At 38.1% G+C, this 144179-nt stretch overlaps 1 protein-coding gene and 2 long non-coding RNA genes across 9 annotated transcripts in view; 1 reads left to right on the top strand and 2 right to left on the bottom strand.

Annotated features, from left to right (window-relative positions):
* Nucleotides 1-46898: 46898 nt before the first annotated feature.
* Nucleotides 46899-112244, bottom strand: LOC143677604 (uncharacterized). 3 transcript variants are annotated; one of them, XR_013172718.1, is made up of 9 exons: nucleotides 112030-112113; nucleotides 111883-111937; nucleotides 85680-85818; nucleotides 76227-76364; nucleotides 75050-75209; nucleotides 72929-73091; nucleotides 49503-49558; nucleotides 49202-49253; nucleotides 46899-47168 (listed from the first exon to the last, which is right to left on the bottom strand). It is a non-coding gene; the product is annotated as an uncharacterized LOC143677604 (long non-coding RNA). The 3 variants fall into 3 exon arrangements; XR_013172716.1 differs by having other exon boundaries at nucleotides 111883-112244; XR_013172717.1 differs by lacking the exon at nucleotides 111883-111937 and having other exon boundaries at nucleotides 112030-112126.
* A 3416-nt stretch (nucleotides 112245-115660) lies between these two features.
* On the bottom strand, nucleotides 115661-118446 carry LOC143677603 (uncharacterized). 2 transcript variants are annotated; one of them, XR_013172714.1, is made up of 3 exons: nucleotides 118269-118446; nucleotides 117504-117870; nucleotides 115661-116077 (listed from the first exon to the last, which is right to left on the bottom strand). It is a non-coding gene; the product is annotated as an uncharacterized LOC143677603 (long non-coding RNA). The 2 variants fall into 2 exon arrangements; XR_013172715.1 differs by having other exon boundaries at nucleotides 117504-117750.
* Nucleotides 115869-144179, top strand: part of ZEB2 (zinc finger E-box binding homeobox 2) — a 131847-nt gene continuing 103536 nt past the window's right edge. The window contains exons 1-2 of one of the 4 annotated variants that reach the window (XM_077153707.1): nucleotides 115869-116097; nucleotides 118636-118777. In XM_077153707.1, coding sequence (XP_077009822.1) covers nucleotides 118705-118777 — 73 coding nt within the window. In that variant the 5' untranslated portion in view covers nucleotides 115869-116097; nucleotides 118636-118704. Of the gene's footprint in view, nucleotides 116098-117509; nucleotides 117786-118100; nucleotides 118444-118635; nucleotides 118778-144179 lie in introns of those variants that run through there. The other 3 variants (XM_077153706.1, XM_077153704.1, XM_077153705.1) reach the window with 3 other exon arrangements.

Here is a 144179-nt window from a genome sequence, read left to right as displayed (position 1 = left end):
GCACGAAAACAAAAGCTACCTCCTGTTTAAAAAGGTTCGGGCCCTAGAGAGACCCACTCTTCTCACTAAGACACAACTAATAATTGAGCATGGCTGAAAAAAAAATAGTCATGAAAAGAGTTTCTGTGTTAGAAACAAAAGCTTTCAACTAAGGTTTATTTTCCCTTTTTGCCAGGTGATTTAAAAAAAAAATCATCTCCAAAGAAATCACTATAACCTACATTGATATCACCATGACACAGAATATAAAGTGGATCTAACAAGCATAACTTTTACAAGTGATTAATCAAAATCTATTTAGCCAGTCATCCTCAGTGATTATCAAAAGACTTGCTTAACATTACAATGAAAATAGTTTGTTTTTCCCCAGGTGACCCACCAGATAGCAGGTTTTCTTCAGCATATTAAACAAAAGATTCAAGTTTAAAGTTAATGTAGTACTTTAAAAAGATCTGAATTCTAGTGTGATAGATTTCTTGTTCATAAGAAAAGTGGAAGAAAAATTGCAGGTTATGGATGGCCCCACTTCAAGCACAGTGTTGGGGATTAAAGTAAGCCACATTTCTATCATTCACTGGGAAAGTGTTATATTGATAAATTGGCAATAAACAATAGAGGATGGAATAGTTATTTTTAATCTATTTGTATCAGAATAGTTGTCAATCTCCTATATGCAAATATATTGGATTTAAAAGAAGAAAAGGATGGTGTTCTTTTCAAAGAAAAACAGTTTATTTTTAGTAAAATATGTATTGGATAAGAAGTTGAAAAGATAATGCCATCTTTTTTATTTTCGTACTACAGCCTTATGAAGGCAAAGTTTTTGACAGTGGAAATTTGTATCATTATCATCTTCACTCAATCTACATTTCACACACATGCATGCATACATAAATACACCTGTAGAGATCATAAAAAACAACCAGTCTGTATTGATTCCCACATGATAAACAGCTGATTTGTTTGGATTTCTATGCAGCATTTATGGTTTTAAGTGGCTCTGAATAATGGTTTTTATATGCTGTTGCTACACAATTTTCCTGCAATTTTTATCAAGCAAATGCACGTAGCTTTATATGAAGGGATAGCCTTAAAGCAAGTCTAGAACTGTCACTCAAATTACCAAAGAGACCAATGCAAATTTCCCAAGTTTCAGTACATCTTGAAATTCCGTACTCTAGCTCCTAAAATATTGAAAAAATAATAATTTTCTACTTTGGCATTTAAATGTTATCGTTCCGTATGAAAAGAGTTACCGAGACATTTGTTGGAAGTCAACAAAAATAATTTGGACATATTTTGAACTTATTTTATCTGACTCCTCGGCATTTAATTTGGTGTGAAAAACAGCAACGGTTGAAAACAGATGTTAAGGGGCCAAGTATATAGCTGAGATCAAAACAAACGTAAAACACTGCTTCCATTTCTAAGGGGTGGGGGGAAGCGAAACACAATTCCTCCAGCAACAGGTTCTATGTTAAACCTGCTTTTTTATTGTTCTGCTTGTGATATCTGTAGACTACACAATGCAGTACTGTCTGCCATGGAGCAGTACCTCTCAGGACTAGTAATTTAAGACTTTCTTCTCTGTAATACACTGAACCATCATAACCTGTCTCTTCCCATTTAGTTTAACCTACAACCACCACATACTGATTTGGCTGTGTGTGGCTTTTTCTATTGCCATTTATTACTCTGCTCGACTCCTGAAATTCTGTTTGCAATTTAAGGCCACAAATTAGAAGCGTAAGTCATCTGTTTCCTATAATCCCCCTGTCAGGACTGGAATCGCATTTGGAGCTCAGCACCCAGCCTGAGCCTGGCCCTACAGACTTTCTGATTGGCTGGCTTCTATAAGCTGCAGCCAAATAAATAAAATGCTCTATAAAATAGAGCTTTTTACCGCCCCCCCCCAAAAAAAGATGAAAGAAAAGAAACTGGATTTCAAATATTTTCTTCTCCCTTCCATAATAATCAAATGAATTGTCACAATGCTAGCTATTTTTTTTTTCAGTAAACAGAAAAGCTAAGTATTACAACTTTAAGGACGAAATGGTAAGTATTTGAGATTCCGTGTTAGAGAAAAGTATATTCCTGTTTCCATCAGCTATGAATTTTTGCTGCATATGGAATATCTTTAATAAGTCCTGTAATGTTTCCTATGAAACACGTATTTTTATATTGTACCTTGCTAATTAGCTGGGTATTTTTTAATAGTGTCATAGATCTTTTGCTAAACTAAAAATCTATGAAGTCCTAATCTACTCATTCAATCCTTCCTTTCTCTTTTAAACTATTTCGGCAAATTTCATTTTGTACCCCTTTATTTGAATAAGAAAATGTATCTTTTTAAGATGTCTGTTCTTTTAATAACATAAGTATTCCAAAGATCTGGGAATATGACTGCATCTTCTTTCCTCCTTCCCTTAGTTAATGTTAATAGGGCTTCCTATTAAAGACAACTGTGACTTTAGACTCTTTTAGCACTTCATATTTTAAAATATTTCCATTTTCGTTCTATCATACTTTAAGTGAACAACCTTTCAGATTGCATATTAAAGACAGCAAGATACAAAATACAAGTGGAGAAAAATCTAGAGTAGCCACATCTAAAAACACTTTAAGTTCTCAAAGCAATTGTGAACTGCCACAGAGCTTTAAAAAATTAATCGTTAACCTAAATAAAATCCAACAGACTGACATATTTATCAATATACTCATACTAGCTATACCTAGACCAAAAGATTGGAAACAAATGAGTTAATATTAGCTGAAATGCCCTAAGAGCAGAGCTTCTATCTCAAAACAAAGTTCAGTGGGTATATATATATATGTGTATATATATATATATATATATATATGTGTATATATACACACACACATATATGGTGCAAGATAAATTTTAGCTAAAAAATAAAAATTAAATTTAAAATTATAGTAACAATTTTTAAAGAAAATTTATTTTAAGAAAAATAAAAGACCTTTTTTAAAAAAACAAAAGAACCATAATACTAAGACATTTTTAAAGAGTTGGATTATTTACAATACCACTTCTGGAAATGTTTTGTGTTTTGGTAACTTAAATTTGGCTATTTTTTTACATCAATTCTTGCAGGCTTTTAGTCTATAGTGTGGCCTGTGATCTCTGGTAATTTAAAAGAAACAAAGGAGAAAAACGCGCCAAGATGTTGAGGCTAAAAAAAAACAAAACAAATAGCTACTGTACATGCTCATTCTGATTATTTTTTGGTTTCTTTTTTCCAACTATACTTTCTGTGTTGCAGATTTATTTAATAAACAAATGCATCTTCTGGGCCCATAATACCCAAATGCATGCTACTGTTAATTCATTTACAGAATGCGCCGCGATGGCCCCTGAGCAAAAGAGCAACCTTGTTATAATGAATGTGTACTATTCTTCATAAGCACACTGTAGCAACGACCCGCACTGCACACAAAAGCACACCCAAACCATTTGGTTTGTTCCCAGAGCTCGGACACCAGCACCACTATTAAATAGCTGTGCGCTGGGAGAGCAATCCAGTATTGGCATGCAAATGAGCGCACGAAGAGGCCAGATGCTGCTCTTTAGAAAGGAAGAGTGCCTCCGCTCAAATTTGGGGAGAGAGAGAACCTGTGACTGCTACAAGCACGGAGCAGCTCTGCAGTTGTGTACCATTCTATTTCCGACAGGGATTGAACGGCTGGTGGGTTGAGTCAAGGAACGACGAATAGAGCGGAACTTTCTGCAAGCACGTGAGCATTCAAGCGCTCCGTATTTCCACGCATCCTTAGAGACTGCACACCATTTGGGGGGATATTTTTGGTTTGGTTGGTTAGTTGGTTGGTTGATTTGGTTTAGGTGGGTTGTTTTGGGTGGATGTGATTCTTTTGCATTCTTTTTTGGTTCAGAAGATGCTTCTTGTTTTGTAAGGTTGAGACGCTTCATCTCCATTTTTTAAGTTGAAAGCATCATTATTCACAGGAGATATATGATTCTAGAAAACTTTATCATTTCAAATGAAATATTAGGTTATTGAAGAGAACATCATTTTATTTTGCAAACTCTCTCTTGGTACATGATATTCATCTATGTTTGGACACCTTCCTGGGCTTTCATTATTTGTGGGGGGCATATGACCCACTAGTTGACTGCCTTTATCTTATCATAACAATTGACTGCCTTGAGGATGGAGTGGGAGGGGAAGCCAGTACTCAAGAGACTGAAACTAGTCTTGCAACAACATTGCCAGACTGTGTTCCAACCAGAATCAGAACATTTTTCCCCCTCTTGGCTCATTTTTCATGTTCTTTTCTTCTTAATGTTCAGGGAGTCACTGATTTATTTGATTTCTTGAAGATACTTGGAGGTGATAAGGATTGAGGTCATGTATGTGTGTTTTGAGAAAAGGACTAGAGTACAGGAAGCAGGAACACTTATACAGGGTAAAATTCACAAGGGAAGATAAGATTCCTGTGGCAGAGCTAATAAAATACATATATAACTTATCCCCCTTTATAATGATGGTATTTTGGAATAGAAAGTTCCCCTACCTCCATTATAAATTAATCATGCTACAATAGAATTTATTATATATCCTATTTCTATGGAATTTACTGAACACCTACTATAGGTTTGATTCTGCACTAAGAAGAGTTGTATATCAGAAAATAAAGTGGTCCATGATAGTGGCAGAATCTATCATGAATCTACCATGTCATTAAGTATAAATCCCATAATAAATGCATCTTCTACACAAAACACCGAGTTTAGTAAGTATAGAAAAGAAATGGATATAAAGAAATCTGGTAGGATTATTTACATTTATATTTTCTTAGCCAATCATAGCACTGTCTCAGTTTCTGAGCAGCTACTTCCCACCAGTCAATTTTCCATAAAATTCATCCTTCCATTTAATAAATATTTACTGAGCTCTTACAAGTACCAGAGACACTAAAAAAAAAAAAATCCACTTAATTGCTTTTATGAATTGCACTTGGGCCTTTTATCATTTTATCATGGAAAAATCCGATGAAATCTGTTATAGGATTCACTATAAGAGAGATGAGGATATCCTTTACTACATCATAAAAAGTCCTCTCTGTGAGAATATGTAGGAGAAAATGCGCTGAGGACTTAGCACCAGTAATAGCTGAGTTGCTCTCAACTAGCCGTTATTATGATGATGATTTCATATTTTAGATGCTATTAATCGTGTAACCAATCTTATTCCTCTCTTTGAATTGGCAGTTAGTAAGTGCAAGTCAATTTTGGGACACAACAAGTAATGTTTTTCATATACTGCATGTTACCGAACTTAATCACCTTTCTACCTTTTATTTCTCTTTGCCATTTCCTTATTTTTATCTTATCAGTGCATCATTGGAAATGGCATTAAACAACACATTCTGGAGCAAAGCAAGATGAAAGTAAATTTAAAAGTGAATTAATTTGGATAAACCTAAATTAATTTGATTTTCCTAAAACAAAAATAAGTGATTAAAAAGAAGAAATATACCGTAAAAAAAAGGGGGGGTGGAGGGGAAGAATACATTCCTAATCCAAATCCTAATTTGTTTGTTCACAATTAGTGGGACTTGTCAAATGCCAATGATATCATAACAATTAGGTCATTTATAAAACTAGGTCGAATCCTCACGTAACACTAATATTTGAGGAAAACTGTTGATGCAGTGAGGTTTCTAAAAATTTCAGCATGGACTATTATGAATGGAAAAGAGAAAACCAAAAGATGAAATGATCACTGGTTTCAGATATCTGAAGACTGTCAAATTCCAGAAGGAACATACATTATGTTGCTCCAAGGGAAGTTCTGGTATCTGATAAAGAAGAGAAAGAATGAGAAGAACAAACAAACCAAGACAACCAATACCGGCACTATTTTAGAACACTCTGATTCATTTAAGCAGGTCAAAATGTATGACTTCACTGATAGAGTCATTTGGGAAAGAGACAGATGCAGTAATTGGTCTGCCTATGCACCACTTGTACACCAAATCTTCCTCTCTACAACAGTACTGAGTAATACTGCCCCAAGATCTATGATTTTGACAAATAGGCTATAATTTCATCTTATTAATTTTCAAATAAGATTCAATTTTAAAATAAACAACTGAAACTTAACAAGAGAAAATAATTTGTCCAATGGCATGTGGCAAGTCTATAGAACTACCGAAATTAGAAGTAACCAATCCAGAGTTTGCCATTAGAGCCGTCGCCATACCACCTTCCAATGACTCAGAAAATCATCACAACCATTACCCAACTACATATTGTGTGCCGTATGTGGGTTCTCCAGATACAATCTCCAGACATTTAGTTTCTAAATCCAGTTCCTAAAAGGCACAGTGTGGCCCTATGGCTATTTGGGTGAGATCGGGAGCATGGTTCCAGAGTCACGTAACATTAAGGCCACATCCGTGGCCAGTCATGACTAAACTTTTCTCCTGCCCGGACGCTACTGAGCCAGATTCCCCATATGGCAGCAGGATTTACCCAGTCACCCCGCTGCAAACGTGTCTGTTGTGTGGTGCTGCCCTTTGATTCTAGGGTTTTCTTTCAAATGCGTGTGCACTCAGTTTAATGGATGAGATCACCATTCCCTATTCCCTTTCCTTGATGGATGACAGACTGTTGCAGCAAAAAGCAAACAGCCTCTCCATGTTATTTCTGGCTTTACCAGTGACATGCTTGTTTTAACTTTAGCCGAGACACTTCCCCTCTCTACGGACATAGTCCTTCAGTGGTAAACTGGAGGTTGTAAAACTCACCAGATCATATTCAGAAAGCATTGAAATTTGCGGTCAAAAGTTCCTAGAGACGTGGGAAAGTATTGTTATTGTTGTTGTTGATTACTAATACGGCTGCAGAACTCGGAGGATTTAAGATGTCCCTGTGGATTTTACCGAGGCCTCCTGAACCTGAGAGTTGATTTTAAAAGAATCGAATTTCTAGTCTGCTTTACAGGGGTTCCTGTGAGAATGCGCGCCGACAGGCTGTTGTCTTCAGAGGCAGAATGCAGGCACACTGAGACAATGTCGCGGCTTGAGCAGGAGGCCACCCTTCCCCATTCATCTTAATGGAGTGTTAAACTTGAAGCCTAATTAGGTCCACTTAAATGCCAACATTATTATACTTTTCTCTGCTTATCTTCATTCGAGAAACAATCAACTAATGCACTCATTTAATCTGGGTGTGTACAACGAGCACATCCAGACGCCCTGTCATTTTGATAGCTTGCTTTGTAGTCATGAAAGTACAAGTTTTAAACTTGCACTTTGGTTGTTTTCAATTATCTACATAATTAGATTATACTCAATTACCTTGAAAATACAGAGGTGAGACTATCTGCGCACGTATATATGATGTCTGTAAGGTAGTGGGGCCTGATCCCTGTTCCCATGAGGGGAAACTGATACCCAACTTGCTCCCAGGGGAACGAACCAGGAAGATGTGTGATGTGCTAAATGAAAGATCCCATCCCTGTCCCTCAGAGAAGGCTCACATATTTCTGTTTAGCCATCGTGTGTGTGTCCAGCCTTTCCGCATTCCCTTTCTGATTCATCACTGCTGCCTGGATTCTATGTTAATTTTTAATGCCTACAACAAACTTTGGAAGGAAAAGAATTAAACATATATGAATCCACACTCGCCTGTGTGGTACGTATGAGGATACAGACCCAGGCCTTTCACATGAAGTCCTTGACTACCCCATAAAATCTCTCATAAAAGTTTATTTATTTACCCATGGTAATAAGGAAATTAGTCGGTTTTTCTTTAATGGTCTAGGCACCACAGTGGCAATACAAGAAGATTTGGGGAAGTTTAACATCCAGGCGCATAGACAAGCGCGTTGGTGGCTGGCTGCGAGATAGCACGAATAAGTCACCCCTCGGCCTGCCCACTCTTCCACCCTAGGCCATACCTGGTGTACCCCCAGGCCTCTGAATTTCTAAGAGCATAAGACATGGAAGAACATTTTCTGAAGATGACAACCTGGTTTTCTTCCCCATCCTAGGTGCACAGACCACTGTGTTTCCTAGCTCCCTTTGCAGTTGGGTGGGACTATGACTAACTCTGGCCAAAGGACTGGGCCTGGATGTGACACATGTCACTTAAGACCCAAAGCATAATCCTCATTGTTCTCTTTCTCTGCTTCGCCAAACCCTGAGAAAAAGTGGCATAAGAGAGAGACAGGCTGGAATGCTGAATTACCACATGAAGATCCCCTAAAGTGATGTCTAGACCAGCAGAAATTTTGCATGAGCAAAAATATACTAAATATTTTGGTTAACTTTTGTAATTTTGGTGTTATCACTACACTATTTAGCCTATCTAGTCTGATACAATGTCTCAGAATTCATTTCCAAGCCCAACCCCACCAGATGGACACCATGTATTTGTGCCATTATGCCCTTCTTCCTAATACACATACAACAGCATGAACAAGTGAAGATGCACAGGTCACGCCAGGCAGTCTACCAGGCTCAGGTTTCATCCGTCTTCATTCATTCCATTGTGTCTTGCATTGTGATCTTGAAAGAAGTGAATTAAATCACATCACAAGCCTCTCTTCTTCAACCAAAGAGATACTTGAAAGAGAGTGATTGCTCATAAAATTCTGAGAATTGTCCAAAAATGGAAAATTAACACCTAAGGCTAGGCCAGAGTAAAAGAGGGTGGGGGAAAATCCAAAACCCTGCTGTTCATCTTTGCATCATCTAAGAAGGCAATAGGGCAAAAGCCTTTTAGCCAGCTACAGAAATAAGGCACCATTGGCAGAGTCTTTGAAGAAGGCTGGGAGAAAAACAAGGTGTAAATAACTTTTGAAAGGAGCTTATACAAATAAAAATATCAAATTGTTTAATAAAAATTATCAGCATATTTGATTAAGCACAATTAATCAAATTTAAAACGGTTGCTTTGACAGCTTTGAAAGGCGAAAATCTAATTTTTACATTGACGAGAACTTGTTTATTGTGTTTATATCAAATCATATCACATGGGTCTAAATGGTTTTTTACTTCAATAGGAATTGTTTCTTACACAGCAAATATTCAAAGATAATTTTCACTGTTTAGAATTTTATTGTTTTGCATTTTTTAATTACAGCAGTTGTAGGTTTACAGAAAAACCAGACAAAAAGGACAGAGTTCCTATATACCCCCCTCTCACACACGGTTTTCCCTATTATTAAAATTTTGCAGCAGTATGGTACCTTTGTTACAACTAATGAAACAATATCATTATAATTATGCTATTTAACATTAGCCCACTGTTTACATTAAGGTTCACTCGTTGTGTTTATACTGTTCTGCGAGGTTTTTTTTGCATGTATGCTAGCTTATATACAACCTAAAATTTCCTTTTTTATCCCTTTTCAAATATACAATTCAGGTGTGTTAATTACATACACAAAGTTGTACCTGCATCACCATCATCTATTGCCAAAACATTTCCATCATCCCAAACAATGTACAGGTTTAACTTTAACTCTCCATTCCCCTTCCCCATCTGGTTTCTGGTAAACTATATTCGAGTTACTGATTCTATGAGTTTGCATGTTTTGTGTATTTCATGTAAGTGAGATCAGCCAGTGGCTTATCTCACTCAACATGAGTTTTCAAAGTTCATCCATGTTAACAGTATGCAACAGAACGTCATTCTTTTAATGGTCGATTAATATTCCATTGTGTGAATGTATTACATTTTGTTGATCCATTCATCTATTCATGGACACTTGGTTTGCCTCCATCTTTTGCTAATTGTGGATGTTGCCACTATGAACATAGGTGTGCAAATATCTGTTCAAGTTCCTACTTTCAATTATTTGGGGTATACATGTAAAATTGAGAATGCCAAGTCTTATATTAATTCTATACTTAACTTTCTGAGGAATTGCTCAACTGTTTTCCACACTGGCTGTACCATTCTACATTCCTACTAACAAAGTATGAGCATTCCTATTTCTCCACATCCTCTCCAACAATTGTTATTTTCCATTTTTTTCAGTGTAGCCATTCTAGTGGGTATGAGATGGTATTCATTGTGCTTTTGATCTGCATTTCCCTGATGATTAGTACACCAAGCATCTTTTTGTGGATTTATTAGCCATTTGTATATCTTCTTTGGAGAAATATTTATTTCAGTCTTTTTTTCCATATTTTAGTCGGCTTGTCTTTTTGTTCTTGAGTTGGATGAATTTTTGTATATTCTGGATATTAAACCCTTCTCAGATATATGGTTTTCAAATGTTTTCTCCCATTCTATGGGTTGTCTTTTTACTTTCTTGATGAACTCCTTTAGTGCACAAAACTTTAATTTTGATGAGGTCCCATTTATCTATTTTTTTCTTTTGATTCTTGTGCTTGGGTGTGAAATCTAAAAGACCATTGCCTAACACAGAGTCCTGAAGATGCTTCCCTAGGTTTTCTTCTTTGAGTATTATAGTCTTGGTTCTGAAATTTAGGTATTAAACCCATTCTGAGTTAATTTTTGTATATACTGTGAAATAGGAGTCTCACTTCAATCTTTTGCGTATGGCTATCCAGTTCTCCCAGCACCAGTTGTTGAAGAGACTATTTTCCTCTGCAAAGTAGATTTGGAACCCTTGTCAAAGATCAGATGACCAAAGTTTATTTCTGAACTCACAATTTTACTCCATTGGTCTACATGTCCTTTTTTGTGTCTGTACCATACTTTTTTCATTACTGTAGCTTTGTAATAAGTTTTAAAATCAGGAAAGTGAGTCCGCCAATAACGTTATTCTTTTTCAAAATGGGTTTGGCTTCTTGGGACTCCTTAAACAATCATATGAATTTGATAATTGGCTTTTCCATTTTTGCAAAGAAGTCTGTTGGAATTTGTATTGGAATTTCACTGAATATGCAAAATGTTTTGGGCAGAACTGACATCTTAATAATACTTAGTTTTCTGGTCCATAAACAAAAAGAAATGTCCTCTCATTTATTTTGAACTTCCTTAATTTCTTTCAACAATGTTTTACAGTTTTGACAATCTTCTTTAAATTTATTCCTAGATATCTGATTCTTTCAGTTACTATTTATAATTGAAATTATTTTATTTCTTCTTCAGATAGTTCATTAGTAGTGTATAGAACCACCACTATTTTTGCATGTTGATCTTGTGTCCTCCCACTTTGCCAAATTCCTTTTTTTTTTTAGCACCAGTGGCTTTAGTGTGGATTTTTCAGTATTCTCTATGCATAAGATCATGTCATCTGCAAATAGGGGAAGTTTTACTTCTTCCTCTCCTATTTGAATGCCTTTTATTTCTTTTCTTTCCCTAATTGTTCTGGCTAGAACTTCCAGTACAGTGTTGTGTGACAGTGGAGATAGCAGGCATCCATGTATTGTTCCAGATCTTAAAGAGAAAGGCTTCAGGCTTTCACTGTTGAGTACGATGTTAGCAGTGTGTTTTCATTTATGCCCTTTATCATGTTAAGGTTGCTTCCTTCTACTCCTAGTTTTCCAAAAGCTTTTATCAGGAAGGGGTTCTGAATTTTTTTCAAATGCCTTTTCTATGTCAATCGATATGAGTTTTTTCTCCTTCATTCTATTAATGTGGTGCATTACATTAATTGATTTTCTTATATTTAATCATCATTGCATGCCTTGAATAAATCCCACTTGATCATGGCATATAATTCTTTTAATATGCAATTGGATTTAGTTTGCTAATATTTTGTTTATGATTTTGTGTCTATATTCTTGAGGGATATTGGTCTTTAATTTTCTTTTCTTGTGGTATCTATACCTAGTTTTGATATTGGGGTAATGCTGACCTTATAGAATGAGTTAGGAAGTATTCCCTTCTCTTAACTTCTTTGCAAGAATTAAAGCAATATTGGTGTTAATTCTTCAAACGGTAAAATTCACCACTGAAACCATCTGGTCCCAGGCTTTTCTTTTTTTGGAAGGTTTATGATTATTGATTCATTTTCCTACTTGTTATTGATCTGTTGAGATCTTCTATTTCTTCTTGTAAGTAGTGTATGTGCTCATAGCAATCTGTCCTTTTGATTTAGGTTATTAATTTTGGAGGATACAATTGTTCATAGCATTCTCTAATAATTCTTTTTATATCAGTGGGTCAGCATTAATACCCTCCCATTCATTCCTGATTTTAATTATTTGCATCTTCTCTTCTTTTCTTTGCCCATCTAGATAAAGGTTGGTCGGTTTTATTGATCTTTGCAAAGAACCCACCTTTGGTTTTGCTGAATTTATCAATTGCTTTATTATTATTATTATTATTATTATTATTATTATTATTATGCTCTATTTCATACATCTCCGCTCTATTCTTTGTGTTTCCTACCTTCTGCTCACTTTAGGTTTAGTTTGCTCTTCTTTTTCTAGTTCCTCCTGTGTGAAGTTAGTTCTCTGATTTAAACTGTTCTTTTTTAAGTGTAAACATTTAGGGCTATAAGTTTTCCTCTGACTACTGCCTTGCCTAGACCCATAAGTTTTGCTATGTTGTGTTTTCATTTTCATTCATCTCAAGATATTTTCCTTGTGATTTGTTCTTTGACTCACTTACTGTTCAAGAATGTGTTGTTTAACTCCCATATATTTGTGGATTTTCCAATTCTCCCTCTGTTATTGATTTCTAGTTTCATTCCACTATGGTCAGAGAAGAGGTATTGTATAATTTCAATCTTTTAAATTTTATTTGAGAATTCTTTGTGACTTAACACATGGTCTATCCTGGAGATGATCCTATATATTCTGCTGTTTGGGGGTGTAATATTCCATATTCATTTGTTGTTCTAGTTTATTTGTGGTATTGTTCAATACTATTGATTTTCTGTCTGGATATACTAACCTTTGATGAAAGTGATGTATTGAAGTCTCCAACTGTTATTCTAGAGGTGTGTATTTGTCCCATCAGTTTTATCAATATTTGCACAAGTATTTGGGGGCACAGTAGTTAAAGGCATACATCGTCATAATTTTTCTTTCTTCTTGGTAGATTGACCTTTTTATTTAATATTTAGTAGCCTTCTTTGTATCTTGTTTATACTTAAAATTTATTTTTGTCCCATATTAGTCTAACTACCCCAGCTCTGTTTTGCTTATTATTTGCATGGAATATATTTTTTCCATCCCTCAACTTTCAACCTAATTGTGTCTTTGGGTCTAAGTTGATTTGCTTGTAAACAATATAGTATTGAGTCATACTTTTTATCCATTCAGCCCGTCTGTATTTTTTGATTGGGGAGTTTAATTCATTTACATTCACTATAAATTACTGATAAGTAATTCAGTATAATTAGTGATAAGGCAGGTCTTAGTTCAGTCATTTTATACTTTGTTTCTTATATGCATTTCTTCTTTTGTATCTCTCTTTTCCTTTATTGTAGGCATACTTTGTGTATAGTTGATCTTTTGTGATATGACTGATCCCTTTCTAATTTCCTTTTCTGTATTTATTTTAAATATGCTTGTTTGTGACTACCCTAGGGTTTGTATTAAACAGCCTAAGTATATAACCTATTTGAAAAGGAAATTAGAAAGAATTTCCTAGAAAGTTTGAAAAGATTCCAAGTTAACTCAGAAATGGACAGCACAATACTACCTAATTGTAATGTAATTATGTTAAAACACTGAATGAAGTTGCATCTGAGGTATAGTTTTTTATTTTTTTTATTTTTATTTTTTTCTCTCTGTTATCATTTTATTTCTTTTTCTGTTGTCTTTCTATTTCTTTTTCTAAATCGATGCAAATGTATTAAGAAATGATGAATATGCATCTATGTGATGATATTAGGAATTATTGTTTATGTAGAATGGAATGATTTCTAAATGTTGTGCTAGTTAATTTTTTTTATTAATAAAAATAAATAAATAAATAAATAATAGGGGGAACAAATGTCAAAATAAATTCAGTTTGAAAGGCTAGTGGTAAATGAAAGCGAGGGGTATGGTATGTATAGTTTTTTTTTCTCTATTATCATTTTATTTCTTTTTCTGTTGTCTTTTTATTTCTTTTTCTAAATCAATGCAAATGTACTAAGAAATGATTAATATGCAACTATGTGATGATACTAAGAATTACTGATTGTATATGTAGAATGGAATGATATCTTAATGTTTTGTTTATTAATTTTTTAATTAATGAAAAATGTTAAAAAAAAAAGATTCCAAGTTAACTTCAATACGCACACATTCTTTTCTCCCATATCCCTCAGCATTTCCACTTTATTTTGTTTTTGTCAAATATTACTTCTTTATGTTTTGCATGCCCATTATAAGAAAATATGATTATCTTTATTCAATTGTACTCTAACGCTTATGGGAAATAAGGAGTAGAGTTATGTACTGAGGATGCAGTACTATTGAGTTCTGCATTTACCTATTTAGTTATTTTTAGTGAAGATTGTCACTTTTTCATATGGCTCCAAGCAACTCTTTCCTGTCTTTTCCTTTCAACCTGAAGAACTCCCTTTAGCAATTCTCGTAAGGCAGGTTCTTGGTAAACTCGCTCAGTTTTTGTTTTTCCATAAATGTCTTAAACTTTCCCTCATTTTTGAAAGACAGTTTTGCTAGATAAGAAATTTTTGACTAACAGGTTTTCTCGTTCAGTACCTTAAATATGTCATACCTCTGCCTTCTCAAGTCCATAGTTTTTTACGAGAAATCAGCACTTAGTCTTATTGAGTGTCCCTTGTATGGGATAAACTGCTTTTCTCTTGCTACTTTCAGAATTCTCTGTTCATTTTCAGCATTCAACATTTTGATTCATATGTGTCTTGGGTTTATTAGGGTTTATCCTATTTGAAGTTCTGTTGTGCTTTTTGGTCTTGTATATGTATGAATTTTGTAAGATTTGGGAAAATTTTCAGTCATTATTTCATCAAATATTCTTTCTCCCCTTTTTTATTCCCTTCTCCTTCTGTGACTCCCATATGTTGGTACATATCATGTGGTCACACAGGTCTCTTAGCTCTGCTTACTGACAAAATGATTTTGGTTGTCCTTTCTTCTAGTTCACTGATTCTTTCCTCTGCCTGCTCAAATCCGTTGTTTAATGCCTCTAGTGTATTTTTAATTCCCATTATTTTTCAGCACCATACATTCCATTACATTCATTTTTAAACTTTCAAATTATTTTTGTTCATACATCATTTTCTTTTTATCCTTTAGTTCTATATTCATATTTAGTTTATTTCTGTCAATATTTTCCTATGTCTCCTAAAAATTGATGTAGGAGATTTGACTCAATATCTTTGATTGATTGTTCCAATATATATTTCCTCTGAAAGTTTAACTTTTTCCCTTGACTAAGTCTTCTCTTCCTATTCCTTTGCACATTCGTGACCTTTGATTGAAAAACCTCTTCAAACTGATAAGTTATATACTTATATACTTGATGTTCTAACTCTGGAAGTCAATTTCTCCCTCTTGCCTAGGGTTTTAGTGTAAATCGTCAGTGTGTAAAAGCTCTTCTTCAATACTTGGTTCAGTTTATACTGAACCTTTAGAGTAGCCAGTGTTTAACAGTTTGGATTTGCTAGGTCTTTCTGCACCTGCCTCTTGGCTTGGGCATATCCAGTAACTTTTAAAATTGCCTTATTATGTGAGACTGTTGTATCCCAGGAGACGATTTCCTTTCCTCTGTTTCTCTCCCAAGGGTCCCCAACTGTTTTCTTTGCTTTTATACAAAATTTCCTCCCTAGCAGTATGAACTGCTCAACTCCTCTCCCACACTCTGAGTCACCTTTTCACTCAAGCTTTCAGCCTGGGGTTCACTCTGCCTTATAGCCATTCAGTTTCACCTTTTCATGTGGCTTTTTTTGCTTCTGTTAACTTTTTGCCTCTGTTAACATGAAGAGTCTCCTCCTATAGAGCCAAATAGGGTCAGCATTCAAAAACACCTGATGTTTTCATTTCAAAACACCAGCAGCCTGGGATGGGCATGTGCACATCATGTCAGCAGTTCTACCTCAGGTCTCCTTGACATCCAGGGGCCACTTTGTATATGCACACACTCCAACTTCTAGGACCCTGCCCTGCTTCTATGTGGTTTTAGGCCCCCATGCCTGAAGGTGCCTGGGACTCAAAGTGCTGCTGGAGAGGGATGTGGTCAGCAACCTCAGAAGGAGGTGCCTGGCTGCAGAGCTGCTGCTGTATGTCTCTTAAGCATTGGGGGACCAAGCATGAAGGAGAGGTCCAAACTATCAAATCTGTGCTGTTCTCCTCCCTTCTACTTTAAGTAGTTTTTGGAGTCTTTCTCCGGTCTCTGTCATCCTTCAGATTTCCAAGTGAATTTAATCTGCCCTCTGATGAAGCTGTCTTGCACTGCCCCCTTGACGACCTCACTCTCCACCACTCGGAAGTTTACCCTTCTGCAATGGCCTTAGAATATAAACACTCCCTGACAGGCAACTCTACTGTAAAGAATCCTTATATTGTAATGTGTGGATAATTACTCACAGTTCTGCTACACATAATAGGTTTCAGCTCATTTCAAAATAAGTCAGCCAGTTTCTCAAACAAGAGGAACTCCTCTGAATTTGGACTTAATTTCCATGCTCTCAACTGATCACTTTCAGAAAGTTTGACTTGACTACATGCCCACTTATTATTTGGGGGACTAAGGAGCTCACTCATAATGATAGGAACGTGTAGTTTGGTTGAATTATTATAAAACTGTGTACTGTCAGGGTGATTCCAATGGTTTTCAAAAGTGCCATCCCCCAACCAGAGGTCTCAGCATCACCAGGGCACTTGTTAGAAATGCAAATTCTCTGGCACCTGTCCCTAACTTCCTGAACTCTGGGATGGGGTTGGACAGTCACTTTTAAAGGCTTTTGAGGAGTCTAATAATATAAACTTTGGGAGTCTCTGATTTAAACTCTTCACACATAACATCATGAGTTTCCATTTCTTAGAAAAGTGGATGACCTCAAGAATACTTGGTCTGGGTATTAATAATGTCTAAAAGAGGAACTCAGACATGTCCAAGGTAGACATTATCAAACACCTTTTCTGACCTAAGTTTGTCCAAGAAACAGGAGTCAGCCTAACTCCTTCACTCCGATTCCTTTTACCTTATATGTGATTCTCCTACATCCCCTCAAATTTAGTTACTATCACTCCAGTGAAACCACTGGCTTTTGGTATTATAGGAAACAACTGACATCTGAATTTACAAACCAGCCATGCTATGTGGCTCTCCTACATACATGCACACAGCATCTATTCAGCTGGTAAAAGAAATTCCAAGCATGCAGTTATATCTCAACTAATATTTGAATCTCACCTAGTTGTTTAACGAACCAAATCTCGGTTTGATATTCTTAACTTTAGAACCATGGCATCTTCCTCCTTTCCCTTTTGGTCTCACAAGTATTTCTTGGTCAGCTATCATTAGTTTCAAGGTAAGAATGTGCATAAGTTAGTGGCGAATGATTTGTCTTCAACCTTAAAACAAACAACTTGCTTTGTAGATCATGGTTTCCATTCATTTCTTCAGTCACATGGAAAGAGAAAACCTTTTATCTACTACCCACCCCAAATATATTTGTTGATTTCTACTTAACTTTCTTAATTGTAAAAAAAAAAAAATAGTATTATGATTAAAGTCATAGATTGAGGGTAATATTATCATGCAAGTTTCAGATGAAGAAAAAGGTAGAGGACATTCCTGCAACTTTACATAAAGCACTTGGTAACACTTGCTTACATTTGGATATTATGCAACTAAGAAAAGCATGTGGGTGAAAAGTGGGAACATTGTTGTACACTTATTCCTTATATCTCTGTACCATATTCTAGAATGTCACTCATTCTTATCCTGATTTTTGACTTTTTATGATTAGATTATGATCCTTACATTGCAAAAAGCCAATACTCAAAGAAAGAGTAAACCTGTCCTTCAATGTCAATAATACGAAAAGGTTCTACCTTGCATTAAATATTGCCGTGATTGTAATACCAGTTTAAATTATTCCAGACTTAATTACCAAAGCACCTTCTTATGCATAGCGTACATGTTAATTTTACTAATTATGAACCTGTGAAGTAAATAAAGATTATTCTTTCCCTTTGACACATGAACATCTGAGACCACGTAACTGACTTGTGTGAATCTGAAGTGATTCCAGGTCTAACACTCTTTCTATTATATAGTAGACTTCACTACAATTTCCAGATATCCTAGCAGCTAGTGGAAGAAATTTGTGTTCAATAATGTGGCCTTGCTTTACTCTATCCTGATTATGTGCTTTTTTGTTAATCATAATGACAAGTGATGTGTTAAAAACTATCTTCACTGACAGATATGAGAAATCACCTCCTGAAGACCAACATCCATCCCATACTTTGCAGTGTTTTTCTTACCATGGTAATGTAAAGTGTTGGGGGTAGCAGCAGCAGGGAGGTAAGGGGAAGACATTCATTAAATGAAGACACAGTGCGTATTGATTTTTCTTTCCATTGTAGAGACAGGTAATACAATTTCATTGACTATTCAATATGAAAAGAGGACTTAATGGAGTTATGGTTTATGACTCGGCTATTGTGTCAGACTGCCTTTCTAGCAAATTCTTCTCCATTTCAGACTTGACCCTAGGACACAGGATAACCAGCTAACTAGGACTACCTATTTAAGATAAGCTGCCCTTGATCCTTCAGAGCATGGGATATTTCCTTAACATTGGTAGTGAATGATAATAGGAAACAATTCTTGAAGGGCTTCTAACTTTTCTGCACATTTTGCACGCAGGAGCATTAACTTCCTCTGTCCCAGACTATCTTTTCAATGATACTTGTATAATGAACTGTCATGGAAGATAGAAGTAGAGTGTCCTTCCCACGCACTGGGCAGGCAGACTTACCAGCTGGTTCATTGGCCAGTATAAAACTCTCAGGTTCCCTAAACACAGGGTTTCTATCTTCCTGTAACAAAACTTACTGCAAATGCAGGTATTGCCTGGTTCTATTCGCAGTGCCCAGTTGGACTGGGGCTGATACTCAGGCTGCTTGCTGTGTTATGAGTACTAGAGGCCTTTGTCTCTGACCTAAGATTCTCATAATTTCTGCCAACAGCCATGAACTATAGCAAGCCAACTGGTTAACTCACAACCAAGGTAAAAACTCAGACCCATTGCATTCTTGACAAGTTATAACTAAAGTGTTCATCCCTATAAATTATAGTTTCATATGAGTCTTTTAAAAATGCTCAAACCTTACATATGTCTAGCATATATAAATACAAAAAATGTAGTGGAAATTACCAGATCTATAAGGTCCACATTTTAACCTTTGGTTCTCAAATAAGTAACTATTTCAAGTGAGATTCTACCCTCTTAAGACAATTCTGCACAAATTAGGAAAAATTTAGGTCTTCATTAAAATGAATAGCAGGTGTGTCTAGAAGCCTAAATGGAAATGTCCTTTACCGCAAGACAGGAAAAATCTCCCCTTTAAAAGTCAGAATAGTATTCAGGATGCAAAGGTGGTTAGTGAAGGCTTAAAGAGGAAATCTAGTGGACTGGCAACTTTCAACAACTTATTATTTAAAATAAAGTCAAGTTTTAAAAGATCTTTTCTAATCTGGCCTTTAAATGACCAGATAAAGTAACAGTGTGTAAGAGTAGTAATCATTTACATTCAGCCTTTCTAGCTGAATTTTGCTGTATTAGGAGTTTGTAGTGTTTTCACGCTTCCCTGCAACAGGGAGTAGTACTGGCTTTTACTATTGATCTTTCCTACCACTATTTCTCGGTATCCTTGAGCCAAAGAAGGAAAAAAATTAATGAAAAAGTATTTGTACCAAAGTTTTGGTTCAACATTGAAAAATGCTAAGAAACTACCCAACAATATGTATATTTGCCAGGACAAATTAAGTTAAAATAGCTTTTATACATAAATTACTCTGACAGAACCACAACCCCTGGCAAGACCTTCTCCCCTCAGGCATTTCTGGGGGTTCCCAAGTTACCTCCGATGTACTCCATTCTTTTGGTGTCTTCCATGCTCTGTCATGGGCTTTCTCTAATTTCTGATTCTTGCTACCCTACCAGTTTAGTTCCTCCAGCTTTCTTAATGCAGAGCAATAGTTTTCACAAGACACAAGCCTACCAAAGTCCATATGTCAATTGCCAAGTCCTTGTTGCCACATTCCCTGAGGTCTTGGGGCATCCCCTTTTATGATCTACTATGTAATAACTCAATGCTATTCGGCAGCAAAATTCTTTCTAGATATCTCAGTATCAGATTCAAAGATGAACCTCAAAACAGGATCCTTCTCCTCACCCCTCTTCAGTGGCTTGTGGGTCAAACTCATCAGGTGTAGCGATTAGGATCCCTTAGGATCTGTTCTGTCACAGATGTTTGGGACCCATTTCATGAAGACTTTTGTTGGGCAGCCCCCTATTTGATTATACATGCCTGAACCCCCAGGTAGTGGACACAATGGAAAACACCTCCCTTCAGCACTGCATGTTCATTTCTTCATCTCCTTCAAGTCTTTGTTCAAATGTCATTTGTCACAGAGGTCTTTCCTGATCATGCATTTTAAATTGTTCACCCACTTCTAGCCCAAGCTCCCTCTTTTATTTCACTCTGTTGAACTTATTACCTCAAATATATATGATGAATGCATTTATTCATTTTGTTTACTATTGTCTTCCCTCACCAAAATATAAGCTCTAAGAACTCTTGGTTTTTCATCAGTCTGGCTTACTGATGTGCCTAGAATAGGGTCCAGAACCCAGTGGTGCTCAATAAATATTTGAAGATTGAATGACTCAGGCTGAGATCACCACTACACATGTGATTGTTCCTATCAAATTCCACTGGTTGCATGCCATTAAAGATGATGTCCAGTGTTTCAGTTTGCTAAAGCGACCAGAATGCAATATACTAAAAATAAATCAGCTTTTACACAGAGGATTTATTAAGTTACACATACATGGAAGTGACCAAATTAAGACATCAACAAGAGGACGCCTTCGCTGAAGAAAAGCCATCTGTGTCCAGGTTCTTCTGCACATGGGAAGGCACATGGTGACGTTTGCTGGCCTTTTTCTCCTGGGTTGGCCTCAAAAATGGCTCTCTCAGCTCCTGTGGGTACTTCTGGCTTCTGCTGGGGCGTTTTCTTGTTTAGCTTCTCTAAACTCTTTGGGATCTCTTAATGGATCTCTTAATGGACTCCAACAAGCAGAATAAGATCGCTTTGAATGGGAGCAATAAGGTCTCCATGGAAAAATCTAATCAAAGTTCCCACCCAACGACAGGTCTGCCCCCACAAGATTGGATTAAAAGAACATGGCTTGGGGCAGTGCAATGGTGACTCAGTGGCAGAATTCTTGCCTGCCGTGCTGGAGACCCAGGTTTGTTTCCCAGTACCTGACCATGCAAAAAACAAAAAGAACATGGCTTTGGCAGTGAAATGGTGGCTTAATGGCAGAATTCTCACCTGCCATGCCGGAAACCCAAGTTCAGTTCCCAAAGCTTGCCCACGTGAAAAAAAAAAAAAAAAAGAACATGGTTTTTCTGCAGTACACAACAGTTATAAACAAGCACATCCAGTAAACATACTTGGGCTAAAACGATATTTGTGAATTATTCAAAAAAGATGTACTCCACTTGAAAGACCAAGTAGATGGACAAATAATGATGACCCATTCATTTATTCATCCTGGCTGCCTTTCACCTTTGCAATGACGGTGTAAAATAGAGATAACATTAGCCTGGCTTTTCTATTCTTTGCAATGGTTAACTGCCTTTAAATTCATATGGTTCCGGTATACAATACTATGATTCTCTTCATAATCCTTTTCTTTTCTTATTTCCATCTGAAATTCCTTCTGAAATGAATTTTAAGTATTGAAACTTGTTTTTGATTTAAGATATACAGTTAAGTGTTATAAGGAGTTAGGTCAGATTTTTGTATGCACACGGGAAGTTAGCAAGAGAATTCACCCATTTATTATGTAGTAACAACAGGTCAAAATGAAGACTCAGGAAAAGGAAGACTTGATTTGGTGTTCCCACATATATGAAATGATCAGCAGGTAAATTGAGACAAATTTTCAGAAAAACACTCAGGATATATAAAATTCCTTTAAAATATTCATGTATCTGAATGCATTTATTATGTTTTTATTTATGTGTGTAGAAGGATGTTCATTATTTATAAGGAATAAAAATTGCAAGCCACATTAATGTCCAGCAATAGGGGAATACTTAAATAAGTTACAGTCTTATCATTCTAGATAATAGAATATCATCTAGTCACTTGAAAATGTGTGTTTAAAGAGCACCTAAAGAAATAGTTCTCATACTATAACACTGAAAACTAAAAGGCAGAGTCATATTATGAGCCCCAGCTTTCAACAAATATATACATAATACGTTCATTAAGATGGAATGAAATTTGCAGTTAATGTTCGTTACATCTGCTTGTGGAATTTATGTCATTTTAGTGGTAACTCCTAATGTAACAAAATATGGGCACCATATTCTTAACTAATATTGATAGACAGACAAAATGCTTTTGACCTAGGAAAAACAAATTGGCCTAGAAAAAATTCCAACAGCTTCATAGACTCTGTCTCTGACTGAAACGTTGGGGACTCTCTTGGCAATTCTCCTAGACATCCAGCTAGAACCCTAAATACAATGATTACTTTAACTAAAACAATTTGGTTTTGCATAAACTCACCTCAGATTCAACCAGTTGTGACGCTTATCAAGCTGCCAGAACAAAACAAAGACCTGAGGAGAGAAGCAAAGTTGAGCATAGATGAGTTTATAAACTAAGGTATTCATGTCTCCTGTTACCTAGAAAAACACTTCTAGATCAAATATAGTTCCTAGGGAGAACTCCAAAACACAAAAAAATAAAGAGGGAGAATTCTGTAAATTGTATTTAATATTAACCAAAGAACACAAAATTAAGTTTTAGCTCATTTTTAGGAAAGAATAATTTCTAGGAAAAAAAACACATATATGAGTAAAATACAGAATTGTGAACTTAAAACTTAAGGACAGTGCTGCCCCTTCAGAAGGTAAACATTTTCATTATCATACAATTTAAAAGTATGTTTAAAGGACAAGCCCAGGAGTTATCAAAATGTTTATGCTAGTCTGCTTGAAGGAATGTGTACGTTTAGAACTTGCTGTGTTATATATGTTGTTCGTCTTCCTCACACACACTCTAAAAGGAATCATGTTTTGTTGTCTACCATTTTGTTAGCGGATAACATCCTGAAGTTAAAAAGTAAAGAATGTTCCTGAAATCATGTCCCTTCCCCTGAGGGACTCCTGGGAAGGTAGCAGCCCGTAAAGCAATCAGATATTTAGGGTTGTTCCAGCTGCCTGCCAAAATACCACTCATGACTACTGAAGTATGATGAAAAACACCATTACATCAGTGACAGAAAGGGCATGATTGTTCTTACTTCTGGAATGTCTTCTGCAGTGAGTCAATTCACTGGGTGGGATTTCGCTGAAAAATGGCTTGGGGAATGTTTTAAATGAAGGAGGAACAGGTCAGGGCTTTGGAGCACAGACATAACGGAAAAGCCCGAGAGTCAAACTTTACCCACCAGGCAATAAGAGGGATCAAATTCAAAGTAAAAATGTATACCTAGTCTCCAATTTTCTCTGCAAGCAGATAGCATTAATTTTTTCTTCTTAGTGCAACAGTCTAAATAAAAATATTTTAGCAAAATTATATTAAAGGAAGAGTGGGAATAGGAGATTGTTTTAAATATTGTTTCTACATTTGCTCAAAAGTTCTCCAAAAGTCACTTAGGAAATCGGATAATTTGAAGATCCAGAAATAATTCATAATGTGAAAGGATTTTCTGGTAGTGTTTAAGTCCTTAGACTCATGAACTTTAAACCCAGATGGAGTAAGCCATTGTCTAGGAAGATTTCTCTGCCTGGGAGGGTCATATATAAACTCTTTCTCCTCTAAATCCCTCTAGATGAACACGAGGTGATCCAGTTCACAATTACCGGTACTGCCTACTGAAATCACTTTTCTCTGTTGACTTTTTAATTATTGTATGTGTTTGTTTTGCTTTTCCAACTAAATTAAGGATCTGTTTTTTGTCTATCTTATTTCCCCAAAGGGTATAAAATAATGCCTCATCAACAGTAAGACTCTTCTATTTATTTGGTCATTCCATATTGGACAAAAATGCTGGGTTTCTTTGTTTTCGATCAAGAAGATGGGATCTCCATGATTAAATAGACATGTCTCCTGTTATTTGGAGTCAGCATTAGGAAGACACTTATTTGACAAATCTAATAGGTATTGCTAAAATTAATGTGTAACAATGACATTGTTTAGTTCAATGCTTTCAAACTTTTTTTCATAAAAGGCAATCTGCTCGGAAGCCCAACAGAAAAGACTGAAATTCTTCTGGTTGAAGTGAATGAAGGTGGAGCTTAGCAGGAAATAGCAGGTGGAAAGAGGTAGAAACACAGAGGAGCTGAGAAACAAGAAACCCAGCATCTTGGCTCTCATCCACCATCTGACAAAGGCTCTGGGAACTTTCAGCCACTCTAGCACTGATTAAAAACCATTGTTTTGGTCTATTGTAGAATGTATGTTTTTAAAAAAATAATAAAATCTCTGATTCTCCCTTCTGTCAATGCAGTGTCATAAATTGAGCCCTATATCTTCAGAAAGTCTTATAAACATTAGTTGAATGAATAGATTTAATAAGTGAATGAATGAAGAATGCTTACAACCAAACTGAGTAAAACCCTATTTTAGTTGTGATATTTGTTCTAGTTGACTTGAATGGGATACAAGAATTTAAATAAATTTGGACCTAGAGACACTAGAAATTCTTAGAGTAACTAACTAGTAAAAAGCATCAGCTAAAACTGAATGTCAAATTCTGAATTTTTGAAATTATTTTGCAAAATAAAAATGTGTATACACTGAACTTTTTCCTATCTATGGTGATGAAATAGATTCCCGGACTTATGTATGTGCTTGCCCTAAATTTATGCCTCCATCTTCTGGTAAAGACACTTCAATTTTCTTTTCTGGAACTAAGCCTCCCCTGGGCATCCAGTCTTGGTAATGTGTCCATCAAAATGCTCCACCCACACTCCCACTCCTGGCCCCTGTGCAGGTATGTTACCCAAGCTAGACTGTTAAGTCTCTGGCCCTGAAATGTTAAGCTTTCCTGGAATGACAAGATGTAGGACCAATGATGAGCTGCTCCACCCACCCCAGGAGCTGTGAGCAGTCTCTCCATAATTCTGTTACTTAAATCCCTGCAGCTACCCTGGACTCCAGCTTCCTAAGCACTGGTTGCTTGACCGCTTCTTCTGTGGCTGCAGCATGTCTTTCCAAAACTTCCTTATTTTACTTATTTAAGTATCTATTTTTTAAGTTTGCCTAAGACCATTTCTGCACTCCAAGAAGGCTAAGGGATATAGCATCCCTAAGTACAATAACACAGATAGAAATTCACACAAAGAAACTTAGATCAAACAAGTAATGGTCTCATGTCATAGTGAGAGAGATTCCAAAGTCTTAGCTTGCCTTACTAGGATTCATCTCAATATTATTAGGCCTTCGAAAAAAATGCATATTGCATTTTGCAACCCTACTATATGTAAAGTAAGGCTATTAGACTGAGATCAAGAAAGTAACCGTGTAGTTTGAGGCATTACCTTGACATTTTAAATCTCCATTTTCTCACCTAAGAGAGGGTGAGGTTAACGAAGAATATTTATAAAGTCTCCTCCTAATCTGACAATCTATGAGTCTTTAAGTTTACAAATATAGACTAACACACACCAGTGTTGTTGTTGTTTTCCTTGTCCTAAACTGGCTAAGAAAGGAGTCTCCGTGTCTCATGCGAGGGAACATTTAAATTTAACACCAGATGTGGCCTAGGCAGTGGTGTGACTTTCCTTTATGGCTTTGCAGAGTATCTTTTTGAGGTGGAACTCATTGCCACTTTCTGAACTCATATTTTCCATTTTCCATTCTCCTTCTCTGGGAGAAAAAAAAGAGTTATAATTAGAATCAAGAAAATACTGTAAGGGTAAATACAGTTTTTATAAAAGGTCATTCTTTCAAGCTATCAAAGCACTTTACAACAAATGCCTAATTGATGGTCCTAGTCTCCTCTGTAGAAATAAAATACTGTGCCGGTTTACAGATGGAGAAACCAAAGAGAGAGCAAGGGAATGTCAGTGGATCATTTAAAATCTGGGAACAAGAAATTCAGAACGCATCCATTCTGCTACATTGTGTTTCAGAGTGCCAAATTAGCTCAGCTCGTTGTAGATTCTCTTAATGTTGACCTAGAAACATGTATAATACATTCACAATGAAAACAAAGTGAGAGACTAAATCAAATAGCAAGGAGTCAATCCTAAAACAAATAGCTATTACGGTGGTTTGGAGAATAAGTTCTTTTGTGACTAGTTGATGACTTCTGTGAACCTTCTATGTAAGTATAACAAGTCTAATTTACTGTACAATTACAGAAAACTGAAATAGCGTCTGCACTTGATTTACATACTAATAAACCAATACTGATAATAGTGATGGTCGTGACAACCACATGTCACTCCTTTAAACCAGAAGCACACTCGCAGCACTGCCACCAACGTGTTTCCATAATCAGGGTCTTTACCCAGAATAGCCCAGGATGAAGGAGGAAGCTTATGTGCCTAGCTCGTTAGATAATTCCTACTCAGCACCCAATAACCTACTTTTCATGTATTCAAAAAGTAATTATTAAATGTCTTTTATGTGCCAGGCACTGTGCTATGCATTCTATCAAACTATTCATTCATGAATCTCCTGCACACATTCTCTCTGCTTGGAGACCCTAAGGAACCCAAGAGAATGGCGATCATTGGAGCAAAGGGAAGCTATCTCTGCCTACTAAACAGAATGCCTACATGGATTTTTCCCCTAAATTATCTGGAGGAATGAACAAATTTTCTCAAGGGAACAGACCCTCAGTCATGATGACAGACATATGGAAAGATCCTGGGTCATCTAGGGATACACTGGAGAATTTTCCAACTACCCTTTAACCTCCAAGGCATAACCTAGGACACAAGGCACACATGGGCTTCCACCAACATGGAAACTCTCTTCCTTACCTTGAACACAAGAAACAAATGTGAGCTGCACCTTCAGGTGTGCAAAAGAAAGGGAACCTAACATTTTTTTCAGCACCTGCTCTTTTTCAGTCACTAAACCAGTTTTGTTTTATTTTTTAATCCTATCATCTTACTTAATATTAAGCAGGTTCCTTTTCAGTGATAGGTTTCCTGACCAGCCTGCTAAAAAATTGAAAATTCAAGCTGATAGGCCATATATTTGTATTTGTTTGTTGCTTTATTATCTATCTCCTCTAGATGTAAACTTCACAACATCACAAAACCAGAATTTGAATGGGATAACCCAACCCTCTCCCCACCAAGTTCTGAGCCAATTGAGAACCTGGATCAGAGGACGAAAGGAGATTCATTTGCTAAGCCATTTGGAGAATGCAGTTCGTCCCCATCACCAACTTCTGAATTAAGATCATCCACCTATCACAAACAGAAGCCCTAGAAAATCACAGACGTCTCCCTTGTGGAAGAAAAGGAGGCGATACAGTATACCTGCAGGGGCAGCCCTAGGAAAGGGAGAGAAGATGCATTAGGTCCTTGCTGCTCAAAGTATGGTCCTTGGACCAGCAGCAAGGCAGATCCTAGGAGATTCTCAGGAATGCAAGTTCTCCTCTACCAGACTCACTAACATCAGAACCATGATTTTCATAAGAATCCCAGGTGATTCCTATGCACATTGAAGTTTGAAGAACATATGTGAAATAATTCTTAAATATTAACCTCATCCCAGAGGTTGGGGCCAATGGGTATTAGACTTGTCATGTCAGGAACCAGACAAACCCCTCTTTCTTCTATTATTATGTGTCAGTAACATGAAGAGATGAGACACCTTTCTCATTCTGAGTTCTTTCAAAGAAGGTAGGAGTGATGAGTTAAAAAAAAAAAAAAAGACCTCATCCATTTATACTGTGGATAATAGTATAAAAACAAGGTGTTTCCTTGTTTCCTTACTTGTTTGTGTGTGTGCTTGCTTGGAAGAGCAGCAGAAACTTGGAGAGAGAGCAAAGATGGATCTCCACTTATACTCTTCATTTCTCTACTTCTTTCCTCGTGTGTATAAAGGGCTCTCCTCATATGCTCTATGGGCTGGTGTTTAACTCGAACAGATAATGCACATAAAATCCTTAGTAAACTAGACTATTATTTTTTAAAGCTTTCTTTTTTTGCATAGAGAATAATCCATAAATCAGCAGCCCTTACCAGGTTGCAGTTGTTCAGTATATTGACTGCTGTTGCTGGATCACAGAGGATTTTACAAATATTTTTATATTGTCATGCTGGTCAAAAATGTGCAGCAGTGATGTCTGTCTGCAAATCAAACGGAAACACTTTAATGTTAATACTTAACAGACCAGTTTCTATGAGATAAAAATGAGGAGCTGAGAAGGAAAAGTTTGAAGACTGGCTACTGGATTTTGAAAAGCAAACGCAGATGTATTGAGACTTACTACATCTTTCCCTTCTTACTTTTAAAAATTCAGAACATCTATCCCTGTTGGCCTGCAACTTGCCAAATGAAATAAAGTAGAAATGAGTGTCCTGAAATACGCCCTCAATAAAACAGCCAATTACCTTTTTTTTAATTAGCAAGCAATGAGCTTATTTTTCCTATTTATACAGAACTATATACTTTGTCATTTGTCTCGAACTGATTAAAGATTAAAGAACGAATACATATTTCAAAGATTATGAAGCTTTTCCTTGGAATTCTCTTTTTATATTTAAAAGACAACAGTGCTAATAGTTTCCTTTTTCCTACAGTCAAAAACCATTTACTACCTTTTCTTGATGTGGATTTTAAAAACAAAAGGTTTGGCAAGTGTTCAGCATCTTTTTTTAAAGTCTATTCTCAAGCACGTGCATGAAAACACAGTGTTTTTTGGAGAATTGATAATGTCTCACGTTCGGTATTAGGGACTACTGGCAATATTAGTGTATTCATTCACTGGAATTTGTTCTTAAATTTTAATCTGATTAGCAACTGATTTCAGGGAAGCAAAGTGAGCAGAAGAAGTCAGAGTTAACATAACAATTTCATTTTTATTAAAAAAAAAAGTTAGCCCAAGACATTATGGGTCCAAATTTTAAGGCTGTATTTGCAAGTTTTAAGTCGCACTTGGCAGTTTTTCCAAACACAGTGGTCAGGAACTGAAAAAAATAAACATGTGTTTCCAGGATTTTCTTTTCACATGCCACACAAAAAGTAATGTTACAACTATGTTTTCACTCCCTTTAAAAAATTCTCTTTTAAGAAAGAAAGCATTGCTGTTTTGTATTATTTTAAGGTAGATTTTACGAAAGAGCATTAAAAGGCAATATAAATATTGCTTTCACAGTATAAATAGAAGTTTAGACTTCCCCAAAGGGATTTCTTAAAAAAAAATCTGATCTATCATTATGCAGTGATATGTTGTACTTTAAACCTTATACTTAAATTCAGAACACTTAGCACTTGACATCTTCCAAGTATCTTAAACAAAGGAGAAAAGAGAGAAGTCAATGTATATACAATTCTTGGGCAGCGGGTCTAACGTCATTCCCATTTTGCTGAAAGAATAACCGAGGTAAAGTAAATGTGCGCCTTTCCTGAGGCTTAAAAACATCTTAGTAGCTGTAGAAGGATTAAAATTCACAGGTGTGGTTCTTATTCAAGACAGAGGAAACAGTCAATCATAAAGTGGGATTTCAGCAGTCCATAAAGTCCTCCAGACCCAAAAATATCTCCATTACCGCTAGGCCACGTGGCCTAAATCTTCACCCAGCCCCCACCTCACCTCCCCATTTTAAAGTGTTGCCTTTCAAAGTTCTTGCTTATTAAAATGTAAATGCCATACCTTGGAGGAATAATAATGCCAGCCATCAATTCATTAAGAGGCATTTATTTTTCAGTTTCCTAACAAAGATCTGAACCTACAGAGAATAGGATCCAAGGCAGAATGTGAGTTGGGTAGAAAATAAAGGATACAAAGTATTCCATGTGGAGTTTAGAGACATATGTGCTGCTGTGGATGGTGGTAGGAGAACGTTTGCAAGGGAAAGGATAATTGGATTGGAAAGAGTTATGAAACATGAAGGTGGGGGAATGCCAAAGGGGGCCACAGTCTGCCAAAGATGATGGGCTACAACAGGGCTTCCCTGTATTTGCCTGGGAGCAGAGGACCTGGTTCATAGTGGATCACTGCCGCTGGCTCAACCCAAGGTGGGTCCCAGTGCTGATGGGTGGACAAAGAGCATTCCTTAACTAGCAGAGAGTCATATGAGATAATGTGCAAATCACATACATTAGCAGAGACTTGCAAATCTTAAATAAATTGGGTCAGGCATAAATAAATTTAAAAAGACCAAAATAAAGTCCAAATTCCTTAATATGACACAGACGGAGTTACACAGTCAGCGTCAGCCTTAAATTTCGGACTCCCGGAGTTGCAGTCATTCTTTGGCCAGGCCAATAGAGCTCTTTTCTTAATGTTCCAGAAAGACAACAAATCCAAGGTGTGTATAATGGTACATATCTTTTTCCTTCCATGTCTTGCTGCTTCTCCTAATCTTCAAATCTCAGTAAATGAAATTACTGTCCATCAAGTACAAAAAAAAACTAGAAACTTCAAAGTCTTTGTGAAAGCCTCCCAGTCTTATCTCCCACATTTAAGTGTTCACATGTCCTGGAAGTTCAACCATTGAAAGATCTTTCCAGTTCTCCCATTATTTGCCAAGAGTGTTACAATAGATCCCAAAGAACTAGTGTACCTGTCACCAGCCACAATCCTATCCCTAAGTGTCATTGCAACACTGTCAAATGAGCTGTTGTTCTAAAATATCAATCTACTGTTCTCTAACTCAAAATTCTCAGTGCTTCCTGACTTTTTTCAGATAACGTCTGTATTAATTTCTTAGCTGCTAAAACAAACAACATTCAATGGATTGGTTTAACAACAGGACTCTGTAGTCTCGTGATTTCAGAGGCTAGAAGATTGCTTCCTCCTGGGGTAGGTATCTTCTGGCAGGCCACAGTCTTTGTGGTTGCTTGATATTTCTAATTCATGGCACTACACATGGCGGCAGTGTCTCCTTTCTCTTCTGGCCTGTTGACTTCCAGTTTCTCACTGCTCTCCATAGCTTCTCCCTCATGTACAACTTCTTTTGCTTATAAGGACTTCAGCCATACTGAATTATGGCCCCCCTTCATTCAATTCGGATTCACCATAACTAATAACATCTTCAAAAGTCCTATTTACAAAATGGGTTCACACCCACAGGACCAGGGGTTGGGCCCTAAAAATGCCTTTTGTGGGGAATGTGATTCAATCCCCAGCAGCATCCAAACTTTTCAACATGCCATATCAAGCCCCAATTCCCCCAAATTCCCACTTTATGTTCCATCCACACCAAACCATATGTACCACATTATTTTTCTCAGTGCATTTTGTATAGAGAATTTCACCTGCCCCTAAAACACATCACTTCCCAAATCATGCCCTCTCCCCTGCAACCAGCCCCAGGGCACCTGTCTAACTGATTCAGCACCTAGATGAACCCAAGTTCTTCAAGACTCAACTCAAGCATTACCACTTTTTGGAAATCCACCCCTGAATATGCCACCTGAGTCAGGAGACTACGTTATTAGGTGACCTAATTATGTGCCAAAGTCACAAACTAGGACAAATACCAAAAAGCTGAGAAAAAAAAATTAATTTGAAATCATTTGGATTTTTGAAAAAATGTTTGAAAGCATTAAAATATTGATCATATGATATTGTCTATATTTTAAAACTTCAACTTCCCCACGAGACTAAAGAGAGAGATGTTTATTTGGTGTAGAATTTATACTTTGGGTAGTACATTTCCCAATTTAACTTGTATGGTTAGTTCATTTGAACACCATAAGTACAAGGAATCTTGAATAGGGTGTGAGGATTTGTTGTTTTATCCAGGTTAGTGTGATGTCCCAATATATGCCAGAGTAATTTGGGCAGTGAATAAAAAAGTATTTATTTGCAAAGACTTGGGAGAAAGGAGGATATCTTCAACTTTCCTGTTTGGAGAATTTCTGATAATATCACAAGCAGTAGAGACAAGCAAATCAGTAGGCCAAGTCTCAGTCTTGGAGTTCACCCTTATGAAACTTATACCTGCAAAAGATAGGCGAAGCCTACTTAAAATTCAGCCAAAGAGTGACTCCCAGAGATTCTCTTTTGTTGCTCAGATTTGGCCTCTGTTTCTAAGCCAGCTCGGCAAGTGAACTCACTGCTCTTCCTTCTATGTGGGATATGACTCCCAGGAATGTAAACCTCCCTGACAACATGGGAGAGAAATCCTGGGATGAGCCAGGACTCAGCATCAAAGGATTGAGAAAGACTTCTTGACAAAAGGCAGAACAGAGTAATAAGACAAAATAAAGTTTCAGTGACTGAAAGATTTCAAACAGAGTCAAGAGTTTATTCTGGAGGTTATTCTTATGCATTATATAGATATCCCCTTTTAGTTTATGGTATATTGAAGTGACTGAAGGTAAGTACCTAAAACTGTTGAGTTGTGTTCCGGTAGACTTATGCCTTGAAGACGATTATATTAAGATATAATTTTACAATGTGAATGTGTGATTGTGAAAACCTTGTACCTGTTGCAAATTTTATTCAGGATATGGACAGATGAGCAAAAAATATGGATAAGTAAATCAATAGTAGGGAGGACAATGGGTAAAATAAATTGGGTAGATGGAAATACTAGTGGTCAATGAGAGGGAGGAGTATGGGGTATGGTATGTGTGAGTTTTTTCTTTTTTTCTTTTTATTACCTTTTCCGGAATGATGCAAATGTTCTAAAAAAGATCATGGTGATGAATACACAACTATGTGATGCTATTGAGAGTCACTGATTATACATCATGTTTAGAATGTATGTGTAAAGATTTCTCAATAAAAATATTTAAATATATACTTATTTATTATCATAGGCAAAATCAAAGAACTTCCTTGCACTCACTTTATAGTTTAATATTATTTTCATGTGTAATTGCAAAGATATATGACAATCTTTTCAGTGCTCAAGGCCTTGAAGATATTATCCACTTTGGGTATTCCTCCTTAGAGTTCCCATATGCAAGGGAGCCTCTCTAATTGTTGCTTATCTTGAACATCACCCAATTAGATTGTGAAATCCTTCTGAACAGGAACTATGGCTATCCTTGTTTCATTGGCCACTACAATACCAGGCAAATGCTAGGAGTTCAATAAATGCATGTGAGGGTAGGAAAATGGGAAAGAGAGAGGGAGCTTGAAGGGGAGGGAAGAAAGGAGAGAAAGAAGGAAGGTGAAAGCAAAGAGGAAGTTCCTTCTAACCCTAATAACCTATACTTCTAAGATTTAAACTGAATTTTCAATGCCCTTTTTGCCATGCTAGCTTTATTAGCAATGGATAGAAAGGCAGCTTTGATCATTTGGGCACCTCTGAAGGCAGTTGACTCTCAGGATAAATTGACTGTTCCTTGACTCTAATCTGGAAAGGCTTTTAAAGTGAGTCTAGTCTCAAATGACTTTGAACTCTCACAGGATACAAAGCTAGCCACCGTTCAGCACCTTTCCTGAACTGCTTGGTTCCTAACACATGCCTCAATATACTCTCTGGGCAGCCAGAGGAGCCCAGAGATTGGGCAGCTCTACATGCCAACTTTCAGGGGAAAACGTAGGACAACCCAGAGAATAGTCCTGATTGCGGTGTCTCTGCTCATACCAAACCATGGGTAATAGCTGCCCCTTCCCCTGGAGCCCTATTTATACAATGACAAAATCTTGCAAGGAACCTATTTAAGTGACAAATATTGTATTGTTATGCAATAGGTCGAGGGGCCCATTTTTTCCCCATTAAAAAATAATAAAAGGCTAAATTGAGACATATGCTAAATGAGAGCCAAAGTATTTTGAAAAGTTATAATGAATTCTTATGACAGAAATTATATATAAACATCTGTATTTAAGGAAGATAATGGTTTAGCTCCAGGAAATGATAGCTAAGCAGTGATGACTTAAGCAAATGCTTTACAATTAATGGAAATAAAAATTATATATTATTATAGTTAAGGGATGCTGGGGAATAGGACAGGAGGTGATTCATACCAATGGGCTCTAACAGACTAGAGAGAATCAAAGCCTCTATAAAACATACTTTCCCCCCAACAAGGGAAACTACAAAAAGATCAAACTTCATGAAGTTTAAATATGTTAAATTCTACTCTTTAAGCCCCGTTGCATATGTAATTTCTGGCACAGCCATTTCTTACCTTCAACAGAATCAATTTGCCTCTTAAAATGAGATATTTAAAGGAAAGCTGTTGGCCTGGTGTCTCAGATGGCAGATCACAAGAGTTCCAAAGCCCTTAAGACACTGTAGCACTAGTTCTTACTAAGTCATAATTTACGTTTTTGGGACCTACATGATAGCAACTTAGAAGAGAGTTTGGCCGAACATTTTTAGTATTCTTCCACTAGGGAATTGCTACTTCAATGGGAATCTTAAGTAAGAAACAGAGGGCAGAATTTGACCCACAAAGAGTAGCACAACTACTGGTCCGGTTCATAATGCCAATAACAGAGTGTATTAAAATCTCCCATGTAGCATCCCCATTAGCTCGATGGTTTCATTGTGAATGTAAATTCAACCAAAATCCTTTACCAAGTCTCTGTGAAGGAGAGAATATGGCTAAGGAATGAGTCCATATACCAGATAACTGTCCTACATGGCCAATTATATAAAAACTAAGTAAATAGTTAGATCTGCTTGGCAGTTTAACCACATAACAAAAAGTTTTTGCTGGTACAAGGAAAAGAAGCCATCCCAGCTCTAGTTGCACTAAATATGTGCAGTATAAGATTTAGGTCACCAAGGTTTGGACTTCTGCTTCAGAATGAAAACTTAATATTAGATTTAGAATGATACTTATAATGATAGGTATACATTATAAAACTTCAAATTATGCAATTTGCAGTTTTTCATTGCCATTGATTGTGGATCATAATGTTTCCTGAAATTCATTCATGATTCTCCTACAGAAGTGTTTATATTGTTCCTAACCTTTTTTTTTAATGACCTAAGTGTTGTCATAAAGAATGAAGACTTCCTTTTTTACCTGCCTGTTTTAAATTACAATATCTAGGTGGAAGATAATTTTAGGGTATTATCAATTTGACATTTCAGTTTAAAGTACATTGACAAATCACCAACTGAGGCAGAATAGAGGAAGACTGTATTTTTAAAACATATTCTTGCTTGTGCTACCTACATTCCTTCCAGTAAACTTCAGAGCGATTCAACTGAAGGACAGAAGAAGATAACCCACATATTTCCTGATGGCCAACCCATAATCTTCTTGATGTGGTATCTTGGACCGACTTTCAATTGAAGACCATTAGCATCACTTTGCAGCCAGCCTAGAGCTGACCTTATCTCTGCCTTGAAGTCCTCTTTCTCCATCCCACTCCATCTCACCCCCTCCCTAGCTGCCCCCAGTTCTCAGCAACTGCAATATTGAGAAACCATAGGGAAATCACAGTAGAATATCATACCAAATAGAACAGGGAGCCCTCCCATTGGCCCACTCAGTCATCATGCGCCATGTTTGTTAACATCCTGAAAGGCATTTGTGCAGAGAACAAATTGACAAATTCAACAAATTGAAGCCTATGTTTACATCAGAAATTTCAGAAACAGCAGGAGATTTATTCATGGAATCTTAACACCCATTCAGACTGTCATAAAACACAAAGGACCAGATTCAATAAAAACTCTGTCCAACTTCTACAACACTAAAGTCTGTGTAAGCCTTCAAAACAAAATCAATTTTTCCAGTTTTGCAAAGGGCTGTTCAGACTTCAGTAACAGGGGCGCCAGCTGGGGCATTTCCTCACTCACCCCTAAATTGGTTTCAAAAGTAGTTTTGAGGATCATATTTGATCAGAAGAATTTGCATGCTTTTCTCTCTCTCTTTCTCTCTCTCTCTCTTTCTCTCTCTCTCTCCTTCTCTCTCTCTCTCTCTCCATCCCTCCCTCTCTCTCAATATATTTCAGAGTACATCTCATGGAGAACAAACAACAGAACTGCAGCATATGTCTCATGCAGTTAAAAGCTTCAAAACTGGCCTGTAAAACAGAATTCTTTGGTACACAGTGAAAAAATATTTTTTGATTCTACAATCCATACTGCAGTAAAGTTGTGTATAATCATTTTTAAAAGTTGCTGTGTCCATGGACAGCTGTTCTTCATACATACTGGGAATGTTTCCTTTACATTCCTAAGGACATGAGAGTTTGACACCATGCCAATACCTCTAGAAATGGTGAAAACTAAACACACCCCATACTGATGCTTTTACTTCTCCCAACAAACTTTCTCCCACAACTAAAATGTTCAAACTTTTACCCCACAGCCCACATTCTGAGATTAGTCCAATAACTTATGCGCTGTCCAAGTAAAATACATTTTGTCATAGCTTGAAAATGTTACCTTTCACAGAAGTATAGTATTTCTGACCAGTAGGGAGCATATGTCAACATTATCTATTATTACCCAATGTCAGGACCAGAAAAGGAAGGTGGGTGGTGGATGTTAATAACGACTTAAGCGATTTCTAAAAGAGGCATTTGAGAAGTACAAAGCCAGAAGTTTCAAATGTTTTGTCTTATTTTCGCTGTGTCAGCAACCTGCCCCCACCTCCCCCCCCCCAAGAACAGACCTAATGCTGCCTCCAACCGAACGCCTAGTTCTCTTTTCAATTTTAGCCAACGCTTTGCTAAGCTGGAAAGTTTGAAAAATACCCTAGAAAACTTCTCCACCAGAAAATGAAAAACAAAAACATATGACCAGCAATGATGAAAGCAACTCCCACACGCTAAAAAAAAAATTATATTTTCAATCTCAGAAGCACATAGTTTTTGGATTTGAACATTTATTTTCGTTTTTCAAGCTACTTGTTTGGTGTTTCAATTTGGGCGTGGGGTTTCTTGTTTCATATTGGAAGAGATTGGGAAAATGTTGGTTAGTAGGATAATTGTATTTAAGCAATTTTACAAAGGTAAGCAGAAAGCATTCTCCCTATATGACAAGGTTGCCAGAGGAAACAACCGCCCAACCCCAGTTGAATACCATTTCCCTATATAGGAGAAGCTAAAAGTCACATTCTGTAACAGCGCCGGGGAGGACAAGTATTTTCTGTCTTTCCTGAAGGTGGATCACCATGTGACACTACTGGGTGGTGAACCTGTGGTTCAACGTGCCCTTATCATGTGGCCATAAACAGAGCCTGGTGTTTCAGGGTACCGTGATTGGGTGCAACTGCATTTTTTCTGTCCCTTTGGATCATGCAGTGCTGTCCAATATTTCTCAAAGAAACGCCACTTGCATTCTTACCTCACTGCATGAGCATGCTGGGTAAGCAATTACTTTGGGTCACAGATAAAGACGTATCTCCTGATTTAGACCTGAAGCAGGATATATTGGAGTAATTTGTTCCTTGAGTCCTGGAGATGTGTGTGCTTTCCATCAGAGGCACATGTTCTTAGGGGACTGGGTCTATTGGAAGTAGGGTCTCATGCACTCATCACTTTGGTTGCTATAAAAATGAATAGAAAGACTACAAGGTGGAAACATTAAATAATTCCCTCATGTACAGAGACTTCTGAACCGCAGTAGGCTCAGCCCATGGTGGATCACATGTCCCATGAGGAAAGTAGCCCTGCTTGCTATTTTGACTTTGAGAGGAAGTTATACTAATTCGTTCTTCCTCATCTCACTCAGCTTCCGAACACAGAAGTCATAGGACGCTAAGGTTCCTTCTAGATATCATATCACTAAGGCTCAAGGAGATCTTAATCCTATTCCTTAAGTAGTCTATATTGCTACCAAAATAGTATTTTAATTACTAATTGGTAGTGGTGCATATTCATCCAACAAGTGAATGATGGCTCTAAAATGGTTAAATTAAAGATATTTTTCCATTAACTTGTGTGACGTGATGTTGCTTGATGCATCAAGCAGAGGAGAGTGCTTTGAAGTGGTTCTTCCAGCATTGTGGGAGAGATGGAGTTTCCTGGGTTCCTACAGTTCATCAGTCCTCTTTTAACTATTCCACCTGTGACCAAGGGCCCATGTTTATATTGTGGCCAGTGGCTGAGGGGCTTGGCTGCAAGCAGACTAGTGGGTAAAGTCAACGGGCTGCTTCTCAGTTACAGCATGGCTGCTATGAAGCTGCACCTGAGGTAATCAACCACAGAAGGTGTTTGTACAAACACTGTACTAACCTGGTTATAAATAGTGCCCTTTAGAAGAGCCATTAAATATTGGGACAGGTGAATATCTTAAAAGTTCAATCTCCTTATTTTTAAAGAACAGAATTGGAATTGGAGATGATAGGTAACTTGCCGTGTCACACAGCCTGGGAGATGACAAGACTCCACACCATCATGGCACGATATCATGGGACACTAACAAATGGTGTTGGAAGTCAGGACCTTGATTCCCTTTGGGGCGGGGTGGGGTGAGTTAGTGAGTGGAACAGGCATGAGGGGAAGACCTTCCAGAGTGTTAATTTCTTGATCAAGGTACTGATTAAATGGGCTTCTTCATTTATGATCTGAGCAATTTTCTGTATGCATGTTACACTTCATTTTTAAAAAGAAAGAGGAAATAATTAAATACAGTAAAAATCTATGCATACATTTATCATTTTAGGTAGAAACAATCTATATTTAAATCTTAAGATAAAGTGAAGCTCTACATACGAAGAGGTTGGTTTCAGTTAGGCTATCACTCCAGTCCCAACACTGGGAAATAAGAATTCCAATGTGAAAAACAAGACCACATCTTCAAAATGCAACAGTAATGATAATTTTCATTGGCATGGTCAGATTACAAAATATTCAATTATTTCATTTCCTTTGATCTTCAAGGCAACCTGTATTCTAAGCAGAGCATTTTTTGTATCATTTTATAACTAAGAGATTTAGAAACTTGCCAAAGGTGACACAACTAAAAGCTGGTACAGCAGGAGAAGCTGGGATTTTGACCTCTGCATAAGTCAGTTTTCTCTTCACTGCAATATGTTGCCAATAATAAGAATATCTTTCTTTTGTGAGTACATAGGACATTTTCACTCATTCCACACAAATTCTTAAGTACTTTAGGGATTACAACATGAAGTGCACAAACAAATTTATCTTCAAGAAATTTGTTTTTTCACAAGGAAGTAAAAGGGCTTAGTTTTTAAGATCTTACATTTAATCACCAAAAATTAATGTTGTGGGCCAATTTTGTCTTAACATGCATTTTGAGATGGCCAGAGTCTAAGAAAAGCTGAAGAAGCATTTCAGACTAAATTTGCCAAAAACTAAGTTCCTTTTTGAGATTAGAAACTTCTTTAGAGGTAGAGATAAATGAAGACATAATTAAGACGTTTACTTTTTAATTTTTCTCTGCTAATATATGGCTCACAAATAGGCTTTGTCTTATAAAGAGATTAATGAAAATATTAAGACATATCAATGTTTGCTTTTTTACAATTTGGAATCTAAAAATACAAATGATGCATAATTTCTACCACACTCTACATACTGAAATTTACAGAGAGAGAGAAAAAAAAAAGCAATCTAGAAGAGAAGGAAAATCTTAAAATTAAATGCGCCTGGAAAATCTTAGGAAAAGTCTTCCTAGGATGTCATCTGAGCAGCAGATCCAACTGATTTCTGGAAACTTTGGCCAGTTTTAATGGTGAGCACATTAATTTGTATGATAGCTTCCTGAGCGAATAGGCTACATGTTCTCCTTCAGAGTTATCCTTGAACCTTTTTCTGGTTAATATCATCAGAATTCTTGCCTCTTACATTTGCCTATGATTAATGAATGACATTTCCCTGAATTTGGATTGAGTGTTAATATCCCGTATTAGACTGCAATTGAAGGCTAAGAGCTGACAGGCTCCCTTTTCCAATTTATTTTAGTCTTCTAGCAGAAGACTAATAAAACATATGATGGATCCAGATACCACTAGTCAAAAGTAGAGAGGAAAATAATTATACAAAATTATCATATCTAAAACAATTAGGATGTTGGAGAATTTAGCCAATTCGGCCCTCTTATTATCAATTTGAGGTACCACACAGTCAGTATGTTTGGTTGCCACAAGAGGAATAGCTGTTGGATGTGAAAAAATTATAAAATAATGGAGTGTGGACAAGTTTTAACTACATAGAATGTTTATACTAACCATATTTATAATCATTTAAAAGATTGGAAACAACCTATGTGCTCAATAGTAGGGGATTATTAAATAAATACTGGTGTAGCCTAGATAAAAGATGTTGTGAAAGAGCATTTAAGGACACTGAAATATATCCAATGTATATTCTTATGTGAAAAGGGATTTAATATTAAGATGTACATTTTTTAAATGTGTACATAAACGTTCATGGATAAGGATGGAAGGATGTGCACCAAAATATTAATAATGGTTATTTTTGAGTTGTATGATTGTGGGTAGTTTCTAATTGTCTTCATTTTATTTATCTGTAATTCCTAAGTTCTTTATAATGGGAATAGAACAGTTTGGCTAAAAGAAAAAAAAATAGTTTGTTTTTTTCATAGGAAAGAGACTATGTCCATGCAAAGTGAAAAATGCCTTTCCAACAACAATGAAAATAACTATTATGATAGTTGCATTTGATTATTTTACCTTTCTGTGGCCATGCCATAATGTCAAATATTAAAATTATCTGAGGACAGAACAGTGCCAATTTAAGTATAGCAGTGCCACACAATGGACTACCTTCTCAATATTTAATCAGCTATTATGAGTTTACATAATCTTCCAGTGTCTCAGTTTAATTACTAATAAAAGGGGGACAGGCTGTGAGTCATATTCAGCTCATTGAAGAATATTAGACCAATCAAACCAAAAGGAGGCTTTAATTTCATTTGGCCTAGTTCTTGCTTTAGAGCAGGATTAAAAATAAAGATAGAAGGAGAGATGGAGAAAGTGAGTCACCTAATTTACATCTAACGTAATGCAGACAAATATTTCTTTAATGATCAATACCTGCAATGCTAAATGATAGTAACTGAGAAGCAACTCTGTAATGGAAAATCTCACCATTTTTAATATTACTGCAGCTCTTTTATCCTATCAACTCAGAATTCATCTGTTTTTGAAAAAGAAAAGTCTTTCACTTGAAGACAAAGTTAAGCCACATTACACCTCAAACTAATTAAAGATGAATCTTTTTTCAAACAATGGCACAAAGAAAAAGGCAAATTATATTTTATAACTCAGACAAAACAATCATCCACCAAAAGAATATTACTTTCTTTTAATTATTAGAATAAATCATTTCATGGAAAACTGTTTGGCACGTAGTGAAGATAAGATGATGATAAATATAATCTAAAACAATAAAAGGAGATAGATTCTTTTTTAAAGCAAACTTACCCTAGTTGCACATGAAATCCCTGAGGGACCACATACCAAGTGACACCTCAAAGGACTCAAAATTTTTATGGTCTCTAATGGTATTTAGGTAAGCCCTAGAAATAATTTAGATTCAGTTCAACCCAATTTAATCTTCAGTAGCTGGTTTTTCATCCTTTTCCAACTAAAATAAAACATTTGAAACTGTGTTCTTAACAATTTCAACAGTTAAGAAAAAGGATGTGACAGGTCTTTTATTCACTAAGTGTGGCTTGAGGTAAGATGGAGTTGTGGCATGTCTTTGCTCAGGAGCAGTATGAAGCATTGGAGGGTAAAACTGTAAGATGAAGCTCAGCCTGAGACATTGCTTAAGTTCTTTTTTGGAGTAGCATTCATCTGTCCAGAAAAGCATGTGGACATCCAAATGAATATCTAGAAACTTTTTATGTCTTTGGTTTTGAGCCACACAGCAGATCCCTGGAAGCTATACTTGCAAGGATCTGTTTCCTTTGGAGCAGAAGGACATTTAATCAAAATGAAAAGAAGTCAGTAAGCCTAATAAGTTATTATCATTTAGATTCTCACTAAGACAGCCCACCTAGTGTTCCTCAGATGAGGTGTCTATCCAAGTTGTGATAAAGTTCTCTGGCAGTGCTGAGGGGACCACTTACTCTTCACTTCTCCTAAGGGCAGTTCTGTTGACATGGCTGGTTCCCTATTGCCCACTAACTTGCTATGAAACTCCTCCTTCAGAATGACCTTCCAGCACCACCTCCCACTCTAAAAAATGGTGCATTACATTGGGGCACATCTTCTCCTGAGACGTATTTCCTGTATTAGCAATTCAATGTTCTCGAGATTTCTATGTTGGTCTCCTTCAGATAATAGCATACCCCCTCTTCATTCTTAACTATGCTGATATTGACTAGAACTCTGTCCACTGACCCACCTCCCACGTAGATTACTAAATGCCTCATACCTCCGTGGTTTCCCTAATTGGGTTTAAAAGATTTCGGGACATTTCTTCCTGAAGAAGAAAATCCCAGTTCTCTTGAGACCACAAAGGGAGTTTAGCGAACAATGCTTCATCCTCCTGAGAGACTGACACACATGATACCAAGTAAGATTACAGACATATGATGAACAGAAAATCCCTACTATTAACCATGGTTTGCATAGAAAATCGAGAGTGTAAGTCTGACACTGGTCAGCACACTTTTCTCAATCTATTCAGATGCAACAGTATTATCAGAAAGGGAAGGGACTATAGAGCATATTTTTCATGAATTTTTGGACACCTAGTTATATCATGGGTGAAGAACAGTTATTTAAGGGTGGTAAAGTTCAGAGAAGTTTGGGGGCATTTTCATTGCTGGCAATGCTTTTTTTTAGATAAAGGGAATCTGATTATCCTCATAAAAATATTTATAGCTACCATTTAGTGCAGAATCTGTGTCAGGGAGTTCTTTACCTATATTTTCTTATTTAACCTACACAATCACCCTCCCCATTTTAGAGGCGGGGAAATCAAGATTCAGAGAAATTAAGTAGTTTGTCCACTGTCAAAGAGCTAGTCAGTGGTGGAGCCTGGGTTCAAACTTCTAAAACCTGTGCACTATGCCATGCAATTAAGCCAGTGAAGAGAAAAAAACTAGGGGGACAAGAGTGAGGCTACCATTGTTTGAGTTAACAAAGTCTCAGATGATACTAGAAAAATTGGACTCAAAAACACAGGCATAGAAGGAAAGATATGCCATGGAAGTGGAAACGGAAGCAGAGACAGAAAGAAGTGCATTAAAAAATAAATGGGTTTTGGACGTGCACTACACAAACAGTGAATCCTAAGTTAAAATATGGACTACAGTTAACAGTATAATTATAAAAATGTGCTTTCATCAACTGTAACAAATGTTCCACACCAAGGTGTGAACAAATAAGGCAGTATATGGGAATCTTGTGTTTTATGCATGATTGTTCTGTAAATCCACAACTTCTCTAATAAAGAAATAATAAGATTAAGTGGTTTTATATTTGAAAGTGACAATACAACTAAAATGGTATTGGGTGGTTCATCTAAAAGGTTACAGTTTGTAAGGATCTTTAAAGCTTCTTATCTGCCCTGGATGGTACACGGAAACTGCTGAAGAATAAAATTTGGTGCAGTGGTTGGTCTTGGACTTTGGCTAGCCACTTAGTTACTGATCTTATAATTAGGAGTTTTCACTTTCCAGAAAGCTCCCCAGTTCAAGCCAGGAGCTATGAAGACTGCGTTCCTTAAGACTCTAATATACAGTCTTGCACAGTAAAAGCAACAGGAACCACAATATGGTACAAAGACAAGAGCTTTAGACCGAGGTTCAAGAGGCCTAAGTTCCAGGCCACGGTGGCTCAGCAGGTAAGAGTGCTTGCCTGCCATGCCCGAGGACCCGGGTTCGATTCCCGGTGCCTGCCCATGTTAAAAAAAAAAAAAAAAGAGGCCTAAGTTCTAGTCCTAGATTTACTACTAACTAACGTGCGAGCATTAGAAAGTCACTTAACTTCTTTGTGCTCCATGTTTCCAGTTTGTGTAAGAGAGGATTTATTTACTCAACATACATTCATTGAGTACCTACAATGTTCTAGGCATGGTTATAGAGGCTATCGAGTACTGAACTGTACTCGATGTCTCCACTCTCATGGAGGGTACATCCTAATAAGGTGTAGCAGAACCAGAAAATTTAAAAGAAGGCAAATAAACAAGGTTTCATAAATTGACACGTAAAAAATAACAGAGGAACATATAAGAAAATAGGCAGTAAGGAGATGTGTTGGGAGTTCTCACCTTCTCAAGACAAGAAATGATGGTGACTCTTAGGAGATAGATGTTGGATAACAAGAAGACAAAACTTACAGATGGATTGGATATAGAGTGGTGAAGATAGTAAGGAACAAAGGATGAATCCTAGAAGTTTCTCTTGCATACGTGTGTGGGTAAGTTTCGCATTTACCGAGCTGGAGAAAAACGATAATGAACAGGTCTGAGGATGTTTTGTTAGACGGTTGTTAGACGTTGCCTAACAAAATCTCTGAGATTGATGCCAGTCGTAATATTCTGTAACTCTAGGTTGAGATCAGATAGGAGAGAAATGATGAGCAGTGAGAGATGATGAGAAGTAAATTATTGACATGATGTCAGCGGGTGACTGAGGTAGGATAGCAGTGGTGATCAAGAGAATCTAAGACGTGTAGAAGCTATGCATGAGCAGAGCTAGTAAAACGTCTAATTCAGTGAGTATTAAGATCAAGAAAGAGACAAAGAAGACTGTTGACCTAAATCAAAGTCTTTGGAGACCCAACAATACTGCCCCGGAGATGCATACATGATACACAGAAGATGGCATACACGTCTGGAAGAAGGAAGCACAACAAAGATTGTGGAGACCTCTCCTGTCGGTCACTGTCTTCAGCAGAGATCTTGTTGCTTCTTTATTCTCAAAGAATAAAGGAATGAGAAGACTACAGAGGTGTGTCTGGGTGGGTTTTAGTGTGAAACCTGCCATTTTACTTTGTGAGGGCTGGACTTAGCACCTCCAAAGTGTGAAAATATATGTGAAAAACATTCCCGCTCCCCACCCTCATTTCTTCTAGTAAATGGGTTCTTTTCTAAAACCCTTTACTCAAACAGTCAATAAATCTAAATGCCCATTGTACTTATTCCTCATATCTATTCCTCACTTTCTTCAACAGAATAGTCCAAAACTCCTGGAATCGGGAGTGTGGTCTAAGGGTAAGTTCAGGGAGATACGGGGTTTGTTGCTATGGAATGCTTTTTGATATCACTTTGCCACAAGTTACTGCACTTGAGAACATTGGTTTGTCAGTCTCAATTCCATGAGAAGGTACTCCTGAAGTGTTGTTAAAGGGCCTGGGAAATATGTCTGCTTCCTAAAAAGCAGCTGCATTGTGGAAGCCATCGCCATTGGCACAGGGCAGATAGCCAACTGTGGCTGCCCCCACTCACAGCCAGAACCAGCCCCAGCCAAGGCTCACAAGAGATGTCACGAGTGAAAGGATTTTGTAAATTGTAGTGTGATATGCAAACATGAGATGTGATCATTATCGTCTTGAAGAAATGATGTTGAAGAAATGGTTTTTGCTGATAAGTGCGGGGAATTCTTACAGCTTTTGATTCCTTGAAACTGGGTCACTAATGTGCCATCACAACTAAAGGTAGTTTTGAGCCAAGTAAATAAGTACTGTTGCTGAGGAGAATGGTGATTTGACATGTTTAGCATCAATTTGACCATAATAGTTTAGCTGAAGCACTAAATAGCTGAAAAAGGTAAAGGGTGGTTTTTCACGCCTTTTTTATATTAGTAAGTGATAGGTCCCACCCTATTAGTGTTCCAATGTATTTAAAATGACAGACTTTATAAAAAGCCTCACCTACACCACTATCTTAAGCTTTTCTGTCAAATTTTAACCACTATATAAATGTACAGAGGCAGAAATATCCACTAAAATTGTTCCAAGAGATTCCTACTTTTGCAAATGTATATATCTCATAACATTGTTTTATACCCTTCTTTTCTACCCACACAAAATGCTGGCTTCACTATATATTTTTTCCTCTCCTCCATGTACCACCCATTCTCTAGTTCTATTTATTCTAAGTTCATATATATACAGGTTTTCATTGGGGCAAAAAATACATTATTTAGTTAGTTCTTTGAACTTTTCAACCTCAGTTATATTTTATAATTTTTCTCCTGTCCTTCTCCTTAATCAGCAAAGTGAGGATATTTTTTAAAAACTCAGCCACCACCACATATCTATGAAGTAAAAACAATATTTGACATATTGAAATTGTTTTAACTGCTCTGATGAGTATTTCTAAAGGCATGCCCTCCTTTTTGCCAATGCCATGCTCATTTTTTTTTTTTAATGTGAGCTCTTGGATGATAAAGACACAGTCTCCATCAAGCCTTTAACACCGTCATTCTCTAATTCAGGAGGCCCCTGTGTTACTATCTTAATCATTGACTTCAAGATGTCAAGGAACCTTCTTTCCATATAACTACTCATGTGCACTTTCAAGTCTCAAGTAAGACCAAATACATTGCCATCAGGCAGAAGTACACAGTCCTGCCTCCAGATCCGCACCACTAATACAACACTATAAAAGTGCAAATTTTATTTTGTCTTTGCTTTCTAAACAATTATTTATTCCTGGACAAAAAGACTTCTTTTGGACTATTAGTAAAGTCTTCCTTTTCTACTATGAGAAATTGTTTTAAGAGACCATAACTTTTTGGAAGGAAATAACCAATTCATACACAATCCCAGCACATGCAAGCACAAATTGCTGCCAGCTTTTCCAGCACGCAGCTTCTGCAAGTCGAGTCTATGCCGAGTTTATTAAAACAAAATAATAATAATAATAACAATAATAATGACAGAAACCAGAATGCAGTGGTCAAAACAGTTAGATCAGCAATGATTCCTAAATTCGCTGTCTTCAGAGTCAGAATCAAGATAGTAATTCCGTGCAAAGGAAACTGGTCGTCACATCCAGGATCTGTCCAAAATAAAAGGACAAAGATAAGATTAAAAGCCAACTTTAAAATCCTACAGCTTCATATAAGAAGTGCCATTTAAGCTATAAAGGATTTCCTGTTGTTTTCATTTTAAGTAATTTCATAATATTCTTTTGTTCTTGAGTTACTCTATATCCAAATAATCATGGATGTAAATTACTCAGTGCAACATCGGATGCCACTGGAAACGTAAACATTATTGTTTATCCAGAAGCATTATATGTTCATGCAAAAATGGCATTAAAAGCCTGTGGTCAGATCAAAAAACCACAACTGTAATTGTTTATTTATATAGCCAACCATCGCTCTGTAGTGTAAGTTTACATTTTTAAAAATTTCTAAACAGTGCTGAATTAGTCTTAGAGAGTGAAAAATGCTCTGTTCGCCTAAATGATTAAAGACAAACAACTCAGGTCTATGCTTGCAGCAAGATGCTTTAATATGGAAATTATTTACTTTGCCCAGGCTGATAGTTTTCATTTTTACGCTGCCCTTGAAACTCCACGATAACAAGGCCAGTGGAATTTCTGCATTTTTCTCTTTAGTTTAGGGCAGCTGGTTTCTTTCCTCTCGAAGCAGAAAGCTAAAGTATATTTATCACTTTAACAGTGACTCAAAACAAACAGGAAGTCTTCATCGGCCGGCTCCTGGGCATAGCTGATATTAGGTACTGGCAGAAAGGAAACAGAGACCTCATTCTGTGGGAGTCCGACAGAATGTCCAGGCAGATGCAGCGATAACAAAGTTAGGGATGCTCCAAATGACCGCCCTGCGCTCCCGAGATGAAGTGCTCTCGCAAAGCTCGCCAGTTTCCAGAGTCTGCGAAAATTCCTCAGGAGTTTTCCTTCCCATTTCAGTTTGAAAGAGAAGTTTGAACTGGACACCAAAAGGCCTTGTGAACCTATGCGCCAAAGGAAACCTGGGAGGGAGCTATTCTGGGAGATTTGGCTTTGATCTGGTTGCTAGGGAAAAACCCTGCTTTTGTCTGCAAGTATTCTGAATGGCTCCTTCAGTCAGAATGCGGCCTGCAGGTCACTGTCTGAATTAAGTGAAGAGGAATTTTTTTTTTTTTTTTTACGTTAAAAATGAAGTTGTCGCTGTATGCCATAATAAAGCTGGAGAGAGCACGCTATGTTGCCTGGTGATGGCAACGGCTCTTTGCTATAACTTAAACTCCAAGGTATACTGTGAAAATCACTGAAGCATGCTTGCAGATCAAATATATGCAAATATTCCTCCGTGGCACATATGTTTCTAGAGACCTTCGCCTTCACCTTCTTTTTCAAATAAAACCTGTTTCAAATTCAAAGCCCGCTTTGTTTTTGTTAATACAAATGTTCACTATCAAACAATTTCTTTAACCTTATAAATAAATAGAAAGGTCAAACCCTTACACTTAACTTTTTTCTGCCAAACCAAACTCAGAATGGATTAGACTGCAAACTACAGATGTTAATTCAAAATTATTAGGCAACATACTTTTTTGGGGAGGGGGGTCTTTTAAATTTTTTTTTTTTAATTATTTGTTAACTAATCTCCTTGTTTAGGATAATGCCTGTACCTTTGTATAAGGACTTTATGGCCATTATCTAATCTTTACAGATCCTGGTGAGGTAGAAAGGGAGCAAATCTTATCTCCGTTCTACAGATGAGGAAACAGAGAGGGAGGGAGGTTGAGTAACAAGCTAACATCTAAGTGATACAAAAATGACAGTACAGCTGGGGCTTTCTTTTTTCCAAGGGGGGGGGTCTGGATTGTCACCTATTTGCCCATATGTTCCCCAGTACCCTTTCTGACCAGCATTTCTGCAGTGACTGCTCTGAGTCTCCAAACAATCTGTTAGAAAAATATGGAGCAAATTGTCCCACGTGAGGATCAAACCCTGGAATTAGACACCATGGGCACTGGTGCCGAAGCTGTCCCAAGAAGAACCGGCACCAACCAAAAATTCCACTGCCCGCCTTCTGAGTCATTCTGCAACAGGGGAGGAGGTACTACTTTTCATTAACTTACCCGGTTTTGCTCCCTCTCAAGTTTGAAACATATTTTGCACTCCAAGCAAATCCTGAATATAATATATACAAACAGACACATATTTAATAAATATATTATATATTACATATTTATGTTATATATTTGTAATATATCATGACATATTACATATAATATTATAAAAATTTATTATCTATTTATAATAAATATATTATAAAATGAGAGAGTTAAGAGGTAAACTACATGAATGAAAAGATAACCACAGGAAGAAAGAAAAAATATGAATGAGGAAGAAGCAAGCAGGGGTCAGCATCTTCAGGACCTCAGCATCCTTGACGGTCTGAAGCAGTTCTTTACTCTACCTTTGTACCTGTAGGCCTAGAAAATAAAAAGAACAAAAAATTAACAAAGAAAGGGCCCCTATTCAAAATAATATTTGACATTCTCTTTTAAATGACCCTCATTCCTCACCAAAAGCTTTAGTGAAAATACATTCAAACCTAGTGGAGATTTTGCCTGGTACTACCTATATGAGCCAGGTGTAGGGTGGTTATCTCCCCTGAAGCAGGCTGGGGAAACTTCTTTCCTATCAGAGCCCCTTCCAGAAAGGCAGCCTGGCCTATCTGTTGGAATGCAAATGATCCTGCAGACCACCAGGCAAAAACCTCCTGAAGCCCAAACCAGACATGTCTTACAAAAGGCACTCGCCCTAGAAAACAGAAGTGTTTTCAGGGTATCACATCCTCCATCAATCTAGCTTCTACCTGTTGACTCACCCCCATTTCTTTTCAAACTGCATATGCAGCTCTAGATCTGTGAATTGTAGATCTATGAACACTTTGAAAATTTCCTTAATCTATCTCAAAAAAGCCGCAAGGCTGATCGAGGTTTGGGGATCAAATTACTAAATCCTGAATTTTCTCAGTTCAGGACTGGTAGAGCGTTGGGCGGTGTCTGAATGTGGACAGGGGCCAGATTGCTTTCCTGGATCCGTGAAATGGCAACACGCTGGCCGTCCCAGTTTACCAGACTCACAGGGCCTCTTCAGACTGCTTGAGACCAAATCCGATGCCCCCCCCCCCCCATGGAGTGGGACCCAAATCCCGGAGCGTGCAGTCCCTTTACGTTTTCGCCACTGCCTTGTACAAGCGTTTCCAGCAACCCGGGAGAACTTGGCATTGATTTCTCAGTGTGTCGCCATGGCTAGAGTTAAGCAGGAGCCAAAAATGAATTAGGTAAATATAGTAGGCCTCGGGCACACATTCAGCAGGTGAATTTATTTGCAAATTACTTTTTTTGTCCTTCTCATTCAAGATTCTCTTTAGAGACATAGAAGAGAACTTAAAAGTAAAAAGAAAGCTGTATTTGATTTCAATATTCTGTGGATGCATAGGCAACCACGCCAAAATTGCTTAATAGAAGAATCCGTTTTCAAGATACTATGCATCTATTACAAGATTACTGGCTCAAGTGACAAGAATTTTAAGGGTTGACTTAAGACTTTCTGTTCTGGAGATTTCTCTATCGCTGAATTTAGTCACCTTATTCCTTCTGCCCCAATACCCAACTGAACCTGTTATTCTTTGAATTAATTTGGATAAAAGCCTCATGTAAAAGCCATTTTCTGGATCCACAATCTCCTCGCTAAGCATTTGTTCATACACTACATTATACTAAAGAGAATACACCCACCAGAAATTAGACAATCTATCCTGGTTTAAATATTTTTTGAAGGCTTACAAAGTTCTAATCACTAAAGCACTGATTTCCAGACTCTACTTTTGTGATAGCCTGGGCCATCTCCAATTACCTCATAGATCTTAGGGGGGGATAATTCCAAAATTTTTCAAAAGAAAATTATTTTTAAGTTATTTTAATTTGCAATATAAGTATTTACTATAAAAGATAGGAAGTTTGTCACAGTGGGACTTGGTGGGCTGGAGAGTTGTGGGAAAACAAGCAACAATAGCCTATTGAAACTTCACAAAGCTCAAAATTATTATGTTCTCCCGAAAAAAAGAAATGTTATTCTTATTCTTAGGAATTTAAATTCTACCACACACCTTTATGACAGGCACAAAAAGGAACCAGGACAAAACTCATTCCAGGACATTTCCCCCAAAAGAATACAAATAAGGTGTGTCACACATTTTCATGGACAAAATAAGCACGATAATATCTGATAACACCATTATGCTATTATATGTGCCTAAATTACAGTTGTACTAAGAAATGAGAAAATCTCTGGAATAGAACCAGGATTGCTTTTTAATTGTCCATTAGAAAAAGCAAAGAATAAAATCATCTGCAATGATTTCCTTTTGAGATCATTCACCTTATTTTTAAAATACAAAATCAAAAACATATTGAGATGCATGTTGAGGCTGGGCAATAAAACTGAAGCAAACTGTCTCCTTTCCTCAGCTCAGACTCAGCAGCTACAGCAAGCCCACAGTGCCAGCTTGAGACTGGCAAGGCAACTAGCATTGCACAAAACAAAATCTTAATTTTTCAGTTCTAACTTATTCCACTGAGAACTTCTCTCTCCCTTCACCTTTCCTTCTTCCTTTTCTTCTGAAGGTAGGTCTTTCTATTTAGATATTCTTCCATTATGTGAGATGTCCCCAAAGTCGATGAAAAAAGGACAATTTTATTTCCACATTAAGATTTGTCTCCCGGGGCCATATTCCATGAATGAATGGCTCATACAACACACCGCTAATAATAAAATCCACCAACTGTGCCAACACAAGTGTGAGAACAGTGTGGGGCAGCTAAGGCTGGCCAAAGGAATTCTCCCATACCTAGAGCACAGGACTCCTTCCAAGAAAGCTGTTGATTCTGCATGCTTATTTATTTGCTTATTTGCCAGAAAGGTATTCCTATAAAAAAGTGAAAATAAATAGCTCCTACACACTTCCTTGTCTAGAAACCACTATTTCGACTAGAAAATAAACTCAAAAACTCCATCTGTTGAGGACTATACTGGACAAAACATACCAAAATTTGTTGAAGGAACAATCCTACACTGGTTAGAAAAGGAAAAGGAGGTCATTTCCCATTCAAATTTAAATGTCACCTGGCGATATTGTAGAAAAATCAAACACATCGAGACGGATTGCACGTGTCACAAGCTCGGTTCAGCTAGCCTCCCAAACATTGCACCCTAGGGTTACTGTCATTAAATTGTTCGGATTCCAAAGAGCATTCTCACTGAGTTCTCACCCACACTGTGGATTAACTAAGGCCATTTTTTTCTTTTAAATCTCGGGCTTGTTTTCCCCTTGTAACATAAAATGGTTTGAATCCACCTACTCCACTATAAGTAAGCTGGTATGTAAAAAAAGAAAGCAACTTGAATAATTATTGAAATAGACTATATTTAGAAAATAGAATGTACTTCTTTTACCATTTCTATCATTTATTGGATAAAATATAAAATCTGCCCATTGACCAAATCATCCTCGCCCCCATACTTTTAACTCATTCTTCATCCACTTAAATATTTATTCAGCACCTACTATGTTCAAAGCACTCTGTTGGGCAATAAGTCAACAACCCTGAACAAATCAAAACTTCTGGAGCTGAAATTCTTAGAGAAACTGAAATATACAAATTGATAATTTTAAAATATGTATTTATACAATTTCAGAAAATCATAAGAACTGTGAAGAAAATACAGTTGTGTAGAGGAATAAACACTGATTTGAATAAAATTCTCCAAATATTCAGACAGCATCTTGTTTCTTAACAAGCAAGTAAAGAAAATACTCATGGATGTAACATTTTAGTTTGATTGGCCAGAGAAGGAGTCTCTAAGGCTTGTGCTGATTTTCAGTTGGAAAAAAGATCCAGTCATAATAAATAAAATTTTAGAAAAAGAAATACATAAAAAATGGCCTAAACTGAGAATGAGTCAAGGAACAGAAGGGAGACGGGACATCTGAAGCATAATGAAAAAGCAAAGTGAGGTTAGGCTGGAAATGTGATGGCCTTGGAGTGTGGAATTTATACTATATGCAGCGGGCAGCCTTTGGAGAATATTAAACAAGGAAGTGACATGACCCAATTGAGGTCTTCAAAAGACCAGAGTACAGCCTCTCTGGGGAGTTTAATGAAGTGAGGTAAGAATTAAAGCAGAAAATTCAGGATATATTTTAGAGCTGGGGAAGAAAAGGGATTAAAATTAACTGTCATATTCTGAACTTGAAAACTAAGTGGATGGTCAGCCGTTATCTAAGGTGGAGGAGACTGCAGGGAATAGAAGGCAGAAAGGGTGGAAATTTATTTATTCAACCTCATTCCTCATAGTCCTTGAATTCATGAAAAATGGCCTTTCTTAGCTCTCCTCATTTTTTCTGTGTGTCCTAGTCTCCTGTTTAATTCACAATATTCTAGCTTGCTGGCATACTTTTCTACTTCATTCATATCAATTCCAAACTCTAGCTTAAACTCCAGTTCCTCTAAGAAGCACTTTGCCATTGAAACTCTCATCTTCATAATTACCCTTCACTAATATTCATTTGTCAAATTTTATTATGCATCTTTTACTCTATTTTATAGTCAGATCCTACGCAATTTAGACAAGCATCCTCTCATGCTCTCTTTTTCAATCCCCCGCTGCCCCCCCCCCCCCCCGCTTATTCCTGCTGCCCCACTGAGTTCTGTGTTATCCAAGTCTGATCTTTGCCCCACCCCCTCACCCCCTCCATACATTCTCTGACCGGCATTCCCTCTTCCCATAGTTCTTTGTACCATAATCTTGCAAATCTTTTAAGACACAGATCAAGGGTCCCCTTTTCAAGAAACCATTCTGGACCCTCACCCCAATTAAACGTGATTTCTCCATCGCCGTCCCCTAGGAGGCAGTGGAGTACAATGGTTGGCATCTCCAGCTCTGTGCTCAGACCGTCTTAGTTCACGTGCCCAGCCTCTGCCCTGTCCTAGCGGTGTGCCCTTGGGTAGTCTCTCAAACGATAGAGACCCCAGTTATCCTCATCTGGAAAGTGAGGGAGAGTAAAAGTGCCTGCCTTATAAAGTTGTTCTGAGGATTCGATTGAGGCAACATACCTGGGATATATCATAGAAGGCCTGCCACATGATAAGGAATTTGGGGGTCATTTTTATTTCCTCATTCTTCAGCTCGCCTGTGAAAATACCAGTGTTCTCTGTAATGTAGTTGCCTTAAACCACCAGATCAAAAGCTCTCTGAGGATCTAATGGAGCTTTCTTCATCTCCATATTTGGTAAGTATTTTAGGAACATTTATTGACAAATGAATGGCGGACATAAAGTCTACTATTTTAAAGGCTATTCAATTCATCTACCCAAAAAGGTTGGTCCCCCGTTAACATTGAAGTAATACATTTACTTATTTTAAAGTTCTAGGTAGCAAAGTATGCCCACATACTGCATCATATATATGTATATGTATTATATATATAATACATGCTATGTTTTACATGTATGCATGTACTACAAACACTGTGTATATGTAGTATGCAGTTTATTTTTCATTGTTTTTAATTTTCTGAAGTAAAAAATTCCTGAATACTTCATCAAGCAATGCATACCTCATGCTAATTTCAGCAACATTGCTACTTTTAAAAAGGAAAACTATCCCTTCATTTAACCTAAACATGAATAACCACGACAGGGCATCCTCCCCGCTTGATGCTACCCATCTTGTGAAGACATATCCAGGGTCTCAGCTAGACATACTAATTGATCAAGGAAAAGATGACCAGTTCCTTTCAGATGGACAGTTACTTCCTGATAACTTCATAGCTGCCTGTACAGAAAAGAAAATTCCTGTTCTTTTTAGATTGCAAGAGGGTTACGATCACAGCTACTACTTCATTGCAACCTTCATCACTGATCACATCAGACATCATGCAAAATACTTGAACGTGTGAAAAACTTCACATAGTAGAATCTCTACAGAATCATATAAATTGTAATAAACGGAATTGTGGAAAAATTCATAATTCTATGGGTAATACTTTCCAAATAAATAATCTAGAACCTAAAAAAAAAAAAAAAAAAATCATCGAGAACCTTCAGGCATCTGAAGACCTGGACTAGGCAGGACATTATCATTAATGGCATGTGTTCTCTAGCCAAATGTTAATTAATATTTATTGGACAAAGCATGCGTGCAGCACATTTTCTTGTACACGTTTTGTAAATATGGAGACACCATCTCTGTTTTCATACAGAATGAGAAAGACAATGGTCGTGACCATAATATATAAGGAAAAACATGCCTGTCTCTAAAGGGTTGTGAAGAGTATTGTATCTTCTCTCATGGAAGAAAGGAAACCTTCCATGAACAAGTAGATTTAGTTTGGCTTTGAGATGTAGCAAGGACAAAATTCTAATGGAGAAATCAGGGGAAAGAATGTGGACTTGAAACTAAATCAAGGGTTGCTTGCACTTGACTTTTTTTTTAACTCAGCACAATATGCTAAAATCGGGATAAAAACCAGATTAAAAAATAATCATGGGGGTGGTGTGACGGTGGCTCAGTGGCAGAATTCTTACCTACCATGCCGGAGATCCAGGTTCGATTCCAGATGCCTGCCCATGAAAAGAAAAAAAATAGATAATCATGGAACCTCTACATCCTTCTTCACAAAGTATTACTTAAGCTTAAGGATGTAGAGGTTCCATGATTAGTAGAATTATTTCCTACTATTTCTATTAAATATAATTTTATCATATTCTTTGTTCTTAGGTTATCTCATGCTCCAATAGTCATAAGTATAAATTATACAACCCTGCATAAAGAATATCATTTTCCCTTGTGATAGCTGGTATTAAAACTCTTAATGTGATCTATTATAGTTTGCATTTGTTCGTTTTTCTCTCTCTTTTTTATCCTTTCCGTCCATTTCTTTCCTCCTCTCTTTCCTTTCTTCTTCTGAGTTTTCCAGCATTTGTAAATAATTTGGTCAATACTTCTGACATTGTGTCTCTCCACTAAGTCAGCAGCTGTGTTCTATTCCACAGACAGAGTTATTTAACTGCATGAATTCTCATCTTCAATCCACACTCCTCTTTTCTCAGTTGAGTTACAGAAAACTTTTATCACTATCCTCTTTTAAAAAGTTTAAGAAAAAGGACTCCTTTCTTACACACAAACTCAAGAAACCAGGGTAATTTCTCATGCAGCATTCATTTAAACCTCTATATTTCCATGTCACAGTCTAACTGCCTATGGCATATCCTGAATTCTGATTAAAAAAAAACATATCTAGTTCTATCTGTAAAATTCATCTCTCTTGATGTCTGATTGACAAACTACCTAAAATATACTCAAACTGAAACAAGTTGGTAATGAAATCACTGAGATAACTGTTATTTGCTTTGTATCTTAATTTCTACATACTTCTTATACGTTCGGTGACCTCACATCTAGTAGGAATTAAATGGATTACACATTTGAGTTATATAAACTTTTAACCAATGTCTTCTGCCACATGCATTATTTCTCTGCTTAGCTACTAACAATTATTTCTCCATTACTATTCAGGTTAACTTAAGTGGCAAAGCCCATAATCTCAAATACAAAACTGATCAGTCCTGGTTACAGTGAACCCTAATTAGATCTCTTCCTAATTTTACATCCCACATTTGCTCTTTGAAATAATTGTAAGTATATATCTGCTCTTCTCTCTGTTTTTCTTATTCCCTTGATGAAAAATAGCAAAGTATGTTAAAATTGAGGGCATTTATTCTTCATCCATCAGGACTGATTTTGTCACGGCATTTGTTTGCCTTTGCCTATTGAAAATTGGAACATGCAAGAAAATAAGTGACCCAGGTCTCTGGAAAGAAAAACATTATTTGATATTACAGTATTCTATTGTATTGCTATAATAGAACAGTTTCCCTGCCTACTTGCCCCACTTCAAAACTGACTCTGAATTTAGGAAATGAATTATAATTACTTTTTTAAGTGGAAATTTAGGTAGAACATTTAAAAGCTCAGCTACCTTTTATAAGTAGAAACTCTCACAAAGGTAGATTTTGGTCTGATTTGTGTATTGCTGAATCCTCATGCCTAGAACAGTGCCTAGAAAGGGTTAGCGCAATTAAATGTTAAATAAGTCACTTTACAAAAAAAAAATGTTAAAACTTGTTTACTAGCTGTCGAAAGTAGGTTCCTTCGTGCACAAAATAGCATCAACGGTGTAATTTGTCCCCACTTCCTCCTTTTGAAGAGTCAACAAAAGAACTGTAACTTTTTACCTAAGGATCAAACGTGTCAACCTATTGGCTCATGCTACTTTAAAGTCATGGATAATAGTCTTTAGCTATTTTTAGATAATTTCTTTTGTTTCAAGCTTGAAAAGAAGTATTAACAAAGATCAAAAAATAAATCACTGATTCAGAGCAGGAAAATGCATATTAAGAGTTTCAAAATATAGTATGTAGAGGCTGTGAGTTAACCTTCCCAGAATACAAGCCAGATCTGGCATTAGCTACTAAAGTCTCACATTGGTCCCACGTGGGACCCATCAACATAAAAGGAATGGGGAGAACCTGGAGAGTTAAAAGTCTGAAAATGAAAGTGAAAAACAATTAAAAGATTATAATGTAACCCATGCATTCTTGATACACAACCTATGCCAAGAGGTAGAAAAATGCAATCAAATGCTAACAAAGGTTAACTCTAAATGATGGCATTCTGTATGAGTTTATCCTCTTCCATAATTACTCATCTTTCCAAACATTCTACAGTCAGTATGTAAAAATAGCACAATGAAAAAGAAAATAATACACATATTTTTTGAACTAATAGAAAATCTAAGGATATATCATGTGATATATAAAGAAAAATTAAAATATTAAAAATACATGGTCAAAGAAGAGAAGGCTCATTGGTGACATAATAATTTTCATATCCATAAAGCAGCCATTTAACCCAAACCCACTTTAAAACACGTAAGATAGGTTTGTTTCTCATTTATACATATATACACAGACATATTCATACATATGCACACCCACTTATATGTACCTACATTCATATAGACGTACTAGTATATAGGTATTTGTGTATGTATATACAAATGTGTGTACGCACATATAAACACACACATATACATGCTTACAGTAGTAAGGCTCTTAGGAAGAGAGCAAAGGGCACACAAACTATGTGAGGGAGAAGAAATGCCCAGATAGGATATTAAGACAGCAACTCTGATATGATGGTGATGGAATGTGAAGATGGAGACCAGAAAAGAGGGAAAGGGACATGCTTTCCCAAGGGGACACAGGATCTCAGGAAAAGGTGTGTTATTAAAAGAAGATATTGTTTAAGATAAAGGTTAAAAGCAATGCCTATTGTACCACTGTCAAAGTCAAGGTATGCCCATGGAAATGTCCCCTTTTGGAGGAGAAATCATTTGAATGAAGGACCCTACAGAGCTAAAAGACAACATGGCACAAAATTAAGCTTTCCCTGTTTCACAAAGCTAACTAGGAGTTTTCCTGATGTCTTTATATCTTAATACAAAATTGGCTGGGGGACTATAACCCCAACCTAGTAACTTCCTGGCCCATTCTGTGATTTAGAAGATGTATCATTCTTAACAAAGTTCTATTTAGCTGCCAGTTTCTCACTTTCCAGTCATGACAAATGGTCTTCTCTCAAGTTTCATAATTGCACCATAAGAAGGACTATCAAGAAAACTCCCTTTAACTCACAAGAATTATTTTACTGGCAGAAATATCAGGATAGCAGGTGCATGGAGGGCATATGGTTTTTTCCTGGCTCTTCAGTCACATTGTATAGATAGCTATCCCCCTTTGACCTCATGACAATGACATGGGACTACACATACCTAGAATTGGTTTGGGTCAGTCTACACAGTCACACTTCCAGACTAGATCCAGACAAAGCAGATTGAAAACACAACCCAGCCTAAACCCTCCATTCCGGATAGGTGCCCCTACCATGCTTCCTGAATTCCTCAGGCAGTGCTCCAGCTGCCAACACAACCAAAGGAAGGATTCAACAAGAAATTCACCAGGTTTACTCCTCAAAGAGAAGGAAAGTGAGGATTTACCCAGCACCTACTGTGTGCCAGCTACTGTACTATCACTTTACATCCATCATTTCCTTGAGGTCCTGAGATTATGCAGCTTTGGCTTTTCTCCCTGAAGGTAAGTTTGGGCAAATTCAGAGATCCCTGGAAGGCTCCCACCAGCAATATTCAGGGAGGCGTCCAGCCTGAGTCCAGGAATGGTCGAGCCACAGTCACTCAAACAGAATGGGTTTGCATAGGATTACTGGAAGGGAGGCCTGGAAAATTATTTTATTATGGAAGGTCTGGCACCACAACCTTGCATCAGAACAAATTCTGATGGAGTTCCAAACCTGAATCCTTCTCCTCAGGGTTATTGACTCACCATATTTGGCTTCTGTACATCTCACTCACTCATTCTCTCTGTCTTCACTTTACTATATACCCTCATGAGAATGAAAGGTTCATGAAATTGGTAAAAGATGAGAGAGATCAAAAGATAGCATCACCCTGACCGTTCCAAGGTGTCAGCCTCCATCCGCACTGGTACTCTCACTTCCACCTACAACCCTTTTATTTTCTGATGCTTATGGAACCTTGATCAGAAAGCTTGCCCCATTCCCATTCCCTTCTCTCCACCCTACCCCCTTGTCTTCTCCTATCCCCTCTACTTACATGTATTCATGCACACACACACACTCATACACCCTCACCTTCATACCTAATGCTTTTGGTTCATAAGGAAATATCTTGACCTCACTGAAGCTATGCACATACACCCAGTCAGAATTTGACTTAGTTTGGGGTGGTTTCAGTTTATCAATTTCACACTCAATGCCACACAAGGTTGGATTTCTAATACCCTTTCGTTTCACGGTAAGTTTAGGGCAGATACTAAATTCGATAGAACTCTTTTTCCACACTTCTCTTGTGAGTACTCTTGTGAGTACAGGACAGTAACTGCTGTCAATTACTCTCAGAAACCTGCAAAACTCAATTGCAGTGAACATGATACACAAGCATTTAGGTTTCAGCAAGTGATGCCCCGTTCAGATAGGGGGACCACATGAGTATTGAAAAAACACTTTTTAAAAGTTAGCATTACCTCCCAAATGTTTTCCTCCTCTTCTCTAATACTACCTAATATGACATGGTGTTCTCTTATATTCTTTCGGTTAGTAGACTCTTCACTCGATGATTTTGCTGGTCTATACCAAAGAGATGAGAAGGGAATAGCAAGGGAAAGCCTAAAAGGTGGAGAGTTACAAGTTTATGTGCAGTAATGCAGCAGTCATATCCTTCTGCTTCTCCCTGAAAATCAAGTATCACCTTATCGTTTCCTCACCAAGATTAACTCCTGCTTCCTGAAGAGTATTTCTAAGGTAGAATGCAGAGGTGGTGAAAAAGGGGGGAGCTGAAAAGTCCAATCTGTCAAGCTCCATTTTAGAAGAAAGGAAAACTGTAAAGTGAACGTATTTAACATGAGCCATTTCCTGCACTCAGGAGGGAAGAAAGCGCACTGGTAGCTGTGTGCAGGAGGAGATCCGCACTGGTGTTATCTCTGACCTGCAGCTTAGCCCCAGTGTCTCAGCTGCCAAAAAGCTCCCATTCAATGTTGTGCTGAGTTCATCAATGCTCCACGTGTCAGGATCCTAACAGGAAAAAGCAGGACAGACAGTCTCTCCATTCACCCGCCTGGGGACCCCCTGACAACTACAATCCCCGCGCAGAGCGCCCGTATCAACCTTTGGCAGGTCAGAGCACGCAACCTCTTCAGAACCACAGGCTCAGGCCCACACCCTTTCCCCTTGTCAACGTTGTCACTTTAAACAGAACATCAAGCCTTATCACGAAACCCGAAGTAAGTATGACAATTAAGATGGATTGCAAAGCCTGCTTGTGCTTCACAATTAACAATCACTTGGCAGCGGGCTCCACGCAACTGTTGGGGGGTATGGCAAGAACTTTATCCCTGCTTAGTGCTGCATTAGCATATTTAGTAGGCTGCAAGACATAATTCCTAAGATATGAACATATTTTTGTCTTTTAAGAAAATCTGCAATTAAGCTATAATACGTGAAAACTCTGCATCAAGCAATCAACGTGCAAATACCAAGATGGAGTTGGGGGAAAGGAGGGGGAGGAAAAGAAATGTTTCCCCATCCACTGGCAACCACCTGAACCAGTAACTGCTTCCAGTGTCACAGGATAGCTCGGAAGCTGGGGCTCCTTCCTACCTGTGACAAAATCGAGAGGGGGCTGATTTTTCCCCACCATGCCTGTCATCAGGTGACAGCTCTGAAATAACATAGCTACATGCTTTAAGACCCAGATATTAAAACAAACAAAAATCAGACCCTGAGATGACCCTAGTGGTTACATGGAAAACTATGCATTTTTCACAGTAAGTACTTTTTGATTCTCAATCTCTGAGTAATAAAATATGCTGATAAAAATCACAATGGCGCTTCATTCTGCAAATGTGAGGTCTCTTCCTCAAATTTACCATTACTTTCCTTTATATGTCCACACATCTTATAGACTAATACAAAATAAGCTGGGAATATTCAGTCTGGACCAACTTTATCAGCCAAAAAGACAAATCCCGGGCTACTGTATGTAGCCTCTCCAGTGTGTTTATTGTATGCATTCAGCCCTATAGGTCCAAACTTAACCCGGCTGGAGGTTGAGGAGGAAAAGAAACAAAGCCAGATCTCTCTGAGATAATCAGGACTTTGTCTTTCTTGACATCTGGGTTGCAAGAAAGCAGGATATCCTGCCAAATTTATTACAGCTGTGAAACCCACCTTGTGACTAAGAGACTGCCGAGGCTGAGGGACACAGGAGACATAGGTGTGGAGTTCGCTGGGGAAGGAACCGCACCCTTTACTGATATCACCCATGTAAAAGAAAATACACACACACACTTTCACACTCAAAATTAGGTGAGTAGCTCCCAGGTGGCATAAAAGAAAGTATATGAAAGTAACAAATGTGCTTCAGCAGACCAAGCCTTTCTTTACAAAACCAGAAGAGTAGCAGATTAAAGCACCTGGCAATCTTGGCACACCAAAAGAAAATCTGAGCTGTGACAAAACAAAACAGGTGTACAGGTATAAAACTTTTGCTTTCCAATAATGCCCCTCTCTTCACTGGAATGCTTTGACAGGTGCAGAAGTTCAAGTTACAGTGGGGAAGTGGCAAATAAATCCACAGCATTAGCATCTGACGTGCTCGCTGAGCACCCGGGGATGTTAATAACTGGCAAGGTACACTAATCTCTGATTGCAACATTTGGTTTACCTTAATCTGGAGGGACAGCTGTATTAAAGAGGGAATTATACTAATCAGTTCAAGGCCCTTGCATATAAAACTTCCCATTAGGCTTAAAGTACACCAGCTTATGCTCATTCTCTAGGAGTCTTACATCTGGTTCTGAATAAGGCTGCCTCTCATTTGCAAGGAACAAACTGAAAACAAGGGGCAGGGGGGCTGACAGTTGCTGGAGGATGGGTGATAGAAGAGTAAGCTACTAATTCTTTGAAAGTTTTAACAGCACAAAACTAGCTTCTAGGCATCTTAATACTAAAAGGAAAAAAGAAAAAAAAAGACGTGTTATCAACCCTAGGCCATTTTTTCCTGTTACCGGAGGTGACCAACATAAAATAAAATTGATGATGTCAGTCAAAAACAGCTAAGCACAAAGCTTGGCTTTGTTATCTTAAGTCAGAAGGTATGATAGGCCTTGCCATATGGCTCTAATCCGCCTCTATCTCCCATCACCTAACAGGAAACCTTCATGTAGCATGACCTTATTTGGCTGGTTTCAGGTTAGGGCTGCCCAAAGGGGATTTTTCTGTTTCTGCTATATCCAAAGGTTTATGTTGATTTTTTTTTTTTCTGAGCCCTGCAAACTATAAATCCGACTGATTACTCTGCACTCTTTTGCTTGACTGAGCCTTTACAATCAGACATCGCCGTTAACAATAAGCTCCTAATGAATCAAACATCTATGACATTAGTTTCACCTAGCTGCCCCTTTCCCATGCACTGTGCTGCTTTGTCAGACCTGGTTTGATGAGAAAAGCTAGTGACACTTGCTGCACCTATTGATAAACAATTCAAAAATTACCTAAAACAACCTGATTAAAAATGACAGGCAAGACTTACTCCATTGCTCTATAGTGAAGGTAACTCTGGTACTGGGTATGGAAAATAATGAGGTAAAATAAAATGTCTTTCTTTACCAAGGAGCTCGCTGTTGAATGTGTTTTTAGGGAGAGACTGAGTTTTTTCTGTGAAGGTTTAAATTCTTTCAGGTTAGGCAATCATCAAGGACGCTACCCCTAAGACTCAGGATTCTTGCCTTTCAGCTGGCTGAGATGAGCTCCCTGCTTTTACGACATAAATGTCCTCAATGACCAAACTAGTATGGAGACCTTCATTTTCTTTCTTAAATGTGAGTTTAGTCACTGAGAAACTCAATGGGATGAGTGCTAATAATTAGGTAACTATTGCATAGGGATAAAAAGAGGAATTCTAAGACACCCACACACACAAAAAATAATGTTTTGAATAAAGTCGAAAAAACTTTATGGAAAATATCACCTCCCTGAAAAGAGTAACTGAACCTTACCATGGACATTGAAACTTTTTTTTTTATGGAGGTCACCCAGAAGGCCTTTGCAACTTCAACACAACCGCACACCCAGGGGAGGCCAGGCACTCGTTAAAGCTTGATTCAAAGACAGAAATGTGTGGGTTTTGCAATTGTGTGGCAGCATGTTGGGAGGGTTTCCATCAGTGCACAGATGCACTTGAAAATCAAATATGGACATGGGGAATGTTTTTTGGAGATAGAAAATGAGTGCTGATGACATGTTTATACTTCACAGATGGATCCAGTACAGAACCATTTTTTGTAAAGAAACAATATCCACCATTTGCTACTTTTTTTTTTTTTTTTTGAACAGCTACAAAATGGTGGCACGAAAAGTGACTATTTCCATCATACATGCTCCACCTGTTCCTTGGTCTTACAACTGTCTTCCATCCCAAACGTAATCAATGACTGTTGTAGTCTTATTTTTTCTCAAATGTTATCCAGAAGAATATGAAAAAAGAAATACAATACACAGTGGCACTTGGAAGAGCAAAATGATTTGTAATTAATTTGCTACATATGAAAAATTGGAAAATGACAAATGCTATTAAGAAACAAATGCTGACTTTAATCCTGAGAAATGCATTTTCTTACGGCATATTTTCTCCTTAAATTTGATATTAAATCAATTTTTAAGTATTTTCAACCTAGAAACTAGGATGCCTCCTTTATTCTTTTCATTGGCCACATGATTAGGCCCTGTAGTTATCTGAACCTCTGGAAAATTGCAAACACTTAGCATGCTATTAATTCTAGATACTGTTTTATTGTTGATACACCACAGTGAAAATGGTTTGTAGTTATAAGTATCAATTATAATAACATGGAAACACACAATATGTATATGATATTTATTTATACGAAGGCAATCTAAAACATTTAGTTGCCAAAGAATATTATTGATAACACTGCTTGCAAACTTTGGGTCATCAACAGAAGATGTCAGAATATTCAAATGTTAGTTCGTTGCCTCCATCAATAACGTTAAGTTGCCATTTCAGTTGTGAAATACTGATGGAAGTGGCCCAATTCAAAGATGTAGAGATTGCAAGACAACGAAGCAGCTCTGGATATGTAATATATAAATTTGTAGTTTGATGTGTGTCATATGTAGGGCAGATTTTAAAATAAGTGAAATTCTAAATCCATTTTCAGACATAATGAATAATTATGTCTTTAAATGTTCTAAATAATACATGACATATCAACATTAATTTTTTCTTGGTTTTAGTCACGCAAACTAACTTTTCCTGGTGCTTTACCTTCCCTATTATCTGCGTTCATAACCTATTGAATTCCACTGCTAATCTTTAGCCAATAATATTTTCACTCGAAGAATTAATCTGAACTTAAGAATTAGAAGTAGAATTGAATCTCCGCAAATGATCAAACAGTCTGAGACTGGATAACACGATCTTGAGAATATAGATAAATAGACACGTTCTTTCGACCCTGTAGTTTCTGGCAGTGTACCAAACAAAAATCTGCAGTTCTACATTCTACAATTCTAACACCTTGTTATCATCATGGAACTCGTAAAGAGCCTATGTACAACTCTCTAAATAAAACAAGTCTTCATTTTTATTACAGGATTATGATATATATGAATAAGACCAAAATATTTCATTGGTCCTTAATTATTTTTTGCCTATGCATCAAAAAAAAAAAAGTTTTCGTCAAAGGCTTAATGTATAATTCTTACAGTCCCACAGAAAATGTTAGCTCTCTGCCTACATTCAATTTATTAAACTTTTAAAAGTGAAGAAAAATGAAAGCATATCTATCGAATTTTAGCAATTCTTTTATAGTTACATTCTTAATCGCCATTCAAGAAATATATTGAACATAAACTGGAAAAAACTTAGAGATTATTGTTCTAACTTTGTAATATAAAATATTAATGTCAAGAGGTAATGTGGCATGCAAGATGCGGACCTATGTTTCTTGAACTTTATTGAGAACAAGAACTCATGTTTCTTGAGGCTTGTTTTATTACTCAAGACCACCGTGTTTTCATACTCTGTGAAAACATAATTACTGACAGCTATAGTGAACTAATTTTATGTGTTAGTCACTTATGCAAAATAAAAGTACTATGCTTACTATTATATTATGTAATAATACAGGCACAATGTTTAGAGAATATAGCACTAGGACAATATGTGAATAGTAAGATAAAAATTAATAAGCCTGATTCTGCCAGTGCCTAAATTGTTGCCTGGAGGTAAGGTCGACACCTCTTTAAGGTCACTAGCTATTAGTCAATAAACTAATTATTCAGCAATACAGCCAGTTCCCTGGTGAAAAGCAGAAGGTTCATAACTCCTAAGAGTGCTATTAACCAAAGAAGAGCTTAAAAACAGGGACTTCCTGGCCAATCATTATATCGTCCTACCTCGCAGTGTTAACATGCTGGCTGTTCAATTACATTACCATCCAAGAATTAGAATCATGACTCATAAGGTTCTCTTTCTAAACTAAAGCAGATGAAGCAAGCTGGTCCCTGGAGATTAAGTGATTTGCCAAGATCGAATAAGTAGTGAGAAACTTCTGTACATACTTCCTTTAGAAAGGAGACTTTGTGTCAGGTCTGTAACAGTTAATACCAACTTAACTTAAAGAAAAAAATGAGCAGACCCTTTATTTTGAGGGATAAAACATACTGCTACAAGAATAAATACGGTGGCAGGGTTCTCGCGTGCCATGCCAGAGATCCGGGTTCAATTTCCGGTGCCTCCCCATCCAAAAAAAAAAAAAAGAAGAAATATGGTCACCCTGGGAGAAATGAGAATTTAGTTTGATCAGCAAGTGTAGTAAAAGACCTAGGGATCATATGCCCCTACAAAAGTGAAAGAGTAAATAATAATCACTACACATCATCCTCTGGAAACTTCAAATATTTCCCAGGTTCTATTTTTTTAATCTGTCATATTTACTATAAAAATAACTAAGGAAAATATGGTCAGTGGACATAATATAAGGTTTGTCTGTGGAATTAATTTGTCAAGTATTTGGAAAGGTAGATAGAAACCAGAACTTTTTACCTAATTTTTTCTTTTTGATTATAAAAATAAAACATGTTCATTGTAGAAAAATATAACAAAAAACATAGAGTAAATAAATTAATAAACAAACTAATGAAATCTTGCCTCCCATGTAATATATTAGTATCTAGCCCTTCAGAATTTTACCTGTGCGAATATCCACATGCAAATATTTTAGCATAAAGATGAAGTCATGCTATGCAGAGCTTCTTATGATCTGCCTTTTATACCTGAGAATGTATTGGAGATGACTTTCCATGACAATAAAAATAAATCATCTTTATTGCCATCACAGTAACCCAAGCTACCATCAACTCTTCCCTACTCTATTAGAAAACAATACTGACCATTCTAATCAATTTTTCAAATTACTTTATGCATTATAGCTTGAACAAACAATTTAAAATGGTCATGCCATCCTCCCTCATCTTCTTAAAATGCTTTCAAGGAGTTTCAACGTCTTTATGAAACTGGGTTTCTCAACCTCGGCCCTAGTGACACAAGACCCTGCAGGCTGTTCTGGCCCCTCTTACCTCTCTAGCACCCCCTCCACTTTTTCTTTTGCTCTTTGGATTCCAACCTCACAGGTCTTTTTAAAGTGCATCCTGCTTCCCTGCACAAGGTCTCTGCACATGCTGTCCATCTGTCCAAAATTTTCTTCACCCGCTTGTCGCCTCACCTTTTGCTTAGGTAACTTCAACTCATCCTTCAGATTTCACCTGTAGAATCACTTAGAGAATCTTTCCTAACCCAGTTTTTGAAGTCAGAATCCTCTATTATGTGCGTTCGTGGAATTACAGGCCTTAATTTCAGACCTATAATCTCCATTCATAAATGATTGCCTCTCTTCTGGTTCTCTCCTTCTCTAGAGTCAAAGCCCTGTGAAGGTAGCAGCCAGGCACTTTGTATCGCTAGTAGCTTGCACAGTAGCTGGTCCATAGTAGGCAGCCAATAAATATCTGTTCAGTAGATGTCTATCCCAGAAGCAGTGTATTTTAGCAGATAGTATTTTAGTATTGAGTATTTAGCAGACAGTATTTTAGTATTTATCAGATAGTATTTTAAAAGATACTATCATTTTAAATGGATGCACCATGAATAATTTTACTATTTCAAGACTGGGGACAGACTTTTAAAGCTGTTAAATGTTAAGTAAGGATGTTTAAATTTGTATCTTTCAGGTAACAGAGAATCACTGAGAGCTTTTGAGCAGAAGTGTGAACTGATACTCATATCTGAAAAAGGTCCACTGACTATATGCAAGTGAAAGGAAGTAGAAACAGAGAAATAGTTAGAAACTATTTAAATCATTCAGTCATGAGGTTAAAATGAACTAGAGTAAAAGGTGACCACAGAAATGAAAAGAGACAGTTTTTAAAGAAATTGTGAAAGAATCGCTAGAAGCTATTGATGTGTAGGATCTAGAGAAGAAATGTTCCAAGGTAAAGGGATCCAGGGACAAACCACTCACTCTGCAATCCTGGCAATGTCATTTGTCATTCACATAAGGAAGAACTGAAGGGCTGTTCTATATCAAAGTCAACACTGATTTGCATGGTCAAAAAGATAGCCAGTGCCATTTTTAGGGTTTGAAGTTCATGATAGTCCAATATTGTCTTCTCAATATGTTTCTAAATGGAGAGAAAGGTCAATATGCCGAGATAAGGTTATCCTTCCTTAATAGAGTTGAAGCAACCTTCCTAACCCCAGAGTTCAAAGGTGAGAATGCATGGCTATCTCACAATCATGTTGGGCTACATCCCAAAGGGTCATTGGTATCTTGGGGGATCCATGACCAAGGATCACTTCTACCCCTAACTTCTGGTAGTAGTCCCACCCTGCCAACAAGTACAAATAAACTATGTATAAGAACAGAACTTGTTTCTCCCAGCTGTAAAGGGTATGAAACCACCAGATTCTGTCTTTCTGAACCTCAAGAACTGAAGAGTTCTGATTCAAATGGCATTTAGCATTGATACATAAAACGGAGTGCTTCTATCAATGAAAGTTAAAAATCATGAAGGTCTGCCTAATGAAGAACAGCCTAAGTCAATGAATATCAAATATGGCTTCAGGCATTTTAAAAGAAGATGACTTGGACTTCCCTAAGTTTGGGGACCAAGAAGTACTCTGAATGGAGTCTGTATCTGATGTCAGTATTAATCACATAAAGGTGTACATGATCTAATTTTTCTAACTGGGTCTTGTGTGTAGTTTATGTTTATTCTTATATTAGCTGTGCTGACTCATGTATCCTAATCCTAATTAGGATTCATATATTCTAATTGGCATATACTGAACACATCATAATCATATTCTTTTCTGTTATTTACATTTCAAATTATCCACTAAATTTAGCCAATCAAAATAACTTAATCAGTAGGCAGGAAATTTGGTCTCATGTACAAAGAACTTTTAAAAATCCATTGAGTAGAATTTTATACATTTGTGCACAGGTTCCTTTACTTTGTAATGAATCTGTCTGGAAGCATTCCTACTCAGCATGTTGAATGACAGAAATTCTGACTTCTCTTTTACTGTCTTGCCATCCATCAGACAAGCCTTTCTTTTACTTGTTACATAGCTCCTGTTGGTGGCCGTGCAAAGATCAAGTTATATCTGACGTTGTTATTTTTCATTGGTGTAGCTGATTCTGCCAGTGATGATGGGACCGGGACTACTGAAATTCCTACTTTCACTCTTGAGAGGCTACCATTTACTATAGCTGCCACAAGAAACTGGCGGTAAACTGCAAAGCGAAAATAGAAATTGCATGTATTTATCTTTATTTATTGTTCAAAATCTCATGAAAATTTAAGAAAATGTCAAATAGTTGGATGCCTAATGGAATGGTAACTTGAAGAAAACAGATGTACTATAAAAAAAATGTCAGGGAAGATTTGCTTGGGTGAACCCTAACTCTGTCAAGGGAAGCAGTAAGATAAAGATGCTAGGCTTATAGAATTGATCCTAAAATGTAGCTGCAGTCAGTTGCTAAGTTCAGCATTCTGAGATTTATGAAGTACACTGATTGTGCCAAGAAAAGGATAGTCAGAGAAAAAAGTTGCCAAGGGCCCCCTTTTATCCCAGTCTAAGTCCCAAAGAAGCGTTAATAACTCTTCCAACCTTTTCTAAGTAGTGACCAGATCTTTTTGTGGCTTCGCCTGGGTAGCCTCTTCCTGTCTCTACATAAGTTTTTGTCTACAACATCCGGACTTTGAACTCCAGCACTCCCAAACTACTCTAATTGTGTGCCTAATATAACTTCAGATGTAATCTTTCCACCTCCTTCTGCCCCCAAAAGTTTTAAATTACCAAAATTCACCATAATTGAGAACTGCATTATAATATGGTTGTTCTGAACATTTTGCTTTAAATTATGTATGTTAGGATTTTAATTTTTCTCAAGTAATAAATAATCTTGAAAGATGCTAAAATCAGTTGTTTAATAAAGCAGATACTAAAAAATTTGAGCTCATTGAGCTTAAATAAACCATACCCTTTAATGCTCCACCTGGTTAATTCTTTCAAGGCATCTATATCAAGTCCTATCATGTGTCACGCACTGTGAACCAAAACTGACACAGGTTCTGCCTTCATGGAGCTCCAGGTCTCACAAGCAAAACCATAGTTTAAGATTTTTTTTCAATTGTAAGTGGGTGTGAGGAACATTTTAAAAACCAATCGCCTTATTTTATATAAACCAACTCTCTCTTCCCTACCTACCTTTTCTTTTTAGCCATTTAATTATTAGTGGTATTTGATAAATTAACTTTAAGTTCTAAGAGCTTAAATAACAGGTGCTATCGTGTAGTGATTAAAAGAATGGACTTCGGAGTCAAACAGGTCAGAATTCAGCACTTATTCTGCTACTTACTAGCTCCGAAGTCTTGAAATAAATTACTTATACTCTGAGCCTCAGTTTTATCATGTGTAAAATAGGAATACTAATCTTTACTTTGTGACATGGTGAAGACTAAATGAAACAATATTCATGAATCCCTTAGCATGATGCATTCACATATCTTCAGTGTTCGATAAATGGTGTTTTTTTGTAAAGAGTTCAGATGAGGTGAATGAATTAGCATGATGTGCTTAATAATCAATATGAATCAGCCTTAATAGTAGATACAGAGGCAGAGTGCTCTTCTTCTGAGAAAAAGAAAAGTAAATTTGATGGACCCAAAACCCAGGAAGAAAAATATTTAGTCTTAGAGTGAGGAGAGAACCAAGGTTCTGAGAAGAAAGGAGGATCTGAGAAGAAAGGAGGTTCTGAGAAGAAAGGAGGATCTGGACAAAGACAAGGAACTAAATGCATGTCAGTAATTTCTAGAAATAGGAATGAAGGAGTGAGAGTGAGGCAGGGTTGGAAGCAAAGCCAAATAATGCAAAGGGTATATCATCAAGATTCCTGCTGTTGAAAACAGGACCTCTGAGGAGCATACAAAGTACCTCTCAGAACTGTGGTTCCAGAAGCTAAGAGGCAGGAACATTTTTCCCTAGGATCTTGTCTCCCACTGACTGAGGGTTACCTTTGAGAGTGTTAACACCCCACATTTCCAGAATAAGCTTGAGGAAGGGTTAAGCAGGCTGCTGCAGCTCGGAAGACTTCTCAATGCTCTTAGGCAGAAATTGGGAAGCCCTCAAAGTGTGTTGGAGATGGGACACCCCAGCCTCATCCTGGGTTTATGAGGAACTGTCCACTGAAGCCAGGGGCTGAAATCAGAGGGTGAGCTTAAGGGATCAGATATGGGGTCTAAAATTCATCTGCTACATAGTCCTTCTGACACACCATGGAAAGCATTAAGTCAGTGAGAAATGATATAGAAAGTGCTAGCCCCAATGATGAATCAGACATTTGGTTTTCTCTAAGTTTTAGTTTAGCTACTGTCCTAGCAACTAGATTTATTGTGAACAATGTTAAAGGAAATAAAAGCACAAGGATATGGGATCTTTTCCTTCTCAGAAGATCCTACCAGAACCCAAATCACAAAGTCTTAAAACATGGCTGCAGTACTGCCACAAAAGGGAATCTGTGGCTTCACAAATATTATATAGCCTTATTGCATCCTTCATTTCTCTATCCTTGTAATTACCAAACATACATCAAAGACTGATCAATGTAGGTAAGTCAAACTCTTCAGCCACCATTTCTGAAGTCTCTACAATATTGGTCATGCTGAAATCACTGTAGGACTTGAAATAATAAGTCATGATAATCATTAGCAGTCCTAGGAACATGATAGGGAAATTAAACTCAGCATCACTGGTTGGCCTATCTAATTGGACAGTGGAAGACGAAATCATTTATAAATGATAATTCATAATTTATAAATATACAAATTGTATATTTAATGTATGGCTGCAAGTTTTATCCAGAAGACTACCTAGGGTTGCCAGATAAAACATCACCATTGGATGGGACATACTTTTTCTAAAAAAAAATCATTCATTATTATTTGAAATTCAGATTTAACTGGGCTTCTTTTATTTTAATTTGCTAAATGCAGTGATCCTAGTGCCACCACCAAACAAGTACAGAGGAAATCTGCTCATTAAAATAAGACAGTAAATGTTCTGGAATATTCTGCTCAAGGTTCTAGGACTCTTCAGTGACAGCAGCATTTCAATGAGTTGACATAGGAATTAACTCTATTAGCTTATTGTTCCCTTAGGCACATTTCTAAAAACTTTTCAAAGCATTTCAATAATTTATTTTGTCACAACATTGCAATTTGTGTATTGAAAAAACACTGATAGTAAGAAGAAACATTCACTTCAATTAATTCTAAATGAGCTTTCAAAAGATCCCATTTACTTTTTAAGAGTGATATAAGCATGCTTCAAAATGTTTTCATACTATTCACCTAAATATTCTCTTATGAATCCAATTTAAATCAACTTGTAAGTCCCAGAACAGTCGCAGAATTCTTTGATGTAGAGAAACATCCAAAAACCACATTCAGAGTCACTTCATTTTTGTTGTGAGATTCTTGTTGCAGCTCACCTTCCCAAACAAGTTTAGAGTAGAAATGTTCTGACAATTTCTGCTTAGGATGGCAAATAATCTCTGCTTTTTCATCCATTCACTCATTATCCCTCTAAAAGGAGAATGTGCAGTTACCAGAATTTTATATGATTAATGCGCCAAGAGTGCTTTAAATGCAAACCTATAAGAGGAAAGTAAAAACAAATCAAAGTTAATTGTGACTGGCTGTAACGAAATGCTTAAATCAATATGAGGATGGCTCATCTGCTCATCATTTACCCATTACCTGGGAGACGAACACCTCCTGCTGTGCCTGATTTTTGACACAGATTTACCACTGCCAGCATTCTCCAGACACATGGTAAGGAAGCTCAGATCTTCTTTGACTTTCTCTCATCCTCTTTGCACTTAATAACCTAGTCGCTATCTGTTTCTCTGCCTCTTCCTCTCCCACTCCCTCTTTCCTCCTTCCTCCACCTTCCTCCCTCCTCCCTCCTCCCTCCTCCAGCATGTTCTCCTTCGCAAGATGTGCATGTACACAAGGAAAACTGAGAGTTAACAAAACTTTGTAAGAAGATAAGGGCCTTTCTGAAAAGCAGAGGAGGCATCACATCAAGAATATCAATCTATGAATTGCCATTTTCCCTCATCTAGTTACCACACTGCCTACTGTGATATTCAAAAAAACCCAAAAGTAGAATGCAGCTCCTTTCAAAAGACATTCCTTGTTGGGAAAAAAAAATGGGTCTAAGATATTAGAAGCAAATGAAAAGGAATACAAGCCGTTTTAAATGGAAGGACAGCCTTATAACCTGGGTGAAAGATGGGGGTGGGGGAACGTTGAGGGGCATTCGAGTTGTGGGGGAGACACATTAGTGGGCAGATACTTCCTTCCTCAGGGTTGGAGCTTTCTAACTTTTGAAGGCCTGGCATGCTCTTAGCTCTCATCAATAAAGGCTGATGTTTTAGAATCAAGACAAATTCATCTCTAACCCAGTGTTGCCTCTTTGCAAATGCTCTTCTCCATAGCCAAGTAACCAAAAAGTGGAATGTAAAATGTATCTGCAGTTGAAACTCAATATGTATCCCTGAATTCAATAATACCACATTTGAATATGCCTACCCAAGAAGGCTATATTGATATAACTTTTTTCAGACTATTCCACACCCAAGACTCCTACAACTGTAGCTTTTACTACTATGACTGGTAGTGTTATTACTATCAGTTACCGACTTCGCAGTGGGGTGGGGGGAGGAAAGGGAACTCAACAAAATTTGAAATAACTCTAATTTTTCTAACTCTATTTGATAATTAAATGAATGAGGTATAATTACAGCCACCAAATGGTTACCAGCAATTATCTTCTTTTAACTTTCTGCTTTTTCACTTGGACATATGGTTTACCTGGTAGAAAAATAGAGATAACCACCTGTGAATAGTAGATTGGACTGAAGCTGCATTACTTCTGTAGCTAAGTGCACCTGAATAGACTAAATAGTAAAGGTTGGAAATGCAGTTCCCATTTTAAAATTGTAATGTAAATAAAATGTAAAAACCTAGGAGCACATTGATACAATAGAGGAAAAAATAGCATTATTACAAGAGGAAATGGATGGTGTTCAAAAGGAAAAAAGAGTAAGAAAAAGCTGATATAACAGATAGGCAGCTTTAACCTTTCAATAGACTGTTAGCTTGAGTTCCACCTACCACTTCATCAATGCATCCTTTTATTATTATTTTTTTTATTTTTATTTTTAGGGACGAACTCTCATAACCAATAACAATGCTATAATGACAGTAAATGTAGGATTTAAATTTGTTTTTTTTTAAATACCTTTAACCAACATTAAAAAGCCAGCAAGAGTTGTGGTGGGGGGTGGTTACCTAGCTCAAGGTTTTATTTAGTGATGGTTCCACTTTTTCACTGGCTGCCTGCAAATCAGCATTTTTAGTGGACAAAGGGCTCAGCAGCGGCCTTATGATTGCTTCTTTTCAAATGGTAATGGCTATCCTAACTCCTCTGCCAGGTTTTTCTTACCAGAGCACAAATTGCAGTTTACAAGGCTCTGAGGGGAAAAAAAAAAAATCTTAGCTGAATATCTTTTTTTTTTTATTCGACAAACTGACATGTAAATTACCCTTTAAGTGCTCCACTCTAGGGCTCTGATCATCTCCTAATTGTCACAGTCAACTGTAGCCAACAGTCTCTTCAATCCCAAGCGCTTTGACAACAAGCACAAGGATCAAAGCAGAATCAGCTCCCTTCAATATCCTTCTGTTTAGGATGCTACAAAATGCCTGAAAAAGAAAGGTGTAAGGGCATTGCTGTAGAGGAAACTGAGAGTAGCATGTATTACAATAGTCATTTTCTCTATCTCTAAAATTATGCCATATAGGCTGCCACGATCTTTAATCACATGCGCAGAACAAATACATAAACCTCCAGGGCAATTAATATGCTCTTAAGATTGTACTAATAGGCGAGTTTTACAAACAACACCGTCTCCAAGGCTTAGCAAAACTATGGCACAGTTATCGGATAGCAATCATTTCATAACAGCTTGAGCATCAAAAACTATTATGAAACATAAATTCCAAAGCATAATTTCACATCAGGATTCCCTGCTCCCCTAAACGAAATAGCACATTGAAAATTCTAGAGCTACTTTTCTTTTTTGAAATTGAACTTTAATTGTCCAACTGAAAATGTGCCCCAGACTTAAAAAAATAAAAAAAGTGATGTAAAGACTAATTTCAGAAACAAATGCTATTTCTTACTAGAGGAACTCTGTCTTATAGTTTTACTGGAAACAAATGAATTAAAAGTCATTTTAATCCTATGAACATGAATCCTAAATAGGATATACCTTCCAGAATCATTGCTTAACAAAATAAGACAAATTCTTTCCAAACAACATAGTTATTATTATTATATATTAGTAACTTTTTAAAAGATGATTTATGCTTTTCTCAAAGATGCAAAATTTCATCCTATCAAATATAGCAATATAATTAATAATTCAGTAAAAGAGAAAATCAATTTAAAAATATGAATAAAATGACTATTTTAAAATAACCTGAAGGTTATCAGAAAATGATAAATGGCAAGAAATTCAAAAGTGTATGTAACGCTTCATCTACAATTTGTCTTGTTGTACCCAGGTATTACACACATACAGCATGTAAGGTCACACCTTGATTGATAGCCATCCTTTGCTGAAGAAAAGACCTGAAAAAGAGGGAGCACATGGCAAATATCCCAGCCACTTCACTTGAATCCCCAGTAGGGGTTTCCCACCCTCCCCTCAATTTCACCTTGAATTCTCAGGTTTGATTGAAGAGCTTCACAGAAGGGTCTATTACAGATTGAGGAATGATCCATTTCACATCTGAAGCTCCAAATAGCTACTTGTGAGGAGTCTCTGAGTGCATTTATCTCACATGTGAGGCTTTCTGCAAAATCAATATGGGTATTTTTCAGTTTGACAAGTCAACATGAAATATCGCATAATAATAGAAAAACAGAGTTGTACATTTAAACATACCCAATACAGTTATCCATGACAAAGGTTACAGTTATTCCTCATGGATATCCTTAAATATGCCAAATCTAACTTCACTCTGATAGCAGGTCAAAAAAGCATGGAAAATGTAAGTGCCTGTCACCATACTTCTGTTTCCTCTGTCCTAGTTAATCCAGGTCTTGCAGTGAGGGGGGAAAGACAGGCCGGAATCATGGCCTTGCTTCTAATGCGAAAGTGATGTGATAAGTAGGAAGATATTAAACAGAAGCCAAACAGAGATGTATAAATAATATCAGATTTAACTAAATGACAATAACTGGGTAAAACAGTTACCCAAAGAGCAGCAACCACGTCTCAAATCTCTACCACCATTATAGCAGGTAGTAGCAGAATGATTGGCATATTTGTGTGGGGATCTGACCATCTTCAGGTGAATTTCTGGCCTATTTTACTATCTTCATAACTTGAGGAACATGACTTAACTTCTCTAAATCTGTTTTTTCATCTCAAAATGGGATTGATCATAAGACTTACCTTATAAAGTCTTCTGAGAACCGAATGAGATAATGCATAAAGCACCTGGCACACAGAAAACATTGAATTGTTGGTAATCCTTGAGGAAATTATAATAATTTCCTTTTACCTAAGCACAAGGTCCTGAAGTTTCTATGCTGGTGCCATTTCTGCTGCTCCCTGGAGCCTTTCCACATTGTTTAATGTCCTCCAGTTGTAGATGACAACTCTGCCCAAAGGCTCTGGTGAATTTTAACTATGGTGTAAATTCTAAGAGAGGAATGTAACAAAGCATAAACTCTAGTCTTAAGAAGGGTCTTCCACCAGCCAGGAGATTTGTCCTCCTCAACCAAGTGGAAGGCATCAGATGGGGCTGTGAGGAAGGCCAAGAACCTAGTCTAGAGGCCAGATCAGCTGAATGAACTTAAGCAATGAATGGGGTGAGAGAAGTAAAGAGATGCAGCAGGTGGTTTTGCCTTCATATGCCGATTTACTACAATTAAAACAAGATACCTCTTTATACCCCACCATGGGATGGACTTAAAAAACTAAAAAAAAAACAAAAACTGAAGAAGCATTTGGCAACACAGATTTAGTTCAATAGTTCACTATAATTGTTCATTCCTTTCCATCACATTTTCCTTATCCCTTCACTACCTTAGTAGTAAGAAAACCATCTGCACTTGATTATCTGTGCTTGGACCAATCACTTTCTACATTGCTTGAATATTTTTAATTTTATGTTAACTCTCCCCACCATTCAGAATAAACCCAGAATAGGCAAAACAATTCATATTAATATCAAACTAAGAAAAACTTCATTATAACATTCAATTGAGTTGACTCAGCCTATATTTCAAAGCCAAATAACTAAATATAAAGACATTTTTTATTTAATTATTTCAGCCAATATGTATCAAGGACTTAACAAATGCAAGGTATAGTTAATTGTTTAGTTACCCTAATGTTCTCCTCTCTTACTAAAATTAAACTATAACTCATTCCAAAGCCAAATTAAAATATTTTATTATGTGGTGGTATAGAATTATAAGTAAAAAGTGAAATAATTTCCAACTTAATAAGGACAGGTTTCTTAAAATTGTTAGGTTATTTGCTTTGGCTTCAAAATACATTTTTACCAAAGAAGCAAGTTTAAGATGATAATTAAATTCTCAGATTGGTAGGTAAAAACCTGTCATGTAAAATATACATGGAAGATCCTTTAGCTCTTCTAGGCCTTGAGGCTCCTAACAATTTAACCCTAAAAAGGCTTAGAGAATGTCATGGAGCACTGAGATTCCAAACTTTGGGACATAGCAGGCAAGCGCTCTATAGAAGGATGGATCATTCATGAGTTTGAGTGATCACCAGTCTTATCATTACCATCATCATCAACACTATAATCATCATCACTGTCTCGTTACACATCACCATCATATCCATACATGGTAGCTATTAATATGATGACTGTAGATAGCCGATAAGATGATATTCCATTATCTTGACTTCTTAAATGGGTGGAGAACGGCCCCAGGTGGCCCACCTTACCCCCTCCCTGGCTCTTCAACCAGGGATCTGAGCATTTTTTAAATGTTTGCAGTTGAGCAAATGAAGGCTCTGATATATCACTACCATCATTTCAACATCCCCTCCTTCTAGATTTCGCCTTATACTGTGGCCACACCAGAATCCTTAAGCACAGCTTTGAGAGCTCCAGGAAAGTTGTTATCTCATCACCTGGTTAGCCTACTATATGGCTTAATGGTAGTACCTGGACAAAACCACAATACTGAAGTGGAGATTCTCCCTTTTAAAGATCTCAATGAAAATAATTTCATAATTTCTCTTGACTACTTACATATTTTATAGGTTATCCTCCTTCATTATCAAGGTTTTCTATCACATACCATTTCTGGTTTTGATTTCAAATGTAAACCTTACTACTCAAAACCCCAAGTGATACCTTGCATTGTGGGTTGAATTGTGTGTCCCCCAAAAAAGACATATTCAAATTCTAAGCCCAAGTCCTGTGAATGTGAATTCATTTGTAAATAGGATCTTTGAAGGTAATTTTAGTTAGTTGAGGCCGGACTGTGTTAAGGTGGGTCCTAGTCTAATATGACTAGAGTACTTAAAAGGAGAGGAAATTTGGACAGAGACACAGGTGACTGATGTGGAGATAGAAGCAAGCTAGCCATGTGATGGAGTCAGAAATTGAATTATGGATTGTTATCAAGTACTGTCAGAATCCTACAGCCTTCAGGGTGGGCAATGGTGGCTTAGTGGCAGAGTTCTCACCTGCCATGCCAGAGACCCGGGTTTGGTTCCTGGTGCCTGCCTGTGCAAAAAAAAAAGATAATTTGGGCTGGCCCTGGTGGCTCAGCAGGCAGAGTTCTCGCCTGCTGTGCCGGAGACCCGGGTTTGGTTCCCGGTGCCTGCCCATGTAAAAATAAATTAATTAATTAAAAAAAAAGAACCCTACAGCCTTCAGAGGAAGCATGGCCCTGCTGACACCTTGATTTTGGATGTCTAGCCTTCGGAATCAGGAGCTAATAAATTTCTCTTGTTTAAATTACCTAATCTGTGGAACTTTGTTACCGCAGCCTTGTCAAACTAAGGCAACTGCCTTTCAAGAACTCTAGGTGTACCGTTAAATAGACTCTCGTAGTTCAATTAGTAAGAAAGCTATGGGACACTCATCCCAGCCGCTGGTCTGCATTTTCCAGTAACCATGCAGTCCCCCTACAGTGTGCCATCCTCCTGAATAACCTCTGGCCTCCTCACATTGTAATGACAGAACATGCCACATATCCCACTTACAAACTATGTTAAGAATATCTTAACTTTTAAGGTCTTAGAGAGCAAGGCTCTTAGACTTCAGGCCGAATTACCTTTCTATGAAAATACTGCCCAAACAATTATCTATAAATTTTTCAACCCCAAATGGACTAATTCATGGCTTAACAGAAGACAAATTGCAGGTGAAAATACAGAACAAAAATAAATAAATAAATGAAACTTGGATTATAGAATTTCACTTCTCTTCTGAAAGACTCAAGCAGTGAAACACATGAAAACCACCATTTACAGGTGCTCTGCTCTGAGGCTGCTACTAACGCAGAGTGTTACCATTTAGAACTCTCAAAATTTCACTGAATTGTCAGTGAGGCAAACACAATTGACGCTCATTGAGGTCAACACACTTGAAGCCAGACCAGACTAGTTTTCAGTGGTTTCTCTATTTTTGTAACAATAGTTCCACCATTTCTTCCCATTCACTTTCATCCAAGTTGAAAACATTTTTAACACATAAGTCCAGTTTAATTTCATCATTTTTTAGCATTGTATTACCAAATAAAGATTTTTCAAGATTTGGGGTCACCAGACTGAAAAAGCTGCACAAACTTATATTGGTCCCATGCAAAGGGAGGAGCCAGGAGCTGCATAAATGTGAAACTGTAAGTTTATCCACCTCAAGGAGACAAAGAGGGACTATGGAACTATGAGCATAGCAGCTCATGGAAAACAGTGTCTTGTCTTACAACACCACCTCATCTTCACAAAATGAAATCAATCAAAGGCCAAAGTAGATGGCTATCTTCTGTAATGCAAGATCCCAAAGATAAAATTATGGGATATGAGCCAATAGACACATTGCACTGATTCAAAAATGTATTAGCATTTTTTTCTTCACATAAGCATTGTACTTCAATCATTCTCTGATCTAATGATTTGTTTTTTAACCTTCATTCTAACAGTAAACATAGCTTATTAGATTCGTGGTAGTCAAACCTTGAAAGTTAGTGTGAGTTTCAGGTGTATAATAATACTAATAGTTTTACTAATAATAATTATCTATGGCCAGCATATGTCAGACAGTAGACCGGGCACTTCTATCATTTCCTTAGAACAACCAAGTAAATTGAGTGTCACTGTCCCTTTTTGAGAAATGAGGAAACCGAGGCTTAGAGAGATTAAATAACTTAGCCAAAACCACACCCTAAAAAAAAAAAAATGCTGTGCTCCTGACCACAAAGCTCTCCTGCTTCTTTATTGCCATAAGTATAATTTCATTTCACTGCAGATTGTACTTTCACATGATTTATTATGGCCTCTTCTTTTATTTATCTACATTGGTCTGAGTTTTCTCTTGCTTTTACAGTCTTCTATTGCTTAATAGTCCCTGAATAAAAAACATATCTTAAACATAGACATGCGTTTTGGTTGACACCATGATTGAACCAAATGTGATCACTGGCCCACATGGTCATCCAGCCAGCAGCGACAGCTCCCTTCAGTTCACTGCTACCTCTTAGGCACCAGTGCATGACACACCTGAACCGAGTGTGTTCATCAGGCAACAAGGTTATAGATCATTTAGGACACAGAGCCGTATCCATAATGGCCTGTATTCTGAAATCCACTTGAATTCTGAACTATAATCACTAGCAATGCAGAGCATTTAGAGGAGACTAATAATTCCCACTGCAAATACCATAATCAACATCAGTGACAAATATAACCGCACAATGGAACTTTTCAATTCCCTGTTTCAGATCTGAATCACTTTCCGCCAGACCTTTCATGTTGTTTCTAGTGAGAACTGAGTGAGGGCACATTCTGACATCTTACTCAGGTCCAGCTTTAGAATCCAAAAAGAGTAGAACTAGAACTTTAAGAACTCTTTAAACTGGGCCATATAATTACAAATACTAAAAAAAGGTGGTTCAAGTAGGTCAAGTGATTTGCCCAAGGTCATACAGCTAACAAATGAAAATGTACACTTAAAACCAGGCACCCTTACTCCAAGTCCAGTTCATTTTTCCACTTAGGGGATTGTCTTAAACAAAAAGCCTACTATGTGTCAAATACTAAACTAGACACTTTATATACAGTATCTCATGCAGTCCTTACAATGCTCACATGAGGTAAATATGATTATTTCTCTTTGTAAATGAAGAGGATTAAGTAATTTGGCTAAATTCATGTGGTTAGAAAATGACAGTTCTGAGGATCAGCTAACACCTCATTTTCATTTAAATAATCAGATTGCTACAAAAAAGTAAAACCAGAAGGGAATGCAACATTAGACAGTGGTGGGTTGATGCTTCGACCAGAGGAGAAAAACAGGCGAAAGTAAGGCCTAAGAAATGAAAAATCTAGATAAAGGTGTTGCATGAACATGCTCATCTTTATTTTTATTTCTTTATAAAGTTTCCTTATCAAAAAAATGCATCCAATGGAAGGTAAATTAAATGTAAATAGGTGAATAAAATGAGATTAAGAGAAAATGCAGTGAAATAAGAGAGAGAGAAAACCTGCAAGGAAATCTTACATACTTGCCAGAGATAGGCCATAAATTTCAATCTGAGCTTTCAGACAGGCCACATGAAGAGGGAAACATGAGCCATTATATTACTCTCAGTGTCCCTAAAAGAAACAACAAGACATTTGTAGAGGAGAGACACAATTATTCCTGGTTATAAGACCACAGAGAATTTGTTCCTGTGGCTCTCCCGGAGAAAGCTGTTCATAAAGCAGGGAAGAGAGCCTCAGCGATACCTTCAGAGCACACAGACCACACATTCCAGGGCTATCGCTGTTCATTTCTGCAAGCCAGCCGCACTGCACTGGGGCTGGATTCAGTCATGGCAGTTCTTTGGGGAAAGCATGCCGACTGTCGCAGGAGGCAGGCAGAAAAGAAGGAGAGGACGACGCTGATAAGGGGGTTGCTGAAACCACAGGGGTGCAGTGCGGCAGTCCTGCACAGCACAACACTAACGCTGACCCCCTCAAACCACTTTGCCATAATGCCTGCCCCATCTGGGCCTGGGAGGCCTCCTAGCCCCTTTCTACTCCATCCAATCCTGCTCAGATCCAACCTTCCTAGCCTCTCCTGATGTAGAGGAAAAGATCAAACCTGGTGAGTGCTGCCCTAGACCCAGATGCAAATCTAGCCTGAGGAGAGTGAGTGAAGTGGGCAGAGCAAGAGAGCCAAACCAGGAAAGTCATTGAGACAACGGTGTGCTCACTGCAGGATGGCATTGCTGCCATCGGCAAACTTCTGCTAGAAGCCAGCACTTGATCAATCAGTCGTTCATCCTGTCAACAAATAAGTGTGAGTAATGAATGGCTACATGCCAAGGGTAGAAAAGTGAACAAGACACTGGAAGCATGTGGGTCAGCCTCCACCTGCGATGCTCTTAATCAGGATAACTCAACAAAAGAGCATGAAGCTAGAGAAGTAAAAGCTAAACTGATTACCCTGCCTTTTTTTTCAAGGAAAGATGTGGGAAACTTCATCTGGAAATCTGGGGAGTCTCCCTTCCTTAGGAATTAACTAAATACTGAATACTGAACTTACAGTTCATTTTAATAGTCGAGCCCTTTTGTTGCCTCATCTATCAAATGTGAATGAAACTAATACCTACAACAAATGCTTGACATTGCTTTGTGAAGGCAAAAATAGAGGAAGGCATGAAAGGTAAAAGCACTATAGAAATATTATTTCTGAAACTGTCTATATTGATAAAGTGGACCTTGAAACTCTTATTACATAATTGAGGCTACGAGTCTTTCATAGTTAAAAACTTGTGTTAAGTATGTAAAATAATGAAATAAAAATGAGCAGTTTTCTTCTCTCTAAATATTATTAGACAGCTATGCTAATTAATGACATTTAATGCACTGCTCTGAGGGCTCACAAGTACAAATAAAGTTCTTTTAGAATGTTAAAAAACATAATTAAGAGTAGCCTGAAACAGGAGCATCATTGGAGCCTTATCTATTGATAGGCCAACAGTGTGATTATGTAAGGAATAAAACACACTTTGAAACAGTCATTTCATATTATCAAGGGAAGTTCAGAGCATGCTAAGAAAAACTATTCCAGAAAGAGTTATGTATTTGCTTACAGCTCCTTTAACTGAAACTGAAGTCTAGAGGAGAGTGGTCAACTGGGAAACAATGAGCGCTTATCCTGACTGAATAGATTAAACAAATTTGAAGCGGTTTTGCTTTACATCACAAGATGCACTACATGGCATTATTTAAATGAGGTCAAATTCTCACCTTTTCCTCATCCAAATTGGCTCACAAGTACTATATATTTAAGAATTGATCTATCATTTCCAAAGTTATCTGTCTACATGCCAGATTGAAGTTAAAGCACTCATTGGATACCCTACTTAATAGAAAAATGTTGCTAGTCACAAATACAATGCTCTTTGGCCACCCTTTAAAATGTATCTATAATCTCTTACTTCTTCCTACTTAGTCATACAGATATGGGGCCATTTAAATGTTCTGCAGGCCCTATGCACCATTACTTCTGGAGAACAATTATGTCAAACATTAAAATGTACTCATAGCCTACATTAAGTATAATCATTTTGCTGTAAAAATTTTAAAGGATTTTTATAATTGTGCTTCTGAAATTATTAGGCCTCAAATAATATGTCAAATTTGCAATTGGCTGTGACTTCTATGCCATCGTCATGCACATTGAGGAATACTTACAGAGTGAGAATGTTTAACCTAGAAATTGTTTTCAAAAATAATGACATTTTTAATAAATACTGTTTCACAATGTAAGAAGTTGACATAATGTTGGATTGTTTTGTTTCTATTTATTAATCTGAATTTTGCAGATTTTGTAATTTGTAACCAATACAATTTCGATCAGGCCTTTAATATTTCCCTAGATCCACAAAACTTATAAATTCTGGAGTGCTTTTACCTCCTAATGAATGAGATGGTCATGTCCACATCAGCCCAAGATATCATCTTAACCAGGCACCAGACCCAGAAGCCTCTGGAGACTGATCCACCAAAAACCCACCCTGAGGACTGGGTATCACGGAACACACCCTGGTCTTTTCAGGTTGAAGTCTAATACTGAACTCTGGCAAGTAATCCACACGTGGATGTAGGCAAACCTGCTCTGTGCACTCAGAGCTCCTCAATGCCCATTGGCTACATTTAGATCCTGTTTGAAGCATTTTTCTTTTTTTTTTTTTTTTTTTTTTTTACTTGTCTCAAATAAATCCTAATTTGAGGTCCAGTTGGATGTCGGAAGGAATAATGTATAACTGACCATTCCTTCTTAGCCACAAAAAAAAAAAAAAAAGAAGAAGAAACCTCTCAAAAGAAAAAGTCTTCAGAAATAGACACATCACATACCTCTTCATTGCTTTTATTAAGTCTTCAGAGGTTTCTAGAAGGCACCTGCTGCAGCTCATAATTGGGGTTACCCACCAGCAGTGAATTATGCTGGGCTTGGACTTCTCCCAGACCAACACTCCCAATACCATAACACCATATCCTTCCTATGCTAAGTTAGAGGGAAAATGTCTATGGAAAAATTGGGAAACTGTGTTGGTAAATATGGCATAATATTATTATAATTTAAAGTTCCAAGGAGAGTTCTCAATAACTGCAAGTCTGATTTCCTTATAGATCACAGTGAACTTTTAAAACAAGAGCATCATTTAACCTTAAAAATAATACTTTACATTGGGAGCAAATGTCAGGCCTTTTAAAAGCAGCTCCCTAATCTGTTTTTTCATATTATTCATTTGGCATTGGTTGAGCACTCTCTGCAACGGGCACCATGCTGGGCCCCATAAGTACAGTAGGGGTGGCCCCTATGCCTAAAGCAGTCAAGGAATGCAACCCACTCCAGTGTTTCTGTGACTGCCTCTGCACAGCTAATTTAAACCGGTTTACTCACATCAGTCCCATTTCTCCTTGTTCTTCCCATAGAGTAGCCAAACAGCAGTCAGTCCAAGATAACTCCTCTCCAAGATCACTTTCCTGGTCCTGGAAATGCTCATGATTTCTTTCCTCTTGTTCAAAATGAGCATATTTTTCTGCAAAGAAAGGAAGATTACATTTGATGTGTGCAACAAGCCAATATAACTCCTTTGCCGTGTCATCACATTGTCATTGATATGAAAATATAGAATGTGAGTTTTCAGTCACATTGAAATGATAAAGCAGAGGATAGTCCCATGTGATCAACCAGTTTCTCAAGCATTAATTCTATACACTAATCCTGGTATTGCCATTCTAAGAAACTGCACTATAATGGAACAGAAATTTTGCATCACTGCACTAGCCAAGGGAAAAATAACTAATAGTTCTCTATCCCTTATGAGTCATATCAGGGCACCCTGCCCCCAAAGAAATCAAGACACACGTCACTGAACCACATTATTATCCCTTAAGAAGACTATAAAATATGTACATCATTCATTCGTTGACATTGAACTTGTGCCAAAACTATTAAGAGCATATATTAATAGATATCCCAAATGTGTAGGAATGAATATGGAATAAAACGCAAAATGAAATCGGTGTTCGCTATTAATTTGTCTTTTATAAATGATTAAGTAAAGCATATGAAGGAAATAAAAGGGCAATAAATACCCTTTTATCACAAACTGGGGGATTTCTCTTACTCTGAGCTTGCACATAACCAGTTTAGAAGTAAGCATAATTGCCTATGGTCAACATCGTATCGCTGCCAGATCACACATTAAACAGATAACCACTATTATTATAAAAGCGACTTCCTTGACCTCATATTTTGGTCTGGCTAGGAGTTCCTATGTTTTCCCAGATCGGCCATTACACAGTGCCAATCTTGTACTGTGCATGTCAATTTGTACCCGTTTAAGTGACTGGTGCCTAACAGAGCTTGCTCTAAATCACACTTACATGCATATGAATAGCATAAGTTCAAGAAATATGATCATAGTTGTTCTTGCAGTGCTTTTTAAAATCTGAAGTATATGTGTTTTTTTTATTATAGCTAAGGTACAGTGTGTGTTATTTGGCAGCTGAATTTGACATGAAAATATAAAAGGTTTGGGCAACCACATATTTGGAAGTAGAAATCTTTCCTGAAAACATGGCTTTGGTTTTTAAACACAGCTAAATTTCTGGAAACTTCAATTTGTTAAAGACAGCCAAGACTTCAATCATATTTAACATATTCCTGGGGTTTACATATAGTGTTTCAAAGTAATAAACAACATCTTGTTTGGAGTAGCATGAAGAAAATGAGGCAAGCACTTCTTTAGAGTAAAAGCTTCACTTTCAAAAATAGTTTAGAGACTCATTCTTATGTTGGTAAAATCACAAAACACTATTCTGCAAACAAAACATGATGAGCTCAATTCAAGTTGGTAAACATTTTTAGTTGGCTTCATTTGTAGTAAGAATTTTAATGTAACCATATCTTCAAGAATGCATCCTTTATCCTGAAAACTTGGGGGGAGGGCAAAACTTTGTTAATAAGAATAATGGTGTCACATTTGCACTTGAAAATCAGAATAGATGTGAAGACAACAATAAATTGATTGTTTGAACAAATTTTGAAAAATCACATTACAGTGCACTAAAATGCATCTGCATTTGCTCCCAAGCCCTCTCAGGCCTGATTCAGTAGCAGCAAAAAGGTTATTTACATAAGGTAGGGTCTACATATACCTTTCCTTCTGCACATAAAACTTGCATTGAAGCTGTAAATCCTTCACACATTTTTGCCTTTTTTATCTAAGCATAATAGTGATGTCTAGAAACTCTCAAGTCACTTAGTAAGAATAGCAAGCACTTTCAACAAGCAAATCATGATAAACCAAAATAAAATCATCCAAGAGAAAGAAGCTATAGGTAGCTTTCTCCCTACTCTGCATAAGAAGTCAGGTCGGATTTCATATAACCCTGTGTTTTCCTTATAAAGGGACTCAAGGGACAGAACATTTGTCACAAGAACTTCAGATTCACATCCAGATATTTTATGCCAAACCGTTTAATAAGCATACAACATCTCACTCCTGTGGTCAATGCCCCCTTTATCCAGCCAGCTCATTATTCCTAATATTTTTTTAGTAATACATGATTTATTTCCAATGTTTGATAGGAAAAACACTGTGATTCAGTGACATATTTAAAAGTTGGCAATATGCTATGCCACTTTCCCACCACCTCTACTCAAAACCACCATTGGAGTCAATGCTAGAACCGAATTTGCCTGGGATGCTCTTGGCTTGAGTAATTATTAGTAACACTCTGTTTCAGTCTCTAAAGTGTCCCGGTTTGGATGGTAAGCTATATGCCCCCCCCCCCCATAAGAGAATGAAAGGCAGGTACTTGATCCAGCTTATAGGGAGCCAGGTATATTTGACTTGAGTATCATCTCCCCTTCCCAAATGCTACTATATCTGAAATCCCAGCTACACTCTCAGCTCCTTGAATGCCGAGATTGTGTTTTTTATTTAACTGTATTTCCATCAACAAACACAGTGTCTCACACGTAGCAAATGCAAAATAAATGGTTTTTTAGATGCATGAAGATTCATTCCTCTGGATAAAACATTGCCTGCACTCAGTCTTATCTTGTAAAATATAAGTATTCCTGGAGAGGACAATATAAGCATAAAATTGATAATGACCTTCAAAATCTAATCACTTTGGGGGTCCAAGGGTATTCAGTGGTAGAATTCTCTCCTGCCATACAGGAGACCCAGGTTCGATTCTGGCCCACGCACTTCCCAAAACAAACGAAATCAACAAATGGTGCTGCAATAACGGGATACTTACATGGAAAAAGAATGAAATGTGACCCTGCCATACAGCATACCAAAAAAATCAAATCATTTCCCACCTCCTCTACTACTGCCAATGTGGTCCAAGCTTCCCTCATCTGTTCCTGGATTATAGCATTAGCCTCCTCATCACCCCCACCCCTGCTTCCAGCACTGCTTCCCTGTGTTATATTCTCAACACAGCAGCAAGTGACCTTGTTAAAATCAGCTGACATTACTCCCCAGATCACTCTAAGTAAAAGCTAGTCATTACAATGGCCTACAAGTAATGCTACCAGATTTAGCAAATAAAAATACAAGAAGCTCAGGTAAACGAATAACTTTTTTAGTATTGTTATGTCTTGTACAATATTTGGAACATATTCATACTGAGACATTATACACTGTCTACCTGAAATTCAAATTTAATGGGGTATCCTATATTTTCTGCAACCATCATACCTGACCAGGCACATATACTACACACACACACACACACACACACACACACACACACACACACACACCTCAGACCTCTCCTATTACAATTCCTCTCACGAGGCTCCAGTTCAGTGGCTTTCACACTGATCCTCAAACATGCCAGGCACACTGCTGCACTGGGGCTTTCATGCTGGTTTTTCTTCTACCTAGATAGCTCTTTCCCCAGATACTGCTACAGCTTGCTCTCACTTTCTTTAAGATCGTACTCAACTTTCCAGTAAAGTTTTCCAGTCACTATATCTAAAATTCAACCCCTTTTCCACTCCCCATCCTCCTTTCCCACTTTAGTTTTTTCCATCATATTGATTATCATGACCTAATATACTCTCTAGTTTACTTCTTTATTTTATCTTCCCCATTCAAATGTAAGCTCCTTGAGAGGAGGAATTTTTGTCTATTTTTACCTTTTGCTGTATCATTGATGCCTAGTTAGGGGGTTGGCACAGACAAATCCCCATTCATAATGACCCAATTAATGAGTTATCATTAATAGCAGTGGGACAGTCATATGACTATTAATTTAAAGTCTGCGTAGTCTGCAGATCTAAGCTAGGCATGCCAAGTCATTTTATCATTGAATCTTGACAGTAGCACAGGGCCATCAGTGATATGCCCATAGCATAGATGGGGCAACTGAGACCCACAGACGTTAAAGGAGCCAGCAAAAATCACCTTCCTGGTCAGTAGAGGGCCAGCGAGGGAAATGACCCTCAAACTTGTGCTTTGTACTTTCATAGTGGCTTTCATATCTTCTTATAAATTCACGTATTTTTCCTCTAGGGACCCCAAACTGCAATCATCATTATCATTCTATCACATACATATAAATGCTCATCTTCATCTTAACACTTGTTTATTTGGCACTAACTCAGCACTACGCGACACAGACAAGGTCCTTGGCTTGCACAGTTTACAGCCCAGCAGAACAAATAAAACATGAAAACAAAGGTCTTGGCATGGAATCAGGAATATAATGGGTTTAAACCCTCTGTTCAGAGCCCAAAGGAGGAAGTGAGATGGACCTTGTTAAGAAAAAGGACAAGGCAACTCTGCCTTCCATGCAGTTTTATACAAGGCCATCTCTGGTTGATCCAAAGAGCTGAAGAAGTGCTCCTTCCTGTAACTTCTGCAATGATGATTTCCTTTCTGATAGCCTTTTTTATCCTTGCCTCACAACTTGTTCATTGTGAACATACCCTCGTTTTTAAATGATGATTAGAGACTCAAGAGCTATTCAATGTAGCCTATATTAAACGTCTGCTTTAAAAAAGGAGTTTCTGATATAAAAGAGGAAAGGTTCTGTAAAGATTTCCAACCATCCACTGAGGAGAGAAAAGTTGTAGGAAATTTTCAATGTTTGACTAAACTCCTCTCCCTCCAGTCAAACAATGGACGAGTATCGGGAGAAAAGAGGAAAGTCAATATTTTAAAACTGTTTTCCTGGCCAATTCACAGCTCATAGAATCTGGTTCTCAAAATTCTTATAAAAATCGTGAAGATGCTTTACAGTATTTTCCAGAGGAATGAATTTATACAAATTCCCAATGCAAGCAGAAAGTGATAAGATCATTTCAGTGATAAACTTTGAGATAAAACTTAATAAGAAAACATTTTGAAAGAAAATCTATAGAGTTACGTCTAAACATGCCTAGGAGAACTTTGAAAGTACATATACCAAAGAGTACATAACCTTGGAGGGATGAGGGAGTCTTCCATAGTTGTCTTTATACAATTTTATGAATATACGATGGTTTTTAAGGCATTTTCAAATAAAAAAGAAAACTAGGCATGGTTAATATTAAATATTCTCACATATGTGAACTGCAGTATAAAAGAAGGAAGTCTATTGTCAATGAATATGTTAATTTACATAAAAAACACCTTTATCCAGCGTTAGCAGGAAGTACTATAGTACAGTGGTTAAAAGTGGGTTTTTGCTTTTTTTTTTTTTTAAGTCAGGCAGACTCTGGTTAGAATCAGACTCACTTTTACTAATTGCAAAACTTGAAAAAATAATTTCCCCCTCAATCACTATTTTCTCCACTTGTAAAATGGGGATAATAATACCAAATTTTCAGGTTTACTGACAAGATTTTCAAAGTTAATGTGCCTGCAATGTCTGTAGCCGGTGGACTGTACCAATTGTCCTGGTTCGGATACTCTGCTAGAGGTAGTTATATAAGATGTAGGAAGCAGGCCACACTGGGTGATGGGTGCACTGGACCTCTCTGCAACATTTTTGCAATTTCTTATTGGTTTATAATTATTTCAAATTTAAAAAAAAACAAAAAACCTTTATGCCAGTAAAAAAAAAAGTTAACGTGCCTGATACATACCAAGCCCTCAAAAAAATGCAATTATTGTGACTGGAGAGTAGAGTTAGCAAACTTAAATGAGTGACTCTATAATGTTAGCATTAATTTCCCCAATTGTAGACATAGAAGATTATGCAAAATAACCAAATAATGGACTTTAAGGAAAGCCTGGATATGTTATTTAGGAAGCTTAATTACTTGGATATTGATTAGGATAATAATAACACTAAATTTTTATCCTGTTTGCAAAGACAGTACATGCTTGCCTGCTCTTCTAGCTTCCTAAGAAGTCAACAACCTCAAGAGATTGTTCTAGAGACTTAATCACATACGATTAAAAATAAGAGATAATATTGCAAGCATCTGGTTCAGCAAACATTCCCAGTACTGGAGTCAAGGTACCAATGTTGTTTTTTAAGATAACACAAACTACTAAAAAGAATGCTGACTGAATTTCTAAGAGGTAAACTGCTTAACACACAGGAATGAAGAGTTATTTTTTAAAGAGCTAGAGGAGATCCTATTGAAATTTATCACATTGAATACCAAACCAAGACAAGAAAAAAAAATGTGATAAAAATAAAATTGGTTAAGCAGAGATTTTAAAAAGCAAGCTGTTTGGGCATTTAGTGACAATCATCTTTACACGTTTACGTAATAAAACACACAAAATAAACAGAAATAACAAGGTTAGGCTAAAAAGAAAAATGACAGGCAGTGAATTTGAATCTACAAAATATGTCAAATCATCCTAAACATCTTTCTACAAATGTTAAATTCAGCCTCATGATTCAAAAAAAAAAAGTTGGGAGGAAACTTAACAATGGAGAGACATAGATTTGTTTTGCTGTCTCCACAAATATTACCATAAAGCAATTTTACTTTCCAACTTTGTAAAAAGATCATCTGAGCAGTGTAGACATACCAGAAGAAATCACTGTAGCCAGAAAAATTAAATTGGCACACTTTATTCTTCTCCTACTATTTCAGGGATCTAATCATGTCTGGGGCATGTGTGCAAAGATGGCCCAAGATATTAACAGAATAGGAAGCCATCTTTCTGGTGAAAATTGGGGAACCCACCCTCTTCCAAGAAATCTGGCTCCAACAACCAAACAGAGCAACTCCTCGTCTTAGCAATAAGTGAAGCCAAAGCATTTCCAGAATGCCTACCTGGTAGGAGACAGAATGCTCTGGAATTGTGGATTCTCCTGACCTTGATTTTCTCCTGCTTGCCCATTAGCACAGATTAGTTTACTTTTCACATCGCCCCCTAGACACTAGACATCGGGAGCATGAACAAGCGGACTGTGACAGAAACACGCCTTTGATGAGGATTGGAGGCGGTAGGGGTAGGGCGTGGTAGAAGAATACCATAGGGCTTTGGGCCAGAGAAAACAGGCTCTGATGTCTATCCAGCCTCTATATTTTCCAAATCAAAACTCATGACACTTAGCTTGACGAGTATGACTGCACTTATGGGAACAGCAGGATAGAATATTTACAACCAGAGAGTGGCCCTGGAAATCTAGGGTATAGAAACGTCACATCCATACACTAGAAAGGCCACTGAATGGGGAAAGAAAGCTAACGTAACCTACTTAAGAATAGTTATTCTGCGAGTGCTGGCCAGCAAATGTGAAAGCAAGGTTAAGTCACCCCAATCTCTGTTTCAATCACAGACATATTTTTGACACATTTAGGGTCTCTATTCCAAAGACTTGTCATACAAATAGGAGGCGATATCTGAATGAAGTTGATTTTTACAAATGAGAAGAAACTTTTGTATCATATCAGACTATACGATGTGCGAAGCTTCCTAGACCTGCTGCCCAGCCCTCAAGCCCTTGCAGGGATACTAAACTCACTCAGAGGTTTTAGTGGAAGAAGAAAACATTCTCAGAAAGTCTATGAACTCTTGTGCACAGTCTTTCAGATAAGATCTGCAGTTTCAGAAAGAAAGAAAATTAGTCCATTCAAATTTTGCCTCTTTTTTCTTTCCTTCTATCCATTTAATTATTTGCATGTGAGTCACTGTTTCTCATACAACACCCCCCACCCACCACCCCCCAAAAAAGAATACTTTAGTGAAAGCTTCTTGCAGGAAGGAAAACAAAGGTCAGAAACCTAATATTCCCAAGCAAACCTACAACAGCAAACTACGCAGGGCAAAAAAGTGAATAAATGTTCTCAATGGGGAAAAAAAATCTTGGTTTGTGTATTCTTTCAACAGTGAATAAAAGTTATGATTTTGCCAATAACGATAAATTGATAGTGCTCTCAACTTTTAAAGAACATATAAGAAGACCCTATAAAAGATTAGAGCAATCTTTTATGTGAGGTCAGAATCTTTATAAGGATTGGAAATATATCAAGTATCATATATCAAATTTGTCATGGCAACACGAAAATTAGAATTGGGAAAATGCCACAGAACTTATCAAATAAAGGGAAATCTACCTTTCAGAAGGGAAGCTAAGTCACAGCATCTCCAAGTTTACCTGGTTTGCTGTCCTGATGAAAGCCCCATCTACTGTGAAGTTAATGGATGAGTTTGCTCATCTACAAAATGAGGGTGCAGAGCTCCGAGGTCAATGCCAACTTGAGATGTTGTATTGATTGATGGCTTTGTAATCCACTTATTTGTATTTTGGCTACTAGATAAAGGTAAGGCTGCCAGGTTTGACATTTCTACCCCTTAGAAAGTTGACCTGACAGTAAAGCCCTTCCAAAACATTCATAGAGATAATGTTCTGAACAATTTGCAGAATTTAATAAGGTGATAACATTTCAAAGCATGGTGCAGTTACAGGCAGCCAACCTGAATGAATGCATGAGAGGGAGGTATTTTTTTAATTTTCAAGATGTCACTGCCAAAGGAGACATGTGCCAAATGGTAATATGGCCTGTATTAAAAATAACAAAAAAAACTCTGAAAAAGACATGAAGAGCATGACACAAGAAGGCTGAATGAAAAATCAGAATAGGATATTGAGAATCAGAAAAGACATTGATTAATTATATTTGGAGTTTAAAAGCATCTGAGGCCTCAGTTTTCCACTTATACCTGCTCCAAAACACAACCATGCAAAAGCTTCCTAATATTTAATAACCTAATATAAATCCTGGAAAGATACTCTAAAGTCAGCAACCAGCCACTATATGCCTGAAGACAAAAATATTTTCTATACTAGTTATAATTTTTTCTGTTTCTCTTTACCACAGATTCTTACCAATATTTCATGTAGCACTGAGGTAGAATTAATATGATGAGAGAAAACAATAGTTATATGACTATTGAATGAATGAATGAATGACCAAACTGTTGAAAGTAGGAATAGCCAGATTTTCACTGTATAAAAAATGACCCAGTCAGATGTACTATACATATATTATAGGTAAAATGTGTAATAACACAATAATCCTGTGAACAGAGCATTCTTTTTGAGTCACAGGCTGCTTTTTCATAATATATGGATTTAACCAATAATCTACACTAAATAAAACCATGTTTTGAGACAGCTGAAAAAGCAAAAGCTACTGGGAAAAAAAAATGGCAGGTAGTCTGATTGTCCAGTAGTCTGGTTCCTTCTTGTCAGGTACCAGTAAAAGGGTCAAGTCTCTAATGTCTTTTCTGAATATTAACAGAAATACATCAACTTTGCAACAATCAGATCTGGTATTGAGTTCATTGCTTGCTAGCTGATTGTGTAGGGCAAGTTGTTTACCTTCTCAGTTACAGTTTCATTGTCTGCAAAACTGGAATAATATGTCTACTTCACTAGACCGTAAAAACCGATTAAATTAGTTAATCCCCCAACAGTGACTGCTATGACTCGTGGTTCATAGGAAGCGTACAAGAACTGGAAGAAGTTTTATTAATAATAATAAGAGTAGTGATGGTCATGTGGAACGTCATCAAGAAGTCAACACAGGTTTTTCATTCAGGGAGACTTCAGTCTGTACCCAGGCTCTAAACTCAGGAGTTGGGTGCAAGAGAACAATGAAGACCATAACACCTGCTTCATGCCATTATTATGAACATTAAATGAGAGCATATTTCAGTGTCTGGCACAATGGAGGTGATCATAAAGAAAAGTTAGTCCCCAGCCCACCTTGTCCACATGACTCCCCTCATTCTTGTATGCATTCATTCAACAAACGTGTTTTCAGTCCTGGGCACTGTGATAGGCCTAGGGAGCATAAAAATGAGCAAGACTGTTCATCCAGGTTTCAAGAAGGAGAGAGGGAGTGTCAAACCAGAGGGAGAGACAAATTACATTATCCTGTGATACATACTTCAAAAGAAGTGTAATCCAGAGTTTGGGAGCACAAAAGAGGAAAGAATAAATCTTCAGGGGAGAGACAAACCTTAAAGATGGGATCTAGAAAACTAGCTAGGACTGCGTCGGGAAGGAAGGTGAGATGGGCAGCAGGCCCAAGGCTCAGGAGGCAGAAAATGACCCTAATATCTTCTGAAACACTGGAGCGTTAAGTGGAGATTGGAATATGAAGAAAGTGACTGGAGAACAAGGCCAGATTTAGTACACTGCCGAGTGTGGAATGTACGTGTGCAGGCAAGTTATGTCAACTTTTTCTAGCTTTTTTTTCCTGTAAAATGGGAATAAACATAATATCTCCCTCATAGGAATAATTTAAGGATTGGATGAAGTAATACAGGTAAAGTATTTAGTGTAAAGTCTGGCAAATAGTGCATAGTCAATAAATTTTAGCTCCTGGAGGCCATGAGAAGCCGAAAACTTTTAAAATGGAAAATTGCTAGTTATCAAGAAAATGTTATAGCAGATGATTAACATTTCAAACTTTTTGAACTTTTGAGTAATTGATACATATTACCAATAATTTAACTTCCTCTGATCCATCAAGATATGGCACAATTTTTTACACACCTCTAGAGATTACTATAAATGTCTCCTAAGCTAATGATACTGATCTGGCCTCAGTAGCTCAGGCTTAGCCATAAAAATAACAAGTTCCTATAACAACAACATTCTAATTAAATATCCTAAACTTTATTCCAGGTATACACAATCCAATAATGGCAGAATTCAACCAAGAACATTCTAGCCAGTAAATAATAAATCCTCAGAAGCCAAAATTTCCATTTACACCTGTAAATAGAAAATTCAATTTAATGCAAATTGTTAAATAATAAGACCAGTGGGCAATGAACCATAATAAACACATCATATGAAATGGATCAGTCATGCAGCATGGTGACCAGGACAGAAATGTGTGACATGTTCTGTAGTTAAACGCTACATGTGCACACGCACACACACAATGCCAGCACACACACACACACACACACACACACACAGAACAAGCGGTTTCCACAGAAGAGCAACATTCATATGAAAAATAATGCAGAACTCCTGAGTGAGTAGCTGGTTGCATGCCTCTATTTTCAAAACCTCCTGGTCATCTTCCATGGGCTCACCTAACCATAAAGAATGTTGTTTTATACAATGCTGGGCAGAGCAGTTGATAGGAAAGGAGTCTTGCAAATGACTTCGTTGAAGCTAAAAATCATTAAGAAGTGGACTAGAGCATGATCTTTATTGAAACCGCCTCCTTAAGAGAGTTCAGAAGTAACAGTCCACAAATTTAAAATCAGTGAAATATCTACAGAATTCTTCTACATGTGAGACACACAAGACTAAAACAGCTCAGTGTAGATCATTTTCTTCCGATCATAATCTGGACGATAGATTTAGCTTATGTTTCCAAGATTTTGAGAGCCCTTCCAGACTCTAGATTTGGTGTGTATCTTATGGTTTACCTGGAAAGCAAGTGATTTTGGGGGAAAAGTTAAAAAAATACGTTTGATTTTTCAACATTTTCAGCTCTTAAAAAAAAAAAAAGACCCTCATGCATTATGCTCAAAAACAGTTTTAAAAAGAAACACATGACCAGATAGCCAAGATACCCTTCCTTGAGCATATGAGGAGGCCTGCCCCTGTGGGGAAACAATATTTTTTTTTGTATTTTATTTATTCAGAATATTATAGTTTGAAAGAAAACTGGAGTAAAAAAAACAATCAAATTGGTTCATATTTATGTTGTATTTTGAGAGTCTGCTCTTGTTCAGACAGATATAGCCCTGTAGAAACATCAGCTCTTGTGTATAATGCTCAAATTTACACATGACTACCAAATCCATTACAAGTGAATCTTGCACATGAAAAAAATTAAACACATGGGTCATTTTTTCACCGTATTCACCAACGTGCTGATATGTGAACATGGGCAGAAATAGTAAGAGAGAAAAATCCTTAATGCCAACATGACAATTTGCTTTTTGGGTTCCCAAATTCTGAAGAATGTGTAGACCAAAATGACAAGCAAAGGTCAGGGAAAATTATTTGTATTTTTTCATACATGTTTGCAGAGTGACCAATTATACTAGTTTGTGTAGGAGCTGAAGGATTACACAGGACATAGGAATTTTGGTGTAAAATGGGGAAAACCCAGGGCAAACCAGGATGAGTTGGTCAATTTATGTGATTCCAATGAAAGACAGAAACTGATGTATAATCCCTGCACACACATCAAATCAACATACGCACATTGAAATAACTTTGATAAAACAACTTTCAGAAAATGAAAATGCATTTCAAAATTCAGCAAAATTATGCATTAATTACCTATTCATTCTCCTCAGCATACATTAGTTCTTTCCACTTCCTTGAGCTCTGATTGAATCTTAAAGACCAAAGTTTCCAGGTGTATTTTTTAATCAGAAGGTTCCAGGGTCAACCTAAGAACTCATCCCAAGCTCATGGTAATTAGTCATTTGGAAAGATTGGGGAAAAAAATGTTTTTAGTACAAAATAATTTCTACAGTGATTAAGAGAACTGACTCAGTTTTTTTTTTAATAACTCTAATCAAATTTAGGTTGCCTGAAAGACTGATATAATTAAAAGAAAATTGAAATATTATTTGTAATATGGCTTTAACCCAGCCAAAAAAAGATGTTGGATTATTTTCTTTACTCTATCAGTTGACCTTAGAAGTTTCTTCCAACTAAGATATTTTTTTAAGAAGACTGCTACAGGAAAGGGAAGAAAGTTTTTCATTTACCCACCTTAATTATTGCCCTAACCACATATCTTATGAAAAATTAAAATATAGATGAGCAAAAGTACAGCTCTTTCTTTTTAAATTCACTGTAGATCTATTTGTTTTCTCCATTGATTTCTTCCAAATCCCCAATGATGTCTGCTACAAATACTGTATTATCAAAATATTTCTATATAATTAATTAAGAAGTAGTGATAATGCAGGACTACTTCATCCAAAGACTCACGGGCATGTGGAAAATATTGCAAATTACCAAATAAGTCCATTGAGTGAAACATAAAATACAAATGAGCTCAAGAGACAGCTGGACATGTTTATGTAGGCAAAAGGGGTTGGAAGATATGCTGACAACACGGAGAGGTGTGTTGCAATAAACTTGAAGGAGACAGGCCATTGGGCCAACCATCCTTTTCTATCCAGGAATTCCTTATGTTCTCATTAGTGTCTCACATCTGGACAGCTGCATTTTAAAAATTTGGCCCAAAACCTGAGTAAACGAAAAAGGTTGATGTCTCGATTTCAATCTTCCTTTACATAGTAAACATATGCACACACATAGACACACGCACACAATTCGAATGGTCAACTTTTGTCCAGGGAAGCATGTCCAGAGTCAGATATTTGTGACCCAAGGCCCAGGATGAGGGAGGGGCTTTGTGAACAAGCTTGTTCTGATCATGTCCACTCTGTCTGATGCAAGGACATGTCCATGGCACCTCACTTTCATAAATCCAATATTCTAAACAGTCCTTTGAGTGGCCACCTTTGGTACTGAACCAGGCCTCAAGTTTCTATAGCTGAATTTCTTCGGAACAGAAAATGTTTTAAGGGTTAGAGAAAAAGGGCAGTTCTCTTCATTCTTTTATCTTTCCTCATCTCTTCAAATATGCCGTTAGGAAAGATTTTGTAGAGGCTTGGTTGGAAGCCAAGAGTTTCGCTGACCCTTTTAGCCCTTGCCATTTCACATTTCTTGCCTCAGGAACCCGAGATTTTGAAAGCCTTCACATTTTAATTTATACAATGTGAGCATAACCTGCATCTGAATATAAATACCAAGCACCTGCATTCACACTTTGCAATTAGCAAGCACTTAGATCCTCACGGTCTCATTTGCTCTAAATCACAATCCCATTAGGTGGATGCTAACTGAGGCCCAAAGAAGTTAAGTGACTTGACCAAAATCATTTGCCCAGGCATAAGTGCCCAGATGAACTGCCTGGCTCAGTCTTTTTTAAAAACACAAAGATAAAAGAATAAAACTAAATTCAAAAAATTAAGTTCCATTTTATAATGTGTTTTACTTTTACTAAAATTGAATCCAGCATACAAATAAGTTTGTGTCCATTGGGTTCATTTCTAAGAACTAGTCCATCACATGGTAACAACATATGCATGCATGCTACCTGGTTTTCTCAACCGAAGAGTAAACATGCTTAAAGGAAATAAATCATATATGCACTAACTAAAATCTACTTTATCATTTTGTTATCAATCTCTTTTTGTTGTAAGTTAAAAAAAAATGTATAACCATTAAGGTCAATGAGTAAATCAAAATATTGAAGTTGTGTGTTTGTTTTAAGTTCAAGCATCAGATCCATCATAGCAAAGACCCTAGTCTCATCCGTATCCTAATGAGTATCACATCTCTACTCAGTCCATAAAGTCTTACTGAAAATAATACTCTCTCAGCAAAAGCCAAATCCACATTCAAAACGTATTACTAGTTCTTGTTGCAAACATGAGCCTGATTCAATATTTGGGCATAACAGATTTGTTTATTTGATATAAACAAATAGATGTAGGGTGGGAAGAAAGAGAGGGAGAGGCTGCTGCACTGAGCCTAACTCAGATCTAGGGATGAACGAAAGCCATCTCTAAGGGGCAGCCTTCCACTCCTGATTCCCTCCTGATATACTCACTGTATCTGTGCTCATTTTATACTCTACTCCTCTTCTAGAACTGGGTGCTACCCTGATATCAGTCTAGTCCTTGCAAATTTCCTCCTGTCAGGGGCTAGAACCTGTTTACGGAACCCAGGAGCTGACTTAGGTCCTATTACAACCAAAGCCCTACCTCCAGGAAGTAAGAAACACTACCTCCTACTTGGCATAAGAGTACTTCTTAAGAATGAACCCTTGGATACTAGGATCAGACTCTTGAGAGCTTTGTTCACCAAAGCCCCTTAGATATTACAACTGGAATGTTGCCCTCCCCCTCCCTCTAACTCTGATGATAGGCTTTACACCTTCTCTCTTCCAGTCTGCTCTGAGGCCCCAACATGAGTTCAGCCCAGCCTGGAAGGGTTATAACATGTCACAGGTGATTTAAGCTAATTTCAGTGGTGGCTGACAGATTTCAAGGACCTGACCTTCTGTGCATTAGGAAGATCTACTTTCCCTTCATTTGAATAGATAGGCGTGCCTTCTATACTTTCAATAGCATTCATCACGCACATTCATTCATCTTCCTGCCAGACAGTATGGACCAGATCTGTCATGATCCCTAATTTCCTTGTTCTAGTAAGGCACCCAGCACATAGTAGGGACTTAGCAAGCATTCACTGAATGAATAAATATATAATACATAGGTGTGGTTGTCAATTAAGTAATCCATTAGCTTAGGAAATGCAGTGCCTCATCACATATTCAAATTTATTAATTGGCTGATAATGCTAATGCATTAGCTAGTACATTTACATTAACTTTAAAATATTTATGACGAGAAGCACATTTTGAAAGACTGCTTAACTAATTTCTGGGGGAAGGGGGAGAAGGTTAGAAGTGTCTTTGCATGTGGTTGTTGCATCATATATATACAGAATTCATTTTGTATCACTGATCTCTGAAGATGGAGTTAAAGTACAAATATATTAAATAATGGGTTTTACATACCATTTCATTTCTGTGGAATTTTTCTCCTTTTCAAAGTGTTTTTGCTAATTGTAGTTTATAAAATTCTGATTAAAGAGAAGAAAAAGACAGCTTTTCACTGGAAGTAGCATTTTATTTATCAACAGAACTATGGAAGAAAATACACATTTTTTTAGGACTTCCATTTATCAGGAAAAATTCTGGAAAATTACAGGTAGACTATATTTAGATATTCTCATTGCGTTTAATTAAACTATGAATTTCACTAATTTATGACCAAAAAGGAGCAAATTATTTTTAAAATGTTCAGACTCTATCATCCCTGCTGCCCCTACTCTCCTATCCAAAATATACCCAATTAATTTTCCAATTTTACTCCCAAACAATTCATTATTATCTCCTGAATATCTCTATTTATGATTTGGTTTCTTTGTGTACTAAAGTCAAGTGACAAACCAGTTATGAAAAAGGGTTGCTCTCTTAAAACCAAGACTTCCTTTCATAGATATATTCCTCTACATTTTCTGCAAAAGAAAAGCTATATCAGGACTAAACTGAATCACAGGACTCAGAATTCAATTTCTATTTTGACGATGGGCCCAAAGTGACTCTGAGCCAATCCTTTCACCACCCTCCTTCCTCATCTGTTGCATAAGAATAAGAATATTTGTCCTTTACCAGTCTTGCAAAGATGTAAGTCCAAACTTTGGACTTACAAAATGGGTTTAATTATTTTGCCTTACTTCATCAAAATCTTCGATTCTTTTTTTTCCCCAAAATAACCAAGATAATATCTGTCAGCCTTGAAAGTTTATTATAAGGCTCAAGTGAGATATTGCATGTGAGAAAGCCTTGAAATTTGAAAATGCTTTTCAAGTAAAAGCTACTTTTGTTTTAATATATTTGCAGGTGAATGTCTAAATTAATGCATGTTATTCAGAAATATGTGACATCTCCAACATTGGGGTCTCCTAGTGGTAGGGAGTTTGAGAATGCTGTCACCTTGCCTGTTGCTAAGTCCACAGTAGATAAAACAAGCATACTCTTGGAGTTCTTCTATCTATCCAGTGATAAAAATTAGTTTGTAGCATGGCATTCATATTCAGTTCAAAAAGTCTTTTAAGTGTCCACTGTGTGTCAGGTACTTGGAAGAAGTCAGGGATATAAAGATCGAAAAGACACTTTCTCTGACCTTATGGTGGTCATATTATAGTTGATAGTCTATGACGTAGAAAGGGTTGACTGCAGTGCAAACTGTTAAGTGCTGAGGACACAGACAAGCCAGCCTCAGACTGCTAGAAGAAGATGACATTGGAGAAGAGTTTAAGAATGAACAGATGTCCATTAGATGAAGAGAGTTGAAAAGAACATTTCTGCTAGAGTAAATAGCTTAGGCAAAGGTCGTGAAATTGGTAGGAAATAGCATGGTCTATTTAAGGGAAAAATACAAAATATTACCCAAGAATAATGTGCTGTTTGAATAATGGTGAGAGAAGAGGCTGAAGAAATAAAAATGTCCCATCTAAGACAGCCTCATATGCCCTACTAGGGAACCCCTGGCTTATCACACTGTCAATATGTTTCTCACATTGGTATACTCACACCCTGGGACATACAGGATTAACATGAAATGGCTTCTTGGAATCTCAACTGAATACAACAATTATGGAAGAGAGCCCAAATTTAAAGTACTATGATTCAAAACAATATGTATACATATTGAAGTGTCCCTCTATAGGGCTACCTTGAGAAGCACAAAAGATAGATACTAGGGAAACACTGATGGCTTTTAGGCTTGGCAGCAGCATGATCAGAAACATGTTTTGATTACTCACTATGGGGATTATGAGGAAGAAAGACATGAGGGAGCAGGGACTGCAAACAGGAAGGCCAGTTAGGAGGAGGTTAGCTAAGTCTTCCAGGAAAGAGATAATGGGTGTAAGTTTGGAGGGATGGAAATGTACTTGAGAAAATTACAGAAGTAAGCGCAATAGTACTTGTTGAGTGGTTGAGTGTGTGGGTTAAGGAAAAGAGAGTAATGAAAAATAAACCCAGAGTTTGGACTTGGAAGGCTGAAAGAACAAATATCATTCAGCAACTTAGGGAACATGGGGGAAGGTGAAAAATTTAAAGAAGACTATGGTTACAGCTTTGAATAGATAAATTTCTTCATGCTCCTGGAACTCCAGGTGAAGATGTTCAGAATTAATCCGAATAGTTTTCTTTGGTTCTCGTTATGGAAAATAGCAAGCATTTGCAAAGTGATCAGAGTTTCGCAAATATTTCGTTTTGTCTCCTTGCTGACTTTCAATAGCCACCTCTAGAATTCATACATGAAGTAATCTTTGCCCATCCATTGTTTTCTCTGAAGCCTGTTAACTCCTAAAACAGAATAATAACTTCTGGGCATGGTTTTCTTAAAAAGGCATTGGCCCGCTAGTTCTGCAGAGGTTTCCTGGTTTTCTAATCTGTTCAGTAGCAACGACATGTGTCACTGACAATCCAGACTGATCAAAAATAACCTAAAAGAAAATTCATTATCATATCATCCATCAATCCTTAGCTTCCTGAGTCCCAATTTCTGAACTTTTTTTCACCTCCACAACTTCTTTATCATTTCAATATAGCTCCTGGTCTCCCACTTGTAATAAAACAGATACTGATCTCAGGTGGGGAATAAGCATCAGAAACAGATGAATTCACAAGACACACAATTGTACGTCCCTATTCTCCTGTTTTCATGCAAATGTCCCTGGAAATTAAATCAGGAAAAGAAAATTTAGCAAAAAGCTATCAGCCAAATGCTTTCAAAATTTCAAAAGAAGCTGTAAATATGGTCCTTTTTAGAAGATCAGGTTCTAACGAGAGTATAAGAAAGGGTAACAGTTGTTCTGATGAAGCAGTTTTTAAATTCTTGTCAGTGATTTGGAGATAACTGATGTATGTTGAAGAAATTGGCAAGATTTTTAAATAGTTCGGACGCTACAGGGAGCATTTTTTTCCTTAAAGCAATGTACTCAGAAGTGTTGGCAAGATTTTATTTGAACGTAGCAGTGCTTATGTGAGGAAGTTATTTTGAATTTCCCTAGTATAAATATGTATGACTTTATTTGTATTGAAAATTTCCTTTGCAAGTGAGCTACTAAGTCACTATTATATTTCCAGTGCTTTTTAAATGACTTAGGTAGTTCATTTTTGAAATAAAATATTATACCCCAAATTCAAAAATAATATTGTAATACTGCTTGTGTTCACAGATGATTTTTGCACCTACACTATTTCTTAACTCTTATTTTGCCATGTAAAAACAAGGGGTACCTCATTTTGTCTGCTTTTTTAGACAACATACATGCTGCATACATTCATAAGATATTTGCTCAGCACCTCCCATGCACCAATCATTCTGCTAGACATGGGATTATTTACAGCAGTAGTTTGAGCTGTCCTTCCTCAGAATATTTCAGGTAAACATTCTGTTACCTCAAGGCAATTTTCTGTAACATAGTGGAAATTTCAAGTCTAGTCATATGTTACAATTTATAAAGTTAAACCTGTTGAACACCATAAACAGGCATAGCTTTGAAATCTATTTTTTGCTCTGAATAGAGAGCATCAAAAGAAAGGTAAGAATTGGTAAGAGCCCAGGCAATAGAAATTGAAGCAATGAGGCAAGAAGAGACAGAAGAGGGTATTGGAGAAATTATTATAGACAGGACTCAAACTTCACTTCCCCCAACACCTTTGGACAATCAGTGGTTCTGCTAAACCAACATGAAGCTGCAGGCAGAAAAAAATTATCCAGCCAGTTGGCTGGTAGAGCCTGTCCATTCACTTAATCAAGGAGAAGGAAAACACAACTCCCCACCTTCTCAGTTACCTTTCATTACTTATTGTGTGGTACTGAAGGTGGGGAACTCATTTAACCTAAATTATAACTTCACATTTGCCCTTTTAAGCAAACCATATCTTTATTTGTCTGCCCCGTTCTCTCTGTATTTCTTTCCTTTTTCAGAGAAAGCCTCTTATTAAATTTTGATATATTTTCCTAAGTAAACAAACCATGGAAATAATCATCAAAGCCATTTAAAGAGTACTATGAACATACACTCACAATTCTGCCTTTGCTCTTTTTTTTTTCTTGCAGGGGCAGGAACCAGGAATTGAACCCGGACTCTGGTGTAGCAGGCTAGAAAGCTGCCTGCTGAGCCACCGTGGCCCACCCTGTTCCTACATTTCTAAGGCCATATGCAATACTGACTCAGAAGAAGGAGAATAAAAGATGGTGTTAAATAGTATCAATATGGTACATAAGAGCAAAAGAAGAGGTATGTGGAACTAAGTATATCTATGGTCCCTGCCTGCTACCTTCTCTCATCTATCCTCATTCTTATCTGAAACTGTTACAGGTTTGAAATAGCAGTTATTTTACATTTTTAAAACTTTTTAACAAATAATAGATTCTACAAACAGCAACTATTTTTTACGATAATAATAGGCACAGTTCCAGGTGATTGTGATAGATATATCAGTAATAGATCACCTTCCTTTGTCAAATCAATTAATATTTGGAGATTCTAAATAAGATAATGGTCGAATTTTTTCCAACCAATTTGATGTGCTTCAATATCATAAAAGCATTACTTTGCCCCAAATTCAAAGCCTAAGTGATTGTAATTGACGTTCATGAGCAAACTTCACCTAACCCTGAGAAATCCGTTTCCCTAAACCACACAGGAAGCCTCCTTATTAGATGCAAAATTTCAATATAGATCATCTTTTCAGAGTGGCTGTGGAAAACTATTTTAAATAATTTTTCAATATCTCACATACATGCTAAATGATAGTAGGTAATAAGGTATCTCGGGACAGGCTGATTTCTCTAAATAGAGATTCCAAATTCTTAGCAGATAGATAAATTAAGGTTTAAAGGACTGAGATATATATATATGTATATATATATACATTTTTTCTGCTTTCTTGTTTTAAAAGGCCAAGCATTTTCTGTGAACTTTCAGCTCTATTCTGTCCCTCTTGTCTAGAGGGTACTAGTCATGTGCCAAGAACAATAGGTAAGCCAGCCTCCCTCAACCCAGAAAAATTGCCCCTTTGCCACAGGAGCTATATTTATGATTCCACAATGGCCAAGGACAAAACTAACAGAGCAGACTTTTTGTGTGTGTAGCAAAGTTAGTTCCAGAGAGAGAGAAAGAAGCCCAGTTTGCACTGTAGCAGAACCATTGGAACAATATGATCCCTGTGGCCACTGCCCGGGCCTCCCCTGACACCCTCCTTTCTAGGGCATAGGGTAGAAAAGTCACATACACAGCAGACCATGCCAGGCCCTGCTGACACAACCCTACTCCCAAATTTGCAGGCAGGAGAGTGAAGCGATGTCCACTGCGTATACATATTCTTTACTTTTTTTTCTAAGCTGATGTTTCAGCCCTTATCTCAGGGGTAGAAACAAAGCAATGTAATAAACTTTCTCAGTAATATTCCATCCCTTCTGGTGCCACCCCCACAACTCCTGTAAGCCTCTGAAGTTTTGGCAAAAGCAGGTAAAGAGCTGTGGACAGTGTTAGGACCCTGTCCTTTTTACCCTGAATAAACAATATTATTGTCACTTCTTGACCACACTAAGCTGAATGCAAAAGTGCTTCTTCTTATGGCAGGCCAAAAAAAAAGGAATTATCTGGAAAAATACGTTTTCTTACATTACAAATGAAAGTATGAAATATATAACAAAATTTAAAGTGCAATTATTCATCTCATCTGTTAATATCACGATGCTTATTATCCTGAGCACCTTCTTTTTTCTAGTACTAACTAAGAAATTCTATGTGCATACTACTTTTCCAAGTTTGTTATCAGTAAGCATTTTCTATATAATGCAGAGCTGTTTAAATAATTTCTAATAAAGTAATAATAAACAAAATTGATAAACTAAATAATGAGATAATTTTTTTTAATTATATTGAAATCACCAAAAGATAATGCTACATCCACTCTGGTTTTCTATTGCTTATCTTCATATAACCTTACTTAATAGATCTTAACTTAATATATATTAACTTCATGTGGCAAGTAATTCAAAGGAGGGAATTACTATTTATCAGAACAGCTATTTTGGACCAGACAATTTACATATATAATTTACTTTTTTTCACCACAACAAACTTGAATCCAAGCACTCTTTTTGCTCGTTTTAAAAATGAAGTTCACAGAGGTTAAATAACTTTTCCTTAGTACACAATTAGTGCTCACAAGGCAGAGCATCAAACGCAGTTCATCTAATTCCCAAACCTATATCCGTTCTACAAAAATATGCTATCATAGAGGAGAATATAAATAATCTATTGTTAAATACACTGAAACCTAGGCTCCAGAAGTACCAAAATAATTGTAGAAGACATAAAAACTATTCCTAAATATCCCTGTACCATGATGTCTCCTTCATCGATAACTATCCATGAGGGCAGGGTGAGTGAGCCAGCAGGAACCTATCCATGCAAGATTTTCCCAAGTCGGGGGTCTTAAAGAAGAGACTGGGCCAGGAAATGTATTTTATCTGAAAAGCCAGTGGCAATAAAGTCAGAGAAAGCATTCATGGACCTGAGCCAATATCGTAACTGGAAAATGGGCTTAAGAGTTAGGTTCAAAGAGAAAAATAAACCATATGTGGAAAAACAAGTACCAAACACAGCATCCAGGAGAATTAGGAGTCAGCCTCAATATAGTGTGCAAAGTGGATGGACTTAAGTGGCTCACAAGGATGCCTATGAATAATAGTGGGAATGTGTTAGCGGCCACATATATAAGGTGTAGACCCGGGAGGTAGAGCTGGCAGATTCAAAGGTTCATGAAGCGCGAGACCCTCAAATTCTAGGGAAAGTCACAGTTCTCTCATCTAATAAAATGAGACCAGTTATAACAACCTTCAGCTCTGCTATCAAAACTAAATGATCTATGACTGCATTTATTGCGTCAGGCCTTTAGAAGCAGTTTTTTTCTTAGCAATTATCATTTCAGAGTTGCAAATACCATGGAAATGATAATTTTGGAGAATAAGGTTTCTATATTTAAGTACCTGAAACAACTCTAAAAGAAAAAAAAAAATCACCCTCTAAAATCCTGCAAAATTTGAACAAAGTATAGTACAAAACTTATAATTTTGTCCTTTTAACAGAATAAGGAGTGCTAATAAGACGACAAAGCAGCACGAAGTATTTCCAGTGCACTAGACAATTTGTAGGTGCAGAACATTTCCGGTCCCCTTCCCCTTTAAAAAAGGGAGTTAAAAAAATTATAGGTCACTCCCAAGCCCCTAGGCAGATGTCCAAATAGCCTTTTTGCTAGCTTTGACCTGCAAGGAGCAAGGAATGGATCCTTTGAGAAAAAGAAAGATTTAAGGACCCTTTTAGAACTACAAACAGAAGTGTTTTTGAGGACTTTTAAGGAAAAAATCAAACCTTCAGCATTGGGATTAAATATCGCTGTGGTCCGCCCACCCCTCTTTCACCCCCAATGCTTACATTGACTTTTTAGCTTTTGCATGATAAAGAAAATCTGGACTTGTGGACATTTAAGAGACCAGGGGATTTCATTTCCCATTTAATTCACTGATTCTCTCCCACCACCATAGGTACTTGAAATTAGCGCAAACCCCAGGATAACTACATCCAAAAGGGAATGCTCAGTTCATTGTGAATGGTCTTACAGCAAATAGTACTCTGACAGCCAAATTCTTGGTCTCTAAATTTGTCTTACTCAAATTTTTTACAAGTCTTTTTTTTCCTTTTACAAGTCTTTCTCAAAACTGCTTCTGAGCTTTTGCACATTTAACCCTTACACTCACAGACAATCTGTTACTAAAGAACAGGAGAAAGTTCTAGTTCACACATTTGGATTAAATTCCTTTTCAAAAGAAGCCTGGTATTTATAACCCAATTTTGACCATACTGAATTCAGTGAATTAGCTGCCAAACTACAGCATAAAGAAAATACTGTATTTATTTTCACTTCTATGGCTATGCATCCTATGAACAGTTCTAAAGAATCATGAACTAGCCATATATCCTATGATGCTTTCCATTTTATTTCTTCACTTAGTGACACAACACTCATATTTCAATAGGAAAACTATGAATGGAAAAAGTAAATAGTAGTTTCAATAATCAGAATCAATTAATACTGTCTTTAGTCTAAATGGTCCATGTTACTTTATTAACTTTTTATAATAATAATAGCAAAGCTACAACTTAGTGAGATTTTGTACATTACTTAATTTAATTTTCAATAAAACCCCAAGGAATAGAAATTATTAGTGTATCATGTTGTAGATAAGGAAACAGGCTCAGAGTAAATTGCCTATGATCACACAAGTAGTAATCTACAGGGTATTAAATCAGATACTTGGGACTTCAACAGCATAATGGTGGAAAATAGCAGAGATATTCTTGCTTAATCACTTTTAAATAACTTCAAATTTGCCCATATATTAATTCATAAAAGATAAAAAATTATCCTAAATATCAAGCCTGAATTATTCGTCAATTGCCTCAATTTTCCTTTTGATATGTATAACTAAAAAGTTCAATGACAAAATTCCAAAAATAAGTTATCGGGCATTGTTAGGGTGCACTTCCAAGTTTGGAGAGGGGAGTGACAGTTTTACTTAATGTAATAATTTTTTCTAAATAATTGCAGTTCTGCCACATATTTCTAAGTCCATGCAATACAGATGGTTTACAAATTAAGTTTTACAGATATCTAGGAAGAATATTACAACTCAATAAATAAACTTTCACCAGTGCAGAAGAAATCTTTTCCATTAAAATGTTACTTTGTTTCTTCGTCCTTAGAGAATGAAAATTTTTTAAAAAGCACATTTTTAATCAAGCATTAGATATGCAAATATGTGTTCAGATCAGAGATACCAAAATTATTCAAATGATTAATTATTCATCGTAAAATGTCAATTAATAGTTATGAAGCATAAAAGGCATTTTTCTAATGCATACTTATTTTTCTTGGCCTAAAATGGACTTAACATATGTGTTCAATTGACTTTTAACAACTTTTAAAATTCAACAAAATAAACAAATTGTGAACAAGTACAAACTCCGAATTTTGATGAGAACAATAAAAGTGCCCAAAGTAAAGACCAAAAAGATAAGGAAAACAGAAGACAGGACCACATTCACTACAATGTATCCATGTTCACTCACCTGCTAGATAATGGGTGACATTCTACCTAAGATAACCCTCCAACTCAATTTATGAATTTGTTCAGCAATGTACAAAATACACGATTTGCTGTTTCTCTCTGAATTGATCAATGGGGGGGGAGTGTTTTGGTACTTTGAGAATTTTTATACTTTCCAAATAGTTATTAAAAGAAAAGCACAGCTTAAGTTTCTTAAAATTATCTATTCTGATCTCTCAAGTCTGCTAAGTACTAAAATATCAGTATAAATGAAAAAAATTCATATTGCCTTAATTCTGAAGAACTTCCTTATGCAAAGTATTATTTATTTTCTTCCAGGAAGATCATAGCTTTCAAATAAAAAATTGTCTTTCTGAATTGATATGGTAATACAGAATAATAAGCCATTATGATCACTGAACTATTTGATTTATTTTTAATTTATTTTTATTTAGTTTATTTTTTACTTTTCACTGACACCTGGTGAACTGCAGTCTCAGATAACCCAGGGAAGGAGCCCCCGACCTCCTGCTGGTAGATTAAATATATATTAAATATTGTGTATTCTAACGAAATGATAAATCTGGACACATAGAGGAGGCAGGTAAAGAATCAGAGTGAGGGACTAGAAGAGGGATATTAAGAAAACCAGAGATCGCAGAAGGGAGATCAGGTAGAAAGAAAGGGGAATGTAGGAAGTACAAGTGAGAAAGAATTTCAAGAAAATGAGGATAAAGGACAGGGAAGGCTGAAAGGAGGGCAAGAGGGAAGCAGAGAGGAAGGGTGATTATTGGTTTTCAATTCCCTTGCGAGGCTCCTGGCGTCCGCGCACACAACGCCCCAGACTTCCAAGTTAAGGCGAAAGTCACCTTCTCGGGCCTGCGTCGCATCGAACTAACTCCAACTTTTCTGGTGACTCCTACAGGGGCCCTTTCCGTCCCCCCTTAGTGAGATTGACAGTCGCGTGGAGGAAGCTTTTCCAAGCACAGCCTTTCTCATGGTAATCAGTCCCCAGCATCACCTCCCGGCCGCGGCCGCTCGGGCTCGGAGCGCGGCTGGCGGACCCCGGGGACCGGAAACAGGGCGGCGGGCGGGGAGCGGGCCAGCGAGCCAGGTCAGCTGACACCTCGGCCAGGCGGGGGTCGCGGGGTTCCCCGGCGGGCTGGAGGGGGCCCGCCCTACCACACACACGTGCTTCTCTGTCCGTGCGGCAGGGTCTTTCCTTAAGATCAAATGAAGGGCCCGAAGCTGGAAGCGAACTGGGGGGAAGGGGGGGTGGGGCGGGGAGGGGTCGGGGAGGGGGGAGTGAGGCCGGAGCGCGCAGAGAATTGGGGGCAACAAGCAGACCTGTTTTGCATCAATAAATTAAGACGCTCATTTGGGTCCTGAAGTTTGCTGGTTCCTGTCAAAAGAGACGTTGGCAAAAGCCCTGAAGCCGGGATTCAACCTTTACTTCAAAAAATAAAATAAAATAAAATAAATCTCTCAGCTGACCTCCCTGCTGGGACCAGGTGACGTGCGAGATTCCACAGCCCGCGGGCCTCGCAGCAGGGATGTTAGGGACGGTCTGTGGTTCTCTGGTCCTTTTTAAATTTTGTTTGAAAGGGCTTCTCCAAGAGATGCGCCTGATTTTTTTTTTTTTAGTCGACTTTCCCCTCCTATCCTAGGCGCAACTCCCAATGGATTGGATTGCGAATTTGCACGTGAGAAACCGTTTGGCTTGGCTTGAACCCCTACTGCGCCCCCCTACCCACCCGCGCACACACCCGATCTTGGGGTCCCCCTTATCACCCCTTGCTTGCGACTCTAAAAGAAGTTGCCCACCTCCTGCGTAGTACACAGTCGAAACAATTCCTCTAGATGAAAGATCAATTCCGTTTCAAAACTACAATACGTTCCTTTTTTATTTTCTCCACATGGTACAAAATAAGCAGAAATTGCTAAAGAAAATCGTTAACTGTGGCCAAATTCGAATTCCTTCTACAGCCTTGTGTGCTCAAGGGCAGAAACATTGTATCTCTTCGGGCAACTGGGCTGGCTACGGAGCAAAGGGCGGTGGGGGGGGGGTAGGGAATGGCTGTGAAAGTTGAGGAAATTGACAGACTGAAAGGTGAATGGGGGGACAGGCATCAGGTCCTCGCTGGAGGGAATTTGAAAACAAAAGTACGTCTTCACACTGCCTGGGTGGAGGGAATCCTGAGAGGGGACAGTTTGTTTTACCAAGGAAACCCTAAAGAATTATTTTTTTCCCCTTCAAGGTCGATTGCAATATTATTTCACATTTGCGGTTATCTGTGGTTATAATCCCCTTGGTCTGCGCTAATCTCGAAGTGGATTATTAATGGAGAAGACAGACCGGGAAAGAACGATTCATTTGCAGGACTTGCTTTACTGGGTGAGGAGGAGCCAGCAGCCCCCAGTCCTCCCTCGACTTTTCCCTGCGTCCTGCGCTCATGAATCGCTCTGATTCCACGGTCACCATTGTCCCCGACCTGGTCCTCATACTGACGGAGGAGTGTTCCGGCCAAATTTATATTCCGGCTTCCTCCCACCAGATCGCCTCTGCGATGGTGGGAACTCTCTCCTCTGAACGCCTGGGGAGCGTGCCAGGCAAGGGCGGGGGGCAACCTAGCCCAGCACTCACACCTCGCAGGGACCCTTCATGTGGATCCAAACACCCACCTTGAAGGGAACCTGAAAGATTTCTAAAATCAAACACTTGCACTCCGGGACTCCAAGTGCTAAGTGTTGGGGGCTGCCTCCTGCCACTTGAACAATTACTGAATCCAGGGTAATCAGATGATTGGGTGTTTTTAATGGAAATACTTAAGGGTCTCTCTTTTTTTAAAGTCAGATCCTAAGTAACCTGACATTTAATATACATAATAAAGACAAGTATTTTGTCAGCCCTTGGATTGGATCATTTGACCTGAGGTTTTCCGTGGGGGGGGGGGGGGGAGGTGGAAGGGGAAGGGCTGTAAGCCTCCCAAGGCTGTGTGGGCTCCTGAAGAGGGAGGGGTCTTGCCTGTAAGCGCTCCTTGCTTTGGACTCCTTCCTCAGGAACGGGAGAAAGAAGGTTGAAGAGCAAACTTGTACAGAAAGCTTAAGTCCAATTTTTTTTTCATGAAAAAGGGGGAAGGAAGAAGGAAAAAATGATATTAACAGCAGTAATAAATTTCAGAAGAGGAACTTGATAAGTAATCCATATATTTAGTATAGATATATCATATTAAAAGAAATGTAAGATATAAAAATGAGAATGTGTCTAACTCATGATGGGAATGTTTAAATTTTTTATTATTAATTTTTAGACAGAAAACCTTGAATGTTCCTTTTCTGTGAGTGTTTTATTTAGCATGTGGGGAGTGGGGAAGTGATTAATTTATCCAGCTATTCTTATTGTAATCAATACTCGAGTTAGGACAGAGGTGAGTGTGTAACCAAATGTGAAAATCTGCTTTCTTGTTTCTGAAAGATTTGACTGTCGTCTTGCTGGGTGGCTAGTGCTCTTCCCCCTTCCCAGGAAAATAAACATACAAAATACAAAGACAGGCACCTCTGGGAGTGTAGATGTGGCAACCCATGTGGAGGCTTTTCCCTCCTCTGAGTGCAATTGCCAGAGACTCTTGCATTCAAAGTCTTGCTTTAGGCACACATTCAAAGCACAGTTCAAAGCAGTTTATCTTAATGTAAGTAAAAGTCTAGTGTTGGATCAGGGTATTATTTGTTTCAGATTTCATCAGAGTGAAAACAGGGAGCTGCTGATATTTAACAATATTACGTTGGTGTCAGCAGGAAAATTGGTGTCATCTCTTTGGTACTCTTCATACCTCCACCTTCACCTTTCCAATGGAGCCCAAAGGCTGTGGCAGTGGAAGTTGATTCGTAATCTAAGGTTCTCAAGCACTTTCACTATTAAAAATGAAATAAAAGCTTCTCACTTCTTTAAGAAATTGAGCCTGAACCATCAGAGGCTAAGAGATTTCTTCCTTTTGCGATAAATGCCTGTGCTCAGCATCCTCAAATTTGGCTGTCTTTATTTACTTCTATATTAGTTCCAATTATGTGCAGTGTAAACCAGCTTTTTGATTAACAAAACAGCAGAGCATTGGTTAAGAACACTTAAACTTCAAAAAAATTCCCCTGGGAAGTGGGCTCTGAATTGGTTAATAATGTGCAGTACTTGCTAAATTGCTGACTTCCAGATGTGGAAAATATCTTTCTTGTTTAGGACCTATGTAACCTGATTGGATTACGACAGAAGCGTCACGTTGGAAGCTTTTGAGTGATTATTTAATTAACCATACAGTAGAAAGCTGTATTCTCCAGGAAATCCCTTCCATATTTGCATAACCAATCCCTTCAGAGCAAAGGTGGAGTCTTTTCTTTTTAATTTTACTTTAATTGCAATATCAAAAAATATATATTCCAAAACTTAGACCCCATGCAGTTTAATATCATGCTCTTCCTTCCCTGCTAAATTCCTCTATGGCCTTTCTCTCTTTCCTTTTGCCTCCTGCCTCCCCACATGCACTCTCTCATTTTGTACTGAGGTCTCTGTGAGATGTAGAGAGACTCAAAGATCGGTTAGCCCAGCGCTTTATGTAAATTTACTTAGAGACCCTTTTTTAAAATACCAAACTACTTTTTAGTATTGGGATCAAATCCAGAAATTTATCACATCCTCCCCCCCCCCCACCCTCCCCTCAACACACATGCCCTAAGATGCAGTTCACAGGCAGCATTTTTCCCCCTGGCTCTGGCATCTTGAAAGAAAAAGAGACAGAGAAAGAAAAGGCAAAGAATTTAGTTCAAGAAGCCGTGCTGAGAAATCCACACAACTTAATGTGCATCTCAAATCTGGTGATTAGAGATATCTGTGTAAAAAAGAGACGATCTGGATTGAGGACCCGGGATCTTTCCCTTTAACTTTCGTCCCTTATAGTTGTCCAGTTCTGTGAATGGTGTGCACCGCTTTCCGCCCTGTACTCAGTAGGATTTAGTGATGAGGATAATGATGCCAAAGGCTTGACGGGGGGGGGGGGGGGGGGCGTGGAGAAGGGAGGGAGGGAGGGAGGAAGGGAGGGAGGGAGGGAGGGAGGGCGGTGGAATTTCATTTCTTCCACTAAAGCGTTTGCGGAGACTTCAAGGTATAATCTATCCCAGATCCTTTCCCAGAGAGAAACTTGGCGATCACGTTTTCACATGATGCTCACGCTCAGGGCGCTTCAATTATCCCTCCCCACAAAGATAGGTGGCGCGTGTTTCAGGGTCTCTGCTCTCTCTCCTACAGAAAAGAAAAAGAAAAAAATGTCATTAGAAGAGGCGTAACACGTCAGTCCGTCCCCAGGTTTGTGTTTCCTGGAGTGGCCGAAAGAGATCAGTTCTAACCTGCTCCGCAGGAATAACGGTCCTGCCTCCCGACACTCTTGGCGAGGTTTTGTACAGTTTGCTCCCGGAGCTGTTTCTTCGCTTCCACCTTTTTCTCCCCCACACTTCGCGGCTTCTTCATGCTTTTTCTTCTCACCATTTCTGGCCAAAACTACAAACAAGACTTCGCAGGTAGGTTTTTTTCCCCCTTTTCTCTCTTTTTATCCCTTTTTGATGTGCTCGTCCCCCACCCTTCTTTTCTGATTTTCTCCTTTTGAGTGGGAATGTGAGCCTGACGTGAGAAGGGGTGTCTATGGGTAGGAATTTCAGGTGGGTTTAGATCCTTTATGGCAAGGAGCTTCTCCCAAGAGTGGCTCCTTCCTTTCTCTCGCACTCTTGCGCGCTCTCCTTCCTTTTCTCTCCATTTTTCGTCCCCCAGAAAATTTGCCCTGTACCTGCCCATTCAGGTAACCAAAGGTGCCTTTGCTACCCAGCCTAGGAAAAGTTTTTTTGAGGACTATATGCCTGGAATAAAAACTCATCCAGGGAGAGTGTCTGCTCTTTTTTCTTTTTCTTCTGCTACTTCTTCTTCTTCTTCTTGCATCTAATTCCAACTCATTATATTTAGCAACTAAAACTTGACAAATACCTGTTAATAATTACAAAACTTGATTGATACAGACCTAGCAAATTCAGGGGCAAGACTTTTTCTTAGACATGGTAGACCATCTTCTCCCACTGGAGAAGGCTGTTTTCTAAGCAGAAAGTTGCCTGTTTTTGTCTGCTTAAGAGTTTCATTTCTTTATTTCATTCTTTGTGTGTGTGTGAAGTAACACCTCAGCTTCTGTGATCATAAATAAAGAAGTGAAAGTCCTCATGGAACTTGAGTCGTTTACCAAAGTATGTGTGTGTTTGGGGGGGGGGGTCACTACAGCTGGGAAGAATACTGCTGTCAGGATATTAGGGTTTTAAATCAAGGATAACTTTTTGAAATTTTATTTTAAATGGCAAGGTAATACAGACATGAATTTAACAGAAGGCACATATACACACATATCCCATTCCATACTTTGGCACTGAAAAGTTGAGAGAAATATCAGGAGTCCCCAGGAATGATGATGAGCCCATGTAACATGAATTGTTTATCTCCCACCTACTTATATATTTTACATGCTCCCTTTATAATAATGAGGGCAAGATTACTAACTCCAGAGTTAGAAATAACAGGCACAGATAAAGTTTACAGCACAAATGCCCTGTCTCTCCCTCACACACACATGCTCATAAAACTAGCAGCTTACTTTATTAAACATATATTTATATGCAATCGTGTGTAAGTCTCAGCATGAATACAGACAGGCCAGCTGTTTCATCCCAGACACTTGTGTGACCATTTCTTTATTTCAGGATTTTCCCCAACAATTTCAAATCAGTAGGAGAGCCAAGAAATGACAAAATATGTCAAACTTAAATTAAAAGTCTCCTTCTATGTCTAGGTTAAATTTAAGGTGCTTTCTAAAACAACCAATTCCCCTTCCCTCCCCTCCCCACACCCCCCCCCCCCCCCCCCCAGCAAATGTGTGGAAACTGATACTCACTTTCCAGGTTTTCCGCAAAGCTTCTAGCACAGAAGACAATAGGTGCGGAGCGTGGGGGACTGAGAGTGCTCGGCAGAGAAAGAGTTAATGGCCCTTGTGTTACAGTTTGCATCTGTTACATCTTTTATAGCCCCCTGTTTAAACTAATCCTGGAGGCACAGCATCTTCCCAACCTCCACCGAGTTTCAGGATTCTCCTCTCGTGCCTGCCTCGGAGGTTCCCCTTCTCCAAGTTTTGACAGTTTCAGCTGAAAAAAAATGCAGCGCCTCTCTCAATTTTTAGGTACAAAAGTTTCGAAGCCAGAAAGGATACGATCATTTAGTAGAGCTTGAAAGTATTGCCGTACTGTTGGACTTTCTCTTTCTTTCTTGAGGGGAGAAAAAAAAATTATTGAAATATTTAAGGGGACCATTGTGGGGGAGCATGTATGTGAGTGAGGTGAGGGGAAATACTTAAGTAAATATTGTCAAAGTGGGGGGGAAGGGGGGAGGGACAATGTTCAAGAAGACTTATAATTACATTTCTTATTACGGCGTGAAGCTGGGAATCTTAATTTGGAGGGGTGGGGGGCAGGAAGAGAAAGTGCCTCGATAAACTCCAAAAGGGGAGAGGAGGGGGCACAGGGCGAGTGGGGTTCCTATAATTACTATTATCAATTTGCCCGAGTGTGCTTCATCGTGGGCTGTTTGGCGGTGTCCGTTTGTTTCCTCTGGGGAATGGGGTGGGGGGCAGACAAGATGAGAGCGAAAGAAAGCCTCGCCTCACCCCAAGTTCCCGAGCCGGGCTGTGGACTTGTCGGAGGAAAGGGTCCGTCTAGCCTTGAGTCAAGCAGCCTACTGTACCGCCGTATGCATTCCCTCATACGGTCAGGAGTTATGACTCATTTTGAAGATGTAATTCTTGACTCTCTGATCCCTTCGCGGGTGCAACACACCAAACAGTAACAAACACAAAGCGCCTCGGGGCCAAGGCTGGGGGTGGGGGGCGGGGAGGGGGCCTCCGAAGTTTCGTTTTGGCGTTGGGGGGCGCGGATGGGTGCTCGCCGGGGCCCTGGCCCGGCTCCCCTGGGCGGCCCGCGCGCGTTTCAATGGGCGCGGGCGATGCCCACATTGTCGCTGTGTTTGGTTGCTAGATCGAGCCTGCGTGCTGCCGAAGCAGGGCGCCGAGTCCATGCGAACTGCCATCTGATCCGCTCTTATCAATGAAGCAGCCGATCATGGCGGATGGCCCCCGGTGCAAGAGGCGCAAACAAGCCAATCCCAGGAGGAAAAACGGTAAGAAACGGCCCGAACCAAACTTTTCCGGGCCACTCTGCGACTCGAGACCCAGAGAGAAGGAGGGGGAAAGGGAAAAGGAACCGAGGCGGCGGCGGCGGCGGTGGCGCCCGGGGCTCGCGGGAAAGCCTCCCTCCGCGGCCGGCGCCGGAGCCCGGCGCGCGCGGCGGCTGCACCGGGGGGAGTTGGGGGAAGTGCCGGGCAAAGTGAGCGTCGGGGCGCCTGGGGGCTCAGAGCGCCGGGGTACGGCCCGGGCCTCGCGCCCCAACCCCGCCGCCCCCATCTTCCCTCCTCCTGCCGCCCGTTTCGTTCGCACCCGGCCCGCTGGGTCCCCGGCCCGGCTGCCCGAGCGTCCGGCCAGGGCAGGGCGGGGGCCCCGGGCGCCAGGTCGTGCGAGATCCCGGGGCGGGGGCGGGGGTGGCGGCGGCCGAGGGATTGCGAGGGCGGGAGAGGAGACCCGGGGATGTGCCTCAGCGAGGCTCAAAGTTTCTTGCCGGACTCGCTCGGCCGCCTCTCCGTGCGCCAAGTAACGGTCCGCGGGCTACCGGGCGGGCCTGGCGCGCCCGGACCCGGGGTGGTAGGGACTCGGCCGACCCCGCGGGGGTCCGTGCGGGGTCCGTGCGGGCTCGGGGGTGGATGGCTTCTCTTCAGCCGGCTGTAGCCCCCACGCTTGGGACTGGCGGAGGCGCAGGGCTCAGCGAGACTTTTCCGGGCAGTTTCTACATGGTCATGAGGAGCCCGTTATCCAGGCTGAGTCAGGAAGGAGGAAGGAGATGTCCACTGCGAGGTGGACACATATACGGGGGCGGGGGGGGGTAGATAAGGGAAGGGGTGTGCGTGACAGTTTAGTAGGTTCATCTTGGAGAGAGGGAGAGAAGAGATGAGAAGAGGGAGGGAGGGACGGAGACCCCCTAGGTATTATCCAAAACGAAATCGTGGGAATAAAAGAGAAAAGTGATTGGCAAGGGCGCGGAAGGCTCTTGGGGGAGGGGAGAGGAATGGGGACAAGAGAGGGTGCCGGTGGGAGCCGAAGGAGGATACAGAGTTTAAAAAAAAAAAACCCTAAAACAAACAAGCAAACGAGCGCCAGCCCAGACTCGGAAAGGAAACTTCACACTCCCCTCGCTCTCAGCTCAATCACCCGGCGTGGGGCCGCGTAGACGCTCCTGAGCTGAGCGCAGGGACGCGGCGCTGGCCTGGCCTCTCAGCCTCCTGCAACCCCGACCCGCACGGTGGGGACCGCCCGGGCCCACTTGGAGCAACTTTCCTCCAGAGAAGGCAATTCTGCGCGCCCCTAGCCTGCCCCAGAGCTGCGTGGCGCGGGGAGGGGGCGGCTGGGGGCGCAATGTGGAGTGCTGGAGGGAGAAAAACACAAAGACGAGAGAATTTTGATTAGAGACAAATGATGCCTCTCTCTTCCTCTCTCTCTCTCTCTCTCTCTCTCTCTCTCTCTCTCTCTCTCTCTCTCTCTCTGTGTGTGTGTGTGTGTGTGTGTGTGTGTTTGAGTGTGGTGTGAGTGTGTGTCTTTTGCTTGTTGTGGTGGAGGTGTCGAGCCATATGGGGGAGTGATAGAGGAATTTTAGTCAGAAACTGTTCGTTACGTTATCCTGCCTTTTCCCTTTGTGCTGCCTTTGATCTATTTGCTTGGCTTAGTATTACAAAAAAACAAGTACAATAATATATTCCGAGCTGCTTCCCCAAGATCCAGTTCAGGCTGCCTCTTTTTAAGTCTCTCTCCCTCTCTCTCTCTTTTAATTTAATTTTTTCTTCACTCTGGTGTCTGGCATTATTTAAGGTGGTCCTTACACAGGAGACTTCCCCTTCCTCATCTCTGGATAATTTAGTAGACACTAAAATTACACCTAATGTTCCCCTCTCCTCTCTTGTGTTTCCTCCGTTCCTTTTATTAAATGTTGGTTATTGATTTTCTAAAATCAATGTCTGTTGTGGGGCTTTTTTCCCCCTCTTACAAGTATCTAAAGCACGTTGCTGATCAACTGGATAACAAAAGCTTTGTGTCAAGGAGGCTTTTTTTTTCTTATGTTAAAGAGTCATTTTTTGAGAGGAAAAGAGAATGAGATTTAAAGTAAGGCTCCCAGAAGTGTTCTTTTGCAGGAAAGACTGTTTAGAGTGTTTCTTCTTGCCTTTCTCCTCCCACCCCCTTCAGGAGTTTGCCACCGATGACCAGCCTAGCCGCACAGTGAGGTCAGGCCAGAGCCCAGGTCTGGGGAAATAGAGGGCTCCGGGCTCCCTGAGAATACGGGCCGGGCTGGCGGAGAGGCAGGCCCACTGGGGTTTCGCAGGTGGAACGGAAAGCCAGAGATCTGTGCAGCCATGGACACTGCAACCATTTCCCCTGTGCCCAGCCTTAACTTGGGAGAAGCCTCTTCACACTCACTACTGGAAAGTTGATTTGTAGAATTTAAGGCATTTAGCCCAGATCCTTCACAGTTATCCTTTAGCCTGTCCATTGATTGCTTCCAGCTTCTCTAACTTTGACTATAACCTGTCTCTTTTACCAAATAATCTTTGGAAAATTAGGCTGTGATTCGGTTACTTGTCACTGTATTTCTTTGGATCTAATCTGACTGAGTAATGTCCTGGTTTTGTGAAGCAGGTAGAAGAGACCCCCACCCCCACCCCCTGGCCACCTTTCATTTTCTTTCTCATCAAGCATGTATCCAATGCCTTTCCCTTTGGGAATTGCCAGGATTTATCTGAACTGAGTGGATTTTTCTTCTTTCCTGGGTTCATGGAAAAAATGTCACTTTTGAGCTTGTGTCTTTGCTGATAACACTAAATATGATGATGCTTATCAAAATAATACAGAAATTCCTAGAAAGGAATAATGGCAATAAGTTGAAGCTGAAAAAAAAAAAAGATGGTCATCCAGGAAACTAGAATGGCACTTTATATAATTTTATGAAGTTAATAATGTACGTATAGACTAAGGCAATGAGGAGATAAAACATGTAAAGCAATGTGTGTGTGTATGTGTGTGTGTGTGAAAGACTAATCAAGAACATGGGTTAGAAGACAATTATTAAAAAGCAAAGGAGAAGGAAACAGTTCGAGGAAAATGTACAATGAGAGAAACAAGATTCTAAAATCCAACCTTTAAGATTCAGGCTAGCAAGATGCCTGGCAAAGAGAGTGTCAGAGCCAAGTTAACCCATAGCAGGCAGGCAATCTTCTTTCCCCCACATGGAAAGGGATGCAACCTCTTCCCAGAAAATAAAATGTGCTGGAGAAAAGGAGGAGTAGGGCGAGGGGAAAGGAGGCGAAAAGCCAGTTGCCCACAGACAAGAATGTGTGTTGGTTTCAAGAAAGTTCAGTCAGATGATCCCCAGTCGCCTGACTCACTTTATAACACTTTCACCGAAGCTGGAGAGGAGGGGGAAAACCCAGCCCCCCTTTTTCATCCCCTTGCTTATACCCCACTATCTCCATAAGCTCAGCCAGAAACTGAGCACTGGGAGCTGGAGATGCCCAGCTGCCGCCTGCCACTGGTGCAGCCCGTTTGTAACTTGCAAAGTTTGTTGCTTTTGCCTGTTTCGGACATTGGTTCTTGGGGATGCTCCTGCTTCTCTTCTGCCTCCCGCGGAGGCTGAGAAGAGGGGCCTGCCTCTCCAGCCCTCTATCTTCCGGCATGTGTCTCTGAAAAATCACACGCTCACACACACATAAATGTAACCAAAAAAATCACAGATCTGGAAACTGCTTGTTTTCAGAAAAGGGAATGAAATTTCCTTTTGGAAAGCATAAGTAGGAAAAGAAAGGAAATGAAAGAAAGAAAGAAAAGTTAAGTTGATTTTCCCCCAAAGTTTCAGTTAAAGGGTTGGGGACTTCGTAGGGGAGCTTTTTAGAATCACCGTTGGTCTCTGCTTTTCACTATTAAAGAAAAGAAATAAAGTTGGATTTTTTCAGGGCTTTGGATCCTAGAGAAGAAAGAATCATATGAGCAGAAAAGGTTCTCCCTGTTTAAAATGAACCCCCACTCCTTATCACTCCCTTTAAGGAAGTGAAGGTGCTGGTGATGATGCTTAGAGGCAATGGATGGAAAAGTTGCTCCCTATTCAGAAATGCTTAAGTGAAAAGGAAAGGAAATTCAGTCAGCCCTTAAGGATGTGGCTTCCAGCTCTCTTCCCAGAGAGGTGAAACTGGGATGGGGCACCGAGAGTCAGAACCTCGCAGTACACACTGAGGCAGGGAAGCTCCTTTTGGATTACAGTCGGTTAAGACTTGGTTGTCTTTGCAAGCGTGAAAATCTCTTACAAGTAGTTTCCCTTCGTAAAGTTGATGAGCTTGGAGGGAGCCTGTTTTGCTGACTCTCAGAGCCCACAGAGGCAGTTCGCTTGGCAGGTATCAGTTCTAAGAGCGCTCCAAAGATATCCGTCTCCATCCTTTTCTTTTTGTAGAGAGCTTCTGCAAGTTTTGTCACGCTGCACACACATAAGGCTAGGGGCTAAGTATCTAGATTGATCTATGTGTTTTCTTTCGGTTTGGAAACACTAAGAGAATTGGCGTAGAAACATGCCTTTGTGGCAGAGCCACTAGCTTGCTGGCGTCCATGGAGAGAGTGGTACCACCAGAGGTAAGGGTGGGCTAAGGATTTTAGACTTTATGTTGTTTCTCTGTTGCCAAATGAAGATAAATTCATGTCTTTAAGCATTTATTTTCAAATAGAATAAAACCGTAATTAAAGTTTCTTACTAAACTGCTATGTCATCTACTTTGGATTCTTTCATTCGCTCTTAGTTTGTTCAAAGTAAAGAGAATACCAAGAGGTTATCAAAGACTCTACTGCTGTTGTAAGAGTATTTGCTAGGAAAAGAAAAATGTGTGTTTACCCTGAAGGTAGGAAAGGAGGGCATTGCTAGCTCTCTAGCAGAGCCGTGTTTGTTCCAAGATATGGAAGATTCTTTTCCTTACAACAGTTCTTGTCATCTGCATTCTTCCAAGGCTTTTAAGGTGCATTTTCTTCTGTATGAAAAGGAACTCTTTGTCCTTTTCCTCTCCAGCACCGTGGCTTCCCAAGGTAGACACTATTTTGTGCCTGTCACAGAGAGAGGGAGTGCAGGTTTGCAATGCTCACAGACAATTGATTGTCTGCCCTAATGTGTTTCATTTACATGTTTATAACGTCAGTGGTGCTGGGTGTCCACTGTACCATTCATTCCCGCATTCCCACAAGGGGGCAATTGTCTGAATGGCCAAGTCAGACACCTTTTTGATTGCTCTTTGGTTGTCTTTTTAGAGCAAAGAGATAAAGGAGGAAAATCTGTGATGCAGAAACACTAGTTGAAAATATACAGAATTAAATGTCACCACAAAAGCAGATGTTAACATAAGCCCAAATATGCTTTTTAGCCAAGATGTGAAGGATGAAAAATAATTCAGAGCAGAGGAATGGATGATTTAAAACCAATAAATAGAGCCCTCTCCCTCCCTCCATTTCTTTTCTTTCTTTAGCAATCAGAAGATGAAATGAGATTTTTTTTTCGTTTTTAAGCCTTGAGACATCCAGACACCTCTTCATTATTTGTATGTTTACTATGATTTGTGAATTTTGTATATATTTACATAGCTCTGTTTATGCCAACAGCATCATCTTACCACTTGAAAAATCTATTGAAAGACTATTTGGGCCGTGGGGAATGTAAACTTTTTGAAAGTAAGATTCAAGTATTTCTTTATCAAGCTTTTTTTTTTTTTTTAAGGAAGACGATAATAATCGGTAGACTTTATGGAAGCCTTTGCCTTAATAGCTATGTGCCAAATACTTTTATCTTGGGTGACAGTTGTGTCAGACTGAAAGCTCTCAGGAAAAGTGTAACTAGTAGTTACAAAGTAAATAAAGGATTTCGTTTTAAGGTGTTCTGTACTGTTTTTACACTGTGTGTGTGCGTGTTTCCTTTGAGGGAGGTGACAGGAAAACCCATCCATGCGTGTGTCTTTTGGTTTTTCTTTTCCTTTAGCTCTCCTCTGCATATTAATGCATATATGTAATGCACGTGAATACACCTGTTTTATTTTTAAAAAAAGGAGGGGGGGGGTTTCCACAGTTGAGATGGTGTCTTGCTGGTAACAGTTTAGGTAATAGTAGAAGTTAGTCTGCTTTCCTGTGTGGTCCACAAGGAGAGACTTGTATCATCTAGTGGGAGGTAAACAGGGGGGAGGGGGAACTTTTATAATTTTGTAGTAAATTAGAGAGGGAAAAAATCACCAGTCTGTGAAAAGGTTTTTGCCTCTCCGGGAAGACACACACAGTAGCTGCACCGTTAGCTGAACCCCTGACACGGCGGTCTTTTGAATGCCTTAGGTATGATTTCACTTTCGCTCACATCAATGCTGACCTGAATGCCTTTCATATCTGATCCGCTGTGTCTCTCCCAGTAAACATCCCCTGAGGGGAGAACAAAGAAAGGAGCTCTTCTTCTTCTTAATCACAATTCAGCCCTTTCACCGCCGGCAGGCTCCATTTGCATTCTGCCACAGAAAGCCAAGATGAAAAGAAAGAGAGAGAGAGAGAGAGAGAGAGAGAGAAAGAGAGAGAGAGAGAGAGAGAAGCAGAGGGTAGTGGCTGAGTAAAATAACTTAGGTGTTTGTGGCTGTTTGTTGGGCTTCCCCTAGTTACCAGCCTTATATAGCGGACGCTCAACCAGGCCCTGTCCCTCCTGACACTCATATAGTGTTACAAGATGGCATGTCTGTGCTATTCGTGACCCCCCGCTCAACACTTGAGGTAAAAAGTGTCAGGGAAGGATCAGATTCAACCCCGAGAAGCCTGTTAAACTTGGGGTCAGGTGTGTGGACTTCCAGCTCTTGAGGGCTGCCTGTTCTTTCTCTTTAATAACTATTATTGTTTACCAATAGTCCGGGGGGAGGTGAGGGGCGTGGGGGAGCGAGGGGGCAGCTGGTGGCTGTTCGGCACGAGGGAAGGGGTGGTGTCTTGAGAGTGCCTGGTCTGCTTTTAGGGACGGGTGTCTGTACCAAAGAGAAGGGTGCTTCCACTCAGCCTGAACACACGGATAAATCCTCAGGAAAACTGGAAAAGACTTTCCCATTTTTCCCCCTGACTTTTTATGATAATTCATATTTTCAAATGAAAGGGGAAAAAAGCCAAGAAAGAAACTCTCAAATGAGCCAAAAAGGAAAAAAAAAAATTCCTCTGAAAAGAATTTTAGGGGGAAAAGTTGTTCTATTTTAAAAAGCTTTGAGGGCTGTAAAGTGCCACGTTTTTCACACCTTCTCCATACTTTTTTTTCAGATTTTTTTAGTATGTTTAACATTTGTGAGATGACAGCCTTTTTGTATCTCAAACTGGATGCTTCAAGATTTGTAGGGAGGGGTTGGTGGTATTCACTTTCTCTTGAGAGAGAAAGTTTATGCCTAAAGGGCTCCTTCTTGCTGGGTACTGTTTAAGCCCTCAAAGGGGTACCTCTCAGGTTTTACTGTGTTATTTGCCTCCATTTTCAACATGTGAGAGTAACATGCAGTTAATGGTGCTGGAATGCAACCACAGCAAGAGCAGAAGCCTCTCGTGACAACTTTTCAACTATATTATCTTGCTCCTAAACTGTCTTCTTCTTTTTTTTTCTTTCTGAAACCACTTTTAAGATATCAATAGGTTTTCTTCAACAATTAGATTAAGCATCCAGCACACACACAGACACACACACACATTTGGAAGTGCCATCGCTTCTAAGATCAGTGAATAATTTGAAACATGGGCTTTTCCAATAGCCATTGTGACAGATATTAGAAGTTGTGCATGAGCATGTGACACAGATTCCTGATTTTTTTTTCCCAGAAGATTTACAGAATTTACAAAAAGAGATTATTCCTACACCTTCCACCCCTCCTCTCCACCCCCATGACCCAAGCAATGAAGGATTTAGGCAGATTTACTTCAGTAAACACCTTTGGACACTTGGGGGGAAAGTGGGAGTCTGTTTGCAAAAGGAGGCTTTTGTTAAGTGAGGTACCGGGATAATGCTTTACCAGGCAGCTGTGATATTAACCTACCCAGCAATGCGGGAACACTCTTTAACTCTTTGAGTGCCCAGCCCTTTTTGCTCAGCAGATAAAATCCTGGCTCTCCAAAGACACTCAGAATTCTGGCTGTAGCAGTTTATTATTCAGACAAGTCTTGTAGACATGAAAACTGTTCAAGCTTTTAAAACAATGTGGTTTAATTAGATGAGGTGGACTTACATTGCTCATAAGCCCTCCAAATGGTGGTTTATAATTGGCAAGAAAAAAAAAAAAAGAAAGGAATCAAGGCTGCACATTTAAAATTCCAGGAAATATCTTTAGAAAAGCTATTTTCATTTCTAGCTTTTAAAATATTAGACCATGGTAGCTAGAGGGAATGAAGCAGCTGGGGCCTCTCTCCTTACTGTAAAAGCCACCAGAAGTTTGTGACAGGGAAAGGGGCTTCAACATGAAAAGCTGAAAGAGGCCAATTCGGATGGTGACATTATCTGAGTCTTCACATCTTTTCAAGAGGGAAGTGTTGCCTATCTTTCAGAGCCTGGGAGGTCATGTGAATCTCAGAGTCAGGGCCTCAGGCCGGCCGTTACCAACTTGAGACTTTCCAAAGCAAGCACAGAGGCATTTAAAAGAGGGAGGAGTTAATGGTTATTTTTTGCTGGGCACAAGAATAACTTTACAGGTGTTGCATTTGGGCTTAAATAAGATTGCCATATTTAGTTTTGAAAAAGAGTGTAGGTGTCAACGTTTGAGCAGCTACAAATGTGTGAGAAAGTAAAGGGTATGAGACATGACAGAATTAAAGGTGTTTGCTATGTTGTTACACCGTGTGTCAGGCTGCAAGCTCCCTTTGTCACAGCCTCCTGGTGATTTGACAGCGCAGATCTACTTCCCTTGTAGGTGAGACAGCATTTTTTAACTGGAGTTATAAATATGGTACACCCTTCCCGTTGCACCCTGCCTCCCAGATCCGTGAATCCTATTTGAAAGCATCTTGCCCTGAGACACAATGAACAAACGCCCGGATACAAGGGGGCTGTGCGCTCGGGGGCCTGGGCAGCGCCGGCTTTACAGTAGCTGGCATTGACTGTTGTTTGGCAAGAAGGTCCTCTGCCAAATCATCCAATAATTAAGTTTTATGTTATTTGTATGAACGACCAAGCATGCAGTATTCCTTTTCAAATCAAAGGGAGGCTTAAAATTACTTTTTGAACACTTTCAGACCATGGTCAGGTCACAGTTTGGGGACTGAATTAAAATGATCTCATTCATGATCTAATTGAGGTTGGCAAAACCTTAGCAGTAGCAGGAGTACATAAATATAAATCAAAGACCAAAATTTAGCAAATCATATCATTTGCTAGAAATCTGCTCATGAATTATTCTCCGATTGCCAACCAAGAAGTTAAACTTTGTCTCCCCTCAGCAACAGTAACTGTGCATATTTTCTCAGACTTCTGACAGGAAAGTTAGAGCTGAAAGCAGAAAGGAGAAGGAAGATGATCAGTGTCTCATCAGATATTGGGTGTTTGTGACCCAAGAGAGTATAATAGCTAATAAAACCCTGCACATTTACAGAGGATGCTGCAGTCTTGGTTAGAAATTAATACGGCCTTCTAAAAACCAGACTTTGGAAGATGTGGAGCAAGGGCACATCAGGCATGTGAGGGGAGCAAACATTTCCAGAAGGATCTGGTTGAGCTGTGCTTTCATTTTTCATTGAGGAATATAATCTTCATAATGATTCATGATTATTTACAAATTCAGTTTGATTACTGAGTTGAATGGAGAAGTGCAAGGGATGAGATTTGAAGTAGTTGTTAGAATTAGAAGACAATATATAAACGTTAGTGTAGATATGTTACCTTTTTATAAAAAAAATACCACCATAAAATTAAGACTCCGGACGACGTTTCCTGTAATCTATGGGATTAAATGTCATGTTCTATTGTGCGTAATCTGTTTTTAAATTGTTTTTCATTTTTATTGGCTATTCTGTGTCACTTCAATTTAAAATCGCACACCCTCTACTATAAAGTAGAAGAGATCTAATTCTGAACTTGGTAATTTGAAGTTAGCTTTTTATATCCTAGTTAAATGAAGATATTATTTCAATCAAATAATAAACACAAAACTGGTAGGTTTAACGGTCTTTATTTATCACAAGAGCGGATACACTACTTTTAAATCACCAAGATAAAGTGGAAACATTTAAAATAATCACGGGTGACGGAGGTAAATATCTGTATTCTTTAGAGAATAGGTCATTGTCATCAGTGATTTATCATGACAAGACGACGAAACATTCTACAAAAAAAATAGAGGATTCCTCTTTACTAGTTACATTGCTAAGATGATAATGTAGTGATTTTTTGTTCTTTATACTCTTTCATATTTCTTTTTTTGATTAACTCTGGAAAAAAAGGCATTCCTGACAAGGCAATAACTATTCTTCTCAAAAATAAGAAACAATCAATAATAGATCAACAGATTAAGATATCATGCTATATAAGATCTGAAATCTTCTCCCGCTTTCGCTTAAGCAGATGGTAAATTTCAAAGAATTCAGTGCCCAAGTGATCTATAAATGTAGTGTATAACTCAAACTGTTTCTTAGTTTAAATTGTATTTATGTTGTCTAATATATTGAGTAATTTTAATCAAAGAAACTTTGTAATTTGCCTATTCTTGGAAGTACCTAAGTTTCTATTTTAGACACAAAGCACATCAATGGAAGTGTTTCACATCATGAGATTTCTCAGTTTTAGGAGGTGAGGTTTATATATAAAGAACTCAGTAAGTTGTGTTTTCATAATAAATAGATCCATTAAGAGAGGAAAATCTCTAAGCTAAATAGGTGTCCTCTAAAGATTTCCCATCACCTTTGCTCTGCTGATGGGAAAGTGAAAACTAAATTCAGCCCACATTGACGCACATTCCCAATCGCTCCCTAAGACTCCAACTCTAATACTTTTCCTCTTTAACTTTCACTACAATCATATAGTTTGTGAATGAAATACATTTAAACGATACTAGTAAAGGTGAAGAATTAATGTAGACCCTTACTTTATTGTAAGCAAAAAAAAAAAGTCTACCTTATGCTGACGAAACTTCCTTGCACCTATTAATCTAAGCTTTAAGTGTATTATTTAGAATAAATTACTAGCTTTGTGCTTTTAAACTGTTTTCCCCCCTTTCCTTCAAAATTACCAATCTGAACACAGGTTATCCCAACTTGATTGTCAATTATTATGGTTTTTTTAAACAGAAGTCTGAAATCCTGAATAAAGATGGTATTTTAAAGTAGTGTTTATGATATTTAAAAGAAACAAAGGGGGGGGCAGTTTAAAACTATACTGAACAACTAGAAATGTGTGGAGTTTTAAACTTGTGCAAGATAAAGTGTGAGGTAGCCTTACCCTGTGAAACCAAGACCACAAGTGATACGTGTCAGTAGGTTCTGTGATAGGACTTCTGGCCACAGTGTTTTTGTGCTGTCAAACTGCTATGTTGAACAAACACCTCCTCTGGGACAGTGTGATAAATGCAGAGACAGGCTGGCTTCAACCAGTCTCAGCAATCACTTCAACCACGCCTCCTACTCCCAGGCCCACCTTGTATTTCCCTCAAGCAAACCACCTCCCCACCTCTCTTTGCTCCCTTACCTGAAATTGACATTTATAGAGAGGCACCCAGAGATTTTCAAGGTGTCAATGGGGAGTAATTATTAATATCCCCCAAATCTTCTGAATCAATACTCTGAAACTGCAGGCAAAGTCCTTTTTCTGGCAAGCTTTGTCTAGTTTTTTAAAATGGAACTGGACCGAGCATCTAAACTTTTGCCAACTTGAACTTTTTCCACCTTTGCTTAATCATTTGAAAACCACTTGATTTCCTCTTGTCTTTCCCCTAGTCACTTGAGTTTTATTTTCTAATGTTCAAGAAATTATGTTGTGCAACACAAAACAAAATTTTGCCTTTAAAAAAATCCAAGCACCGTTACCTCCAGCATTTCATTTTCGAGCATTCTTGTAGGGCTTTCAAATGTATAGTCAACTGATTTTTTCCTTCTGTCTCTTGAAGCCATTATCCTCTAACTAAAACCTGTTTACTGGTGCTTTTGTGCGTGCTTTTTTTTTTCTTTTTCCCTCTGACATTAAATGAATTTCCATCTTCTACTTCTGCAATCTCTAAGAAATAGATAAACCATTATATTTTTTTCCCTGATCGTATTTTAAAGCGGTGATCCTGACAGCAGGACGATTATTGCACTTTATGTTTTAGTGGATGTTTGCTGTTGCTAGTTACAGCAACACTTATCATAAGACAGCAAGAAAAGAGTAGTCCCTGGTAATTAAAGTAATGAAATATTCATTTACTCTACCTTTTCTGTAGTCTCACAAATTAGGCTGCTACATTTAATGCCTGCACTGCCTCTGTTTTTATTATAATGGCAGCTTTCGCATCTGCAATTAGGACTAATTCTGACAGTTACAATTTCTGAGGGATGGTAAACAGTGAACGAGATGTGCAGCAGAGGTATTACACGTGAAAAGCCCTTGTCTCTTTAACCTTGTTGTTTTTTTTCTCGCAGAGGTTACCTTTTCCCGATGGTGCAAAATCGACTTGACATAACTGTTCATCAGTTTCAGGGTTTTCCCTGGAGGTATTTGCATCAAATCAGCCCAGTCAAGCTTCAAGTTGAAATTGGCAGGCCAGAAACTGACAGGGTAGAGACTGGAAAAGAGACAGCTAAAATACAGGCAGCAAACTGACAGTAGCAGAGTGAAAGACAGAGAGAGGGGGAGAAGGTTGAGAGCGAGAGATTTTCAACTCTGGTGTAAGGGAAATCTCAACCCCACATGTATAGATCTCAGTAGAAACATATTCTGGAAGAGTTTGAAGGTTGAGATTCAGAACACCTTCAGCTAATTCTTACCACTAGGGTTCACCAGTCCTTCAGGTGGGGAGGTGGGGAGGGAAGGAGAGTGTGTGGGGTGCGGGGGGTGGGTGGGAAAGAGGAATTGGTATGGGGGTTCTCATTTAATCTGATTGGATGCCTAAGAGGAGTGGGCACACTTAATTAAACAGAAAAAAAGTTCTAAGGCACCTCCCCAGCACTTATTAAAGCTTGAAAGCCAAACCTCATGATCAGTGTTATAGGAGGAAAATGAGGCATTTTTGTATTTTTTTTCTAACTGTTAATTTGTAGGGAAGTTAACAATCCTTCTCTTGACCAGATTTGTTTTCTCGGGGTTCTCTTCAGAAGCAGATTAAATGTTCAGAAAGCTTAGGAGATACTGTAAATTCAGAAGTCAATGCATTTTTGGTCCACAAAAACAATCACAAAGCAAAAGAAAAAGATATATATTTGAATGGAAAGTCCTTTGAATAAACAGGACTCTTTTTTTTTTATTTTATTATTTGCAAGATCTCTTTGTCAAATAATGTCCTCCTATCTTAATAGCATAAGAGTATTTACTCAATCATGACATGACCAAAAAACGTGGCAGACTGTTAAAATAATATGGGAAATAAACTTTGATTTTACTCTCAGAAATGTCACTTTAAGAAAAATTTTGTGATTGCAAAACTTTTATAATTGTTTTTAGAAAGAAAACCAATATGAAAAATGCTTCCTTTGCCTGATTACGTTTCCTCTTTAAGTCTTAAAATTTAATATATACGAAAATATATAATTTGCCATCCTTTCCCATCCCTTCTAACTTTGGGAAAGGGAGGGCTGTCTTTAATAGTTTAGTAAATGATTTGAAATCCTCCTCACTTTCCAGCTAGACGTGGGGGTCAAATAAGCCCTTGCTTTCAAGCCGTCTTCTAGCTCTGTGTATGACAGGCATTGGCTGATCTGCTGATGCCCATTCGACAGGCACTGTTGAACTAAAGTGGTGTGACGGCACCGTTTTGTTAAGCTGTGAAGAAAGGGCTGAAGATGCCTTGCTGGCATCACCCATGTGCATATTGGCCTTGTCACAGTTTTGCTTGATTTAATGCTCTGTTTATTCCTGGATATTAAAACTTAAATTCCGAACAATATGTTTTTAAATACTACATACCAACTTTATTTTTAAAGCTCTAACTTTGAAGACCCTAGGGTCCATTTTCTGGTCTGTTTTTATGTTGCTCACATTAAAACTCAGCTTTGGAAGTAAAGAGATTGCTATAGCTTCTTAGCTGCTATCCCGTTAAAAATGGGATTCCAGTCTTAAAAAGTCTTATTAGGGTAAAAGATTTATTTTTCTTTGATCGTTGGTTGAAAGTCATTATTTATTTCCAACAGTGGGTTCTTGCATCATCTCCTGGGGACAAGTTACCTTGCGCGTCCACAGTGCAAACTGGGTGGACTTTTAAAGAGACATGTGATTTTAAAAAGATACTCAACTATAGAAGAAATATTTACAAATACCTATAAAGGTAGGCACATCACCACCGGCAGGAAAAAAGAAATCAAGGGAGTTTATCTGAAGTGAGCCCCGTTTTAGAGATAGCAGAAAAATTAGGATGGAGGCTTAGAATTAAACTAATTCTTACAGAATTCCCTGTTTCACAGCCAGCAGCTGATTCTTCAAAAGAAAACTTAAGTTTAGTACAAAATTTAGATTTCAGGGTCCTGTTGAATATGGCTGGAGTTTCATCTGTGCTGGATTTGTTCTGTTGTTATTCCCCTCTGCTTCTTTTCCCTCTCTTCAGGTTTGCTTCAAGTGTTTGCTAAGAGATTAGTTAGCAAGTTTATATTGAGGAGGTAGCCACGGGAAGCAGCTCGCTGCTTGAAGGAACGCACAGTGGGTCAAAGTGTGAAGATACGGGGAGCTAAGACTGACTAAGGCCTGGGATCAGGTACTTTATTTTCTCTCCAAGACAAACCGCTGATAGAAAGGTCTATGGGATGACATCTCATCCCAGCAGGAGCACAGATGTTACCACTTTTGGAAACTTCCAAACAAGCATTATTGTTGGGACAACTTTATGAAAAGAAATGTTAATTCTACTGCCAGAACACTCACTTTTCATTATGTGAAGAGCCTATAATTTGTGATATTCAAGGTTACTTTTATTTCCATTCATAAAACAGCATCTTTCTTGAGAGCTGTTATGAGGAAGGTGAGAAAGGTGGCAAAGGAGAGAAAATATTCAGCAGCATGAAAGTATTTCTGCTGGTAACCAGTGAGACGGTACTAAAAATCTGAAATTGAATCTCCAGGGTAAAACACATGCACACTTTCCACCTGCCCCCAGCATGCTTTCTTAGCAATGACAGTTTTACCAACTGAATAATTGCCCTTTTTTCAGTAGTAGTTTTACTCCATGATCATTTATACTAAATAATTCTCACATCCAGAAAGGGAGATACAGGTAAGGGGTGACTAGGCAAAATAGACTTTTATTGTGAGTTTTTGTATAACATCATAAATGAAAAAAACCTTAGACCTGCTAACCACAAAGATTGCAAATAATTATATGGCCTTTTAGCTCCATGAGAAATTTTTTACATCCAATCCCAGAAGTGTGAACAAGCTGTAGACATGTAAATCTCTAACCTGACAAAAGAATATAACATTTAACGTCTTAATGGGGCAGATTCTTAGTTAATATACAAAATGAACTTTGGCATTGGGTTAAGGTGTTTCCTATTGATACTTTGTCAGCAACTAATTTATCAGGCAAGATAAAGTTGATCCAAATCGTCCTCCTGCCTCAACTCCAATCTCAACAATATCTGCTTTGTCATGACAACTCATAGAACTGTATCTTCAAATTGCTCCAAATGAAGCCAGAATTCTATAGCGATGTTTGGTAACAAACACACGGCTTGGTCCAACACCACTTCTCACCTTTTAATGAACTGTCCTGGTTTAGGATCGTCTAAGGAATAGAGTATAAAAAGAAGCAAAGTAGAAGATGAAGTGATCTTACAGTTTCCTTTGAACATCCGCAATTGCTTATATGGCCTTTTCCCCTTTTTTCCAGGCTAGCAGAAATGGCCTAGCCCAGGGCTCATCCAAGTGAACACATTTCAGAACTATTCATTGGATGATTTGAGGGAGACACCAGCCCGGTGATACCAATGAAGTACGTCAGTTGAGGAGAACTTTCCTGAGATGGGAAGTGGGTGTGATGTTAGGATAGGGCATTCCTGAAGGAATTCCTAATTCATGTGAGAAGAGTAAGCATTGATCTTCTAACTATTAATTGGAAGAAGGTTCCAAATAAACAGTTCTGGGTGGCTGTCTTTTTTCCCCTATCCCATTCCCAGCCAAGTGAGAAACAAGCTCTGCTTCACATAAATAAGATCTCTGAATTTATTTGCAGTGTGGTACGGCTTTAATGATCTGTATCTCCAAGCCAGGGGCATGAATGTGATCTTATTGTATCAGTGTACAGTGTGGAGATGAGATAGTCTAGAACTACAGCACACCAGTGCATTGTGCCTGGATATCGGCAGCAATCCTTCCATTTCCAACACAGCGACTCTTTATTTTTCATTATTGTTTCCTTACCTCACTTGTACGCTTATTGTGATACGATCTGAGTGAGTTGTGCAAGCTTCAGACTTGCCAGCCCCCAGCTCCCAGGCCTAGTAAAAGGTAATTCATAAACTTACCACATTAGACTATCAGATTGAAACCAAGAGTTTCTACTGGTGGTGGAATTGGAAAGCCCATTGTTTTGATTATCATTTCATCAACCCCAACTGAAACTAGTATGCTCAAGGAAAACATCCTTCAGTTACAGTTGATTTTCAGATTCCAAAATGGTGCTGCAAAGCCTGTGCATCTCTAATTATATTTTATGCTAGGCTGTGCAATACCAAAATATACGCTGCAGCAATCAGTGAGTGAACAGTATCAATCAATTTGTAAACAGATGAAGTCACTCATTCCCAAACTGGTTTTCCAAAAACAATTACTAAATTACAATAGAAAAAAATTGTACAGTTACTGTATTTGTGTGCTGTGTTACAATCAACATACCAGGGAAACAAAACAATTTAATGCAGAAAAATCATCATTCATCTACATTATAATTGCTTCTTTTTCACATCTACAGGGCGGTTAATTAAAATTGTGATTAAATGCGGTCGCGCTGCCTAAGATGTCTTGCCCAAAACAGGTGGTACAGAATTTAAAAGTAAAAAAAATGTAATTAGCATTGGAAATTGAGAAATTGCCTGTAAGAATCAGTGTTAATTTCAGTCAGTGATGAGGTAATTTATAAATGAATGCAGTGGAGGCTGTGCAAATGCACAATTGCCTTCCTTGCCATTCTTAGCATTCTCAGCATGCAGGTGAAAATGTTTTCAAAATATTGAGGTAATTTGAAAATCAATCCATGCATTCGGTATCTTTTTTCTCCCGTTTGTACCAAATGCTGAACAAATGCTGCCATACATGGTGCAACCCATCAGTTTTTTTACTTTCTAAAGGCAATGCTGCATGTACTTTAGACCTAGAATAAGAGTCGTAGCAGCACAAGCCGCAAGCCTCATGTTGTTACAATGGTCAAAATTGTCCACCTGAAGTTCTGGCTAACGTGGATGCGGTTTGCTACAAAGCACTTTCATCAATAAAACAGAGACCTGGTGGGAAATCTTTTCAAAAGTACAGGTAGTACAGACATAGAGACTATTAACCAAGCTGATAAATACTTGAGGTTTTATTTTTAAAGCTTAAGGAATGACCAGAAAGTTATAATAAAACTGACATTTTCTTTATAATTTTATTTCTTTATTATTCCACCCATAAGCCTCTAAAACTGGTCAATATATTATTAGAAAAAATTTTGAGAAATGAATTCTGCTTATTAATATTACCTCTCCCTTCAACAGAGGTGCAACTTTTTAGCAAAGCATTATGCCATCAATTTAATATATATCAAATGTTCTATTGGCACCTGATGAAATTTAGATCCTATTTTATAATTATTTGTCATTATGTTATGTTTTTGTTATTAAGCTCAAGGCCACTTGGCTTTTTTATTTCCTTTGAATAGAAGAAATTTAACTTTCATGTTTGCCTATCCTGACTATCTGAAAAATATAAACTCAAAATATTTAAATAATTAAATGAGGAGACTATGGAGTTTAACTATCTGGCTGCCGCTGGGGTTGAGACTTTGTGGGGCTTCTTAAGCACCCCTTACTGTTTTTGACATTCTGCAAAATGATCTGTCCTAAAAATGTTGAGCTAACCGATACACATCAGTCTGATAATCAGATTTTCTCATGCAAAATATTCTGCATGGTTCTTTGCAATCTTAGGCAGAAACCTGTAGCCCTGGGAGTATCTTAACACCCAGATTTCATGCCAGGTAGTGGACCTTCCCCTATTATTCTTCCTCATCAATTTAGGGAACAGATGAGATGTGCAGTTTAGAGGTGACAAGTGGGATGGTTGTTCCAAGTGGCATGCAGTAATTTCTCCTCCACTTAAATCTGTTTCCCATTTAATATTACAAGTAGAAATAAAACGAAGCCTATAAATGGAGGAAACCGAAAGGTCACCAGTTAACTTCATGATCCCTCTCCTTTCACCAGCCCTTACCCCCCACTAACTGTGATTACAACTCCACCAACAGCCAGTTTTCCTTTAGAGAGGAGGGTGTGTGCTTCATCAAAGAATGGCTTCCCGGACTCCCTTCAGAACTTGTGAACAGAAGATCTGCAGCCACATGGGGCTTGGCTCAAATTTCAGGAGAGTGGTGGGACCCGGGACTGCTCTGGGCTGCCCTGTTTCTGAGTTTACAAGGGGTCGCAAAGGTTAGAGAATCACAGATGTCAATAGACTTCCAGGCCCAACACCTTGCAAAATTTTCAGTGGAAATCCTTCTTCTTTCCATTTGGTTCACAGTCCCCCACAGCTAGCAGGGCAATTTGGAGCTACTTCCTTAGGGGGTTCCACCTATACTATAGCAAACCACTGAAAATAGCTCGGCCTTTATACAAGATTCCTCTCCCAGGTGTCTTCTCTGTATCCTGATAGGGTTAACAGGATTCTCAGGAAGGGCCAGGCTTCATGGCTACCCCGGCACTGGGTTGGCCAGCTATTTGATTTGATGTTTGCACCAATGTCTTTTCAAACTTTGCCATGTAAGCTTACTTGCTTCATTTTGTCATTGCTAGAAGCAGCCCCTTTTCGAGCTGATGCCAGGTTCTGGGAAGGAAAACGCACATTTTCAGTTTCCTTCACTCCTGAGGGTGAGCTGAACTTTGCATTGTGAGAAAAAAAGAATCTGGTTGTGAACATCATTGAAAAGTATGCCACCACATCCTTTTTAGGCCCCTGGTATTTCAGGAGAAAATTGTAATACTCATTCCTTCTGCATCAATTGTGTTCTTACTGTGTGCAGGCACTGTATTGTAGGCTGTGGATTTTTTAAATGTGTAGTAGAGCTGCCACTTCTGAAGATCTCTCAGTTTAGTGGGAAAGCTGGGTCTTCACAAAATGATGAAAATGTGACCACTGGTCAAAAGAACTTTGTAACACTAAAGGAGGAAGAGCAGAGGATGGCAAAAGGAGATGTGGAAGCAAGTGGTGAGGGGAGACGTCCGGGGGGGAGGTGGCTTTCGAAGAGAATGTTGACATATGACTCGAATTTCACCACGCAGCAAGAGAAGGGCATCTCTGGCTGAGAGGATGGCATGGACAGGCACTGGAGGAAGGAGAGAGCAAGCAGCTCAGGGAACCATCAGGGAACCATCAGCCGATTAATATGGCTGGGACACAGACCGCATGGAAGGGGGAAGGGGGAGTTCAAAAGTGAACCTGGAAAATGGGCAAGGAACAGAAAACTCCTACACTGTATTTCTGGCTCTATCTAGTAAGTAGGCGATGGTGAGCTTGTGAACAATTTTTAAGAAGAGTGACATGATCATATTTGTAATTCTCTGAAGTGTCTCTACATCTGTATGAACAATAATATACTCTAACACTTGAGTTCTTACAATGTGCTGGAGTGGAACCTGTGCTAAGAATTTTATGTACGCTGAGTTAGCTCTGACAACAATTCAATTCAATAGGTGCTATTATAAAATCATACCCTTTTTACAGATGAGGAAATTAAGGCTTAGGAATGGCATGAGTCTGGAATCAGGAAGAAAGTTTATCATTAAATTATTACAGAATCGTGAAATTTCCAAAATTATAAGTAACACAGGCCATGGTGATCGATGACTGGAAGGACATTTGGGAATGAAACCCGGGATTTGAAACGAGTTAAAGTGAGGCAGTTTGAATCCCTTTTCTCTGGATGAATAGCGAGGCTAAGTGGGGTGTAAGAATTTTTTCTCCTCAAAATTCTTTTCATTCATCGCAATGCCAGTTTGAAAAAGAAAATAAAAAATGATTCTTGATCCTCAAGAAACATTCTATGTGTTACATCTTTGGGAGTTTGGAAAGAGGTAGTTAACAGAGAGCTCTTCAAGACAGTGAAATTTGGTAAAGCCTGGAACACTGGTCTTGCTAATTTAATTCATGACATTAAGACCTTCTTCAGCCTTAGGAGGAAGCAAGTGAAAATAATCCCTTTGCATGACTGTTTTCCCCCTTTTCTGAATTAACTCTTCCATTGCCTAAACCCCACCAGTCCTCAAACTTCCTCATGCTCCCAGCTGCCTTATCTCTGCCATCCCATGGCAAGCCCTAAAGCTGCTAACATTTTGTAACAACTATGTGACAAATTGTTGTGCTTTTATTCATGTTCGACATCTTTGCCAGGCTCGCTTGTTGTGTTTTCTGTTTGGCTGTGTCATGGGACCAAAGGTGCCTGCCTTTGTACAGCATGTCAAATCTGGTTAACATGCAGCCATTTATCTCTAAAACCATTCCGGCACAATGGCAGTGGCAGGCCAGCCACAGCGCTCCCAGCGCAGCCCAATTTTTAAGGCCATCTTTTCTGCATATGGGGAGCACATTGGAAAGCAGACAAGATGCTTTGCAATTTGGAGAATCTCTTAGAGACAAATTGTGGAGTGCAAGTGCGGTGTAACTAGACTGCTGGGTGCCCAGTGAAGTGAGGAAAATCAGATACAGCACAGGCTGAAAGAATGAAGCAAGAATTCATGTCTCTGTATGGAACATGCACAGTCCTTTACTCACACAGAGAGTTCACATATAGACAAAAGCATGTTTGCTTGTTGGTTGCTTTCAGAGGATCCTAAAGCCATGGTCTGTCTGCGCGTGTTGCATATATTCACACGTAAGTCTTCTTTATGCATTTTGCACTGGAGAGTGTGTCCACACATGCACATGTAAATGTGCTTGTGTGGGAAGACAATTTGCTGTTACCGATTTAAGACATGGGAAAGACCTCCCAGCTCAGTGAGGCGTTTCTCTCCTAATGTAAGAGAAGCAGAATCTTTGCGTTTTCAAGAAAAGGTTCTGTGTGTGTTTAAGGGAGACTCATAGCCAGTTAGCGTCAAGTGTCACAATGAAAAATATTGAAGACTTTTCTTTCTATAAAGTGGCTTCAAACTTTATAAGCTAATTCACTTTGGATTTTCATTTCTCAGTTGTTTCAAGTTACCTCAGAGGTGATGTGCCCTTAAATAACTAATTATCAACAAAGAGGAAAAGACAGAAATAAAAAATGTGATAAATCTTCACAGACTAGTTCAACTAAAAGTAAGCTTTTACTTCCTTGGAGCAATTCAAGAACTGAACATGGCAAAACCATATGATTTAAAATGAAGTGTTAGGAACTGGAAATACAAACACATATATATCTGTGTATGGGGGTGGGTGTCATACACTGAAGCTGCTTGAAGAAATAGGCAGTTTTCTGTTTTGTTTTGTTTTTGTTTTCTCCTTCTCCTTTTCTTCTCTTTTCTTCCTTCCTTCCTTCTTTTTTCTCTTTCTTCTACCCCCTCCCTTTTCTTTTTGAGTAAAGGACCCAAGAGATTGCCTTTCACTTTGAAAACAATCTCCAATATCAGGAAAATGCACTGTTTGTTTATGCGTACATAATGCAAGTTTGTCCGCCTGGGAACTGCAGCAAATGGGAGAAGTATGCATGGATTTCACAGGTAACAGGATTACGTGGGCACATAATTGATCCATTTGGAGAAAAAAAATGACAGTGCTCTAAAGATGCCTAGGCTTTGGAGATGGAGTTTATGAAACAGGCATTTGTAAATTCAAAGGAATCAATATGTCAATTTTATTACATCTCAGAACCAGCTGGGCATTACAGGAACAGTAGCCTTAAAAAAAAATTACAGCTGCATATTTCTGCATCGTCTACCTTTCTTAAAGGGCTTAACATTTAGAAAAACAAACTTAGAGATTAGTACCTTTCCAGAAATTAATTTACATTGTCAAAAAAAGAACTATAATTTTGTATTTTATTAGCTTTGAACATGACCTTTGTGCTAAAATGTCTGAATTATTCTAGTTAAATTCTATTAATAGATATAGATAATAAACAATAGCAACTCTCAGATAGGTTGAGTACAGCCAAGGATTCATTAGAATTCCTATCTGCCTTGTGCTTTGCAACAAAGTCTAGATTTTACCTTTTCACTAATGTAAGGACAGAATTTAAGAGATGAACTTCAGAATTTGGGCTGTGCAAATATGAAAGATTCCTGTTTTGAGTTTTTGATAATTCAGGAAGGCCAAGCTATTTTAAATTAAATTCCCAGATAACAGGATTTGGGCAACCACCATAAGAGGAATGGGATGTGAATCCAGCACATATTTTTTGAGATCCCAAAGAGCTTCCACAACTAAAGATAAAATTTTAAAGCTATTACTGCTCCATTGACAGGTGAAGCAATACTTCTTTTCACCCACCCTACTGTGTGCTATCTACTCACGCCACAAAGGTGAGCTACTCTAACGTTTTATGCTTCTCCACTGTACCAGGCTCACTCCAAGAACATCTCTAGATTCATTCACTTCTAAATAAATGGAGTCTAGTTCTCCTCTCTCCATGTGGGGTAAGAAATTCAATACAATAAAAAGAATACAAGTTTCAGACAGAAACAAATCTTTGTTTTTATTCTGATTCTGTCACTTATTTTCCATGTGGCTCTGAGCATGTTTCTTAACCTCTCTGAGCTTCTGTTCTAAATATTACTCTAGGAGCCAATATTATTTTATAAGATCATTGGGAGATGGAAAAAATTCTAAGTATGGTATCTGGACCCTAGGAAATACTCAATATCCAATTATGACTATTTTGAGGCATGGATTATCAGGCTGCCAGGAATCCTTTGATGGAGATACTTCAGTTCCTGGGTTTCACTGAAACATCCTAGAAAACAGGAAACAATGACCTTAACTTGAGGTATCCATTCCTTTCCAGTTCTTTAGGAAAGAAAGAAAAGGAGAAGGAAAAAGGAAAAGAAGCAGGGAGGGAAGGAAGGAGGAAGAAGAGAGGAAAGAAGGAGAGAGGGAGGAAGGAAGGAAAAAAGACAGAGTGATTGGCAAGCTCTTTTACCTGGGCATTTTTAGGATGCACACATGACATTTTTCTTAAAAGAATATAGACCCTACAAAAAGTATTCCTCAAAGAATGTATTTAAGTTTCCCTTTATCACAACACTTTCAATATCTTTTTACTATTAATCTTCCTACATACATGTAAATGTCTTGAGGATAATTCCTGTCCATCTCTCTGTCACCAAAGACTAGTTCAGTGCATGACATGCAAAAAATGGTTTTTTGAAGTGACACTGTACTCTTATGAAGACAAATACATTCCTCTCTCATCTTCAAATACATCCTCTCTCCAGAAAATGGATACTGCAGGTGTATTAAAGATGTAATGTATATTATAACATCTAGGAAAAAGCTCTTGATAGCTCTGTTACCCCCTCTACCAACATATTAACAATTTTTTTAACTCTACCTTGTGACAGCTATACTGTTTTGAATACTTAGGATTAGTTGGAGGATGGGGTGGGGGTGTATTTAACTCAAATGTTTTTCTACCCTTTTCAGTTGCTTAAGTTACTCAGTCTTTAAGACTGTGAAGAAGGAGGACAGTCATTCACAGAGGCAGTATGGGTGCTCAAAAGAGTGCATACTTTGGATGGCTGGGCTTAAATTTGGTTTCTACATGCCATCCAGGCAACCACGAGCAAGTTGCTCAACTTGACTCTGTCTGCATTTTTCATAATAATATCTATGTTATGGGGCTGTTGTGAAGAAATATTGACCATAAATAGAGTGCCAAACTCATACAGGTGTTTAATGTTGCATTCCCTCCCTCCACTCTAATACATTTATTGACTATTCACTTTGGATTGGCATCTAGTGAGTTTCCTCCTTGTCCCTATGTCAGTGATCAAGACAATCAACATTTAATACATACCAATGGTAGATATCTTACTCCAGTCCCAAATTTTATTATGAAACTTGGACATTTTTCTACTCGAGGTAATGAGCATGCAGATGTACCTTCTGCACTTAGTGTCACAGTAATCCTAGCTAATTTTTGCCTAATCTGACTGTTTCTTTGTCCCTATCATCTTTTCAGTGAACCACTTTGGTATTTCTGCAAACCTCCACCATTATTTTGTGCTTGGGTATCTCAGATTTGTCTTCTTCCATTTTCCTTTGAAGATGTTAAAAAAGAAGAAGTGCTAAGGTCTCTTGACTTTGTACGTTTGCCATATAACTGTGTGAATTAATAGTTAATATAGTTAGTTAATAGAGTTAATTAAAACATTTTGCTTGATTCTACTTAAGCGTACCAGAAATATATTCAAAATCTACAGCTACAAAATGTAAAAAAGGTAGTCCAAATATAGTACTACATAATGAGGCTCCCTGTTTATAGTATATAAAGCAGTTTAGAGTATAGCTTCAAATTCTAATGAAGATCATTTTAAATCTTGCACTGAATTTAAAATTCCTATGTTCTCCATAAGTATCTGAAAAGGGGCATGTAAATACCATAAGTGAATTAATTACTGCCTTAAGTTGGTGAAGCATGTGTGAATCCAAACTTTATTCTTGAACTTGCTCTTCTCTTCCCAAGGTTTTTTGAGCAATTTCCTATATGCTGAGTTCTGAGTACCTTTTCAACTGCTGAGGACATATAAAAAAGAAAAATTAAATATTTCAATCAGAAAATAACGATAACAACAAAAAAGTCTGCCCAGCACCCTATACATGTAAAAACATGAAATTCATAAGGCAGAAAGAGACATTTGTAATCCAAAACTTATAAAAACATGAGACGTCTTTACCTTCACTTTTGCCTCTCCTTTGAATGTTAATAGTGCTGGTTGCTTTCTCTTAGGGGAAACAAAAGACAGAATGGCAAGAACATCTTTTAACTCTTACTTATGTTTCGGTGATGTAATGTGGGACATCCGAAGTTACCGGACAACTTTTCCAAGCTGACTCTTTTGAAGTAAACCCAAAGAGAAGGGAAAATGGTG

The sequence above is a fragment of the Tamandua tetradactyla genome, chromosome 3 (genome assembly GCF_023851605.1).
Source record: "Tamandua tetradactyla isolate mTamTet1 chromosome 3, mTamTet1.pri, whole genome shotgun sequence".
In the NCBI taxonomy this organism is placed as follows: domain Eukaryota; kingdom Metazoa; phylum Chordata; class Mammalia; order Pilosa; family Myrmecophagidae; genus Tamandua; species Tamandua tetradactyla.
Note: the sequence above shows the minus strand (reverse complement) of the source record. Positions and strands in the feature narration are given on the sequence as shown.